At 36.3% G+C, this 144179-nt stretch overlaps 4 protein-coding genes and 1 pseudogene across 4 annotated transcripts; 3 read left to right on the plus strand and 2 right to left on the minus strand.

Moving 5' to 3' along the window:
- The first annotated feature begins 25818 nt into the window (after window positions 1-25818).
- Window positions 25819-28281, plus strand: LOC145133557 (uncharacterized). The gene is made up of 3 exons (XM_079068488.1): window positions 25819-26230; window positions 26860-27007; window positions 27139-28281. The coding sequence occupies exons 2-3, from the start codon at window positions 26866-26868 to the stop codon at window positions 28128-28130; spliced, it is 1134 nt and encodes a 377-aa protein (XP_078924614.1). The 5' UTR covers window positions 25819-26230; window positions 26860-26865; the 3' UTR covers window positions 28131-28281.
- Window positions 28282-29994: 1713 nt separating this feature from the next.
- LOC145130538 (uncharacterized) lies at window positions 29995-30804 on the minus strand. Its single transcript, XM_079065320.1, has one exon. The coding sequence runs from the start codon at window positions 30802-30804 to the stop codon at window positions 29995-29997; it is 810 nt and encodes a 269-aa protein (XP_078921446.1).
- Window positions 30805-30879: 75 nt separating this feature from the next.
- Window positions 30880-32976, minus strand: LOC145130539 (uncharacterized). Its single transcript, XM_079065321.1, has 6 exons — window positions 32968-32976; window positions 32743-32772; window positions 32662-32691; window positions 32263-32579; window positions 31436-32162; window positions 30880-31314 (listed from the first exon to the last, which is right to left on the minus strand). Exons 1-6 carry the CDS (start codon window positions 32974-32976, stop codon window positions 30880-30882), a joined length of 1548 nt encoding a protein of 515 aa, XP_078921447.1.
- An 8329-nt stretch (window positions 32977-41305) lies between these two features.
- On the plus strand, window positions 41306-85114 carry LOC145130540 (uncharacterized; annotated as a pseudogene).
- A 15778-nt stretch (window positions 85115-100892) lies between these two features.
- Window positions 100893-103107, plus strand: LOC145132808 (uncharacterized). Its single transcript, XM_079067719.1, has one exon. The coding sequence runs from the start codon at window positions 101605-101607 to the stop codon at window positions 102952-102954; it is 1350 nt and encodes a 449-aa protein (XP_078923845.1). The 5' UTR covers window positions 100893-101604; the 3' UTR covers window positions 102955-103107.
- Window positions 103108-144179: the final 41072 nt, after the last annotated feature.

The following is a 144179-nucleotide window of genomic DNA, read 5'->3' on the forward strand; positions in this document are numbered from 1 at the left end:
GAAAACTTTTCAAATTCCAAAACTTGAGGGCAAGTTTTGAAACTATTCAAAACTAATTAATTCCATAACTTATGAGTTTAAAGTAGTTTTAATTAAAAAAAAAACTCTTCAAGTTCCATAACTTGAGGACAAGTTATGAAAAACTTTAAACTAATTAATAAAAAAAAATAACTTTTTTTATTGTAACTTATGGAACTAATTAAGGTTACACTTTTTTTTTAATTTAATGAAGAGACTCTTGAACCTCCATAACTTGAGGACAAGTTATGGAGTCATAAAACCATTTAATTAGAACTAGACTCTTCATTTTGTAACCTTTGCCAACTTTTATGAGTTTTATGATTCTTAAATGTGACTTTTCATATAACTTAAGGACAAGTTACAAAAACACACTTTGGAATCAACTCTTAGATTAAAATGGATTGAAAACAACTATTTCACACAACTTTTCTATTAATCTAAGAACCTCATAAGAACAAGATAATTTAAATCATCAATCTTCAAGAAATTAGCATGAACATACAAACTAATACAAATCTTGAAATTATGACAATTATCTTAGAAATTGGATTAGCATGAACATTACCACATCAAAAACAAGTTTATAAGTCCAAAAACATCTTAGGGTAATGTTCCTAGTCCAATTCCAGCCAAAACAATCGAATATATGCATCCAACTCGATTTTTCAGCTACTTTTGCAAGTATAACAAGAAAACAAGCCTAGGCTCTGATACCACTGTTGGGTTATGAGCATTCTAACACTCCTAAGTGTACATGCAACCCTAAATACCTTGGATCTATGTTTTCTCTATTATACATACAATTATGAACATCCAAGGTATTATCCTAATCTAGCATACAAAATAATAAATATAACAAGATAGAATACATACCTCTTTGATGTAGAATGTCTTCATGAAGCTTGAGTGCCTAGTGCCCCAAGTGTGACACCTCAAATGGTTCACACAACACCAAATACACTTGGAATAACTTGAGAGAAACTTGAACACTCCTTGAAATCGTCTAGCCCTCACACTCACACATTAGTGCACGATTTCTTGAGCCATGGGATTCTTTTATATGGTGGTTATTAGGGTTACACCATGTAACTCATAACTTTACCCATTCCTTATGCTCCATGGATTTTAACCTCCATGGAGTATCCATGGGTCACCCCATGGACTTAGTCCAACATAAGGAATCTTGGATCACAAGCCTACATATATAAGAATGAATGATTTACACAATCAACCCATATATTTAATTAGTCTCCTTTTGATCACTTAATTAATTCCAAATTAATTCTTGATCAATACTAATTAAATAACCTTATTAATATATTAGAACTTATAATATATTAACCAACCTTAAGTGTTATTTCTCTCATTATAGTCTATTCAAATGCATGATGCCATGCAACTCAAATGGACCATGCCGGGTCTGGTCAAGTCTTACCAATTATAGTTATGGACTTAGACATTTATCCAACAAATTTATCGAAAATAGAAAAACCTCTCACTAAGCTTACATAGAAAGATACAAAATTCGAATGGAAAGAACAACAAGAATCTGTGTTTCAGAAGTTGAAACACATGTTGTGTAGTGCGTTAATTTTTTCACTTCCGGAAGGAACCAAAGACTGTGTCGTCTATTGCGACGCATCACATCAGCGCATGGGATGTGTGATCATGCAAAGAGAAAAAGTGATTGCTTATGCCTCGTGCCAACTTAAGACTCACAAGAATAGTTACACCACCCATGACCTGGAATTGGGAGTTGTACTTTTCGCTTTAAAGATCTGGCGACACTACTTGTATGGCACAAAGTGTGTCATATACATGGACTACAAGAGTCTTCAGCATATCTCCAACCAAAAGGAACTCAACATGAGACAACGAAGATGGATTGAGCTGCTGAATGACTACGAGTGTGAGATTCGATACCACCCGGGCAAAGCTAACGTAGTAGCTGATGCCCTAAGCAGAAAAGAACGAGTGAAAGCACTCACTCTAACAATCTAGTCAAACCTTCCTACCTAAATTCGAGAAGCCCAGGTAGAGGCACTCAAGGAGGAGAACAAAGCAGAAGAATGCCTACAAGGCATGGAGAAGCAATTCGAGTCCAGAGAAAATGGAACCTTGTGTTTCCTAGACCGAATATGGGTACCAAAATTTGGTGACATAAGGAGTCTGGTAATGGACGAAGCTAATAAGACAAGATCCTCAGTTCACCCAGGATCTGATAAGATGTATCTTGACCTAAATAAAAAGTATTGGTGGCCGAACTTGAAGGCAGAGATCGCCACCTACGTGAGAAAGTGCTTGACCTGCGCTAAGGTCAAAGTAGAATACCATAAGCCATTGGGTCTACTGCAACAATATGAAATTCCCGAATGGAAATGGGAATAAGTTGCCATGGACTTCATCACAAAACTACCCAAGACACCTAGCGGGTATGACACGATTTGGGTATTAATTGATCGTGTGACAAAGCCCGCCAATTTCCTACCCATTAAGGAAACGGATAAAATGGAGAAGTTAGCCAGGACTTATGTCAAGGAAATATTCCAACTACACGACGTACCTACATCGATAATTTCGGACACAGACAGCCGATTGGCGTCATGGTTCTAGCAATCATTACAACGAGCATTAGGAACCCAACTCGATATGAGTACCGCCTATCACCCACAGACAGATGGTCAAAGCGAGAGGACCATACAGACCTTAGAAGATATGCTCAGAGCATACATGATAGAATTTGGAGATGCATGGGATATTCACATACCATTGGTTGAATTTTCCTATAACAATAGTTATCACATGAGCATAAAGGTTGCACTATTTGAAACACTTTATGGGAGAAAGTGTCGTTCACTGTTGTGTTGGGCAGAATTCACTGATACCCAACCAGCAAAGAAACATGCGGAGAACACGTTTCTAACCGAACCTGGGATTATTTACGATATAACCGAGAAGATCGTGAAAATTAAGGAACAATTAAGAACGGCTCGTGATCGTCAAAAGAAATACGTTGACTTTCGACGAAAACCACTTGTATTTCAAGTTGGAGATAAAGTCATGCTAAGAGTATCTCCATGGAAAGGAGTTATAATATTTGGTGAGAGAGGAAAACTCAATCCAAGATACATAGGAACTTTTGAGATCTTTGCCAAGATAGTTCCAATAGCCTACCGACTCGCTCTACCCCAAGAGCTCAACGGCGTGAACAATGTCTTTCACATTTAGAACCTTAAGAAATGTCTCTCTGGAGACACGCTAATTGTATCTCTTGATAAGATCTAGATCGACACAAAACTCAATTTTGTAGAGGAGCCAGTTGAGATCATGGATCGTGAAGTCAAGAGGCTTAAGCAAAGCCACATTCCCATAGTCAACGTACGGTGGAACTCTAAGCGAGGACCAGATTACACGTTGGAACGCGAAGATCAAATGATGAGCAAGTATCCCTATTTATTTGAGAACGCCCCAACTACACGCTAAATTTTGGGACAAAATTTCTTTTAACGAAGGGAGGATGTGACAACCCAGAGAATACGTCACCGACCGCCGTTAACACTTAGCGATAGAGCGTAAGAATGTAATAAGTACAATGTTGTAACCACCCGATATATTTTAATATATTCGAAATTTTCGTCATTAATTATGTCAACCATTAGGCTAAAAAACAAGTGTGCAAAAAGTCGCGTCACTTTTAGAGCAGGTTAATATAATTATACTCCTTATGCTACCGCGATTCGAGAAATATAAAATTCGTAAGAATCCGACACAGTATGAATGAGATACGACAATTATGGTAAAAGAATAGCAAACATAATTAAAAAGTTACAACTACGAAAACTACAAGGATATTGGTTGACTTTTGGAAAAAGTCACCAACTAGTCGATCGTAGTACTAGTTAAAGTAGGAATTATGAGGCAAGGAACGCCTAAAACGGACATCACGTGTGAGAGTTATGATTTTTATAAGATTATAACGGTAGTAAAACCACATCGAAAAACGAAAGTCAAAACTAGACAAAGCGACCAAAAGTAAAGTTGTAGAGAATGACGATACCTACACAAATATATAAGAGTCATTGAAAACTGAGTTCGTATGCGAGAGTTACGGAATTTGAAAGTTTATTTTTTACTCTCACACGCACTCGCGCGTAGTGCACCGCACGTTCTGACACCCGATTTTGTCGAGATATGAGATGACATGGCACACTGAGATGAGGATACGTGGCATAATTGTATAGTTCAAGCGCATCTGCACGACATGCGCTCTAAACCTGCTATAAATAGAAGGTCTCGGCAGTCCATTTCCTCACACCATTCTTGACCCGCTCTCTAAAAACGCCTCGTGTGTCATCGCCCTGATCCCCTCTCGAAGTGCTAACTTGTGGTTTCTACCCTACACCAACGTTTTCAAACTCACTGGTGAGTTCACAGCCCTATTTTCAACTCTTTTCGGGGGAATACATGTCTAAAATATAAATTTACGTAGTTATCACTAATTATAGTTAAATAATTATGCCCGTAGCATTATGATAATATTATGCCCGGTAGTTACTCTACCCAAACTCTTTAGCTAATATTATGCCTAGTTGTCATGCTAAAATACTATGATAGATAAGATCATACCTAGTTGTCACCCTGACCAATTTCCAGGAAACACTGAAATTCGTTATTATGCCCACCTTTGGATAAACTTAGTACCTAGTGTTACTATGCCTGTATTGTTGGCTACGCTAAACACACTAAATATATACATATATCAAATAAATAATATATACAATAAGTATACCGTATAAATACAATGCAAACGCCAACACGAACGACCAGGGGAGGCCCCCATGACAAGAGTTAGATGAGACATGATTCATCAACACGCTGATAGATTTTCAGCTAACACTTGGCCTATAATTGTTAATTTTTAAGTGAGCGAGAGAGATACATATGGATCTATACGGGATTGACACTCCCACCTGTGGTTGCTAGCTACAATCCCGACGGCAAGTCGAATCAGGCATAACTTTCTAAACACAGTGACGTCCGATGAAGCGTCACAGTATTTTCGGGATTAACAGTCGAGCTCGATTGTAGGAACTTATCGTATCTTTGACAAACTGAAAATAGCTATCATAAAATACTATTAGGAACTAATCCAAATAAGTAGTGATAGTACTCACAAACCCGAGGAAGTGAGTTTAGGTCAACCAACACTTAACTATCTTAGACGCCCACTAGGAACCTACCTATGGAAGTAGTGATAGTACTCACAAACTCAAGGAAGTGAGTTTAGGATAAACAAAACAACTAAAATACCCACACACTTTTTATAATAATAAAACATGTGGACTCACCAACATAATGTTGACCTTTTAAACCACATGTATTCTCAGTAGAATGAACCCGTTTGAAGAAGGAGATAACCCCGGTGATGCACATCGGAACTTATGTGCTTTGCCTTTGTAACCTACCTATACCTTGAACAATTATGTAATATCATTTATTTAATGAATAAATAACTACTTTATTTAGTACATCCTGTCTATTATTCAATGCATATATTGGCCTGGAATCCCAACATCCTAACGTAGCACAGCCTGGGCTTCTGCCGGCGGCCAAGGGTGTGACAAGTATTCTTTTTTTTTTCAAAACATTATTTTAACGTAATTAATATCAATATCAAATCATTTCCGAAGAAACTTTTTTCATTAATATATTAGAACTTGGGATGCCATCATCGATACCAAAACATAAGCATAAACTTGTCTTAACATGCCTTACAACATCTTATTATACTAATGACCTAAACCTACTCGAATCTCTGTTCAGATCCAAACATCACTCTCCCTATACCTTTTGTATTGTTGCCTGTGATACAAAGAAACTGAGTGGGTCAGGCTGGGAGGTCTGGTGAGTAGATAGGGTTTTCAACTCACAGTAATATAATCAATTTATTTGATTATATATTTCACATCAAACTATTAACCTGATTACCCATCCCCGTTTTCTTCAATATTAATTTCTAAGGACCTGTCCTAATGATCGTCGCAAGTAACGGGTATACAATACTGCTTCAAGGATTCCATAGTAATTAATTTCAACAAGGTAACCATAGGGGAATAAAGTACATCTCATGAACACGTTGTTCATCACCTACAGGTTGCGAGCCTGCCAATGTTCTACTAGATTGTTTAGAATAGTTCATGTTTGTCATCTAGACCGTGACAAGCGAGAAAAATGTTGATAGGAATAGTGATACACCAAAATCTAATAGGATAAGGTTGTAACATTTATGTTATGTTATTAAAGACCAAAAAGTTTGTAACCACATACTCATAAATACGCTGCCAATTAGGTTGTAAAGACAAGAATTAGGAGCACAAAAAGTCGTAATGCCTTACGAATTCGATAACATATTTGGAAACTACATGTCAACGAGATTCCAAAAATATAAAATTTTTAAAACTCCTACTTCGTATATAGGAGATATGATTTTTATAAAATATAAAAATCAACCGCGCATAAAAAGTTACAATGTAAAAGGTTACGAAGAGAACAATTGACTTTTTGCTAAAGTCACTAAAAGGAGAATCATAGTACTCCTTGAGATTAGAATTTTAAGACAAAGAATGCCAAAAACGGAACCCGTATAGGAGAGTTATGATTTTTATAAAATTATCGCGGGTATAAAATATAGGCTAAAAATAAAAGTTAGAATTAGTCAAAGTAACCTAAAGGAAAGTTGTAACACACGTTGAGACCTTCGCGTGGTTATAAGAAACGCCGAAAACGGAGCTCGCATTTTAGAGGTATAAAATTTAGAAAACCATTTTAAGCCATGCACGCACGTCTATGCGTCACGCGGTGCATGTTCTGACATCCCAATTTTTCAGGATATGGGTGACGTGGTGCAACGAGAAGATAAGATGTGGCAGCTCCCTGATGGAACCACACACACACGAATGTTGCACATCATGTGGCACACGCTTCAACGCTTCCTATAAATAGAAGGGTGCGACAACCAGTTTCTGCACTCCAAAATTTGTCCCAGTATCTCTCGACTTTCATGCCCCTTACCTCCCGAGCTCCCGAAGATCTGACACTACACCCCGGGTAGAGCATGCTTCGAGGGTGAGTTCACGACCCCACTTTTATGGTTTTCAAAAGTTTGATTGGGGGGGGGGGGGGGGGATACATGTGATTATGCTATACTACTAATTTTATAATTATTGTTAATTGTATAGTATTAATGATATAATGATGCCTAGAAACATTAGGATGATATTATGTCTGGTAGATATCCTGCCAAACCTTTAAAGATAATATTATGCCTAGTCATTATGATGGACAACTCACTAGGAAAACACTATACCTAGTCATTACTATGACATCCTCTAATTTTTAGAACCAAAAAGAACTTTCTTTACGCTTTTAAAAAAAATCATGATACTTTATTTGCGGAAAATTCCAGTATATAAAAATATCTTTGAGAACAAAGGTTGTCTCAAATAAAATGTTAAGGATGTCATAATCAATACAGATACATAAGTTACAACATAAAGACCTAATGGGCATGAACACTATTGCAGGCGGTCTCTTAATCACTCAACATCCTAATCAAGTTCTAGTAGCTTAAGTCTTGATACATATGATGCATACAAACTGAGTGGGTCAGGTTGGGAAACCTGGTGAGCACATAAGGTTTTCAACACATAATATTATTATTATATTGTTGTAAATATATTAGACTAAATAGATTAATCTCGATTACCCATTCCCGTTATTCTTACTCTTCGATCCTAAAATGATAATCTCAAGGGATCTATCCTAAAGGATATCTATAGATAATACTGCCTTGGGGATTCCTTAGAAATATATGTCAATAAGGCAAACATGAGAGGAATAGAGCACTCAAATGAACACACAATCCATACTCTCGTATTGCATGATTCATTAACACCTACATATTGCGAGTATGCTAATCTTCCACTGGAGTGTCTAGAAGGGTTCATGGTCGTCATCAATACTCGGTTAGATGACTGATCTCATTAGTACAATAGTATTGTGTTGCAGATGGTCTCTTGCCCTAATCTCATTTATCTCTTTCTCTAGTCTCAGTAGTATAATAATGTTATGTTGGGCTTGGTCTCTCACCATTATCTCATCTCTCTCTCTCTCAACCTTTTTTACCCAATACAAATATGATTATTTCAAATAAAATCATCTCATTTAGCACGGATAATTATGCACATGGATAAATTATTTCATCTACAATAGAACACCTTGATCACAGATAATAAGAACATATAACATTCAACTATCTATATACTTGATATATATGTGTAAGATAAAATTAACTATACACTCACTTGATAAAAGTGGATGACTAGTGAATTCGGTAGTTCTTTGCCTAACACCTTGACTTTTCCTTTGATGTGACCTAAGTACGATTATCACTAAGTCTTAGTCAAATATTCCTCGTGACTAATGATAGTCTAGATTCCTCAGTAATCCCATTATCTACATCAAGATCTATTAAGTAAGGAGCGACCAGTTAAGATCATATCGGAGGTAGGGTTCGTTTGGTATACATAGTATACTGTATGGAAATCCCACTTTAAACACCTCACTAAATCTAGGCTAGACTTCACCCCCGGTAAGTAGATCAATCAGTATTATGACATGAAACCACTAATAAAACTTATATATAGATTCAAAATAACGAAGATGAATATAAATATAAGTTACACTTGAATTAAGATAAGTGCAGCTTAACTTACACAGATTTTAGCGAAAACCAGGAAATTACACAGACAGAAATCTGACTCGGGAAATTCTATTTCTCCAACTCTTTGATCTCCCATGGCCTCAATAAAAGTATTCGGGAACTAAGGAGTAAAGGGGCAAAGGGTACGAGAGAGTTCCATAGCATTATGGGTAAATGTGAGTGAGGAAATGAGCTTGGAACGTAGCATCTTTATAGTTGGAAAGGGAGGGGGCGCGTTGCGCCCTTTGTCTAGGCGCACATCATCTCTTGTTGGGGGCGCTAACATGGATTCACTCAAATTCTAACACGTTGCAGATTTCGTGTAGGATTCCGTCGGCTGTCAGAAGCGCGCTGCGCCTCTTGTTTGTGCGCATGAAAATTTAATATTTTTCAAAATTTCATATCTTCTTCATACGAGCTTCATTTTCTTCGTTCTTTACATCCACACATAGCTATCGATGAGTACCACAACTTTTATTTAGACTCCATGGGCTAATTCTTAATTTATTTTTAACAGTCGTAGACTGTTAAAGTTCGTATAAAAATCGTAACTTTCTCATACGGCCTCTGTTCTCGACCATCTTATATCGACCAAATCCTATCGATGAGATCTTCAACTCTCGTTTAGATTGTTTTTCTAAACAATTGACCGATTTTAATTTCGGTTTTTGAGTCGCACACTGCTATGCAGAAACTTCGAAAAATCATAACTTCCTCATATGGAGTCATATTTGGACGTTTTCTATATGCACATTCTTGCTTTTACGATTACTAAGACTTTCATTTAGATTACTCAGGATAATAAGCAACATATCCACGATTCACTTTTTATGACACGCATAGCCGTGTTGGTTTAATCGCGAAACTTTGAAGAAGCATAACTTCTTCATATGAAATCGGATTTCCGAGTTCTTTATATGCATGAGATCCTTGCTATGCCTACTACAACTTTCGCTAAGATTATTTATTCTAAATAAATTTCTTTAAAAATATCATTTTATCGCTTATCAATAAATTCCCTAATAAACTTATAATATGTACTCTACGACGCGCAAGACTAGCGATCCCCCTTTTCGAGGGTTCAAATTATAATAATTATCACTTATTATATCTAAATTGTCTAGCCCAAAGTTGCGGGCGTTGCAGTTACCCTGGTTAAAATTTTTAGATAACATCATACCTAGTCGTTAAGCTTGCCATCTCACTAGGAAAACATTTTACCTAGTTGTTACCCTAACCAACTTTTGGGATAGCATTGTACTTAGTTGTTACTATGCTTGAATATCCTACAGGAATAAACTACACTAACTTATATATATATATATATATATATATATATGTGTGTGTGTGTGTGTGTGTGTGTATATATATATATATATATATATATATATATATATATATATATATATCGTCCCATTTTCACAACCAAAAATTTTCATTTTTATTAAGGTAAAACTTCATAATTATAAATCTATTTCAAGAAAAGACCATTTATTCCAAGTTACATTGGTCGAAAATCAGAGTATTATAATAGACGTGGAATCCTCAATGTTGATAATGAGTATGTACAGTCATGCCTTCGCCTTCCCACGATCATCGATAGAACCTGAAAACATAAACAACTGGATAGGCACAAAGTTTAGTGAGCCCCCAAAATACCGCATACATCAGAACACATACAAGCATGCATATTGGGTCTACAGTCATCAGACTGGATTACCATGTGGATGTTGGTATACCACCTCAACCCATCCGCTCTTCACGAGCGTGCGTGCCTACGACTTATCGTCGGCTCACACCTGGTCTCCTGGCCTATAGAACATAACAGGACCGCCTCAACCTCAACTGCCACAATATGTCAACATATAAACAAACAAGAGATTAAGTAGGCACATAAATACATGCAACTACCAATCATACAGCTCACTACCGCCTACTAAACCAGTCACAACCCACTGCTCCGCTACCGACAACTCTTCATGGAATGCATAACCATAAGGAACCAGAGGTGAGATAGCCACCCAAACAGATGATCCTACTTTAGAGCCACAACCAAACAAGGAACAAGCAAGAAATCTTAGATCAAGAGTTCTCAAGCTATCCTACATGGCTACATATAGCCCCTACGACATTTTGCTAGTCGATAATCAACCTACTAGTACTCTAACCAACATACCACTACTGATGCATACTAACACACAAGGATATATATATATATATATATATATATATATATATATATATATATATATCAAATCACTATATCACAACAACATCCTATACACAATGACACATAACCAAAACTCCAAGGAATGCAAAACCACATGCATCCAGAGGTGAGATACACACCCGGACAGATGTTCCTACTCTAGAGCCACAACCAAACAAGGAATAGGCAAGAAAGCCTACATATAGTCCATAAGGCATCCCTCTATTAAATGATAACCAAAACTAGTGGGCCGACATTGGTGCCTTCGGCCCACGGGTACAATGAGGAAAACTCACCTAAAATGAAGAACCCAAAAACACTGCGACGCACTTCCCTTTCTGTAGTGCTTACTCCCATGAGCCCTCTTGCACCAAGACATGGAAGAATCTTAATCAATAGCCAAAATCCTTCAAGTTTGACCCAAAGTCAAACTGGTCAAAAGTCAACGGTCAGCAGTCAACAAAAGTCAATGGTCAACGACCCCTCACGACGTGGCACTCTATTGGTCACGTCATGAGCCACTAAAAGACAAGATAGTTGCAATCCTTCAACCCTTGCGACATGACATGCATAGTCTCAAGTCGTGAGAACTGTCTAAATGACATTTTGATGAATAAAACCCCTTAATCCATTAAGCCATTAATCCATCTCCTCCAGAAGGGTCCCTAACACCCCAATAACCATAAAAATTGATGCTTTAAGGTCTTGCATGTCCAATGCAAGACTTGAGCTCAAACTAGGGTATTTACGAAGAAAAGGAGGTCAAAAACTCAAGCATGAGCTCAAACATCACCCAAACTTTAGATCCACCACATATGATCACCAAGGGACTCTAATGACCCATAAAGTTTCTAACTTTATGGAGTCCCAACACTCTAACTCATCTAAATATGGATAATCATGCAAAAAACATTAGATCTTGCAACAAGGAATCATAAAGCTTGAATCTTGGTTACTCATAAAGGTCCAAAGATGTTGCTAGAAGATGCAAATGAAGCTTCTACACTGGATCTATGCTCCAAAGGTGATCCCTTCCTCTTCAAGCCACCAAACACCACAAAATGCTCAAGAATTACAAGGAGAGGCTAGGGTTAGGTTTTTCTGTGTTTGAGGATGAAGGACACTGTTAATGAACCCTAGAAATGACTTAGAGGGGCTTAAATACGAAGGAAACCCTAAAAGATCATGGGCTTGGGCTGTAGTAGTTCTAACGTCTTAAGGCCTTATGTCTCACGTCGTGAGATCAGATGAATATGTATTTTCATTTAATCACTTGTCACGTTGTGACACTCAGTTTCATCCAAAGACCATGCCTTTGACTCCTTGATGCCCTAAACCGATCCGTTCTGGAAACTGGGTGTTACAATATATATATATATATATATATATATATATATATATATATATATATATATATATAAAGTACAACTAAAGATAACAACGGAAAGCAATGTACCTGATACGGCTACACGAAAAGAGTTGTTAAATGAGACGTTATTCATCATTTGGCTAAATAACCTTTAGCTAACCTCAACATATAATCATTAAATCTTAAGTGAATGGGAGAGATATGTATAGATCTATACGTGGTTGACACCCACAACTACAGTTGCTAGCTACAACCTTGATGGTCGAGTCATAACATGCACAACTTTCTAAACTTTGGCGACGTCCCATGAAGCGTCGTCTCAGGGAGGTTCAACGGTCATAAGATCTATTATAGGAACTCATTGTAACTTTGTTTAGCCCTAATAAAACTACTAAGGGAAAAACCTAAAAAGTAGTGACATCGTACACAAACTCAAGGAAGCGAGTTAAGTAAACATCTTATACAAACTCAAGGAAGCAATATGAGTAAAATAATAGTACCTATAAAATATTACACAATAAAAGATATACAAAACGTTTTTAAGTATAAAAACTCGTGAACTCACCAACATTATGTTGACCTTCTAAAACCACATGCATTTCTCAGTAGAATGAATACCGGTAGTGGCAGGTGTTTTGGAAAAATCATCAAGAGTGTCGTTGGAAGTATTTGTTCATTGATTATCTACTTTGTATTTTTCTTTTACTGGTATGTCAAACAATTACGTAAACTGTATCATAAAAAGAAGTAATGTTTTATAATATATCTTTATGTATTGTTCAATGTATCTGATAACCGTGATCCAACATCCTAACGTCGCACAACCCGACGCTTCCGCCGCCGGTCGGGGGTGTGATAGATTGGTATCAAAGCTATTCGTTATAGTGAATTAGTAATTCCTTAGGAACTACAACTATAACCTAGGGCTTACACTCTAATTAGGTTTAACCCTTACACATAATAAATAAAAGTATTATTATTAATTACCCTACCGATAGACTACTTACGGGAGAGGTGTCAAGAACGGAAATTGTCACCTGAGTTGTTGGATTTCATAATGGCTATACGTTAAAATGGTACTACCCTCCGACTTTTCCTACCTGACTGATCCTTACTTGATAGTCTTGAAGTACAAAACCAAAAATTAAGAAAATACACTTAAGAAAACAAAAACTTCAGACACAGGGTTATATATAAACTCTTATAAACACATCTAACTATCACAGAAAGAATCCATGTAAATCATAAATTCATGGTTCTAGGTCAAAAACAATATTTAGAGTTAGTATTGTACAATGATTGTACCACAACTAGACCTAGAATGCGCAACTAAGTTTTATTATGGTTCGACTGACTGATCGGTCTATATTTATAACATAATAAATCGTATTAAATCTATTGAATTGATGTGTGATTTCCCAAGAATGGCACTACTTTGATGGAATGTTGAACATTATGTTTAGGCACTTATATAATCTAAAAGTAGCTGGAACCTGTAATAAAAACAAGCAAAAAGAAGCTAACAAACATGATGACAATTTGTGTAAAGTTATGAAGAAAAATGTTCTTGGGGAATTTGACCACTCTTCACTGTTTTGGTCATATCTCAAGCTTTGGAGCTCTGATTGACAGAAAGCATGCGAAGACGTATGAAGAACGCCTAGGCGTTATACATGTGTCTAAAACGTCTCCTAGGATGTCCAACGTCCCAAATCGCTCAGATTCATAATTTTTTGTCACACAGTATAAATAAGGACGTATGCACTCATTTTTAGGGTTACCACTTCCAAAAATCAAAGTTCTTACTTGCATTTTTAGGCTTTTAAACCCATAGAATCATATTTCAAAACACAATTACATTCCATTTCAATTCGGACTCACGACGAGATCTTATTCAATTCATCATCAAACAACGTTGGAAGATCATTCAACCGGTGAATCTTATCAATTCTAGTAATTTTCAGAAACAATTACTTCTTCCCCAAGGTTTATTTGTTTCATCCTTTGATTATCATTAGGCTAAAACTGTTAGATGATTTTAAGTTTGTTTATGAATTCTACTATGCATTTTATTCATTTCATCCAAGTTACTATTTTGTGAGCTCAATGGAAGGCTAAACCATTATGTTACTTTCGGGGGTGTTTAGGACTTTTGGATGAACACACTTGATCATTACTTGGTTCTAGTTAGTTTCAATTGTTATTTTATGTTTCATATGATGATCTTTTGGTGATAATGATTGAAATTGGGTTATATGAATTTGTTTGATTTCATAACTAAAATAGTGCATTGTCAACTTACCAATTGTTCCAAGTTCAAGTAGTTTAGGAACAAAGACAATTGGTTGAATCCACATGTGTTATTCCAACTTGTGATATTGAATGCTTAATATTGTAATCAGGTAGTTGCAAGACATCGTATTGCCAATTCACTAATTGTTCCTAATCCAATTAGACCTAGGGAGTAAGACAACTAGTTGAATGAACATATGGTGTACCCAAAACTATGTTTTACAAAATAACGAACCCCGATTGCATTTAAATAATTGAACTAGAGTTTAAGGAAGAAAGTGTGTGAATTTGAAATGTTCAACAAATGAACCGAGAGTACCTTACTTTTCTCATTGAAAGCTTCATTTTAATTAATAAATTTCCAAGCTTGTTGGTTTACTCTTTGTTTAAATCTTTTCGTGATAATTGTGATAATTATTTCTTTTTCATTGATTACTATAACACAAAGTTTGACCACAAAATCCTCGTGGATTTGACCCGACTTACCCTCTCTATGTAGGTTAGTTGGTTTATTTTTTATTAAGACAATGACCTCGATCACCGACGCATGACTGAAATTAGATACGGTGGTTGGCAAAATAAACACTTGATGATTTCTAGATTCAAGACTTAGTAGCTATACTTGAGGATTTATGGATTGAAGACTTAGTAGCTATAATTGAGGATTTATGGATTGAAGACTTAATAACTGTACTTGACAATTCTTGGATTGGAGATTTGGTCACTATAATGGAGACTTAGCTTTAAGTTGCTTGAGGATTCTAGATTGAAGGTTTAGTTCCGAGTCATATATACGACATATCCCACGTAGGGAGTCGCATGCGATACGGGTACTATCTACTACATACTATTAATTGGAAATTATTTGTACTTATTTATTCTCATGTCATCTCTTATAAACATATATCATGTGATGTATTATGTAGGATTACCGGAGTACCATGGTTGATATGGGGATTTGGACGACGGTTCCCCTCCGAGAGGAGGAGGAAGTGGTGCCCCATTCGACGGAATCTGAGGACACACAGCTACCAGAGGTCCCAACACTAATCTCACCATTGGTTTCAGATGAGGAGCCGACTGAGGATGACGAATATGAAGAGATTGATGGTGTTACAGGTTCAGATACCTCTGAGGCCTCTCGAGACGATTCCACCAGTAAGGAGTTTGATCACGTTGATTACTCAGAACCAAACTCTAAGTATGAGCCAGAGGAGGTTGATAACGCCACTACAATATCCCTGGAGGTCCTACCATCACTTCCTCCGCCTTCTAGTAGAATTTTTAGGCTACACATCACGGGACCCCAAACTAAAATTACCCCGAGGAAATAAAACCCTATTCCTTTAAGGAAAAGGTTTGCATCGCCCCCATCATCCCCACTACCATCCAATAGCTCATGTCATATTTATCAGTGGACGCCACAGGTTAAGGAATGGCAAGAGGAAGACGACATTGGGTTCCATTACGAAGTAGGGGAGTCCTCTAAAGCTCGACCATCAACTTCTGGCTATGAGACCCCTCTGGAGGAGGCAATATCTTTAATAGTTCCTCACACCGTACATAATACGGACATGATAATTTCGATGAAGGAGGAGCGAGATCAGATGCCTAACCAGTAGGATTTAGTATTTAGAGGAGATCGATAGATTTCTAAGATGAAGGTATTGCATGTGTACGATCATTTAGAGGTGACACATGCAGAGATCCGGGCATAACATCTAGTGATCAAGACGATGGATAATCATACTGAGATGCTGGAGTAGAGGATTGGGATGACCAAGGAGGTAATGTATGCCTCAGATGTGAGGATCGACTATGTATATCATCAGTTAGTGCAATCGATGAATACAGGAAGTGGAAGGTGTTTTGGGAAAATCATCAAGAGTGCAGTTAGAAGTATTTGTTCACTAATTATCTACTTTTTATTTATCTTGTACCAGTATATCAAACAATTATGTAAATCGTTTTTATAAATAAAAGTAACGTTTTATAATATATCTATGTGTATTGTTCAATGTATCTGATAACTATGATCCAACATCCTAATGTTGCACATCCCAACCCTTCGACTGCCGGCCAGGGGTGTGACATATAATTTGTTAGATGACTACATCGATAGTACGATGGTACTATAGTAGTCATGGTATCTCCGCATCATTTTTATCATTCATCACCCTTCGCTACCCAATATATTGTAAGTATGAAAATACATACGCGATAAAATCAAGTAAAATATTATTTCATCTAACACATATACATATAATGAGAACATATGACATTTAATCATCTAAATACTTCATATAGATGTGTAAGATGAGAATAACTATACACTCACTTGTTAAAGCGGATGACTTGTGATTTAGGCAGCACTTCGCCAAACGTCTTAGCTTTTCCTTTGATATGACCTAGGTATACACATCACTAAGTCTTAGTATTTATATTCCTTGTAACTAATGATAGTATAGATTCCTCAATAATCACAATATCTACATCAAGATCTATCAAGTAAGTAATAATCAGGTAAGATCATATCGGAGGTATGGTCCGTTTGGTATATAAAGTATATTGTTTGGAAATCTCACTTTAAACACCTCACTAAATCTAGCATTGTCATCATTTCCATAAGTAGATCAACCAGTATTATGACTTTGAATCAATGATAAATATTATTTATAAATTCATAACAACGACTATGAATACAAATATAAGTTACACACTTACACCTAAAGCATAATAAGTATAGCTTAACTTAGTACGAAAAGTTCACCGACATAACTCCAACCCGAATGCTTATATTTTTTGGACTCTCCGATGACTCAGAGTCTTGCTAATTACTTCAAAAAATATAGGGAAAGTCAGACTCAAGAGGGACTAAATTTTTTGAGAGAGAAAGAGACTTGGGTGTGAGAGCAAATGAGCAACAAAGGCTGCTATTTATAGGGATTTTTTGGAGGCACGTCGCATGTATACAAGGGGCACGTCGTGCCTTCTTTCTACGACTCTCCTCCCGTTTCGTGCCACATGTCGAAAAATGGTGGTCTGCGTCGCCCTTCTAGAAGCAGTGCGCGCAGCACCTTGCGCACGTACAAATTTTCATTTTTTTCTAAAAATCATATATTTCTCATACAAGCTCTACTTTCGACGTTCTTTATATCCACGTGTAGCCATCGACAAGTACTAAAACTTTTATTTAGACTCCGTCGGCTAATTGTCAATTTATTTTTAATCCTATTTTTATAGAGGCTTAGAATGTTAAACTCTGTATAAAAATCATAACTCTTTCATACAATCTTCGTTCTCGACTATCTTTATATTGACGGATTGGTATTTACGAGATCTTCAACTCTCATTTACATTGTTTTGGCTAACAATCAACTGATCTAAATTTCGATTTTTGTGTTGCACACTGTTGTGCTGAAAATTCGAAAAATCATAACTTCCTAATACAAAGTCAGATTTAGGCGTTCTTAATATGCACGAGTTCGCTTTTACGATTACTATGACTTTAGTTTAGATTATTCATCCTAATTAATTTGTTATTCTTAAAGTGTATTTCAGCCTTATTTATTCAGTTATTATATAAACGTTATATACACACAAATTACACATACCCAAATAACTCTCTTTCATTTATTCATAAATGGTTACAATCGTTGACCGACGTAAATACATCTTTTTATAACGAATGCCTAGCGAGAAACGCGGGCGTTACTATTATCTCCACCTTAGGATGATTCCTTCCCGTAATCATGCATTAGAAAATAGATGTGGATAATGACTCCCCATTTCACTTTCTGTCTCCCAGGTGAAGTTCGGCCTAGACGTATGTTTCCATCGCACAAGCACTAATTCAATCATCTTATGTTGTAACTTCTTCGTCTTACGGTCAAAAATTGCTTCTGGCTCTTCAATCAACCTCTTGTTCTCATTGATTATTAATTCCGTAAGTAGAATCATATCAATAACTTCCTCAAGTAGTAAACATGAAAGGTGTTGTGAATACCTTCATGTTCAGCTGGAAACTCTAGTTTGTAAGCTTGGTTTCCGATTCTCCGAAGCACTTTAAATGGTCCAATAAATCTTGGATTCAGCTTCCCACGTTTTCCAAATATGATAAGCACTTTCCATGGGGAGACTTTGAGCAACACTTGGTCTCCGACTTCAAAAGTATTCGACTGTATCTTCTTGTCAGCATAGCTCTTTTTAACGATTACGAGCTGCTAATATTCTTTCTCTAATCGCTTTTAATTTCTTGGTGGTATGATGAATAATCTCAGGACCCATAAATTGTTTCTCTCCGGATTCAAGCCAACAAGACGACATACGACACTTCTGTCTATATAGTGCTTGATATGGTGCCATCTTAATGCTCGAGTGGTAAATGTTGTTGTAGGAAAATTCAACTAACGGTAGTTGCTCATACCAGTTACCTTGAAATTCTAGATTACATGCTCTCAACATATCCTCCAATGTTTGAATTGTTCTTTCACTTTGACCATCATTCCGTGGATGGTAGGTTGTACTCAAGCACAACTTCGTACCCATTTCTTCATGTAATCCCTTCTAAAATCTAGAGGTGAAACGACTGTCACAGTGTGACACAATCGTTAAGAGAACACCATGAGCTTTTACTATCTCTTTCACGTAAGCCTTGGCGAGCTATTCCATAAACCATTTATCAATGGCTACTATGAAATGTGTGATCTTCGTTAATTGGTCTACGATCATGTCACACCCTCTCCAACCGATGGCGGAAATGCCGAGTGGTGACGGTACATAGATTTTCCAAATCACAGAGCGTCAATCATAATTACCTATCTAAACAAAAATCTACAAGTCTTCAAACTGATAATCCTTTCCTGACTTGATCTCTAATACATCCTAGGAACACATACGATTTTTGAAAACGTCAACTTGATGTTGGTGAGTTCACAGGTTTTGAGGTAAAAGTATAATAAACACCTTTTGAAACTTTCTAGAAATTTTTATGATTCTTAACTTAATAGTTTATTATGTTTGGTTATATCGCTTCTTATATTTTTAGGATATTTTACTAATACTATATTATTTAGTTTTATTTGGTTGTATTAAATTAAGAATCCTTTTCTTTTAGAAAAACCTTTCTTAAAGTATTTTATCAACCCTAACTTACTATCTTTGGAGGATATCTAACGATCCTATCTTATTATCTTTTTAGGATATATTATTATTCCTAATTTACTATCTTTGTAGGATATCTAACAAACCTAACGTATTTTATCTACTACTCCAAGGCGTCCCGAATGGTAGTCAGATCTCTAAGGTGTTTGTAATGTATTACAATGAGGCCCCATAATCGACGTTGTTTGACTAATGATTACTCCGCCACGACGCTTCATCGGACGTTGAATAATGACTAATAAGAAAGTTATCCTGTTGGGAGTGTAGCTAACAATTGCAGGTGGGGGTGTCAGTCCCCGTATAGATCTATACATATCTTTCTAGCTCTCGCAAGATTAACGATTACAGGTATCAGGGAAGCCGAATTTAATCAAGGCTATTGGATGAATATTAACAGCTCACTAATGCATTAACCTTATGTATTTATCTTTTATCTTTCTTAGATATTTCCTATAACTATCATAATATAAACTCCTTTACTTTTACATTTGATAATTGTATCTTTTAGATCTCATAATTATTTTGTATACACATACACACACACAAACACACACACACACACACACACACACACACACACATATATATATATATATATATATATATATATATATATATATATATATATATATATATATATATATATATATGTGTGTGTGTGTGTATGTGTGCGTCTGTGTGTGTCTGTGTGTTTTATTTTGCAATACATATCTATACACCCTATTTATGGTTATTTTGAAAATAGGATATTTGGGCAGAGTAACGATTAGGTACAATGCATATCCCTATATTTGACAAACGTTACTTCTAGGTACTATGTTATCCTAGGGATTTGGTCTTAATAACATCTAGGTATTATCTCTTCCTAGACTATCGGGCATCATAACTCTTAGGCATAATATCATAGCTTACAATTAGGTATAGTATATATAGCTACATTATCCTAAGGCTTTAATCTTTATAAAACGATCGATATTTATAGTTATAGATATAATTTGATAAATCATTTTGATAAGCATGTATTCCTCCCCCCTAAAACATTTAAAATAGTGAAATAAGGGTCGTATACTCACTTTAGTAGTGTATTATGAAGCATCAAAGGTATTGCATCCGAAGCTTCGCGCCATTGAGAGAACTTCCGAAAAAGCTTGAGAGATATAGAGAGTGTTTGAGATGAGAAAATCAGAACATGAATACCTCTATTTATAGTGGTTGTGCATGCGGTGCACTTCATGTGCGACGTGCACTTGCTTCGTGGCTCCATCTAGAGCTTGCCACATGTCACACTTCTGATGGTCCACGTCTCCCTAATCTCAACGAATCTGGGTGTTAGACGTGCATGTCGAGCATGGCGTGCACTTGACGTGCACCTCTAAATCTTTTATAAAAATTCATATTTTACTTATATGAATCTTGTTTCTTACTCTCTTTATATATTTGTGTAGCTCTCTGCTAGTACTACAACTTTCCTTAAGGTTGCGTTGCCAAAATTTAACTTTTATTTTTAACCCGTATTTTATATTTTTATAAAAATCATATCTCCTTCATACGAACTCCGTTTTTGACATTTTTCCTTTCAAAGTCCATATCTCTCAGAGTACTACGATTTTCTTTTTAGTGATGTTATCCAAAGCTCAACCGATTTATATATGCCATTCTTGACGTTAATAGCGTTATTAACGCAATTGATTTTTATCTTTTATAAAATTATAAATCTTCCAATCGGAGTTAGATTTTAGCAACACTTATATCCTTTTCCATTTTTGACGTTAATAGCGTTATTAACGCAGTTGGTTTTTATCTTTTATAAAATCATAACTCCTCCAATCGGAGTCAGATTTTCGCAACACTTTTATCCTTGGGATCATTTTGTTTTGAACTTTCCAAATATACAGACCATTATTAAAAGTGATATAACTCTTTGGTCACTCATTTTTTACTCTATTATTATCTAATTGATCACATTTTTCCTTCAATATGAAAAAGTTCTATTATCATCATTGGTCGATGCTAATCTCTAGCGCAAGAAATTCCTAATTGTCATAGATCACCCAAATCTTATCGTGACCTCCCTTCGTTCTAGGCAATTTGGTCACGAAATCCATGGTAATGTCCTCCCACTTACCTATGGGTACCGGTAATGGTTCCAATTTCCCATACGGTTTCTGATGCCGAGTCTTGACTCTTGCGCATGTCACACACTCAACTACATACTTAGCAACATCGAGCTTCATCGTTGGCCACCAGTAGTATGGTTTCAAATCCATATACATATCGATGCTACCAGGGTGGATAAGGTACATGGTTTTGATTCGTCGATTCTTTCCAAGTTGATTTGATTCGACCTGTCATGCTCAAGGAATACGAGTTATCAGATGTAGTATATGTCATGTCATACATGATCAATCCCATTATCATAAGAATGTAGGATACGACTCACTCCTTTTAGCTCAATAGTAAAAATAAGAAATAAGCATTGTTCAGTGCCATGCCATATTTTATAAGCATGAACTCTCTTGGAGTTTTGCATCTCGAGTTTCCTCAAGATTTTATGTACTTTAGCTTAATCTATTGAATCATTCAGATTATCTCCATAGATCCTTACGTTATGTTCGTGTGTTGCTTCTCCCATGTATTTCAAGGCTAAACAATTCCCAAGCTAAGCCAAGTTTTTACACGTGCTAAGTTAAAACATAGTTTCTTATGAGTTGTGTATTATCCATATACATTGCAAGGGTGACAAGAGTGATCCCACTAGATTTGGCACATACATGACTCATCTTTGTTTCTTGAAATTCAAACTCCTTGAATCGTCTCATTAAAATAAGGATTCTAATTGCTCCTACTGGATTTGACATACTTACTAGCTACCTTCGTTTTTCGAAATTCAAACTACTTAAATTCTCTTATTGACACAAAGTAACTAATTATGTGAGATTCTCATTTCATTTCATAAATGAACTTCATAAGCTTACACATTCTTCACAATCTATCTTGGTTTGACTATGTGTTTGTTTCCATCCATATTTGTTATCTTTTTGGAGATTCACTAACACTTACGATTTTTAGGTGAAGTATCTGATCAACCAAGTTTCAAGCATACGTGGACTGAATCTCGCTCTCCATATCCTTTTTTATCTTTCAACTTATTAGGGACTGCCATAATTTTCGATAAATGGCATACTCTGACTATTGTTTACTAGATACTCATATTCATCAGTAATATAGATTTTATGTAACTAGGTCTATGACATCCTCTATCAAGTCTATTAGTAAGATTTGGAAGGATTTCAGTTTCCTTAATATATCATTCAACCTTGAGTTAAATGCTAGGGCCAACTTTAGGTTCTTCGTTGATTTATTCTTGAATCTTATCAAGATCATTATGGCTCCCACTAGCTCTTTTGGACATTAGCTCCCTCTCTTAGAAGACTTCCCTTCGAGCAACAAACATCAAAATGTTTGTAAAAAAATTACCCAAAAGTCTTGTTGGGATTTTCAACGAGATGCCACATTTCTATTTTAAGTCTTAGATTATGTAGCGCTTCACGATGAGCGTAAGCCTCATAATCGTAGACTTTCGTATGTGTTAGTGAGGGATGGACCCTTACTCCACATCTCATAGAGTGTCTCATAAACCTTATTTGTTACTCCAAGACCAAGGAATCTTGCAAGACTATTCATGGTACAATCTATAAACTCTTGGTAGACTCATCAAGTGCTAAATCAATCAAATAGTTGTTTCTCTTTCTAATTACACTTCTTGTAGATAATGTTTTGGGTTGAGACAGCTTGTGAAACTCTTTCACAATTACTTAGATGATCTATTAAGTTTTGACTAAGATGCTCACTGTCCTTATTGGATCTAAGTATCTTATTCTTTTGCTTAGTTGATTGTTAACTTCGTTTTATGACAGCTCTGAACACCTTAAGGGTTCCAGGCTCATGTTCGGAGTTTTCCTTATCATGCATAGTGGTTAATCCGAATGGTCTATTAGTGTGAACTAATTCCAACAGATATTTACATCACCCAGTGATGCAAATCTCATATATCTTGATAAACAAGATTTATATTGATCATAAGACTTACGATTAAATGAGGAATGTACAAGTCACTACTGACGAGTCTTGGTGTGCGTCCTTTTGCTCCGATTATTAATGCGCTGCCACAAGCATTTCCTCCTTGATTCTTGAGCTTCGGGAAATCCTTGATGAAATGACTAGATCTACCACATTTAAAACATCCTCGGTTTCCACCAAAACTTGTTTTAGTGTTTTTGTAGGTGTTGTGTTTCGGTAGTACTTGTCTACATTAAGATCGTCTTGAGTTTCCCGTGGAATCACCATCAAATTTCCTCTTGTTATCCCAGTCTTTATAGTATCAACCTTCTTATTCAAGGTTCCTTGATGGATCGCATGATCCGTTAAGTTGTAGGCCAATCCATTGGCACTGTGAGTTTTGAAGACGTAACCATTCCTTGAATTTGTGGGACCAGAACCCAAATGCATCATTCAATCTTTTTATATTTCGAAGTTACAAAAATCGGACACAGAGTTGAGAGGTCATTATGTGTAGGCTATAGTTATAGCTCAATTCATTGTCAAGTTCTATAATTCTTGTTCCAGTTTTTGTATTTCATTCCCGTGATAGTATTCTTCCATGCGCATTTGTTTTAATTCTTCCCAAGATATAACATAAGTAGCGTCAATTCCCATAGTCTTGGCATGATCATTCCACCAGAGATCGACTGTAGGGTATTAAGATATTGTTTGTAAAACACATTATATACACTAAATCTCTCATAGAGATCGATTGTAAAAGGATTCATGAGGATTCATCCATTCAATGTCATCCTCTTCATTTTAAGCACTAAACGAAGAAGGTTCCTTAAAGAGTTAACATTAGTGATAAATATACGATTCATAAGGATTGATTGTTCAAAAACGAATCAAGGTCTTAAAATCTCCAATTTTCTATCGTCTTCCTCTTCCTATCGGATATCGTTCTTTCCAATGAGAGAGTTCAAGTTCCTAAGGGTGGTAGGAGTGAAAACCACCCGACCACCGTCACATTAGCTCCACATCAGCTTTTCTCCATCTCCTTTCTTCCATATTTTCCAACCAACAACACATAAAAATAACATCTTTCACAACCCATGCAACCCACTTACCACATCACTATTTTTAATTTAGTTATGTAGAAAAATCAAAATAAAATAAAACATAACATTTTTTAATTTTTGTAATCTTTAAATTAACTTATACTCTTTTTAAACCAAAAAATTATTGAACAATATTAAAAATAACATTAAATTAAAAACCACACTATAATAACATAAATTGAAACCACACTACAATAACATAAATTAAATCATAAACGAAATAACTAAATAACTAAATAAACCATACTACAAACGATAAACGAAGACTAGAAAAAGTACTTAAATTCTAAAAAAAGAAGGATGTTTTTTTGTTAAAAAAAAGTATTCCAACCCGCCTCGTAATGAAAATCTTACATGTTATGATGTTTCGCGATACTCATTTTTTGTTGCGTTTAAAACTTTTTCATCGGAAATTTCGGGTTCATGGGTATTTATTTTGTGGGTGAAAATAACATTAAACTTTTTCATTTTTTCCTACATATATTTTAATTTTGAAAAAAATTGATATGTTAAACGATCCAAACCTTCAAGTTGTTGCTTAAAATGATACATAATTGATCAGAAAAATTAATATGTTGAACGATCCAAACCCCCGGCCCCTAATTTTCCTTTTTACTTTTATATTTCTTTATGATACTTTAATAGTCCGATAAACAAATTTATTTAAAAGAATATATTGGAAAAAAAATTGTACAAATGTTTTTACTTTTGTAACTGTATGTAACCCAAAAAGAAAATAAAACAAAAAAACAAAAGAACATGCAACACATGATGTACATGTGTCATCGGCTTATTTCTCTCGAGGTAAAGTTGGTTTATTTCCGAACCCGGTTTTGCAACCAGACCGCTTATGTTGTCTTCAATAATCAAGAACCGTATCCATTTCCCCCTTTTCATCGTGTTCTTCGAAATCTCTCTCAGATCAAGCTTCAATTTCTATTTATTTATTCATTTACCCTCTTAAATTGATCTTTTTATTTGTTAATTTCTACCATCCGCTATCGATTGATCCAAGTTTTTGATCAATTCGATTATCTTATTAAATTTTAGGGTTAGGGTTTGTTCTTCGATGTTCAGATTGAGGATTTTTCTCCACCGATCCTTTTTATTATCGGATCCCTTCAATCCCTGTAAATTAACCTACGTCGACGGTTCTTAATTTATAGTTTTTTCGTCCAATTTACATTCTAGGGTTCTCGAAGCGCTCGTGTTACGAAAACTCGCCCTTTCTGCAAAATTCATCGAGGGATTCGGTAAGTTTGCTTGTTAATTACACTTTTCCTTAATTTTAATGGAAAATTTGTCGATTTAGGCACAAGTTAATATGTAGGGTTTGTTTTCAAGGAAAAAAATTAGGGATTTTTTCTCCTCACTCAATCTAATTGCAGGAAACCTGAAATTAAGTATAACTAGCATGTTTAACTCTTTTATAATTCAAAATTGTTTTTTTGCTTTTTTTTTTTAGTTCTCGTTACTCAATTAGTTTCCTTAAAAGCTTGAATTATGTGTACTTGACAAGTTTAACTCGATTACAATTGAAAAGTGAAGTTTATGAATATGTAAAAATGGTAGTATTTTATTTGTGATTTAAAGTTACAAGTGTTAATAAATTTATTTTGCAACGCTTGTTTCTTGATACCAATTTCTGAAGATCAATTACAAATTTTCTTATCCCACATTGTTTTTATTTACAGCAAGCTCCTCTTAATCTTATAAAAAGTCCAGTTGACTTTTTATCTATTTGTACTTCTTTCTTTTTCCCTCCTTTAATTTAATAGATGAATATTATTTTGAAATTCAAGGATAAAATGGTCTATTTTGAAACTTAAGGATAAAATGGTCATTTAGTCTCATGGGCATTATGGTTTATGGTTTATTTCAGGTTGTAATGGGAACCAAAAGACCTTTTGATGAGGATCTTCAGGAGTTTATAAAGCATCCAAAGCATCTTGAAAATGGGAATAAACCTGATCCATTTGGAGAAGAAGATAAACATACTCTTGAAACATCTCACAATCTTGGGATTACAGGTGAAAAGAGGAATATAATTTATAAAATATAAATTCTTACACCATATAATATAATATGGGTACACATCAAAAGATCTTTGAACTATTTCATTATCTTGATAAAAGAAACCTTTTTGTTAAAAATGGTGTAGGTGAACATGGAGCTACCTTCTTCCAAACAGGCGACTCCATTAAAACCGAGAAGCTCAATCCTGTCACAGAAATGGCGAACGAGTTTGAAACCAGTGAACACTCACGTGAAAACATTCCCGCCCCTGTGTTTCCCTCGAATCTTTTCCCTGAGTTTTTCGAATTCAACATGCCAAGACGACAACTAGTTCATTTTGATGATACGTATTCATCTATTTTGAATAATTCTCCCAGAAAACAGGTTCCAATTGGGCCAGATCATCAAGCCGATGTCCCTGATTTTGATCCAGATTTAGCGAGGAATCTCTCTGAGAATCGAGAGAAAAGTTCATTAGGCGTAATTGTCAATTCACCTCCGAGTGAAACAGAATGTAAATGCTTGGATTCCGGTTCTATCCGATGCGTTCAACAACACATCAATGAAGTCCGATTGAAGCTAAAAAACTCTCTAGGGCTTGACAAATTCATCGATTTAGGGTTACACGAAATGGGGGAAGAAGTATCGCATAACTGGACTGACGAAGAACAACAACTCTTTCAAGACGTGGTTTACTCTAATCCCGTTTCTCTAGGTCGCCGATTCTGGGAACAACTCTCGATTGCATTCCGATCCCGAACAAAGAAGGAATTGGTAAGTTATTACTTCAACGTTTTCATGCTTCGTAGACGCGCTGTTCAAAACCGATCGAATTTATTAGAAATTGATAGCGACGACGATGAATGGTGGGGAAGTAAACGCGGACCTTTCGGTGAAGACGGCGATGACCATGGAGATATTCTCGTCGGTGTTTATGGCGGCGATTTACATGACGATAAGACTGTAAGTGAAAGCGAGCAAGAAAAGGTAAACGGTGGTGGGTTGAGATCGGAATCGTATTTACATTGGGATCCGCCGTACTCCACCATGGGTTCAACGAAAGGTGTTGATCTGTTGCCGACTTGTAGTATGATCGAAGAAATATTTGGGTCCTCAAAAAACGGGAAGAATACTTAATGAGGTAACCTTTTTCAGATGCTAATATAAGAGCCCCCCCCGTGCTTTTTGTACATTAATTTTGTGATACGAACTATATGGAGGATTTGTTTTATCCCCTCGATCTTAAATTGCTCGCTAAAATCTTTTAATTTATACCACAAGTGCATTACGGTGTTGTGTTTGAGTTACAGTTAGATCACGTGACATGTGTCATGTCTTTTACTGTGTTTGTGGTGTTTTAGGAGGAATGTGTATGGGACAAAACTTGTAACTTTGTACCCTTTGTGTCCCATCTAAAATGATGGGATACATACTTTTTCTGAATCTCATGAACACATATTCATTATCATCGAAAATTCTTCTCTGATACATATATGAGTTAATGAGTATAACATTCGCAAGAGAAAAACAATGTTCGTCACTTGTAAGAATGCTTCCTAAATTCCTATGGTATCGTTAAGGCATTTTAGCAAATATTTGATATGCATTTCATCTAGCAACTTTTTATATGATCTTTATAAAAGCTCACAACTACCAACAAATAAGCAACACAGAGTTTATCGAAGTTAATGAACAACAAAATTATGAAATTAGGTTATGGAATGGTCGTTTTAGTCAAAATGAATAATGATACATAACAGAGATATTGGGTGAAAACCAAAATTCTTCTCTCCGTTAGTTGTGTTGCTCATAAATTGGAATTAGAAATTTTGTGGGTTCCTTCATATCTAATCGAAGATGGGTAGAGGAAAAAAAAGAAATCAAGGAGATTGAGAACGTAGGCAACAACCAAGTGACGTTTTCAGAGAGGCTCGGTGAAAGATGATGAAGAGCATCCGGGTAATTAAACATCAAGCCAATTAGAAGCAACAATAACCAAGTTTACACCTAATTAAACATCAAGCCATAACATTCAACTAATAGCAACATGCTTTTAACTTGAAAAAATATATTAACAATTAATAACAACAATAATCAAATTTAAACCTAATTGAACATCAAGCCATATCATTCAACTAATAACAACGTACTTTCAACTTGAATTTCGGCAGCTAGGGGTGTTTATACTTTTTACTAAGATGAAACAAAGTAAGAAAGACATGTATAGTAGCTAGATGATGAAAAAATAAAATAATCCTCTATCATCTATGCTGTAAGGGGTTGTACTTGGGATTGCTTTAGAAGACATCGAAAACTTGTGTTTATCGGTTATAAAACAAAAGAAATCACTAGTTAGTGAGTGATTAACATACAAAACAACCAAATATACTAGATTCACACGTGCACACACACCCACACACACTTCACACATATATATATATATATATATATATATATATATATATATATATATATATATATATATATATATATATATAACAAAATATTATCCATAGAACCAGAGAACCAACATTTTAACCCTTGGATCAATCAATCAATGGAAAAAATAAAAGACTATTATATTGTAAGGGAAAATAAATTTTAAACAAAGTTAAGGCACCATTGAAGTCAATTTTGGGTTTTTATTTATAACACATATGTGTTTCCTTCTTTCTTTCCTATTTTCTCTTGTGGTTCCCAAAATCAAGGAATTAATATTGATTCTCTTGTGGTTCCCAAAATCAAGGAATTAATATTGAACTTGAGTTACGATAGAGTTTTTTGATCTTGATTTTTTTTCTGTTACACACCATACACACCCATAGTCCACCTTTATATCCAGGGGCGGATGCAGGAATTAGTAGTAGGGGTTGCACAAATTTTTTTCCGATCAAACATAATATAAAACATTAAAAATAAAATCCGGTCAAACATAATATAAAACATCTAATACAATTTTTTTTTTCTGGTTAAACATAATATAACAACGATCTATTAAAATTTAAATTTGTCCTCTTCGTGTAGACATCTTTTGAAACCGCTCCATTACTTTTTCATTCTCAACTTTCGCAAGTGCTTCGGTCTCGACATTACAAAGCAATGTGTCGTTCAAAAATTCATCGCCAATTTTGTTACGCAAGTCGGTCTTCAAGAGCTTCATCTTTGAAAAACATCTTTCTACATTTGCGGTTGCTACGGGTAATATCAAAGCCAACTTTAAAAGCTTATAAACCAAAGGATAAGACCGATGCTTCCCCGTACTAACCATCAAACGAGAAAGGTCGGAAATTCCTTTCAAACTAGTGAAGCGCTCATCTTTGATGCAAGAGTGATAAAATATCTCAAGTTGTCCTTCAAGGTCTATCATATCTGAATCATCAAAGTCATACTTGTATAACTTACCCAACTTCAATAACTTTGATTTGTCAAATTGTGCAAATGAATCACAAGGGCTCAAAACACCCATGTATTCTAGTAATTGGGTGCTTGTTTCACTAAATCGATCCCGATATTCTGTAAGTTGCATATCTACCACAATGTTGAAGATTTCTACCTCAAAATGAAACCTATTAGTCTTTGTAGTCCTACGTTTTCTCGCACCAATATACAACTCTTCCATATCTAAAGTATCAATTTCGTGTGTTTGACAAAAAGATGATACTTTTGGCAAAATGCTAGCAAACCCTATGTTTCTAAAAGATTGCAATGCCTCCATTGTCCCTCTAACTATCGAAGCTGCTTCTAAAATGTCTAGATCTTTTCTTTGAAGTTGCTTTGACAATGTACCCGTGAGGTGTAAAATGTCATACATCATATGTAAGTAAAACACGAACTCATATGATTTAAAATATGCTAAGATTCCAGATGCTTGTTTACGGTTTGCCAATCACCCTCCATCCTCTTTCACAAAATCTAAAACTACAAGAACATCAGCAAACAACTTCATCAAACTTGTGAGTGTGTTGAAATGTGAACCCCATCTTGTTTCTCCCGCTCGAACAAGTGTTATCTCTTGATTTAACCTTCTTCCGGTTTCAAGTTCACCACTACACAAGCCTTTTTGCACCCTTTCTCTTGCTTGCTCTCGTAGTAAGTCTTTTATTTTACACGAGGCACAAACAACATTAACCACCAATGAAATTTGCTCAAAAAAGTCACTAACACCATCATGCTTCTTTGCTACAGCCACAACCACTAATTGAAGTTGGTGTGCAAAGCAATGTACATAAAAAGCCGTGTCATTCTCTTGTAATATCAAAGCTTTCAAACCATTGAATTCCCCCCGCATATTACTAGCCCCATCGTAACCTTGTCCTCTTATCTATTAAAATTTAAAACAATTAATATATATATATATATATATATATATATATATATATATATATATATATATATATATATAAAATTAAATTGAAATAACAAAAAAGTACAGAATAAATTACCTGACTAAAACTCAACTTATTACTTGTAAGTACTTCATTTATGGCGTTTTTGAGTGTCAAAGAAGATGTATCCTTCACGTGCACTAGTCCTATGAATCTTTCTTTCACAAAGCCAAGACTATCGACATAACGCAAAACAATAGCCATTTGTTCCTTTTTTGAAACATCACTAGATTCATCAACTAGTAAAGCAAAAACATCTTGACCAATCTCTTCACGAATACTCAAAAGTACTTCTTGTGCAAAACATTGCACAAGTTCTTTTTGAATATTAGGGGAAATAAGTTGATTGTTTTTAGGAGCATTTTCTAAAGTATTGTTGAAAATATCTTCACTAGTCTCTCGAATGGCTTTTAACACTTCAATGTAAAGCCCTCTATTTTCCGAGTTAACCGACTCGTCATGACCACGAAACGGTAAACCGGTTTTCAATAAAAGTCTAACAACAATAATAGAAACACGTAACCGAGCTTTATATTTATGGTCCTCTGCTTCGGTTTGCCTCCTCAAGACTACATTAATAGCTTGTTTTTCCCTCATTAAAAACTCACACTTTTCTTTTGCTTTGTTGTGAAAACTATCAACACCACCCACATGAGTCCGAAATGCATCTTTTTTATTCGAAGTATCAAAACCTTGGGAAACAAATGCATCTCTCCCTCCTTTTTGTCCCATGAGGTCCCCACACAAATAACAATATAAACAATATGCACTATTCTTTTTCACACTATATTCCAACCAATCAAAGTCATCAAACCATGAAGGAACGAATCTTCTAAATCTATCACCTATTTTTTTTAGGAAACTTATGTGCCCTTACTTGACACGGTCCTTGAAGCAAATATGCACTTCTTACATCATCTCTTATATTTGGTTTGTAACTTGTAATCAATGGCCTATCCATCGGGTCCTTTGGAAGATCTTTCAAGTCAAGATTATCATTAGGTTGGTTAGAGCATGGTGTTTGTGGAATTGCATTAGAAACTGAAGGGATTGATTGATTGGTGATTGGTGTTTGTGGAGTTGCATTAGGATTAGAAACGGAAGGGATTGATTGATTGGTGATTGGTATTTGGGAACATTCTTCACCACTTTCATTAGGATTAGGTCTTTGTCTTTTGGTAAAAAAACCACTTAGTTTAACCTATAAAAACATAACAATTACACCTAATCAAACAATGAATTCAATAAAAACATAACAATTAGTCAATTACACCTAATCAAACAATGACTTCAATAAAACAAGTTGCTTTCGCCTAATCAAACAATAAATTCAATAAAAACATAACAATTACACCTAATCAAACAATGACTTCAATAAAACAAGTTGCTTTCACCTAATTAAACAATAAATTCAATAAAACATATCAATTTCACCTAATCAAACAATCAATTCAATAAAAAACATAGCTATTGCACCTAAGCAAACAATATAACTTCAATAAAACAAATCAATTTCACCCAAGTCAATCAATAACTTCTAAAAAACATATCAATTTCAAATATCTTAATGAATTGGTAGTAGAACTTACCTGTTTCATTGTAGTGTAGAAATTGAAAAAAGACAGAAAAGGCCAAAGGGTCGATTAGTCGATACTTGCTTCAATGCTTCAAGTCTTCAAGAGAATTGTTGAAATCGATCAAGGAGACAAGGATTGTGATCGATCCAACAATCAAAACGATCAAGTCATGAACGATTGTGAGGTCACGAGTCTGCCAAGGCACGATCGAAGGTCGATTGGTCGAAGGTTTTTTGGACGCAATCACGCAAATCAGGAAGTCGAGTAGTCGAATTTTGGATTCTATAATCGTGATTTTTTTTTCTACCGATAGAACTCAAGTTAACACTCAATTAATTAAGATTGTGCTATTTTTTTTACAAGCAATTAGCCCAATTGCTAATTTATCCAATTAAGTTTTATTTTGGGCTTTGGGCAATTGGACTATTAGACAATAATTGATTAAAACATTGGGCATTTGGGCTCGTTATTATTTTTTTTTTCGTTTGGTAATTCCCGATACAGTGACAATATTTTTTTATGTAGTTGGCTAGTTGCACAAAATTTTTTTAGTAGTTGCACGATTTTTTTTACGTAGTGGCACAATAGGTAAAATTTAAAAAAAAACGAAATTTTTTCTACTACGTGTGTGGAAGCTAGGTGTTGCCGGTGCCACACCGGGCACCTAGCTAGGACCGCCCCTGTTTATATCCCTTCAACAATTGTTTTTCCTTCTCTCCATAGTTCATAGTACAACGTCCATGACCTACACACACCCTCTTTGACGTAAATCTCATACATATACAATATATTTAACCCTCTCTTTAAAACTCTTTGGCCCCATGCAAAAGAAACATAAGTCTTTGAAGAAAATTGTCATGGGACAACTCAATAACCATGTACTACTTAGTGTTACTTCGACTAAGTCACGCTTACTATGCTTCCTTGAGATGTACTAATGACTTGGAAATCAAGAGACTAAAGCTTTAGAGTTACTACAAATGAAAACGAAAGAGAACTCGTATTATAAGACCTTGAGAGATTACAAAGCAACTTCTGATGGTTTGCTACAAATGACTCTACCCTTATTTATAGGGTTATTACACCTCCTCAAAGGAAGGATCTATATTCCGACCTTTTATCGATTATTCTAGATCGTTCCTATATGATCTTTATATTTACAAGGTTCTAAAATATTCTAAACTATGTTATGATGTCCTAGAGATGCAAACAGAAGACTTAAGCAAGGAAATGAGTCAAGCTAACGACTCCAAGTAAAAAAAGCATTTCTGGGAGGCAACCCTTGGTTTGGTTTATCGCTTTCATTTACTTTTCGTTTTTACTTTGCATTTTTCGTTTTTATATTCTTAGCGTAACATCCATAACATTCATGAAAAATTTAAACTTTTAAAACCAATCCACAAACCATCATTGTTTACAATTTAGTTTTCAAAACATGTTTAATATCAGAGTTTTCCCAAAATCATAAATCAAAACGCGAGGAGGTGCACGATCACACCTTCGCCTTCCCGCGATCATCTGAGGTACCTGAAACATAATCCAAAATTGTAAGCCCAAAGCTTAGTGATTTTCCCCCAAAGTACCAACACAACACATAATAAAAATAATAACAACAAACAACATGCATACAGAGCCTTCAGTATGACTAGAACGCCCCACCGGCCTACAGTCTATCTGGTAAACCATCAACATGACTCGTACGCCTCACCGGGCCTTCAGCCTATCTGGAAAGTTCTCCGGGCCTTCGGCCTGACTGGTATGCTCTACTGGCCTGCAGTCTATCCGGGACGCCCTGGGTCTCTTGGCCTTGAGCACATAGCAGGACCGCCTCAACCCAACATACCATCACATATCAACATATACCATATCAAACCCTAGCTAGCATATACAGACAGTCATATAGATCTAACATATCACGAAGCATACCATCATCCTATATATCAGGATACAGATCTAACATATCACTACAACATACAACATGCGATAAACCAGGATAACAATCCAAAAGGGCCGGCCTTGGTGTCTTCGACCCAAAAGTACAATGAGGAAAACTCACCTCGCAAACTGAACAAAACTGATAAGGTCCGACTTCGAATCTCAGCTCTCTAACCGATACTTATTTCCATCAAATAAACAATTCCATCAAAATCCCAAAATACCCAAAATACCTTCAAGGTCAAACTTGGTCAAACTCGGTCAAAGTCCACTGGTCAAACCCACTAAGTCAATTGAGCCAACCGAGCTGAGTCAACTCAACAAGGCTGACCCATGTGAGTACGCGGGGCGTACTACGGAGGTACACTTAGCGTACGCGAAGCCTCGCAGAAGACCACCATCGGGGTGGTTGACTGGGTACGCGGGGCATAGTCCCATGTACGCGAGGCGTACCCTCGCAGCTTCCAAACTCCATTTAGTGCTTAAATGGCTTAAGCACTTAAGCCCATATTTCATATCCATGACCAAAACACACCCTAGATTCATAAATTTTCCAACTTTATGACTTTACACGCCTAATAAGAGCTTAACACAAGGTATTAGTCCATTAAGACCTGCTACAAGATGCATGGAGCAAAACTAACAAAAGGAACTTCAATTTTATGGCTAATGACCCATCCTAGGGTCTGAAAGGACAACTCAAAACGTCCAGAACATGCCATCCTCAATATGAGACTTTTGGGACCAAAAAGATGACATAAAACCCCCATGACTAGATCTACAAGATTAAGAGACAAAGGTTCAAGCTTTATACCTTGAAAGGCTTGCAAATGAAAGGTGAATCCTATATCTAAGGTGCCTCTTTCTCCAAGTTGAGCTTGATCTTCTTCCTTCCTCTTCAAGGCACACAAACGCACTCTTTAATGCTTGAAATGGCTTCACAGGATACATCTAGGGTTTCAAATCACGAAGAGAGGGTAGAGGCTGATTAGGTGAAGAGAAATGGGGCCATAAAGATGCTTGTAACATCCCTAAGTCAGGTATACCTCATCAAACCTTGTTCTTTTGGTAATTGTCAAGTTTGGCCCTTTATTAGAGAAAAGGTGGTAAGTGAGTACGCAGGGCGTACGCGTGTGTACGCTCAGCGTACTCATATGCGTGTTTTTGACGCAGAAGTCACCTAGTACGCTGGGCGTACTAGGCCCAAAGTGAAAACCCTAATTAAGGGTGTGTCCCTATATAAAGAATATGATGGCCTCATTTCTGGCCACCATTCCTAGACCTCAACCCTCTCAAACCCTAATTTCTCGTCCCTTGAGCTTGTGTGTCCATTTGTGAGCTATTAAGTGTTCTTGTGGTTTCTTTGGAGTGAAGAAGGAGCTTTGAAGAGGAAGGAGTAGGAGTCCAGGCTTTGGATATGAGCTTATCTGTGGTTGGAGCTTCAGTTAGAGGTATAAAGCTCAAAGATTTCTCATCCTTTTTGATTTGTGCTTTATGTGGTCCATTTTAGGGTTTTAGGTCCCAAAGCTTGAAGCTTTATGAGTTGTTGGAACTCCAGAGCCTAATATTTGTCCCTTTGAGTGTTTTAATGGAGTGGTTTCATAAAAATGGAGTCTTGGACGTCAAAAACCACCCCATGCATGAGATATGAGCATTTTTGAGAATAGAGAGTGAGAGTTTTGGTGTTTGTGACTTTTTCAGCCATGCAAAGGCTTAAAGTCACAAACTTTATGGAGTATGAGCCTTTAGGGAGTCCAGATCTGAGATCTGAGATTTAACATAATAAGACCAAATGAGTAGAAAGAACAAAACTGGGACGTATGCTGAGCGTAATCCCAGTACGCGCAACGTAGGGTCGAGAATCCCCGATGGGTGCATGGCGAAGGAGTACGCCCAACGTAGAGGGCTTGTACGCGCGGCGTACGTACTGCTGTTGACTTTTAGTTGACTTTTAGGGTTTGGTCAATTTGTGGACTATTAAGGCCATGGAAGGGTAAAATGGTCTTTTATCCTTCTATGAGTTTGTAGAAGGGTTTAGTCTAGATTCTTTGAGAGCCGTTATTAATTAGAGATAATTATCGTATGTATTAGGCGGAGGCTAGGCCGGTGATTTGAGTTCGAGGTTATCCGATTTCTTACGAGGTGAGTCTTCTCACTATACTTACCTAGTGTGGTAACCCTGTGTGACCGGAGGGTCTTATGTGCTTATATTAAGTATTGTGATATTCTGCATTATGTCTATGTGATTTATGCTGTGTATTATTCTGAGCTTGCTGAGTTAGGACCGAAGGATCCACCCGAGTTGTGGGACCGGAGGGTCCCACTGAGACACATTGACCGGAGGGTCTTATCTGAGTATATCTATGAGAGGCTAATGAGATATGTGTGGTATTTTGGGGAACTCACTAAGCTTCGTGCTTACCGTGTTATGTGATATGTGTTTCAGGTACTTCTCAGGATCGCGGGAAGGCGCCGACTTGATTGTACACACGCTTGAGACAGAGTTTATATTTTGTGGATCCTGGATTGTGTTTAAACAATTAAAGAACATGTGTTTTTGATAACTCGATATTTAGGGATTTTTATGGTTGTGTTAATGAAATTGATGTGGCTTTAAATGAAAATTTTGTTTGGAAATTTACGGTGTTACAATGCTTAAATACCACCCAAACCCTAAAAATTAGGGTTTCCAACTTTATTTAGTATGCCCCACGTATATAAGTGTATGCCCAGCGTACTAGGGTGTGCCCTAGTACGCTCAACGTACACACATGTACACTTGGCGTACTTCTCCTGCCCAAACTTACGAGAATGCCACTAGGGCTTCAAGACACATTCTCTTGGACTTAGGGACCAAAATTTCATATAATAAACTTAAAGGGATAAATTTAGAAGTACCTGAACATCGGGATGTTACACTTAGGGTTATTTCACTCATTTTTTTTTCCAAAATGGTTCATGTGTGGGCAAGGCAACAACAAGTGTGGGGTGTGGTAACAATCAACTTTTGATGGAAAAAATTTCGGTCTAAAAATCCTCGATACCGCATGTAACACTGCATTTCAGACTTTTCGCTTTAAGCCCTTCGTTTTAGAAAATCTTTGCAATTTAGTCCCTAGCCGGGTATGTTGGGCGTACTCTATGAGTACGATGGGCGTACTGGCTCGAGGGTTGGACGCGAAGGTACCCACATATGTTGGGCGCACGCTATACAGGGGCAAACCCTAATTTTTAGGGTTTGTGCCATATTTAAACACCTTATGACACCCTTGGAATTCTTTATGACCAACCTCCACCTCTCTAAACCCTAATTGCCATTTGTGAGATTTGAGCTTGGAAGTGAGTTTTGGTGGTGTTTTTGGTGATTTGAAGGAAGAAGAACACTTGGAGGCTGCTTTGGTGTGGCTTACAGAATCATAATCAACTTTGCAAGCTATTTGAGGTATAAAGCTCTCAACTTGATGGTTCCTTATGCTAGATCCAATTTAGGGCTTTATTTGTGCATTTTTGAGTCCTTTAGGCCATATTTGAGAGTATGGTCTACTCCATAAGCGATGGATGGGAGATCTTATCACCTTTGAGGTCCCTTGTCCATAAAAATGCAATCTTTATGAGTTATATTGGTCCATGCATGTGTTAGGATCCTTATTATAGTTCTCTTTGAGTTTTGGGTCCCATTAAGTCATGCATAGGAGTAGAGTTGCCAACTTTACGTGTTAAGACATCATTAGGGACCAGATATGAGACTCGGACATAATGGCTTAATCGTTTAAGCACTTAATGGTGAAGGTGGTCAATTGTGTTGTACACTGGGCGTACCCAGCTCGTACATTGCACGTACTGGCCACCGAGGTAGAATGGGGGCGTAAGCCTGAGTACGTCAGGCGTACTCAACAACCTTGAATTCAGTTGACTTTATTGGTTTGGACCACTTTTAGGCTAGAAGAGTTTTGGGCCGCCCTATTGGGCCATTAGCCTTCTGATATTTGGGCCATTGCTAGGCCTTGAATCTTCTTGGAATTAGGCCCGTGATGGGTTTTGGGCCTAATTAGGAAGTTGGGCAATATTGGGCTTTTTTGGTGCTATTGGATTGAGCCTCAGATTTTGGGCCAAGTGAGGAAAGGGTAAAATGGACTTTTACCCTGAGTGTTGGACAATCAGACTAGGATTCCAACTACGGGATGTGGACCAATTATTAATTGGGTATTATTTGATGATGCTAGCGTGGGGATTTTTCTGGATCGGCAGTCCGAACTTTATCTGAGATATTCAACAGCTTGAGGTGAGTTTCCTCACTGTGCTTGGTGGGTCGAAGGCACCAATGTCGGCCCATAGTTTATTATGATTGGGATGCTAGTTGTCTGCGTGACTCTTGCATGTAAGATATTTGATACGTATACTGGGCGAGGCCCGATGCCAGGCGGGGCCTGATGAGTATATTGTATGTTATTTATCTTTGTGATTCTTGCATGTGTTTATGTGTTTATATGTATACTGGGCGGGTCCCGTTGCTAGGCGGGGCCTATTGAATGTGATGAGGCGGGACACATCTCATATTTCTGACATATCTGTTCCGAGCGGGCCTCGATGCCGGGCGGGGCCGGTTATATGTTTGATATGTATGGCATGTGGTGTTTTGGGGAACTCACTAAGCTTCATGCTTACGGTTTTCAGTTTATGTTTCAGGTACTTCTGGATCCAAGGGGAAGAGCTCGGGGTGATCGCATCGCACACACCACACTGTTCCGCATTTTATTTGACTCTAATGTATTTGGATGTTTTGGGTTATAAATTGATTCTATTGTGGTCTTATGAATACGTTTTGAAAGATGGTATTATTATTCTAAAAATTGAAATTTTTGGTCTTAATTTTTGGGACGTTACACCGCGGCGTGGTATCCCAATAACCACGGTACGACAAGTTCTTAAATTGCGATCAGAGGTCAGTAAAAAAACCATAACCATGGCGTGGTACGTGTTCCACCACAACGCGGTTTCACATATCAGGTAATATTCACTGAACTATAATTCATTTTTCACTTTTTACATCCTCATTTGTATACTACAACACTATGATTCTTTTGAGTTCGAAAGTTATTGCTTTCACGCGTCGATTTTCCTTGCATGCGTGGTTAATTGACTACCAAGATATGTATATTGTTCAAATTTTACTTTGATTTAACTGGAACATTAAGATTTAAGGTATTTCGATTTCTAGGGTTTTCGTCGATTTATGGTTGTATGCTATGATTTTGGTGGAATTAGTATACTTAATTGTTACATACACTAGCGAATAAAAATCCCTTTGGATTTATATGGTGATTAAGTGTTTAATATATGTCCGGATTGCTGCTATTCATTGACCGCGACGTGGTACTCAAGGTGTCACAACTTGGTGACCTGATTAGTGGGTTATTTTGTTTGCTTCTAATTATGATTTTGAGTATTGATATTATAAATCTTTTGTTTTTCAGGATCCAAATGGCTAACAAGAGGCAAAGGAATCAACAAAAACTACAAATTCTTCAAGAGGATCCGAACGAAGCACCGTTGCATGAAAATTTGCAATTCTCAAGATCTTTACTGGAGGACCAATTGTCGAAGTATAATGAGCGGTTGGAATGACTAAGAAGGCGTGATATAGAGGTGACAAACAAGCTAGATTGGGAATGGTTAAACTACTCAACACATATTTAGATAAGACGTTTCAAGGAGAAGGTTTCGGTTTTAGGGAGTCGAGGGTGGTGGAAAGTGTTTCATATATCCAAGCCTGTTCACATGGAGTTATGGTTGGAATTCTTCGCGACTCTTCATTTTGAAGAGAATACTTCTGAGATGTCAAACCGACGAGCAATTTCTTTCCGACTAGGTCCGCAAAGTCGGGAATGTAGTTTGAGGGAATTTGGTGTGCCTTTGGATATTCACAGTGAGGTGGAAATCTGGAGCCCAAATTTTTCGATATTCTTTGACAATACACTTTGGGCACCTCCGTAGAATTTTGTGCATCACGAGGTTTGGGCGGCTATAGCAAATGTGGTGTATAACCCGAGGACTTCGGTTGAAAGTTCTATATGCTTGCTGTGCACCATTTCATCCACCATTTGGTATTGTATACCGTTAATCATAAAATGGGTGGGAAGAGGTCCCAAATACTGATTTATTTTACCTTTGGAGAATCGTCACCCCGTGGTTCTTTTGCAATATTTTATACGTGACAACCCACTTTTTGTTCAAAAGAGCAACCCAAATTAGAACTCGGAGTCCTATTTATAGGGGACATTTTTTTACTAGATTGGCCAAGTCATACGGTGTGTTGACACCAAATATGCTTTGCACCTTGACACATTTTGATGAACATAATCTTCAAATTAGGAAATTAGAGACTATGAAGGTCGTGGTGATGTTTTTGATCACGATGATAACCCAGTTAATACCTCATCACCACACCGTGGTCACCACTTTACTACAACGCGATACTTGCTCTCACACCCTTTCACTATATTGTGCAAGCATGTCAAAGTCCGCTTACTTGGTACATGATCCATTCATTTTCGTAGCAGTTTAGAATTCCATTTTTCTAGTATTTGTATGAGATGTCAACGACTACCCACTACATTTGAATACGATCTCATCACTACTATCCAATGGGAGTCTGTTCCTTTTTCACCCTTTTAGCTTTCTATGTGGTTTATTATTTATGCATACAATGAGGACATTGTATGAAATATGTGCGGGATAGGGGGTCGAATAAGGAAAAAAACATAGCATGCTAGCTTAAAAAGATTAAACATTTGAGAAAAAGATAAAAATTGAAAAAAATAGAGACTTGAAAAATGGTCTAAAATAGAAAAAAATCTAAAAAGTTAAAAAAAGCTTATTTTGATATTATTACGTTAGAATTGCGTTTTCTAGCATTATGTGTAACACTCCGATGATGAGGTATTTTCAATTTTAACCCGAAGTATGAAGAGTTATTGCATTTTAGTCCTTGTACATGAGAAAAAATGGCCCATAGTGGCTTTTTTGTAATTTTGTGGCGGACTCACCTACGTTGGGCGTACCTAGCGTACGCGGGGCGTACGTGTGTGATCCACAAAACCCTAATTTTTAAGGTTTGGACCCTATATAAACATTATTAACTTTCAAGTGCTCACTCCTTTACTAGTCTCCAACCCTCATTTTGTCCTATGCAACCCTAATCCCGTGTGTGTGTTACTTTGAGCTTAAAAGTTTGTTTTGTAGTGCCTTTGAAGCAAGGTGAAGAAAGAAGCATCAGCTTGGAAGGCCAAGACCTCATAGATCCAGTAACACCTCACCCCAAGCTTCATTTTGAGGTATACAGTTTTGAACTTGAAGATCCTATCATTAGATCTTGCTTATGTTCAAAGTTTTGGCTTTTTAGCCCCAACTTCTTGGTCCTTTTGGGTATGAGCTACCCAATACCCAATTATTTTTCCTTTTGGACGTTTTAGGGTAGTTAGAGTGATAAAAATATGATCTTGGCTCTTAGTTCTTCTCCTTGCATGAGTGTGGTGGTCTTAATGGTTTAAGATGTTGGGGTTTTTAGTGTTAAGCACTTATTGGCCATGCAAGACCATAAAGTTGGAAACTTTATGGTCAAGGACAACATTTTGGACTTGGATCTAGTTTTGGACGAAAAGTGTTAAGGTATTAAGCCCTTTTAAGAAGGGGTTGCTGACCAGGCGCATACGCTGGGCGTACCAAAGGGTACGTTGCACGTACGCGGTCTTCACCCCGACTCCTCGGTCAAATAGAGTACGCCTTGTGTACATCTGTGTATGCCCCGCGTATAAGGCTGGGTCGACTTGGCTGGGTTGACTTGGCTGGTTTGTTGGGTTTGACCAATCTTGACCAAAGGGTATTTTGGGAAATTTGGTATTAATTTTAGTTGGGAAATATTTTGGAAAATACGTGTCAAGTAGAGCCGGTCTTCGGAGCAGATATTTAGTCAACTTGCATTCAGACTGAGAGGTGAGTTTTCCTCACTGTACTCGTGGGTCGAAGGCACCAATGCCGACCCACTAGATTATTTATCCTGGTTAGGATAGTGCTATGCTAGTATTGGTTGATTAGTAGATCTGTATGATTATCTGTATTTGCTGGTTCTGTGTTTATGTTTACCTGTTATATATGTCGGCATATTGTGGTTGGGTTGAGGCGGTCCTGCTTTGTGCTGAAGGCCAAGACACCCGGGGCGGTCCGGATAGGCTGTAGGTCCTGCGAGGCGGTCCAGTCATGCTGAAGGCCCGAAGAGCGGTACAGATAGGCTGTAGGCCCTGCGAGGCGGTCCAGTCAGGCTGAAGGCTTATGTTTGCATGCTTTGTTTGTTATGTAGTGTGTTGGTACTTTGGGGTAAACTCACTAAGCTTTGGCTTACAATTTTAGTTTATTGTTTCAGGTACTTCTGAGGATCGTGGGAAAGCGAAGATTTGATCGTGCACATCATCCTATTTCTATGATATGGATTTTTAGGACACTCTGATATGACTTTACTTTTGAAACAATGGCTCTTTTTTTAAATAATGATGGTTAATGGTTAATTTTAAATTTTTTTAAATTTTGGTGATTTTTGGAGTGCTACAAGTTGGTATCAGAGCCTTGGTTTGAGAGAATTGGATGGACATTCGTGTGAATCCAGACTCAAACTAGGGAACTGCAAAAGCTTTTAAAATGGATTTCAAAACTGTTTTCAAAAGTAACCAATGAAGGATGCGATGTGTCCGATCAGCCGGAGCAAGAAAGTATACCCCAAGTTACCCACACTGTTATTTGATATTATGTTTATGTTAGAACAACATGCTAGTGGTAGGCTTGGGATCTTCAGGAATTGCACGATAAAATTGCCTGATATGTGATGCCTGATAGCATAGGATTATTTATTGTATGTAATTGACATCATTAATGTAGTTGCTTAGTGTATGCATCATAGTTGTACATAACTAAGATTCTATAGCCTGAGAATGTTTGGTTTAGCCTTATTTCCTGTTTTGGTCTGATGAAGCGCTTGGGGTAGGATCAAGTATTTGACTGCCTATATGATCCAGTGTTATTTATGATTATCATATGAGAGTGTTGCAAGGTTGATGGAAGTTTCATGGATGGGTTTATGTATGAGCAGCGAACCACTTGAGGAGTGTTTAGCCATTCTCTATGGAGTAAGGATAGGATGTATGCATACCCTAGTGTGTGATGTTAGGGTTGTTGTGATGATCTTCTGAGATAAATACAGGTAGATGTGGAAGGTAGTATGGGCCCGTACTACCGGAAGAATAGGACCCATACATGTAGCAGGGAAGTCACAGCCCCTAGGGTTTCGTTATTTAGAATAGCTCATATGGTATGAAATGCGTCTTGTCTGATATTTTCTAGTTTATTTTCAATATGATGCTCACGAGGGGATCAAGTTTAGGAGTCGGAGCGGGCGATCAGGATAGGCCAGGGTTGGCTAAGGATCAGATTAGGAAATTGATTTATGCTGAGGTTGTTACTGCTGTCCGGTAAAAGATACCAGAGTTGTTTGGGTTTATCAAGACTGACATGATTGAACTTTTCGACGATCGTTATGCGACACTTTCTGAGGCTGTTGTTGCTGCAGCTACCACATATAGGGGTGAGCATTTGGACCGGTGGACCGGAGCGGACCGGACTGGACCGTTTTTTTGACCCCCGGGCCGGTTCTCGGTTCTAGGAATCCATCAAAACCGGCCCGGTCCGGTTTTTACCGGGTTTAGAACCGGTTGGACCCGATTTTTTTTTTTTTTTGTAATCTGTGAATTTTTTTAAACAGCCATAACTCATTCGTTTTAAGTCGGATTGACACACGGTTTTTACCAACGTTTAATTTTGACTATAATTTTATTGATTTTGATATTATATTCAATGAGTTACAGTCTTTCGAAGTTGAGCTATCAAAGCTGAAAAATTTCAGCTTTTCAGCAACATTTTTTAAATTTTGTAATCTGTGAAAACTTTTAAACAACCATAACTCATTCGTTTTAAGTCTGATTGACACACGGTTTTTTCCAACGTTTAATTTACTGTTTGTAGATGAATTTAGACTATAATTTTGTTGATTTTGATATTATATTCAATGAGTTACAGTCTTTCAAAGTTGAGCTATCAAAGCAGAAAATTTTCAGCTTTTCAGCAAGATTTTTAAAATTTTGTAATCTGTGAATATTTTTAAACAACCATAACTCATTCGTTTTAAGTCGGATTGACCTACGGTTTTTTCTAAAATTTAGTTTACAATTTGTAGATGAATTTAGACTATAATTTTGTTGATTTTAATATTATATTCAGTGAGTTACAATCCTTCAAAGTTGAGCTATTAAAGCTGAAAAGTTTCAGCTTTTCAACAACATTTTTATAATTTTATAATCTGTGAAAATTTTTAAACAACCATAACTCATTCGTTTTAAGTCGGATTGACATGCGGTTTTTTCCAACGTTTAATTTATAGTTTGTAGATGAATTTAGACTATAATTTTGTTGATTTTGGTATTATATTCAATAAGTTACAGTGTTGGTGAACTTGATTCATATGAAAGGGATCTTGGTGAACTTGATCTATATGTTAGTTGCTTTTATTTGGAAAATTAATTTTGCAAGTTATAATATTATAACATCAAGGTAGATTACTTATGCATGAAACGGAAACATAATCATTTTTACAAGTTGTATCGTATCAAACCCAACAATATATTTGTTGTAACGAGTTCTATCAAACCAAAAAACTTATTTTAACGAATTGTATTCTATGCAATTAAAGTTGTACCGGTCCAAACGGGTCCAAGAACCGGAAAACCCGAACCTGGACCCAGACCCGGACATGGACACGACTCATCCGGTCCGGTCCACGGTCCACAATATTCTCCATAACCGGTCCGGTCCAAGAGCCGGTCCGGTCCGGTTCGGTCCAAATGCTCACCCCTACAGGAGCATGTAAAGAAGCACCGCTTAGAATCACATAACCAACTCATCGCAATGATCAGAACCTAAACTCCATCGAACACCGGGGGCTTCGAAAGAGATGGGGTTTGAAAGGTGTCCACAATAGTATGCCGTTTACACGAAGAAAAAGAAGGGGAGCATACTAATAATTAGTGTCTATGTTGATGATCTTATTGTCACCGTAAGTCACAAGGATGAGATAATGAAGTTCAAACAACAAATGAGCAAGTAATTTAAAATGAGTGACCTTAGGATGCTATCTTACTATTTAGGCATCGAGGTTAATCAACATAAAAATGGTCTCACTTTGAGACAAACAAATTGTGCTAACACCATCTTAAAGAAGGCTGGAATGTTTGATTGTAATCCTTGTCGGTACCCCCATGGAGTCAAAGCTATAATTGACAAAGGATGAAAAATGTGAACTCGTGAAACCTACCTCATATCGAAGCATTATAGGAAGGCTATGATATCTTACTCACACATGAACCGACATAGCTTACTCTGTAGGCATTATGATTCGCTTCATGAAGAAACCAACCAAGCAACACAAACTAGTTATGAAACACGTACTAAGGTATGTTAAAGGAACTATGAAATATGGCTTGTCATATACGAAAGGTGGGAAGAATGGGAGGATTGGATACACTGATAGTGATCTAGCACGAGATGCTAAAGACATAAGAAGTACAAATGGAATGCTGTTTTACTTGGACAACAATCTTGTTACTTGGTTTTCACGAAAACAGTAGTGTGTTTCATTGTCATCATGTGAAGCATAATTTATGGTAGCTAATAATTCAACGTGTCAAGGCATATGGATAAGTAGGTTGCTTGGTGTGTTACCTAGAAGAAAACTTGGTCCATTTGAGTTAAATGTGGATAACAAGTGTGTTCACAAAAGCAAAAGTGTGTTGTATTGTCATGATGTGAAGCGTAATTTATGGCAGCTAATAATTCAACATGTCAAGGCATATGGATAATTAGGTTGCTTGGTGTGTTTTTTTTGAAACGACAAAATAATTTACTCCTAATCAACTCCTAAACACCACCTATGTCTCCTAATGAGACTTGAACCCATGACATCTCATTCGAGAGAGTCACTCGTTACCGCTAGGCCAAAGGCCCTTTGGTGCTTGGTGTGTTAACTGGAAGAAAACTTGGTCCATTTGAGTTGAATGTGGATAACAAGTCAACTTTGGATTTGATGAAAAATCGAGTCTTTCATGGAAGAAGTAAACACATTGACACAAGTTATCACTTCATTCGTGAGCATATAGAAAGATACAATTTTGTAGTAAAACATGTGAGTACTAATGAGCATAAGGTAGACATTTTGACTAAGCTGATGAACAAAGTGAAGTTTGAAGAAATACGAAAGCTGCTTGGAGTAAAAGACGTGAAGGTTCTGGATTAAGGGGAGAATGTTGGAATAATCCACATTTAGGAAGGTTTATTTTAATTATGGTAAGTAGTAATTTGAATTGTATTAGATGTCTTTTGCTTATTTTCCAAGTTAGCTTGTTGATGAAGTTTAGAAGTCTTTTTTTGTCCTATAAATAGATGTTATTGTCTTTTATTTTTTTTATCGATAAGAGCTTAGCAATTAAGCAATCTTCTCCTCTCTCTCAATTCCGATTTCTAGGGATGAGAATATTAACCAAAAAATCGAACCATAACCAAATTATCCGATATAACCAAACCATTTTAACCGAACCATTACTAAAAGATATGGTGTGGTTTCTAATTTTGATTAACCGAATATATATGGTTTAGTTATGGTTTTCATCTCAAATCGAACCATTATAAACTGAACCGAACCAATAATATAAATAAATATTTTTAATATAATATAATATTAAATATATGGTATGTAATTATATTAGGAATTGAAAATTTAAAGGGTAATTATTTGGAATTAGATAGAATATGTAATCTTTTATCAATAGAAACATATATACACAATCATTCACTTTTTATAGCAATGGAGTTTATATATATATATATATATATATATATATATATATATATATATATATATATATATATATATATATATATATATATATATATATATATATATTGAATTTTTATAGTAAAAGTATTTTTATTTTTATGCTATCTTTGACAATTATGGTAAACGGATATTAACCACTAACCATAACCATTAAGCGACTAAAACCGTTAACCAAAATCAATATTAATCGCTACCCAATGGTTATCGAAATACATTAACAAATTGTAATGCTTATGGTTCGGTTTTTATCAATAACCGAACCAAACCGCCCCATACATACCCCTACCGATTTCTTCATTTGTTCTAACCCTTGCCTCGATTTCAAGCAAGTCATATTTTTTGTGTTACAATCTACATCCTTGTCCTCAACCGAGCCTGAGACATGGCAATGTCCTTTGTACGTTCCAAGTTATGCTGGTAAGAGGAGTATTTGAAAAGCTTTTTTGCCCAAACATATGCTACCACGATTTCATGTGATAACAAATCATTGATACTAGCCCAGCGGTATCCGGTGTTGCCCTCCCTCCTTGAAGTTGAGGGTTCAAGTCTCGTCGTGGACATATGTGGATTTAAGGAGTGGTTTAGGAGTAGGTTAGATTTGCCGTTTAAAAAAAAATCATTGATTGCGCTAACTAAGAACCCCCGTCATTCACGAAAGAAACAAACATATTCGAATTAAGTACCACTTCATCTCGGAGCTTGTTGATAATGGTGAAGTTGAGATCGAATTATGCACATCAACTAATCAGGTGGCCGATGTTTTCACTAAAGCATTAATTAGAGGTTGGAATATTCAACAGATGAAAGAAAAGCTTGGCATGTGAAAGTTTAGATTAAGGGATATGTTAGAAATTATATTCTAGACTTAACCCCGTTAATATTAGTTGGTTAGTTACTTGGTTAGTTATTGTTATATTAAGTTGATTACGGTTATCAACTATCCGATGTGACAATTATTATCGGTTAGGAGATGCATATATAGGTGTCCCTTCATTGTAAATAAGTCCGTCGAAATTCTATGTTCTATGTAAGTATCAAACATAGTATGTGATATAATAGAAGTGTGAAATCCTTTTGTTATTTGAGATTCAAGAGATTATAATAAACTGGTTATTATAGGTTCAATATTTTCAAAAAGTGATTATTTTTGGGCTAATTTTGACACAACTCATGTAACATAGCGATAAAGTTGAATGGTTGGGTGTAGGGGTGAGCATTTGGACCGAACCGGACCGGACCGACTCTTGGACCGGACCGGTTATGGAGAATATTATGGACCATGGACCGGACCGGATGAGTCGTGTCCGTGTCCGTGTCCGGGTCCGGGTCCGGGTCCAGGTCCGGGTTTTTCGGTTCTTGGACCCGTTTTGACCGGTACAACTTTAATTGCATAGAGTACAAGTCGTTAAAATAAGTTTTTGGGTTTGATAGAACTCGTTAAAACGAATATGTTATTGGGTTTGATACGATACAACTTGTAAAAATGATTACGTTTCCGTTTCATGCATAACTAATCTACCTTGATGTTATAATATTATAACTTGCAAAACTAATTTTCCAAATAAAAGCAACTAACATATAAATCAAGTTCACCAAGATCCCTTTCATATGATTTATATGTCAAAGATACATAAAATTCAGAATTATAGTCTAAAATAATAGTTAAAAAGTTGAAATATTTCAGCTTTGATAGCTCAACTTTGAAGGATTGTAAGTCACTGAATATAATACCAAAATCAACAAAATTATAGTCTAAATTTATCTACAAACTGTAAACTAAATGTTGGAAAAAACCTCAAGTCAATCCGACTTAAAACGAATGAGTTATGGTTGTTTAAAAAATTTCACAGATTATAAAATTTTAAAAATCTTGCTGAAAAGCTGAAAATTTTCAGCTTTGATAGTTCAACTTTGAAAGACTTTAACTCATTGAATATATAACCAAAGTCAACAAAGTTATAGTCTAAATTCATCTACAAACTGTAAATTAAACGTTGGAAAAAAACGCGTGTCAATACGACTTAAAACGAATGAGTTATGGTTGTTTAAAAATTTTCGCAGATTACAAAATTTTAAAAATGTTGCTGAAAAACTGAAAACTTTCAACTTTGATAGCTCAACTTTGAAAGACCGTAACTCATTGAATATAATAACAAAATCAACAAAATTATAGTCTAAATTCATCTACAAACTGTAAATTAAATGTTGGAAAAAACCGCGTGTCAATCCAACTTAAAATGAATGAGTTATGGTTGTTTAAAAATATTCACAGATTACAATTTTTTTTTAAAATCAGGTCCAACCGGTTCTAAACCCGGTAAAAACCGGACCGGACCGGGAAAAAAACCGGACCGATTTTGATGGATTCCTAGAACCGAGAACCGGCCCGGGGGTCCAAAAAAACGATCCGGTCCGGTTCACCGGTCCGGTCCGGTCCACCGGTCCAAATGCTCACCCCTAGTTGGGTGTTTTTTATTATGATTTTAAATAGCTGAATCATTTAAGTGATATATTTGAAATTTGATTACCAAATTATAAATTAAGCAAAAATAAGTAGTTATATTGTAATTTTGTTGTATGCTAAATTAAGCAAATTATAAAGTTAAAGTTGACTTAAATCGGTCTCTCCCCCAACAAATAAGGCTTAATGAATTGAAGTTTGCGTCAAAGTCAAAAGTCTTGTATCTAAAGTGCTGAGTTTTCTCAACTGTTTTCAATTACACCACTTAAATGAAAATAGTATTATTATATTATTAATGTATCTAAATAAAATAAATATGAAAAATGCATTAATTTAGTTTTTTATGATTATCGAGTTAGTGAACAAATCTTGGGCAAATATCACAAACGTTTGTATAATGATTGGTTAAATTTATTTCTATTGCTTTTATGTTTATAATTCAGTTATATGTTTATAATTTATGACTAGGTCTAGTTTGTCATTTATAATCAACTTGTTAAATCCTTATTTGGAATAAGTGATAAAGAAACTGAAATCTAGTACAGCGTGTTTATTATTTAGTCGCTATTAATGACATATTATGACTAAAAAACGTTTCAGTATGAAAAAATAACTATCTAAAATTATGCTCTGGTCCTAATTTCAACCTTAGGTATTCATATAATAATATACTTCCTTGTGCATATTGTATTTACAATTCCTTAGGATTTTTCATATATTAAATTCAATATCTTTAAATAATAAAATAAAATCTCAAATTAAAACTCAAAATCCTAAAAGTCGAACTAAACAATTGCCCAATACCATAAAACATCCGTACAAGAATCTAGGATGGTAATATCATGGGAATTTCTAATGTTTTAAAACTAATCATAAAGGTTCCTCCAATAAGATTGGTCTAAGTTCTGCAAGATTTAATACTCGACATAAAATTGTAAAAAAAAAATAACTACTAGTAACTGCATCTTCACGGGCTGCTTCGTTAATCATTTGCTAGGTGGATCTCATTTCATTAGGATGTTCTTCCTTCTTTATTCCACCATGAATATCATCTTCCTATGAAAACTAGGGGCTACATGCTATGTGTCCAAATTCTTGGCAATTGTAAAATTTTCGGCCTTCATGTGTACATGACTTTTCATAATTTCTTTGTTTCAATATCTTAAGAAAGTAATATCATGTATCACCCTTGACTCCTTATTTGGGTACTCAATTATATCATTTTGCTCAAACTTCCTCCTTCTATTTGGTATTGGTGTCCAAACTTTCTCCGCCCTTATGTTGGTGTCTTTGTCTTGATTCTCATTATCCTTATTTTACATGAGAGTTCTCAATCTTTATAGATTTTATCATAGCCAAATCTAGGGATATGTTTAACTTATGGAGACTTGATAGCCAATATCTCCATGGTAATTCCTTGAAATATTAACTAAACTTAGTCTCCTCATTCGATACTGGTCTCTTTGCAAAGGTCATGATATCAATAGTTTTGTATTGTACTCCGTGATGGTCAAATTATCCTTTTTCAAACCCATGCAATCTTTTCTGTCTGCCAAATTCCATCCACCGTGCAAAAATGTTCTTTCAAGTTTTTCTAGAAATCTGTGCCATGACAAGTTGTTTAAATCATGTGAGCTAGCTTATTGTTTGAGGTTAGTCTACCACGTCAATGCACAATTCTTGGGTTTTATGACTGCAAAATTAGAATCATCACGAGATTGACATGCACTAAATTTCATTTTCATCTCCGGTATTCAATTGTGAACCGATATGGGGCCAAACATTCCACCATATGAAACGTTCTTCTAATTTAAATGATTAATTTGTTAAAATCATTTAATTTCCTTTAAATTCGTAACTTACATAAAATATGGTCCCAAAGTGTTAGTTTGAAATAGTTTACAGTTCAAAATATTTAGAGTATGAGAGTTGATCAATCATAATATCACAACATCCGTTAAAAAATCATTGCAACAAAAGTGACCTTTTAGAAATCCACGCCATCCTCGATTGTCATATTCTTCCTTTTCTATCTGAATACATTTCAAAATACATTGTTTAGGATTTTGGAAGTGTACACATGAATCCTGGTATGAACTTTATATCTTGAGTATTAAGTTAAAGACTTGGATTTGGTCCTTTAGCCCCAACCACAACGTGGTTATAGGATTACAACGGCGTGGTGATTGCCTTGTCACCACGACATGGCGTCCATTAGTGCCACGACGTGGCGCCGTCATGAGCCCCAAACTCCATGGCTCGATTTTTGTGCCCTATTTAAGGAATGATGGATCTAGGGTTTCCTTCAACCCCAACCTCCATCCCTCCAGAATTATTACACAAAAACCCTAGCCTCCCTTTTTTCCTTTAAGCATTTTTGGTGTGTTTGGTAGCATTTTTGGAAGGAGAGTATCATCCCTTGGAGCTTGTAAAATGACTCTTTAAGAGGTCCATCAGCTTGTGCATTTTGTGGACCTTTATAAGTGTCCAAATCTCCATCTTGCTGGTTTAACTTCATAGATTTAGCTTATTTTGGTATTTTAGTCCATTTTTATGGTTTTGGTGGAAGTAGAGAGAAGGACTTCAGATAAAGCTTGCAACTTTATCAATATCATGTATTCTTAATGAGTTTTATCTTTTGGATCTATAGCCAAAGAGTTTTTTGGATCCATGCAATGAAACACAATCATATTTTTGCCCATTTTGACCTAAAATGGTGTAGGGCTTGCATGGAGTGTTTAGGATCATAAGGTTAGGATTTTTATGGCTCATCTTTGCATGATTAAGCCTTCTGGAAAGTTTAAGCATTGGTCCTAACGGATTAAGGACTTAATAAGAAGTTTAATCTGCTAGGTGAACCACGGCGTGGTAAGATTTTGTGTCGCGACTGGATTGTCTTTACCATGACGTGGAAAGCAGTTGGCCGCGATGTAGCAAGCTCGAGGATCGTGACTGATTTATTTTAGACCACAACGTGGCAAGGGTTTTACCAAGACATGGTGGTCTGTTGAATTGACTATTGACCATTGACTTTTGACTAAGTTGACCTTGGGTCAAATTTAAGGGTTTTAGGTCATAGGCTAATAATTGACCTTCGAATACGTGTTTAGGTGGACGTTGTGTCTGCCTTTCTGTGTTGTGAGTTGTAGAGGTTTCTACCTGTCCGTGAGGTGAGTTTTCTCACTGTGTTACTTTTATAGTATGCTGTATGTGAGTTGTTGATAGCTCGGGGTTGCTGATAACCCAAACTGTTGTATGTGAGCTGCTGATAGCTCGAGGTCGCTGATAACCCAAATTGCTGCAATTGAGTTGCTGATAACCCGTGGTTGTCTTATTATTAGTTGTGTTGTGTTGTATGTGATACTTTGGGGAACTCACTAAGATTTGGCTTGCAATTGTGGATTTAAATGTTTCATGTACTTTTGAGGATCGGGTCAAGGAAAAGGCGTGATTGTACATATTATCCTGTAGATTCCAAGATTTGAGAGTTGTTGTGATGTTATACTCTGAATGTCATTAAAGGGTTATACAATAACCAAAATACTCTTCAAAGTTGTTTAACATATCTTACAATCTTCATATTCTTTACAAGCTTATATAAAGGCTATGGAAGCAACTAGATGTCTAAAGGGTAAGCCAAACTCAAGTTACAATATTTTTAGATTTTGGACAATGTATAAACCGACCTCGACATATTAAAACTAAGTATAAAAGCTCATGAGTTTAGCCTAGAATGTCCAATTTTTTTTGATTTTTATGTAATTAGCCATTATACTTTGGTCCCCTAGTTTCCAAATTGTCCATAAGTCCACACATTTCACAATATGAGCATATTAGAACACATTAGCTTGTGATTTCAATACTCTATCAGCATCCACTCATGAATTAACGATTAAGATGCTTAAATACTCCAGAAGCTCAAGGAATGCTCGTGGAACTATAGAAGTATTATGCTCTCATGTTAACCCCAATGCCTCTTTTAATTACTAGTTTCACCTAAGTTGAATTTTATCAACCTAATAACTATCAGTTTCACCTTTACATGGTTTTTAATAATAATTAAGCTTCAATTTAGGAAAGCATAAGCTTATTCCAACACTAACAACGTAGTTTATACTCCCAAATAACATCAACTTTCCAGTAAGCATCAAATATCCATCGATAAGATTATGATTAAAATACTTGCATAATTAAACCTATAAACTCTTATTGATGCATTAATGTTCCATTAATGGATTTGAACAATGTAGCAACAATATTACTTACAAACATAATCATTAACGAAAATTTTGTCTTGGAAATCAAAATCCTAAAGCTCAAGTGAAGGTTCCATGGTCTTAGGCTTTCAAATCCTCCAGTAAAGCTCTATTATAAGCTTAAATTCACCAACACTTATATACATCAAGCTAGCTCTATGACTTGGACTTCAACTACTGGAGTTGGAATCCAAATCACATTTATAAGCTAAATGAAATCTCTATTTAGTCTTCTAAATACCTATTCATTAAATCCGTGAATCTAGGGTTCATGAGCTCCTAGAAGCTTAAATCCTCAAATCACCAACTCAATGGTGAAATGCCCACAGATTCATGTTCTAATGATATATTAGAGTCTAAATCATCAATATAACAACATAACTTAACACAAATCTTGAAATTATGAAGAATCCATAAATCTTAGGTGATATAATGGAGAAGATGACTAAATATTTCTCACTTTTGAAGACACTAATGGAAAATTCAAGCTCTAACACTTCAATTTCACCTCAATCAAGCTTTAATTCACCTATAAATCTTCAAATCACCATGTTCTTTCCTCACATCCCACATAAAATCAATCTAGTGAAATAGAAGCAAGAAATGGGTACAACTCTCTAGTGTTTGGCCAATATTTACACATCTAACTCATAAGTTCCTTATTTCATGAACTATTTACCACTTGATTAGAAAACTCAGTAGCACATTATTATTTTCACAACTAGCCCCTCTTCATTACTTTTGTAACATTTCTAGTCTTAGTAGTCCATTGGACTAACTAATGGGTTAAATGATGGGTCAACGCTAATTTCTCAAAAAAAAAACCTTTTAATCATTTTTCTAAATTTATGATCTTTAATAATTATTTCATCATAAAGTTATTTTCCACCATTATTATTATATTTACTATTATTATTATTTCTATCATTTATCTTTTCCATTTTCATTTAATTATTTTGTATTTAATTTAAATATGTTTATTTTATTTTCTTGTCCAAAATATTAAATTTTCTAATAAAAATAAGTATAAACTTCTAAGCCAAAATGAAGATGTTACATAAATAGTTGGGGAGGGGGGGGGGTTGAAACCCCTAAAACTCCTTGTAATTACATCATTTCTTCACCACTTCCTATTCTATATGATAAGTTTATAAGGGCATGTCATCTTCAAGGATAGGGTGAGTGCTAGGCACGTTGTTTATGATGGGTTTGAGTTATAAGAACTTTCCTATGTGCACATACAAACCCTAATGCTTGGATCTAGGTTTCTCTATTGAACATGCAATTTATCCAAGTCTTGCAAACCCTAGATCTAGTGTATACAATTCGAATTTGACATAAGAAACTCATATCTAGATGATTACCTCTTGTAGCTTGCTTGATTCTTCTTGTCTTGGAGCTTAGAGTCACAATTGTCACTCCTCTAATGGCTTACAAACACCAACTAGCAAGAGGATGATTTGGAGAGAGGAGAGAAGTATGAAATCGGCTCTAGGGTTCCAAGGAAGCAAGTGTAGCCGATTTCTACAACCCAAGGGATCTATTTATACTATGAGCTTCTAGGGTTTCAGCCAAAACCCTAATGGACAACTTAATCACCAAGCAGCCCATGGAACCTTCTGGAGTAAGGCCTTGGACGAAATCTTGATGGGATCCTTCCCACAATTTCGTCCACCCCTTATCCATGAGGGTTTCCTAGCCCAAAATACAACTATCACACATTTGACAGTTTAAGTCCCTTTATTTAATTAATCTCTTTTAGTCACCAAAGTAATTCCTAATTAATCTATGTCTAATATATTAATTAAATAATATAATTATTCCTTTAATATATTATTCTCATAATATATTAATATAATAATATCTACCCTCTCTTCATAAATCACCCTGTCAAGTTGCTATGGTGAAGGCAACCCAAAAGGACCATGCACAACCGGGTCAAGTACTTACCAAATATAGTTACGGGCTTAGACACTAATCCAACAGTCTCCCACTTGGATAAGTATAGTAACTATAAATACAAGTCTAATCCAATTAGCAATCGTAGCGCTCAAAGATGCTGTCGAACTCTGATCTTATCAGTAGCCTGTCCTTTAGATAAGGGATCGTATAATCCTCTGTTCTAGATATCGTGCGGACAATTACATGGAACATAGTCATACTTATCGTCCAACATTTTTTGGTTTCTCGATCTTCAGATTCATTTGACATAGAACTTAATTGAACACATCAATTCAGTCCTGACCGGGCCCGACACATAAGTCAAATCAAATCATCGAGGGGCCCTGATATCGCTTTTACCCTCTTAGGATAAAAAGAACAGATAAACTTCGACTTATATGCATTTACTATCCACTAATCAAAGCATACACAACAATGCGTTTTATAACGTCAAGTTACTGATGCGTTTACGCATTATCAATGCACAACCAATTAGCAAACAATAAACCATATATCTAGGTTTTAAGACTATATGATATTACCGTCTTGCGATCGCTCGTGATGAATTCCATGAAGCGATTCCAGCAAGCGTGGGTTTATTCCAATGCTCAAATCAAGTTCATAAGCACTCATGAACGTTGTAGCAAACTATTGCTATGTCTAATACACTTCAGACAATCTACACACCAATTCATGACAGTCTTCATTCATATCTACTTCCAACATATGAATGACTGTGGACCGTTCGAATAATTCGATTATTATCAAATAATTCAATTATTCAGGAAGTCAAAACATGCAAAATGAAACAACAGGTAAATGATTAACATAAGACAGTAACATTACTAATAAATAATACTCTTTTATTTAATCATCGAATGTTAATTACAATTTATCTATTACACGTTTCTAAACTATCTAATCTAAACTAATATCATCCTTCAGCCCGATGCTCCTAGCGTGCTGCAAGTGCTTAACCCTACTCAGTCCCTTCGTAAGGGGATCTGCTGGGTTATCCTCCGACGATACCCTCTTTACTACGAGGAGTCCCTCTTCCACCCGATGTCGAATAAAGTGATATTTTCTGTTGATATGTCGAGATCTACCGTGATCTCTTGGTTCCTTGGTCAAGGCAACTGCTCCTTCATTATCACAAAAAATCTCCATGGGCTCCTTTATGGCTGGCACAACTACAAGGTCTCCAATGAAGTTCTTCAACCATATTGCCTCCTTTGACGCTTCACTTGCTGCAATGTATTCTGATTCGCACGTTGAATCAGCTACGGTCTCCTGTTTGGAGCTTTTCCAAGTCACTGCTCCTCCATTAAGGGTAAAGACCCAGCCCGACTGCGAACGGTAGTTGTCTCTGTCGGTCTGAAAGTTGGCGTCACTGTACCCTCGCACCTTTAAGTCATCACTCCCACCGAGGACTAGAAACCATTCCTTGGTCCTCCGAAGGTACTTAAGTATATTCTTGACTGCGATCCAATGTGCTTTGTCGGGGTTCCCTTGATATCTGCTGACCATGCTCAAAGCGAAAGCCACATCAGGGCGAGTACAAGTCATAGCATACATGATCGAGCCGACTGCGGAAGCGTAAGGTACTCGGCTCATCTCTGCTATCTCGACTTCAGTACTCGGACTTTGAGTCTTACTCAACTTGGCATTACTTTGGATTGGTAACTCCCCTTTCTTTGAATTCTCCATACTAAAACGTTTTAGTACCTTGTCCAAGTAAGTATTCTGACTAAGTCCTATGAGTCTCTGACTTCTGTTTCTCACTATCCTAATTCCCAAAATATAGGAAGCCTCTCCGAGGTCCTTCATAGCGAAGCACTTCCCGAGCCAGGACTTAACCTCATGCAGTGTCGGGATGTCGTTTCCTATGAGCAGTATGTCGTCGACATACAATATGAGGAAACTTACTATACTCCCACTGGTTTTGACATATACACATGATTCATCCTCGCTTCGCAGAAAACCAAACTCTTTGACCTTCTCATCAAAACAAAGATTCCATCTGCGAGACGCTTGCTTAAGTCCATAAATGGACTTCTCAAGCTTACACACTCTATTGGGATGCTTCGCATTGACAAAACCCTCTGGCTGAGCCATGTAAACATCCTCAGCCAACTTCCCATTAAGGAAAGCGGTTTTGACATCCATTTGCCATATTTCATAATCATAAAATACAGCAATGGCCAGCATCACCCTGATAGACTTTATCTTCGCAACTGGTGAGAAGGTTTCATCGTAGTCAACTCCAGGAGTTTGAGTGAAACCCTTCGCAACCAACCGCACCTTATAGGTATGCACATTTCCATCCACTTCAGTCTTCTTCTTGAAGATCCACTTGCACCCGACCGTCTTATGACCTGGTACATTGTCAACCAAATTCCAAACTTGGTTGTCATACATGCACTGAATCTCGCTGTCCATAGCCTCTTTCCATTTTGCAGACTCCGGGCCTGCCATGGCTTCCTTATAGCTGTTAGGTTCGTCCAGATTCACTAATGTACTATCACTAATGAACGTATCCCCTTCTGTAGTAATATGAAAACCATAAAACTGGGGTGGAACACTAACCCTTTCGGAACGTCTAAGAGGTAAGGACTAGTCAATCTGTTCAACCGGAGTTTCCTCCTCAGGTTGAGCGCCAGTGTTAGAGGTTCCTTCATCGCTCGACTCTTGAAGCTCTTCAAGATCGATTTGCCTCCCACTGTCTCCTTGGCCTATGAGTTCTTGCTCTCGGAAAACCCCTCTCCTCGCAACGAAGAGAACATTGTCACTCGGTCTGTAGAAGAGATATCCAAAGGATTTCCGCGGGTAGCCGATGAAAATACATCGCTCACTACAAGGTTCGAGCTTGTCGTGAGTCTCTCGTCTTACGAAAACCTCGCAACCCCAAACCTTGATATGTGCCAAAGAGGGAGCCTTCCATGTCCACATTTCGTGAGGTGTTTTGGCAACATTCTTCGTAGGGACTAAGGCGTTGTTTTTTTTTAAAACCTCTTCAAACCACTTTCTGCTGCGCGGCGCAGCACACGCGCAACACTTTCCCTCTCGCAACAGTTTGTTTTTTCGAAGACTTCAGACTGAAAAACCTCTGCGCGTGTGCTGCGTGGCGCAACACTTGACTTGCCTCTTCAAACCTCTTCAGCTTTCATTTTTTTGAAGTGTTTTTTTTTAGAATTTTGGTATAACTTATTTTTTTTTTAACTTATTATTTTTTTTAACTTTCATTTACGGATTTGATACAATTTCTTATTATAGTTTCCACAAATTTTTTTAACTTGATTTAAAAAAAAAAACTAAAATGATTAAGCAATTGTCGAGGACAATCTGAGGTTTACCAAAGATTGGTTGCTCAGGGACAGTTGGAAGTATAGTGCTAATTTTGGAAGGACCATATTGACATATTCTGAAAAGAGGCATCTCTTATTCAGAAGTGATAGTCAAAATGAGAATATGGAGTTGTCTCCATAGGTGGAAGTTATCTGTGTAAGATTAGAAAACTTAATGCAAGAAGCATGTCCAAAGCAATGTACTTTGAATATGAGACTTAGTTTCCATGGAGTTGATCTCCATTGGAATACTTTATAATGACTGTTGACAAGTCTTTGTGACTTTGTACATATTCATTACAGGAGGGTCAGTGCATATAAGTTTAAAATCTAAACAGATTTCGATAAATGATAGGAATTTGAAATTCTCACATTTTCCGATAAGGATTTGGGAGTGTGAAATTAGAATCATTGAAATTATGTTCAATTGGTTTATTTCACAAAGTAAGGATCATAGACAAACATAGAGTGCATACTTGGTGTATGGCAAAGCTATTGTTTAAGAAAAACATAGTGTACATGCTTGGAGCATGGGACAACTAGTGTTTTTAATTCAAGTATAAAGTTGATAAAACCGAAACAATGAATAATGAGTAATCAGTATGGTGATAAATAAAAGTGTTTATTTATATTCATAGGGTTTGATACCATATTTGATTCATTTATTCTTGTGTTTCACTTTGCATGTTTTGACTTCCAGAATAACTAAGTCGCTCTTCCTGAATGATTAAGTTATTCAAACCATCCACAGTCGGTCATATGTTAGAAGTAGATATGAATCAAGACTGTCATGGGTTGGCTTGTAGAGGTCTAAGATGTTGGACAAAGCGGTGCTACAACACTCATGAGTGCTCATAAGTTCTGAGTATTGGATTCAACCCACGCTCATTTGAATCACTTCATGGATTTTATCACGAGTGATCATGAGACGATAATATCTTATATTCTTAAAACCTAGAGATATGAGTTGTTACTGTGAGTTGGTTATACATTGATTGCACGAAAACGCATTGGTAACTCGATGTTATAAAACGTGCCTTTGTGTATGATTCAACAAGTAGTAGAACAAGCCATATGAGTCGAAGTTTATCCATTCCTTTTACCTTCGGGATAAAAGCGGTATCTGTGGGCCCCTCGATGATTTAGCGATGACACATGTGAGTGCTTGGCCAAGCCAGGACTGATTTGATTTGTTCAATCAGTCAGTCGTCATAAATCGGAAATTGGGAAACAACAAATGGACAGAGAGAATGATTGATAATCCATGTCTCAGTCCATATGATATCTAGAATGGAGGAATATATGATCCCTTATCTAATGGACAAGTCATTGACAAAGGTCATAGTTCATCGGCAAGGTCAGAGTTCGACAGAAGCTTTTGAGAGCTACGATTGCTAGTCGGGGTTTGAAGTCATACTCAATAATAGTTTTAGACTTATCCAAGTGGGAGACTGTTGGATTAATGTGTAAGTCCATAACTATAATTGGTAAGACTTGACCCGAACCGGCATGGTCCATTTGGGTTGCATGGCATCGAGACAATTGGATAGACAAAATGAGAAAAAAGGATACTAGTGATTTATATTAATATATTATAAGTTCTAATATATTAATATATAATCATATTATTTAATTAGTATTGATCAAGAATTAATTTATAATTAATTAAGTGATCAAAAGGAACTAATTAAATATGGACTCTAAGATATATGTGTGTGATGGGCCAAGTTCATTTTAGGTTGGGCTAAGCTTTCATGGATAGTCCATGGAGTGTTTAACCCATGGATCATATGAAATGAAAGGTCATGGGTATTAGGGTTTAACCCTAATCTCCACACTATATAAAGAAGTCCTTGGTTGGTGAAATTGGTACTAGTGTGTGTACACAAAAAAGGGCAAGGCCGATTTCACTAGAGAGAACCAAAGTATCCTTATTCTCAAGGTTATTCCAAGTGTTCATGGTGTTGTGTGAACCATTTGAGGTGTCACACTTGGGGCACTAGGCACTCAAGCTTCATGAAGACAAGTTACATAAAAAAAAGGTATGTATTCTATCTATTTTATTACCCAAGTATATGATATTTGTATGCTAGTATAGGGTAATATCTTGGAAACTTCATATTTGCATGTATAATAGAGAAAACATAGATCCAAGGTATTTAGGGTTGTATGTGCACCATAGGATGTTGTAGTATACTAAAACCCAACAGACATGTCCAAGACGACAATGCCACAAGCATGCTTTATCCATACTATTGGAAGAATCCACACACAACACATCATTTCCTAAGTTATCTACAACCATCACAGTTTCATATATTCCTTTACAAGGCAATGCTTCAAAATATAAAACATTATTAAGATAAGCACAAACAGAACCCTTTTCATTATCAAAAGAATATCTAAAACCTTGTCTATATAAACCATGAAATGAAATGATGTTTCTTGCCATATCTGGCGAATAGCAACAATTGTTTAAATCCAAATCTAATCAATTACTAAGCACTAGGGAATATACTCCAATCTTGGTGACAGGCGACGTTCTTCTGTTTCCCATGATCAGATTCATCCTTCCATGCTCCACATCCCTATTTCTTCTTAGTCCTTGCAAATCAGAACATATGTGAAAACCACATCCTGGATCAAGAACCCAAGAAGTAGCATGTGATAAACCATTAGATTTAATTGTGTAAATACCTGCGAAAGATGGCTTGATCTTCCCATCCTTGATGGCCTGCAGATATTCTGGGCAACTTCTCTTCCAATGCCCTATCTTTTGGCAGTTGTGGCACTCTGCCTCCTTTAGGTTTGAGTTGGGTTTAGCAGAACCAACTTTGGTTCCACTAGAAGAGGTACCATCTTGGGACTTTCCCTTGTGGTGGCCCCTTGAGGGAGCCTTCCTCTTCTTACCCTTCCCTTGCCCTATTGCCAAGACAGGGGCAGCAACGGGAGTTGGAGTTGATGCAACAGATTTGTCTTTGAGGTTGCTCTCAGCAGTCCTCAACAAGCCCTGAAGCTTGCTCAAAGAGACCTCTTCCTTAGTCATGTGGTAGGTCATGCAGAACTGGCTATAGCAGGAAGGCAAGGATTGAAGGATGATATCAATTTCCAGCTCTTCATCGAAGTTCACATTTAACTTCAGCAGACGATTGATATATCTCTGCATCTTTTGCAGATTAGCGGTAAGGGACTCTCCATTACCCATTTTGGTAGTGATCATCGAAGTGATGATCTCGTACCTCTCTTGCCTAGCGCTCTGGTGGTAGCGTTCCAGCAGATCTTGATGCATCTCATAGGGGTACCTGTCCTCATAGGACTTCTGGAGTTCTGCAGTCATAGTCGCTAGCATGATGCAATGGACTTTCATGGCATCACGCTCGTGGGCCTCATAGGACGCGATCTCTTCAGCGGTAGCAGTGTCGATGTCAATCTCCTTTAGCTTCTCATCGAGGACATATTCTTTGTCCTCGTAGCGAGTGACCATGCGAATGTTGCGGATCCAATTACTGAAATTGGTCCCATCAAAGATCACTTTCCCATACAAGTTCATGAGTGAGAATGAACCAGAGGAGTTTGAACCAGAAGCGTTGTTGTTTGCGTTCGACATCTGAAAAAGAAAAAGAACAAAGTTGATTAGAAATGAATTTCCCCAATTAATCACCCAAATGAGAAATTAGGGCTAGGAACCAACAACAATATTCACAAATTAGAAAAGGGATGCCGTAATCTAACAAGTAAATAATTTGAAGGCAAGTGAATGTCGATTCACTAATTCTCCACCATGAAAAACAAAAAATAGATTAGGTTTTAAATGTATTGAAAAACTCCTAAATCTTTTGAGATTCATTGAACTTTTCAATGACATGTTTAAATCTCGATATGCCCCTCTAGTTTGTGACTGGGATGTCGAGGATCACAAAGCGGGTGTGAATAACCATGCAAATGTACATGGTGCCCTCATTGTTACAGTCACCTATTCGATGTGCCGGTTAACCACACACGCTCCATTAACGTCTTAGCAAGGGTACAAAGTGTAATTTCATGGAATTGCATCAAATTCACTTTTGCCTAAAGTAACTAAGATTGAGAATTTTGTAAAAACATTTAGTTACTTTATATACATTCATTATACTTTTAAATGAGGAAAGTTTGCCCTATCCTACCCGTTCGGCTAACGACCCTCCACCAATCAAGGAAGCGGTGGGTGAGAATGGACACCCACTAAACGGTCATTTTATAGGCCATAACCTTATACCCCTCTTATAGATTGACTTCATGAATGAGGCCTACTAACGGTAAGACTAGCATTTAAGTTATACATATATATATATATATATATATATATATATATATATATATATATATATATATATATATATATATATATATATATATATATATATTAATGTTATAATACTATAAAGTATAAGGTTGAATTTTAAAACTTGTAAAATTCTAAGGTTTGAAATTTAAATAGTTCAAATTAAACTTTTAATCACAAAATATAAATTTCAAAACTTGAGGACAAGTTTTTGAACTTTTCAAAACACAAAGGATCAAATAGCAAATAATATAAATTAACCAATTAATTTAATGATTATCTAAATTTGACCTACTCAATATTACTTGCAAGATAATTCAATAATTAATTCAAATAATCAATTATTATCAAATAAGGAAATTATTATTTAAACAATTGGTAATTATCTTTTGTTTTGTTAAGGATATTGTCAAACATGTGATAAAATTCGGATTTTATTAAACCAAAACGATTTAGGCAAGAATCCTTAAGCAAAACAACAAGAAATCCTGAAAATCACTCTGACAGACGCTCCGACTCGCCGAGTCCCTTTATGGACTCGTCGAGTTCATCCTACTCGTTGAGTCCACAATGGGACTCGCCGAGTCTGTCAGTCAGGGGGCAGAAAAAATGATTTTTCAAAGCTTGAACAAATAAACAATGCATCAATTCAATAGAAACCAATCAAGGCTCTGATACCACTGATGGGTTTGAGCCATAAGAACTTTCCTATGTGCACACACAAACCCTAATGCTTGGATCTAGGTTTCTCTATTGAACATGCAATTTATCCAAGTCTTGCAAACCCTAGATCTAGTGTATACAATTAAAATTTGACATAAGAAACTCAGATCTAGATGATTACCTCTTGTAGCTTGCTTGATTCTTCTTGTCTTGGAGCTTAGAGTCACAATTGTCACTCCTCTAATGGCTTACAAACACCAACTAGCAAGAGGATGATTTGGAGAGAGGAGAGAAGTATGAAATCGGCTCTAGGGTTCCAAGGAAGCAAGTGTAGCCGATTTCTACAACCCAAGGGATCTATTTATACTATGAGCTTCTAGGGTTTCAGCCAAAACCCTAATGTACAACTTAATCACCAAGCAGCCCATGGAACCTTCTGGAGTAAGGCCTTGGACGAAATCTTGATGGGATCCTTCCCACAATTTCATCCACCCCTTATCCATGAGGGTTTCCTAGCCCAAAATACAACTATCACACATTTGACAGTTTAAGCCCCTTTATTCAATTAATCTCTTTTAGTCACCAAATTAATTCCTAATTAATCTATGACTAATATATTAATTAAATAATATAATTATTCCTTTAATATATTATTCTCATATTATATTAATATAATAATATCTACTCTCTCTTCATAAATCACCCTGTCAAGTTGCTATGGTGAAGGCAACCCAAAATGACCATGCACAACCGGGTCAAGTACTTACCAAATATAGTTACGGGCTTAGACACTAATCCAACAGTTTATACCTCAACAAATAAAAATAACTGCTTGGTTGCACTAAGGGATAACACATGGAAGCCAAGAAGCAGGGTCAAATCCTTAGGGACATAACTTAAAAGTTAATGCCTTTTTTCTTAAGGCACAAACTAGGGGGGGGGGGTTGTATAAAATTGTGAACTAAATTGCAGTGAATAAAATTGCATAATAGTAAACTTAAGTTTAACTTAGTATTAGAGACATTTTAGTTTTGCTGCAACTCTCATAATTATGCAATCAATCCATATATGGTTATTTAAAATATGTTCTATCTAAGCTGGTACATAAAACTACTAATAAGCTCTACCAAATGCTCTTTTACCTAATTAATTAACCAAAATAAGCTCTTTAAGTTAATCCTAACTTTTACTAACTTAATCAATTAAGCTTTTAATTAAACTAGAAAAGAAGTATTATAATATGTGTAAATTTCCCAACAACATTCAATACTTTTTACAAGCTCGGAAGCATAAAAATATGTGATATTCAGTTTATATTAGAATTAAATACCAACACATAACCAATCTGATACTTGTTACTTATTATTAGTTGATTAAAATAGTTATGGATTTTAACAACTGATTAACTAGATTGATTTAATCCTAATTCAGGTAATCAATCTAAAAAGAATTAAAAATCAAACATTTATGAATCACAAAACTGAAGCCACTAGATAGAAATACAAATTAAAAACCAAATCTAACGATTAACTACATAAAAGGTCGAAGTCTTTGCAGAATTGGACAAAAACAATCTTAATCTGTAAAAAGAAAGACTATCAAAATAAATACGAATAAACTAAACTAAATGGTGTAATTGAAATCTTCATATCTTCATAAATCGTCGGAAAACGTAAGAAACGACCGAAAATCATCTAGAAAGGCTCTACATCAATCTGAATTGATCTGGAAGTAAAAAGAGGGTATTTATAGGCAGCTAATAATTTGCAGTGTCAAATTAAGATTCAAGGGTTGAAATGGTTGTGTTTCTGAAAAAAACACGTTTGTGAAAATACAAAAAATATGAAAAAACGTGTCTGGATGACTTTTAATGAAGTAGGATGCCATTTTGAGACTTTTCACCAAAAACACGATAGTGTAATGGGAGAAACACAATTGTGTCTTGGACCTTATGATTCTGTAACACTTTCGAAATGAAAAAAACGATATTAAGGCTTGGGAAAAACAATGATGCTAAAACATGATCATCTTTTGCATGGTGTGATCATGTTTCTACAACGATGCTTCCTATGAGTTTATTTAGTGACCAAAAAACACTATGGGATAAAAACACAATCGTGTGATGAAAAACACGATATTATAACTACAAATATGCACGTTTCAGAGCCGATTTCTTCAGTTTCAGCTACTTCAATTCAACTTCCAGCTTCCCTAGGTGTTTTAGCTCAATTAAGCTCAAAATATGTATCTAAGCTTGTAACACCCCATATTTTAGGTAACTTCAAATTCATCCCTTAGACTTTGAGTTATTTCATTTTGGCCCTTGGTTTGGAAAGAAGTGGCAAAGGAATGCCCTAGTGGCAAAATAGTGATTTTGGAAGTTTGAGTAGTACGTTGGGCGTACATGTGAGTACGCTAAGCGTACTAGGGCGTGTCTTAGTACGCTAGGCATACACATATGTGCGTTGGGTGTACGAGTGCCAGGGTGAAACCCTAATATTTAGGGTTTGGGAGGTATATAAGTGTCCTTATGAGCTCATTTCCCTCTATCCTTCCAGCCTCCATAGCTTTGATCCGTTTTCCCCAAACCCTAGTCTCTCTCTTGAGTGTATGAGCTAAAAGTGTGTGTTTTGGGTAGTTGAAGAAGAAGAAGTTTCATCAAGGTGTTTGGAGAATGGAGCAAGCTTGTAGATCTGGGATCCTCTTGTCATTTGGAAGCTCCAGAAGGTAAAAAGTTCTTACCTTTGTGCTTAGATTGGTTAGATCTCATTTGGGTTGCTTTTGGTATCCTTCTTGTCCCAAAGAGTGTCCTTTTGTGCATGCTCTATTTTGGTCGAGTTAAGTTGTCCTTTCACACCCTAGGATGGGTCCTAAGGCATCAAAATGAAGTCCCTTGAGCTAGTTTGGTCCCTTGTTCTTTGTAGGAGGTCTTAATGGATTTAGACCATGCATTAAGACCCACTTTGGACGTTCAAAGTCTTAAAGTTTGAGACTTTATGGTTCTAGAGCACATTTAAGTAGTGGATCTGTAATTTGGGCTTAAGTGCTTAAGCCATTAAACACTTATGGGAGTTTTAAGACATGCGAATTATGCCCCACGTAAGGCTTCGTATGCCCCACGTTCGGAGTCAAGTCCCCCGTAATTGGTCAATGCGAGGCGAGGTACGCCCCACGTACCGAAGGCGTACGCCCCACGTACGTTCTCTATTCAGATTTCGGACTTTGGGCTTCGAGTATTGGGCCATCTGTTGGGCTTGATACTTGGGCCCTAATGGACCAACTGAATAGGTGTGTTTTGGGCCAATTAGAGGATCGGACCTTTGGATAAATCCCAATAAGGAGTTGGGCCCAATTTGTAAAATTGGGCCAAATGTGGGTTTGAAGAGATTTGGGCCTATTAATTCAAGAGTTGGGTTTGGCTTGCATTGGGTTATGATGGATCGTCTGGGATTTATGGTTGGGCTGTTAGCTTGTTGGATCTTCTTGAGTGAAGGCCATTAGGCCCAATTTGGAAAATTGGGCCATATTTGGACTTAAGGATTTATTTTGATATTGGGCGTTTTGTCATCTAGTTGAGCCTTGGATTTGGGCCAAGCTTGAGGAAGGGTAAAAAGGTCTTTTACCCTATATTGGATTCATAGTGTGGGTCAGTGGCCAGATGTTGATGGATTGTCATTTTGGTGTCTGTTAGCACACATGAGGTAGCAGATCTGCAGTCAGCTGCGGATGAGGGTGTTGTTTTGATGTTGGCGGTTCGGGGTCCTGGCAGCCATCAGTTAGGGATCATCTGTGTGAGCGGCATTGCGAGGTGAGTTCTTCTCACTATATCAACAGGGTCTAAGGAACCAATGTTGGGTTTTGTATACTACAACATCCTATGGTGCACATACAACCCTAGAAGCTTTGGATCTATGTTTTCACTAATTATACATGCAAATGGTTTCTAAAGCTTTAAGCCTACAACTAGCATACAAATGATATAAACTACATAAAATACTAGTTAGAAGTTTACCTCTTTGTGTAGCTTGTAGAACTTGATGAATTTGGCCTTAAAGAGCTTAGCCCCAATAGTGTGGAAGCCTCAAATGAAGTCACAACACATCATGGACAAATGTGGAACTTGAGAGAGAACTCCATGCACCCAAAAACACCCATGAACTCCAAGAACAAGCATGTAGGCATTTTTTAGGTTAAGAACATGTATTTATATGTTGGATTTCAAAGGTCATGGGTATAACCCAAATCCATACCCATGGGTTTATGATCCATGGTTCATGTGGCCCGACTCTTTATGTATGCATACATAAACTTGGTCCAACATGGATCATAAGCCCAACACATATAAATATAACTAATTACCATAATTAGTCCCCATAGATTTAATTAGTCTCTTTTGATCACTAAATTAATTCCAAATTAATTCTTGATCAATACTAATTAAAACATATGATTTCATATTAATATATTATAACTTATAATATATTAATAAGTCATATATAACCTCTCCTTTCAAAAGTCCATTCTAACAAATTGTCCTGATGATATGCAACCCAAATGGACCATGCTACTCTTGGGTCGAGTACATACCAATAATAATTATAGGCTTAAACATCTAATCCAACAGTCTCCCACTTGGACAAGTCTAAAACTATTATTGCAAGTATGACTCCAAAACCCGACTAGCAATCGTAGCTCTTAAAAGCCGTTGTCGAACTCTGACCTAGTCAATGACATGTCCATTAGATAAGGGATCATATATTCCTCCATTCTAGATATCATATGGACTGAGACATGGATTATAATCATTATCTCTGTCCATCTGTTGTTTCCCGATTTCCGATTTATGACGACTGACTAATTGAACAAATCAAATTAGTCTAGGCCCGCCCGAGCACTTACGTTTGTCATCACTAAATCATCGAGGGGCTCACAGATATCGCTTTTATCCCTCTAAGGGTAAAAGGAATGGATAAACTTCGACTCGTATGCTTGCTCTATTTACTCATCAAATCACACACAACAATGTGTTTTATAACACCAAGTTACTGGTGCGTTTACACATTATCAATGTGCAACCGACTTGTAGACTGCAACTCATATCTCTCAGTTTGAAGAATATAAGATATTATCGTCTCATGATCACTCGTGATAAAATCCATGAAGTGATTTAAATGAGCGTGGGTTTAATCCAATACTCGAATCTTATTCCAGGAGCACTCATGAATACTGCAGTTATGTCTAGGCCACCTAGACAAACGACAGACCCATTCATGATAGTCTTGCCTCAATACCTACTTCCAAAGTATGATCGAATGTGGATGGTTTGAATATCCTAGTTATTCGGGAAGTCAAAACATTCAAAGTGAAACACAAGAATAATACTAATCCTATATGGCCCCAATACTTGTGAGAGTAAATAAAACACCTTTTATTTAAACACCATATTGATTACTCATTATTCATTGTATAATGTTTCGAATAATCAATTTTATACTTGAATCAAAACAATAGTTGTCCCATGCTCCAAGCATGCACACTATGTTTACCTATGGTACTTTGTGGAATATATCAATTGACAACATTTCAATGATGCTCATTTCACAATTCCAAATCCTTATCGTAAATGTAAAAATACCAAATTCTTGCCACTTACCGAAATCTGTTAGATTCTAAACTTACATGCATTGATCCTCTTGTAATGACTATGCACAATAGTCACAAAGACTTGGAAACAGACATTACAAAGTATTCCAATGGAGAGCAATTCCATGGAAACGAAGTCTCATATTCAAAGTACATTCCTTTGAACATCCTTCTTGCATTAAGTTTTCTAATCTTACACAGATTTAACGAATAACTTCCACCTATGGAAACATTTCCATATTTCCATTTTGATTATCACTTCTGAACAAGAGTTGCCTCTTTCCAGAATATGTCAATATGGTCCTTCCAAAATTTACACCATACTTCCAACTATCCATGAGTAACCAATCTTTGGTAAATCTCAGATTGTCCTCGACAATTGCTTAATCATTTTAGCCATATCCAGTTCTAGTCCTTTTCCCTCTTAATTCCCTAGGCATTTGGAAAAATTAGAACGGATGAATATTACAGCACATGTAATCGATCCTATATCCGAAGCATACGAGACACGATTCATGATGTCTCACATAATGACACGATACTATACCAGTCTTTTGCTATAATATTTCTATTTCTATTTGCCATGTTCATATAATTCAGATTATGAAAAGGGATGTCGTAATCATAATCGAATTTTAGAACGCAAATAATGTAATCATGACTAAATTTGATTAAAGACTCACAATCTAAGATTTTGAATTGGAATGAAGTATAATTTCCTCTCCCTTAATTATAGCAAAACTGTTGGATTAATGTCTAAGTCCATAACTATATTTGGTATGTACTTGACCCGACCCGTCATGGTCCATTTGGGTTGCACTTCACCGGCACAATTTATATGGATAGTCTTTTGAGAATAGTATATTTATGATTTATATTAATATATTATAAGTTCTAATATATTAATATGGAATCATATTATTTAATTAGTATTGATCAAGAATTAATTTAGAATTAATTAAGTGATCAAAAAGAACTAATTAAATATGGACTCTTATATATATGGAATGGGCCAAGTTCATTTAGGTTGGGCTAAGCTTTCATGGATGGTCCATGGAGCTTTTAACCCATGGATCCTATGTAAATGAAAGGTCATGGGTATTAGGGTTTACATGGATGTAACCCTAATCCTCATAATATATAAAGGGGTCCTTGGCTCACAAAATTGGCACAAGTGTGTGAAAATAAGAGTGGGCCGATTTTAGTGTGCATACATATTCTCTCAAGTTCTTTCAAGGTGTTTTGGAGATTTGTGATTCCATTTGAGGCTTCCACACTATTGGGGCTAAGCTCTTAAAGCTTGAAGACATCAAGCTACATCAAAAGGTATGTCATCTAACTAGAACTTTGTAGTATAGGTGCTTCATAATATGCTAGTTAGGATGAAACCTTGGAATAGTTAATATTTGCATGTATAATAGAGAAAACATAGATCCAAGGTTTATAGGGTTGCATGTACACCATAGGAGTGTTAGAATACTAAAACCCAACAGTGGTATCAGAGCCATGGGTTGTTTTCTGTTATATTGATGCAAATGTTTTATTTTCAAAGTTGGAAAAAAAAGGAAAAAAAACATGACGTTTGTCAAATTTTAAGATAATTACTTGTTTTGTGAAAAACTAATTATTTGTAAAATTTGAATCATTTGCTATATGAGTTGAATTAGGTCAAATTTAGTAAAAGATAGAATGATATGATTATTTTATTAGTTTTAAAAGTTTGATCTAAATGTTTTAAGGAGTTACATATTTTATCATAAAATTTTGGAGCTCAAAAGTTTTTTTAAAGTTGTGATCTTAAGGGTTTTTGAAACTTCCATAAGTTATGGATATGAAAGTTTTTTTTAAAAAAAAAATTTGATTCAAAGTTTTTATGGAGTTACAAAATTTGGTGTTAATGTTTTAAAGAATTCCATAACTTGTTCTTAAGTTATGGAACATGGAAAGTTTCATCATAAAACACCATTAATTCCATAAGTTATGGAATCCAAAGGTTTTCAAGAATTACAAAACTTGCCCTCAAGTTTTGGAATTTGAGAAAAGTTTTTTATGAAAAAAAGAATTGAATTCTAAAACTCTTGGGTTCATAACTTAAACAATTAATTAAATGGTTTTAATTTTGAGTTTAATAATTGGAATTATGATGTTTTGTTGAATAGTTCAAATTAACTCTTATGGACTTTATTAATAGTTAATTAAAGCGTTTAATTAAAAGAGTATTATTAAATCCATAAATATATGGTTTGAGTTTAATTAAATTAAAAGTCTAGTTTAATTAATAGATTAAACCATCAAGTATTTTAAATGTCTAAAATACACCCTTATACTATTAATATATTATATGTATAAGAGCAAGTCGTCTTACCATTAGTAGGCCTCATTCACGAAGCCGGTCTATAAGGGGGGGTATAAGGTTGTTGCCTATAAAATGACAGCTTAATGGGTGTCCACTCTCACCCACCGCTTCCTTGACTGGTGGAGGGTCGTTAGCCGAACAGGTAGCACAAGGACTATAATTCTCCATTCATTAAAAGTATTAATGATAAATACTAAGTAACTAAACCTTTTATTAATTCCCAATCTTAGTTACTTAGGAAAATGTGAATAAGGTGCTAATCCATGAAATTACACCTTGCACTTTGTTTAAACCGTTAGTGGAGCGTGTGTGGTTAACCGGCACACTAACCTGGATTTAACAAAGTAGGCAAAGGGTAATTTAATATTTATCATAGTATCGGTGGAGCTCGTGTGGTTAACCGGCACATCGACTGAGGGGTAAATATTAAGGGTACCAAGTATATTTGCATGGTTACTTCACACCTTGTTTTGTGATCCTTGGCATCCCAGTCATAAAACCTGAAGGGCACACTCGAGATTGAAACATGCCATTGAAAAGTTCAATGAATCTCAAAAGATCTAGGAGTTTCAAATCCAAGTAAAAACCTAATTAAATTATTTCGTTTTTCATGGTAGAAATTGGTAAATCGTCATTTTATAACTCGGATTACGGCATCCCTCTTCCAGTTATAAATAGGTTGTTGGATCCTAGCCTTAATATTTCATATTGGGTGTTATATTAAGGACTTTTGATCAACTATCTTGAATATCTCCCAAAAGATGTTGAGTTCAGACATCTATGATCTTCCCAAATCTCTTGGAACTTTACTTCCTCCACCTCCTCCAATTATTCTCCCTAACCCACAAGTTCAAGGTCACTCAAGCCCTAATGGCAAGCAAGGTCTATGTGTGATCACATCTTAGAGATGAAGTCATATATTGACAAGCCGGGAGAGTTGGGTGTCAAAGTCTTGAGAAAGTTGGATGTTCAATCACTTTCTAAGTCACATAGTGAGTTCCTTTGGGACTACTATGAAACAGACTATGACATGAACCTTAATGATCATATCTATTTGCTTGGTGCTGCTGAATCAGCAATGATTTGGAACGATAGTAAAGCAAATTTGATTAGAAGATCAACTTCCAAAAAAATTTATGGACAGTGACAATGGTGACACTGGAAATCCAGAAAAAGCATTCTCTTCCCAATGGAAAGGGATTGGCCATAGTCAACCCGGTTGACCAAATGGTAAAGAGAAAGGCTAAGTCTGAGATAGTCCCATTACCAAAGGGTCCATATGTTTATTTTGCCAAAGGAAGGGGCGTTGATTGCAAAGCTGCCAAATTTACCTAAGGATGTTAAAGTCAATAAGTTTGACTCTACATCAGGTAGAGCCCATTATCTAACTCTGTTAAGTTCTATTCTGAGATCCTCATTACATGATGTGACTGGGTCACATGTTGATGTTTTAAGAATCAAAGAATAGAGAGAAATCTTAAAGGAAGTATATGCTGATTCTGATCGCGAAGGTGGATTTCGATCGCATCAGAATTTTGAGCAGTTGCTTAAGAAGTTATGATATATTGCTAAGGAATAGATAACAACAATTTTCCATGTGGATTGTAAGGATAAGTTTTTCCGCAAAGTTTTAAAATAAAAGAAAATTGTTTAATTTTGTTTATTTGAAGTATCCTTACAATGACATTTGTGGAAAATTGTTGCTTATATGATTCCACTGACAGCAATATTGGAAAATGGATTTGATTCTTTCATTTGTGGTAGTGTCTAAATTTACCAAATCAGGAAAGTTCCTTATCACCCAAGTTTCAATTGGACCGAAACTTGGAATCATGCAAGTTGAATAGTATGATGAATGAGAACTTTCAAGCATTGGAAAATCAAGACTAATTACTTGTTCACATGGATGTGTGAGTCAAGTGAAGGACTAAAGGGATCGAGTACACATTCTTGTGCACTGGTCATGTCCACCACAAAGCTCGTTAAGACTATTTGATTTACTAAAGTTTAGTAAATATGGTTATAGTTACAAGTTTAAGTATAATTCTGAAACATTGGAAAAGTCTCAATGTATGGCAGAACGAATGGGAAGAATCAAATTAGGCAGAAAGATAAAAGTTTCTCAAATCTGAAAAGATGGGAGAGTACTTTAGTATCATGTTTGTGATCATCTTAATGATTTAGAAATCATATCACAATTAGTCCTCTAAAGGTCTTCTTAGTGCATTCTTATGACTAAGAAGAGGAGTCATGAATTGTTGAAATGGTTAGATCAGGAAGATGAGTCATACTTCGTTCCAAAACAATTCTTAGAGTCATACTCCAAGATTGTAACTTGAGTGACATATCTTAAAGAAAGGTTTAAAACACTTGTCAAATGTAAGAGTAAAAGTGTCCTACTCTTGTACATTTGAAATTGGTAAGTTGTGATGTTTTGGATAAAACAAAGACCAACTAAGGCCAATTGTGTGAAGTGTTTGTCTTGATAAAGAATCCGCACTATCTCTTGAATATTTGGCAAGATAGTCTTATATGTCAAGAGGATAGTGGGAGTCTTAAAGATCCTAAAAAGAATTTCAAGAACTAATCAAGAATAAAACCTGAGGTTCTTCACTAGCACACGACTTGAGGTTTATAACCTATCGTGTTGACATATTCTGTGCCCATTCCAGTTAAAGTTGGCTTTGCATAGGAGTTCTGAAAGTTCTCAATTGGTTGCATAACAACTTGGAAGCAATGGCAGGCCCTGTACTGCCAGGTGGCAAGAAGTTAAGATTGCATAAGTTCAGTCCATATGAGTTTGGATTTGTCATTATCCTTGTCTTGTGACTATGGTTTTGACGATTCACATGGATAAAAACACATACACCATAAAATCTAAGGATCATAAGGTTTCTCTCCGATTCATGAAAATGATGGTGAGGAAACACTTCCACCAAGTAGATTTGAAGCAGATGGCAAAAGGTCTAAACAATTAAGACTATGATTACGGCATCCCTTTTCATAGTTCTGAAAATGTTTAGACACACATGCATGCTATCTAAGGAAAGGTGTATGATTTTGATAAAGTTTTATCAAAGCATCTCGTATCAGAAATCTGAACTTGGGTAAGAAAGTCAATAAAGCATTGATTTCTAGAAGTCCAGCTGATTTCTGAGTACATGTCAAAGCTAGTGGGAGCATAAGTGTTATGCTAATAATCATCATGTTAGTGGGAGCATGATAATTATTGTTAGTGTTGCAAGTTAGCAATGTTAATTATAGAAAACAAAAGTTTCAATTCGTGAGGCTGCAGGGATTGAAAAAGTTGTTTTGCTATAATTAAGGGAGAGGATATACTTCATTTCAGTTCTAAAGGCTTAGATTGAGACCTTAATCATCTTTAGTCAAGAATATATATATATATATATATATATATATATATATATATATATATATATATATATATATATATGAATTTCATGTTGGATTGGTTCAACTTAAGGAAATTCTATATATTGCGTTCTCAAAATTCTATTATGATTACGACATCCCTCTTCATAGTCAAATTTTGAAAACATGGCAAATAAAAATATTGTAGCAAAAGACTGGTCTAGAATCATGTCTTTATGTGAGACATCATGAATCGTGTACCATTTGCTTTGGGTACAGGATCGATTGCATGTGCTATAATATTTGTCATTTCTAAATTTTTCCAAATGCCCAGAGGCATTAAGAAGGGAAAAGGTCTAGAATTGGATATGACTAAAATGATTAAGTAATTGTCGAGGACAATCTGAGGTTTACCAAAGATTGGTTGCTCAGGGACAGTTGGAAGTATAGTGCTAATTTTGGAAGGACCATATTGACATATTCTGAAAAGAGGCATCTCTTATTCAGAAGTGATAGTCAAAATGAGAATATGGAGTTGTCTCCATAGGTGGAAGTTATCTGTGTAAGATTAGAAAACTTAATGTAAGAAGCATGTCCAAAGCAATGTACTTTGAATATGAGACTTAGTTTCCATGGAGTTGATCTCCATTGGAATACGTTATAATGACTGTTGACAAGTCTTTGTGACTTTGTACATATTCATTACAGGAGGGTCAGTGCATATAAGTTTAAAATCTAAACAGATTTCGATAAATGATAGGAATTTGAAATTCTCACATTTTCCGATAAGGATTTGGGAGTGTGAAATTAGAATCATTGAAATTATGTTCAATTGGTTTATTTCACAAAGTAAGGATCATAGACAAACATAGAGTGCATACTTGGTGTATGGCAAAGCTATTGTTTAAGAAAAACATAGTGTACATGCTTGGAGCATGGGACAACTAGTGTTTTTAATTCAAGTATAAAGTTGATAAAACCGAAACAATGAATAATGAGTAATCAGTATGGTGATAAATAAATCTGTTTATTTATATTCATAGGGTTTGATACCATATTTGATTCATTTATTCTTGTGTTTCACTTTGCATGTTTTGACTTCCAGAATAACTAAGTCGCTCTTCCTGAATGATTAAGTTATTCAAACCATCCACAGTCGGTCATATGTTGGAAGTAGATATGAATCAAGACTCTCATGGGTTGGTTTGTAGAGGTCCAAGTTGGTGGACAAAGTGGTGCTACAACACTCATGAGTGCTCATAAGTTCTAAGTATTGGATTCAACCCGCGCTCATTTGAATCACTTCATGGATTTTATCACGAGTGATCATGAGACGATAATATCTTATATTCTTCAAACCTAGAGATATGAGTTGTTACTATGAGTTGGTTATACATTGATTGCACGAAAACACATTTGGTAACTCGATGTTATAAAACGTGCCTTTGTGTATGATTCAACAAGTAGTAGAACAAGCCATATGAGTCGAAGTTTATCCATTCCTTTTACCTTCGGGATAAAAGCGATATCTGTGGGCCCCTCGATGATTTAGCGATGACACATGTGAGTGCTTGGCCAAGCCAGGACTGATTTGATTTGTTCAATCAGTCAGTCATCATAAATCGGAAATCAGGAAACAACAAATAGACAGATAGAATGATTATAATCCATGTCTCAGTCTATATGATATCTAGAATGGAGGAATATATGATCCCTTATCTAATGGACAAGTCATTGACAAGGTCAGAGTTCGACAGCGGATTTAAGAGCTACGATTGCCAGTTAGGTTTTGAAGTCATACTCAATAATAGTTTTAGACTTATCCAAGTGGGAGACTGTTGGATTAATGTCTAAGTCCATAACTATATTTGGTATGTACTTGACCCGACCCGGCATGGTCCATTTGGGTTGCACTTCACCGGCACAATTTATATGGATAGTCTTTTGAGAATAGTATATTTATGATTTATATTAATATATTATAAGTTCTAATATATTAATATGGAATCATATTATTTAATTAGTATTGATCAAGAATTAATTTAGAATTAATTAAGTGATCAAAAAGAACTAATTAAATATGGACTCTTATATATATGGAATGGGCCAAGTTCATTTAGGTTGGGCTAAGCTTTCATGGATGGTCCATGGAGCTTTTAACCCATGGATCCTATGTAAATGAAAGGTCATGGGTATTAGGGTTTACATGGATGTAACCCTAATCCTCCATAATATATAAAGGGGTCCTTGGCTCACAAAATTGGCACAAGTGTGTGAAAATAAGAGTGGGCCGATTTTAGTGTGCATACATATTCTCTCAAGTTCTTCCAAGGTGTTTTGGTGATTTGTGATTCCATTTGAGGCTTCCACACTATTGGGGCTAAGCTCTTAAAGCTTGAATACATCAGGCTACATCAAAAGGTATGTCATCTAACTAGAACTTTGTAGTATAGGTGCTTCATAATATGCTAGTTAGGATGAAACCTTGGAATAGTTAATATTTGCATGTATAATAGAGAAAACATAGATCCAAGGTTTATAGGGTTGCATGTACACCATAGGAGTGTTAGAATACTAAAACCCAACAAAAACAACTTTCCAAACCCTGAAAGTTTGCAAATTGATACTTTTGTTTTCTATAATTAACATTGCTAACTTGCAACACCTAACATAATAATCATGCTCCCACTAACATGATAATTATTAGCATAACACTTATGCTCCCACTAGCTTTGACATGTATCCAGAAATCAGCTGGACTTCTAGATATCAATAGTTATTGACTTTCTTACGAAAGTTCAGATTTCTGATACGAGATGCTTTGATAAGACTTTATCAAAATCATACACATTTCCTTAGATTGCTCACATGTGTATCTAAACACTTACGAAGAGGGATGCCGTAATCATAATGTTTAGACCTTTTGCCATTCTCACTAGTCCATGTTAGTGTGCCGGTTAACCACACACGCTCCACTAACGACTTTGAGAATGCAAATATCACAGTTGCTATCTACTTAAAATCTACTTAGTGAAAGCATTTCCTCACCATCATTTTCATGAATCGGATAGAAACCTTATGACACTTAGATTTTATGGTGTATGTGTTCCTATCCAAGTGAATCTATCATAACCATAATCACAAGATAAGGTTAGCGACAAATCCAAACTCATATGGACTTAACTTGTTCAATCTTAACTTCTTGCCTCCTGGCAGCACAAGGGCCTACCATTGCTTCGAAGTAGTTATGCAAACAACTGAGAACTCATAGAACTCACATGCATAGTCAACTTTAACTGGAATGGGCACAGAAACAAGAATATGTCAACACGATAGGTTATAAACCTCAAGTCGTGTGCTGTGATAAACAATACCCTTGACTAGTTCTTGAGACTTTTCAAGATCTTTAAAACTCCCAATGACCTCTTGACATATAAGATTCTCTTGTCAAGAACCATTCCTTGACAAAGCAAATATTCAAGAGTTAGTGCGGATTCGTATCAAGGCAAACACTTCACACAATTGGCCTTAGTTGGTCTTTGTCTTATCCAAGACATCACAACTTACCAATTTCAAATGTACAAGAGTAGAAAACATTTTACTCTACGTTTGATAAGTGTTTTAAACCTTTCTTAAGATTATGTCACTCGAGTTACAATCTTGGAGTATTACTCTAAGACTCAATTTTGGAACGAAGTATGATTCATCTTTTGATTTAACCATCTCAACAATTCACGATTCCTCTTCTTAGTCAAACAATTGCACTAAGATGTCCTTAGAGGATCGATTGTGATATGGTTTTTGCTAATCATTAAGGTGATCATAAAACATGATACTGAAGTACTCTCCCATCTTTTCAGATTGGAGAAACTTTTATCTTTCTGCCTAATTTGATTCTTCCCATTCGTCCTGCCATACATTGAAACTTTTCCAATGTTTCAATATTATACTTCAACTTGTAAGCATTACCATGTTTACTAAACTTTAGTAAATCATGACGAATAACCTTATCGTTCTTTGTGGTAGACCTGATCAGTGCACAACCAAGTGTACCCGATCTCATAGTCCTTCACTTGACTCACATAGACATGTGAACAAGGAATTAGTCTTAATTTCCCAAAGATGAAAATTCTCATTCATCATACAATACAAGTTGCATGATTCCAAGTTTCTATACAACTGAAACTTGGGTGATGAAAATCTTTCCTTATTTGGTAAATTATGACACTACCACAAACGAAAGAATCAAATCCATTTTCCAATATTGCTATCAATGGAATCATATAAACAACAAGTTTCACAAATGTCATTGTAAGGATACTTAAAATAAATAAAAACTTTTCTTTATAAAATTTGCGGAAAACTTATCCTTACAATGCAAATACAAATGAAAACTATGTTGTTATCTATTCCTAAGCAATTTATCATATCTCTTAAGCAGCAGCTCAAAATTTTGATCTTCGAATCATGCGATCGAAATCCATCTTCGCGATCAGAATCAGCTTACTCTTCCTTTAAGTTCCCTTTCAGTTCTTTGATTCTACAAAATATCAATATGCGACCTAGTCACATAATGTAATAAGAATCTCCAAATCGGAACTTAATAGAGTTAGATAGTGGACTTTACCTGAAGGATAGTCAAATTTTTGACTTTTACCATCCTAGTGAACTTCCAGGTAAATAAGGCAGCGTCGCAACCAATGCCCCTTCTTTTGGCAATAGAAACATATGAACTCTTTAGTAATGGTACATGAGACTATCTCAGACTTAGCCTTTCTCGTTACCATTTGGTCAACCGGGTTGACTATGGTCGATCCCTTTCCATTGGGAAGAGAAAGCTTTTCTGGACTTCCAATTTTACCATTGTCAATGTCCATGTAAGTTTGGAAAGTAGATCTTCCAATCAAATTTGCTTTACCAGTGCTCCAAATCATTGTTGATTCAGTAGCATCAAGCAAATAGGTAAGATCATTAAGGGTCATGTCATGGTCTGTCACATAGTAGTCCTTAAAGAACTCACTATGTGACTTAGGAAGTGACTGAAGAACCTAGTCAACAACCAACTTCCTCAAGACTTTGATACCCAACTCTCCCGGCTTGTCAATATGTGACTTCATCTCCAAGATGTGAGCACACATAAACTTTCCATCGTACCAATAGGGCTTGAGTGGCCTTGAACTTTTCAAGTCTTTGAACTTGTGGGTTAGGGAGAATAATTGGAGGAGGTGGAGCAAGTGAGGTATGATTTCCAGTCCCATTAATGCACAACAAAGGGATTAATCTTTCACCTTGATCGCCATTTGGGATATCATATTCATTAGAATAACTTTATCCAAAAGGATATGGAAGACCATAGTTGTCATAACTAGACATCTATGAGGGAGAATTTCAAGTTTAGTTGATTTAGGTCCTTAATATAACACCCAATGTGAAATATTAAGGCTAGGACGCAACACAATATTTTATAACTTGGAATAGGGATGTCGTAATCCAAGCTACAAAATATTTGAAGGTAGGTAAATGACGATTTACCGATTTCCACCATGAAAAACAAAATTTAACATTAGGTTTTAAATGAATTGAAACTCCTAGATCTTTTGAGATTCATTGAACTATTCAATGGCATGTTTAAATCCATGGGCGAAGGATATATAGGGCCAGGGGGGGTTGTGGCCCCCCCTGATTTTTTTATTAGAAGTCTAAATAACCCATGTTTTTTTATCCATATTATTCCATATACATTAAAAAATTAGGCCGGCCCCCCATTGCTTTCCTATAGTCCGAATGAAACAAAAAAAGGGATTCCAATAGTCCAGTATGTCATTATTCAATTGACTCAATTCGTCAATCGCCATTGGTCTTTGCCTGCTGCTGTGTTGCACGCTGAATGCTGTCGCTGCAAGCCTGCTGCCGTGCGCCTCTGCTGGAGTCGATTACTTAATCAGGTTTGTCTTCTTCTTTTTTTTTTCTATTTTTTGTTTGTCTTCAAATGCAGAAATCATAATCTATTAATCTCTCAAGTCTCAGTTATATTTAACTGCCCTACGTCCCTACTACGCTATTGGAATCAATGATTGATCTCAATTATGTTTAACTGTTAGATTATTTTTTCCTAAATCAAAATCAACAATGTTTGACTGTTTTTAATTATTTTATATCATGTAATTGTTAGTTAATTGATTTAGATTTTTTATTGTTAGGATTTAGGAGCATTGTTAGGTAAATGATTTCTCATAAATAAAATTTGTAGCATTGTTGGTTAATTGAATTTAGAATTTTGCAAAATTTTGCAAAAATAAGATTTGTAGAAATAAGCATTTTTGTAGAATTTGGGTTGTTTGTTTATGAAATATGAGATTATGATTTCAATTTTGATTTTTATAGATACAATCACACAAAGCTTACAATTTTATGGGAAAGATGAAAACCATTGATTGTTTTTTCAAAAGAAAGAATGATGATGAAGAAACTCATAATGAAAATCAACAGAGTAAACGTCACAAAGCTTCAACAAGTGAACCGCAACCGCAAGAACATGAAAATCAACAAGAGAATGATATTTCTGAAGCTACACAATCAAATCCTAATGAAGTGGATCTTAAAAATCTAGAAAGAGATCCCGCTAAACGAAAACAAATGTGGGAATATCCGGTTAATTTAAGGGAACAAGTAAGACGAGCTTATATGACTTTAGGACCTTTCCAAATACGTCTTCAAGAATATCATGCTAAAGGTTCAAAGAAACATCCTCGTAGATTCCAATATTCTTGGTTCAACATTTTCCCTAATTGGGTAGAGTATTCTCTAACAACACATGCTTCTTATTGTTTTATTTGTTATATATTTAATGATAAACCAAGTGTGTGCAATGGTTACGATGCATTTACTGTTAAAGGATTTGACAATTGGAAAAAAGTTAATGATGGGAAAAAGTGTGCATTCTTGAAGCATTTAGGTTGTTCACAACATAGAAATGCTGTTACATTTGCTGAAAACTTGATGAATCAAGCAACACACATTGAAAATATCATAGTGAAGCAAAATGAAACACAAATACTGAAGAACCGTTTACGATTAAAAGCTTCAATTGACACAGTTCGTTGGTTGACATTCCAAGCTTGTGCTTTACGAGGACATGATGAAACGCCTAATTCCAAAAATCGAGGTAATTTTCTTCAACTACTAAAACTTCTAGCATCTTATAATGATGAAGTTGCAAATGTTATATTAGAGAAAGCTCCTTACAATTCAAAGTATACTTCTGGAGATATTCAAAAAGAAATTCTTAGTATTATTGCAAATAAAGTTCAGAAGCATATTCGTAGTGAAGTCGGGGATTCATACTTTTGTTTCATGGTTGATGAGTCACGAGATGAGTCTAAAAAAGAGCAAATGGCCATAGTTTTGAGATTTGTTGATGCAGAAGGGATCATACAGGAAAGGTTCTTGGATTTGGTTCATGTTAGGGACACCTTATCATTAACCTTGAAAACAAATATGTGGACCCAACTTTTGCACTATCAGTTTGATGTTAGTAAAATCCGTGGCCAAGGTTATGATGGTGCTAGTAATATGAGAGGGGAATGGAATGGATTGCAGGCACTTGTTCTTAAGGATTGTCCTTATGCATATTATGTTCACTGCTTCGCTCACAGATTACAACTAGCATTGGTGGCTGCTTCAAGGGAAATTATTCCTATACACCAATTTTTTACAAACTTAATTTTTACAATTAATGTAGTTTGTGCTTCCAGTAAACGTCATGATGAGTTAAAAAGGCAAAGGCAACTGAGATTGAACTTTTATTGGAACTTGGTGAAATCGAATCAGGTAAAGGATTGAATCAAGTTGGGACATTAAGAAGAGCTGGTGATACACGTTGGGGTTCTCATTTTCGTTCCATTTGCAGTTTGCTTAACATGTTTGATTGTACTCGTGTTGTTCTCCAGGGAATAATTGATGATGTATCTACTACTTATTCTCAACGCGGAGATGCTGATGCAGCTTACTGTTTCCTGAAATCATTTGAGTTTGTTTTTATTCTTCACTTGATGAAAGAAGTAATGGGAAAAACTGATATACTTTCTCAAGCTCTACAAAAGAAATCCCAAGATATTCTTAATGCCATGGAGTTAGTTTCAGCAACAAAGGAGAGTCTAAATGATTTCAGGAACAACAGATGGGATTCTATATTTGCACAAGTAAAGTTATTTTGTGAGAAACATCAAGTAGATATGCCAGATATGAAAGCTCCATATACTTCTACTCGATATCGGCCTCGAAAAGGCGATAATCATGTTACATTTGAACATTTTTATCGAGTAGATTTGTTTACATCCACATTGGACAAACAGTTACATGAGTTGAATAGTAGATTCAATGATCAAGCGATGGAGTTGTTAAGTCTTAGTTCTACTTTAGTTTCAAAAGTACACCCTAACGTGATTAACATTGATCAGATTTGTCTTCTTGTTGAAAAGTATTATCCTGAAGATTTTACGGAGCCAGAGAGAATTCAATTACGATATCAATTGGAGATTTTTAATATCGATATGAAAAAGAATCCCAGGCTAAGTGGTGTATCAACTATTGCTGACCTATGTAAGGGTCTTGTAGAAACTCAAAAACGTGAGACATATTATTTGCTTTATAGAGTGGTTCGGTTAATCTTGACACTTCCAGTTTCTACCGCAACAACAGAGAGGGGCTTTTCAGCAATGAAAATATTCAAGAACCGCCTTCGCAATAAGATGTCAGATGACTTTCTTGCAAACAACTTGGTGGTTTACATAGAAAGAGAAATTGCTGAAAACATTAATACGAAGTCAGTAATTGATGAATTTAAAGACCTTAAAGGTCATCGAGCTGAGTTGTAATTCTTCTTTTAGGTATTTTTGGTGTTTAGTTGTTGAAAAAAATTTGATTTTTTTATGTGTAAGAACCGTAATTATAGGTATTTTTGGTGTTTACTTGCTGGAAAAAATGATTATTTTATGTGTAAAAACGTTAAATTTAGGTTTTTAATACTTTCGCCCCCCCCCCCCCAATGAATCGTTCAAGCTCCGCCCCTGTTTAAATCTCGATTGTGCCCTTCAGTTTTGTGACTGGGATGCCGAGGATCACAAACAAGGAGTGAATAACCATGCAAATTAACTTGGTACACTTAATGTTACAACCACCTAATCAATGTGCCGGTTAACCACACACGCTCCATTGATCTATGATTAACATCAAGCTACCCTTTGCCACGCACTGTCAGTCCCAGATTAGTGTGCCGGTTAACCACACACGCTCCACTAACGACTTAACATGGTGCAAAGTGCAATTTCATGGGTTAGCACCAAATTCACATTTTCCTAAAGTAACTAAGATTGGTAATTTAATAAAGTTTAGTTAATTTATATTTATCACTATACTTTTAATGAAGGGAGAATTAATGTCTTGTGCTACCCGTTCGACTAACGACCCTCTATCAGTGAAGGAAGCGGTGGGTGAGAGTGGACACCCATTAAAATGCCATTTTATAGGCAATAACCTTATACCCCCTTATAGACTGGCTTCGTGAATGAGGCCTACTAACGGTAATACCGACTTTTTACTTATACATATAATATATTAAACTTTTAATATTATAATAGTATAAGAGTGTATTTTAGACATTTAAAATACTTGGTGGTTTAATCTATTAATTAAACTAGACTTTTAATTTAATTAAACTCAAACCATATATTTATGGATTTAATAATACTCTTTTAATTAAATGCTTTAATTAACTATTAATAAAGTCCATAAGAGTTAATTTGAACTATTCAACAAAACATCATAATTCCAATTATTAAATTCAAAATTAAAACAATTTAATTAATTGTTTAAGTTATGAACCCAAGAGTTTTAGAATTCATTTTTTTTTCATAAAATTTTTTTTTCAAATTCCAAAACTTGAGAGCAAGTTTTGTAACTCTTGAAAACTTTTGGATTCCATAACTTATGGAGTTAAATGCTTGTTTTATGATGAAACTTTTCATGTTCCATAACTTAAGAACAAGTTATGGAATTCTTTAAAACATTAACACCAAGTTTTGTAACTCCATAAAAAACTTTGAATCAATTTTTTTTTTTTAAACTTTCATATCCATAACTTATGGAGGTTTAAAAAAAACTCTTTAGATCAAACTATTAAAACTAATAAAATAATTATATCATTTTATCTTTTACTAAATTTGACCTAATTCAACTCATATAGCAAATGATTCAAATTTTACAAATAATTAGTTTTTCACAAAACAAGTAATTATCTTAAAATTTGACAAACTTCATGTTTTTTTTTCTTTTTTTTTCAACTTTGAAAATCAAACATTTGCATCAATGTAACAGAAAACAACTAATGGCTCTGATACCACTGTTGGGTTATGTATACTACAACATCCTATGGTGCACATACAACCCTAGAAGCTTTGGATCTATGTTTTCACTAATTATACATGCAAATGGTTTCCAAAGCTTTAAGCCTATAACTAGCATACAAATTATATAAACTACATAAAATACTAGTTAGAAGTTTACCTCTTTGTGTAGCTTGTAGAACTTGATGAATTTGGCCTTAAAGAGCTTAGCCCCAATAGTGTGGAAGCCTCAAATGAAGTCACAACACATCATGGACAAAGGTGGAACTTGAGAGAGAATTCCATGCACCCAAAAACACCCATGATATCCAAGAACAAGCATGTAGGCGTTTTTTAGGTTAAGAACATGTATTTATATATTGGATTTCAAAGGTCATGGGTATAACCCAAATCCATACCCATGGGTTTATGATCCATGGTTCTGATACCACTGTTGGGTTATGTATACTACAACATCCTATGGTGCACATACAACCCTAGAAGCTTTGGATCTATGTTTTCACTAATTATACATGCACATGGTTTCCAAAGCTTTAAGCCTACAACTAGCATACAAATGATATAAACTACATAAAATACTAGTTAGAAGTTTACCTCTTTGTGTAGCTTGTAGAACTTGATGAATTTGGCCTTAAAGAGCTTAGCCCCAATAATGTGGAAGCCTCAAATGAAGTCACAACACATCATGGACAAAGGTGGAACTTGAGAGAGAATTTCATGCACCCAAAAACACCCATGACATCTAAGAACAAGCATGTAGGCGTTTTTTAGGTTAAGAACATGTATTTATATGTTGGATTTCAAAGGTCATGGGTATAACCCAAATCCATACCCATGGGTTTATGATCCATGGTTCATGTGACCCAACTCTTTATGTATCCATACATAAACTTGGTCCAACATGGATCATAAGCCCAACACATATAAATATAACTAATTACCATAATTAGTCCCCATAGATTTAATTAGTCTCTTTTGATCACTAAATTAATTCCAAATTAGTTCTTGATCAATACTAATTAAAACATATGATTTCATATTAATATATTATAACTTATAATATATTAATAAATCATATATAACCTCTTCTCTCAAAAGTCCATCCTAACAAATTGTCCTGATGATATGCAACCCAAATGGACCATGCTACTCTCGGGTCGAGTACATACCAATAATAGTTATGGGCTTAGATATCTAATCCAACAACCAAGGCCGACCCTTTTTGGATTATTATCCTGGTTATAGTATGCTTGTATGCAGTTATGATCTGTTAGATCGGTATCCTGGTAGATAGGATGTTGTTGTGCTATTATGATCTGCTAGATTGGTATCCTGGTAGATAGGATGTTGTTGTGCTATTATGATTTGTTAGATAGGTATCCTGGTAGATAGGATGATGCTATGCTTAGTGATCTGTATGATCTGTGCTTGTCTGTTGATTGTTTATGTGTTATGAGTATGTCGACATATAAGTGTGTGGTTGGGTTGAGGCGGTCCTGCTTTGTGCTGAAGGCCAATAGATCCAGGGCGGCCCGAATAGACTGAAGGTCCTGCGAGGCGGTCCAGTCAGGCCGAAGGCCCGACGAGCGGTCCGGATAGGCTGTAGGCCCTGCGAGGCGGTCCAGACGTGCCGAAGGCTCGGGAGCGGTCCAGATAGGCTGTAGGCCCTACGAGGCGATCCAGTCAGGCTGATGGCTCACTATGCATGGTGTTTATATGATATTGTTATGGTTTATATGGAGTTGGTATTTTGGGGGAACTCACTAAGCTTCGGGCTTATAATTGTTGATTTTGTTTCAGGTACTTCAGATGATCGCCAAAATACCACATACCATACATAATAACACATAATGGATCCCAACCGCCATCGGGCCCCGCCCGACATCGGACCCCACCAGGAATCGGGCCCCGCCCGACATCTAGCCCTGCTCGGTAAACAGATCGGGCCCCGCCCAACATACATATGACATATATCAAATAAACACATACACATGCAATAATCACAAAGATACATAACATAAAGAAGGGTCATCGGGCCCCGCCAGGCATCGGGCCCTGCCCGGTAACCATATAAACACAAAACACATGCAGGAGTCACACAGACCGCTAGCATACTAACATAGCATAATCATGGCCCGTCATTGGTGCCTTCGACCCGCTAAACCCAGTGATGAAACTCACATCACACTGCTGAATCGAATGGATAATCCCTGGTTGCTGATCCAACAAATCCCCGAGCTATCAATATAAAATAAAATCCAATTAACATTTGGGTTCCAATCCATAACCATAAATCCATATCTGGGATAAAAAGACTATTTTACCCCTAACCTAGCTTGGTCTAAGACTGTCACACCCCCAAACTGGAGCGATGGAAACGTCCGGGGGTGGATGACTTCATGTTAAGTATCACAACACATGCATCATAGTAATCAAAGTACAACAACCATTGCATTAATAATGTATAAGTTTTACATAGTATTCAAGTCATTGTATATATGACATCAAAAGTTATATAACAAAAGATAGAAGACATGACTCTATATTGCTCCGTCTTCTCAAAAATCCCAGGGATGTACCTATCTACTCGTTCCCTGAGAATACAAGTATTTTGAAAAGAGAGTATCAACATTTAAGTTGGTGAGTGCATAAGTATTTATGTTTAGAAGTTTGCTGTTTGGTTCTTGAAATAGTAATCATGTTTATTGTTCCAGAAAATCCAATATTTTCTTATATAACTAAAAAATAGTTTTAATACCATTGTTGTACTATAAAGTAGTATAACACAATTTTAATTCACAATAAAACTATAAAGAGAATGTTTTCTGTATTGTTTATGTTTTCCAAGTTCTGTAATTGTATTCTTTGAAAACCTTGTAAAAGTGAGTATGCCTAGCTCCACCAGCTGTGATTGTAAATTGTAATATAATACTGTAACTCGTATTATTGTAAAACCAGTACTTTGTATTCGTACTCTTTGGTTTAATTAATTATACGCTAATCGTATTTGTTCATATCTTTTTATGAGTTATTATAACCATACTATGACTAGATGGCCTGATATGACGCTTTGTAGGCGTCAGAACTGTAACGACATTTGTCACTCATAGGCATACCAGCCTAACTGTAGCGAACAGTCCGAGTGCGGGATTGTCAGTCCCGTATAGATCTATATACATTTGTCTCGTTCTCTGTCGGGAGATTCTGGTTATAACATCAGGACTTTAATAGTATTGCCTAAATAAATAAGCAACTGAACATTGTCTCACAAAAAGCATATTGACGATTACGTATATAATAATGATGAAAAGTCATTTTGAAATAAATAAACTGATAGTATGATCTTTTCCTAGTATACTTGAATGTAAAGTATTTGTACGAGAGTATATTGTTAAACTTTGTATAACTGATTAGTGAAAATAGTTTGAGAGTTCCATAAATTATACCTATTATAATTTATATATGTGTTCTGTTTGATATGTTAATATTCATGAAAGTACTCCCTTTGCTCGACATGTTACAAAGGGAATATGAATCTGATTGAAATAATTTTTATATTAATATATATATATATATATATATATATATATATATATATATATATATTCTTGTGTAAACACAATATTCTTGTGTTAGGCTTGTATTTCCCCCTAAAACAATGAAAAATAGTAAAAATGCAAGAGTATGACCTCACTTGATAAGTGGTGATTTGGGCAGCGTTTCGTTTTTAGGAATGATTTTTTTCTTGACGAAACTACGAGTTTCTGATGAAAAATCGGTCTTTATGCGGGCAGAGTTTCGACTGGAAAAGATTATTTTCTCGAGGACTTCGAGGCTCCGGGCTTTCTTCGGGTGATAGGGGGTTTTCCCTAGGCTTCAGGGGTTAAAATTGGCTTAAAAGGGTGTTTAAGGTGAGAGGAGAGTTGGAATTTGTAAACAAAATTGGTTGGGCGTAACCTTTATGTACGCTGGGTGTAGTGTCTACGTGGCCTCTGATCGGGTTCCAAGCTTCGGACGTGGCGAGGCTACGAGATACGCGTCGAGGCTAGTCCGATTACGCTGGGCGTAAACTTTTCGTACGCTGGGCGTAGTGGCTACGTGGCTTCAGACGTGTCGATTGTGCGAGATACGTGTTGTATGCAAAGAAGGAGACGACGTGGTCAATCCGAGGCCTAGCTTCCGAGTACGCTGGGCGTACTCTTGTACGCGGGGCGTACTCCTATTTTCCAAACTTAAAAAATTCGTATCTTTTGCATACGAGCTCTGTTTTTGACATTCTTTATATCTACGTGTAGGTGAGACCATGCTCTACAACTTTCGTTTAGACTTCGTTAGCTAATTTTGACTTTATTTTTAATATTATTTTTTAATAGGCCGGGACAGGAAAAGTCCGTTAAAAATTCATAACTTCTTTATCCGATGTCCGTTTTCATCTGTCTTTTTACCGTTGAAATAAAAATGACGAGATCTTCGATTCTCGTTTAGGTCGTGTCGGCTAAAAATCGCTCGATCTTTAATTCGAAATTTGGGCTATATACTGCTATGTCGAATCTTCGAAAAATCATAACTTCTTCATACGAAGTCAGATTTGGACGTTCTTTTTATGCATGCTCTCGGTTTAACGTATGTTACAAATTTTATTTAGGTTGCTAAGGGTAAAAAGCAATCGATTGAAATTTCACTTTTTACGTCACACAACGTCGTCAGTTCCGTCGCGAAACTTCGATAGGTCATAACTTCTTCATTATAACTCGGATTTCAGCGTTCTTTATATTTCCGAAAACCTTGTTACGACCACTACAAGTTTCTTCATAGATATTGAGTTTATCTAACATTATATTTTTGACGATTATTTTTATCTTAATTTATATACTTTTATAAATAAATAATTGTACATAATATTCAAATAATTTCTCTTTATTACTTTAAAACTAGTTACAATGGTTGACCTAGACTATTACATTGACTTGAAATATTGGGTTGTTACAAAGACTAAGGCCCAAACTTCCAAATCTAAAAGCCCAAAAACCAATTAACCACCCAAGGCCCACATATGGCCCAATTTTCCAAATTAGGCTCAAATATCTACATGGGCCTTACCCTAAGGCCCAACAATTTTTCCTAGTCCAAGAAACCTGTATTCAGGCGGCCCAACAACGCCCCAAGCAACAAAGCCCAAACGGTAGCCCAAACCCGAAGCCCACACATGTGAGGCCCAACAGACCGAGTACACGGGGTGTACTCAGCATGTACGCACAACGTACTAGCTTGAAGGCCTGTACGCTAAGCGTGCCTGCTTGTACTCACAGCGTACTCACCCTATTTCGCCAAAACTCGATTTTAACACTTAACCCCTTAAATCACGTAAAGTTGCTAACTTTACGTTCATGCATGGCTACATGAAACTCTTAAGCTTAAAATGGACTTAATAAGGGACTTAATGCATGCATGTGACCATGAATCCCATAAAGCTTGAACCATTATGCTAAAGGAGACCATATCAAGCTCAGATCCAAAAGAACAATTCCATAAAACGACTTAACTCTTCTAACAACCCAAAAAGGAGCCAAAAGCATAACAAAACAAACTAAGAGAAGATCTAATCATCTACTATCCAATGTATGAACTTGATACCTCAAAGAGACTGCAACAAATGGAATGATTCTAGATGTATGACCTTCCTTCCAAGTGTAACACCCTAAATCTGGTATGACTTGAAAACCCTCAAGAATTTATATTTTAGCATAATTGGTCCTTTAAGTACGCTGGGTGTACTTAAGTGTACGCTTAGCGTACTATGCATGGATGGACGCGGAGGAGCTGGGCGTACACTGGGCGTACCAGCAGTACGCTCGGCGTACGTGCCAGGGGTCCAAAACCCTAATTTTCGGACATGAGGCCTATTTAAACGACCTTAAGTCCCTTGGACTTAAACCTAGAAAGCCTCCACAGCCTTAGAACGTCCTTACACTCCAGAGAAACTTGTGAGACCATTTTTGAGCTTTAAATAATGCATTGTGGGCTTTTTAGTGTTCATTCCAAGAATAAGAGGTGGATAAACGAGCTTGGAACGAGTTGGTGCTTCAAGAACCTGCATCTTAGTCATCTTGCAAAGCTACTAGAGGTAAAAAGCTTGGATCTTTCTTCTTTAATCTCTAGATTTAGCTAGGGTTTTCTACCTTGTCCCTTTTGGTTGAGTTTGGACCTCCATTGGTGAGTTAAGCAACCCCAAAGGGTGGAAATGACAGATCTGAGGTCCCTTAGTCCTTTTTCAACATAAAAATGGAGTCATGGTGGGTATTTTGACCTCATGCATGGGTTAAGAGCTTTAAAAAGGTCTTAATGAGGGTGTTGGGAGCATATGGGACATGCAAAGGCATAAAGTTGCCAACTTTATGCCTTAGGTCGTCTTAATAGGGTTAGATTTGACTTCTGGACGTAAAAGAATCGAGTATTAAGCACTTAATGGAAAAAGTGCTTAATCTGTTAGTACGCTGGGCGTAACCCAGTTTACGCTGCGCGTAAGCCCTAGAACCTTAGTACGCCGCGCGTACCAGGATGGTACACTAAGTGTATGCATCACAGTTGGGCCGAATCTGCTTTGGGCCTTTGAGCTATTGGGCCTCATTTCATTATTGGGCTTGGTGGTATTATGAGAATTATGAGTCATATCATCTGTTGGGCCATGGACATATTGGTTGGGCCTTATTGGGCCAAGAGGCCCATTAAGGATTTTGGACTTGGACTTTGGGCCCATTAGCAAGAGATGGATGATTGGGCCTTAGGGAAGGGTTTGGAGTTTGGGTTTCCTTTGATTAATTAAAGTCCTAACATTGTTAAATTTATTATTCAGCACGCGAGGTTACGGACTGTTAGGAGGACCGCTTTTGTATTCAGCAGACTGAGGTGAGTCTCCTCACCATACCATGGGTCTAAGGCACCAAGGCCGGCCCATTTTATGATGTGTAGTATCCTAGCTGAGATTGTGTTATGTGACATGTTAGTTGGTATGAATTAGGAAATATGCTTTTGATATATGTGGTATGTTGTATGTGATGGGTTTTGAGCATTCTAACACTCCTATGGTGTACATACAACCCTAGAAACCTTGGATCTATGTTTGACTAAGATACATGCAAATAATTATTTTTCCAAGGTTCTTATCCTAACTAGCATGGCATGGGGTACTTGAATCAAATAAAACTAGTAGAATTACTTACCTTGTAGTAGTAGTTGATTGCTTGGAGTTTGAGAGCCTAGCACCAATAATGTAGATGCCTCAAATGGAAGTCACAAATCACCACAAACTTGGAAACTTGAGAGAATAGTCACAAACTTCTTGAAATCGGCCCTCTTAGTTTACACACATCAACTAGTGTTATTTCAAGAACCAAAGCCTCCTTTATATAGTGTGGTGGATTAGGGTTACATCCATGTAAACCCTAATACCCATGTCTTTTCATTTCCATGAGATCCATGGGTTAAAGCTCCATGGAGTATCCATGGACTTTCCATGCAAGCCTAGCCCATTCCAAATAAGTATTAGCCCACACTATATAAATACAAGAGCCCATATTTAATTAGTCATACTGTTGATCTCTAAATTAATTCTAAATTAATTATAGATCAACACTAATTAAATAATATGATTTTATATTAATATATTAGAACTTATAATATATTAATAAATCATAACTTATACTATTCTCAAAAGATTATCCGTAAATTGTTCGGGTGAAGTGCAACCCAAATGGACCATGCCGGGTCGGGTCAAGTACATACCAAATATAGTTATGGACTTAGACACTATCTCCAACAGTCTCCCACTTGGATAAGTCTAATAACTATAGTTGCAAGTATGACTTCAGGAACCGATCAGCAATCGTAGCTCTTTAAAGTCTGTTGAACTATGAAGCGCCATTTTAGATAAGTGATCATATAATCCTCTATTCTAGATATCAGCCGGACAAATACATGGAACATGGTCTTGCTTATTGTCTAGCATTTGTTTCCCGATTTCCGATTTGTTTGACATAGAACTTAACTGAACACATCAATTTAGTTCTAACCGGGCCCGATACATAGGTCAAAACAAAATCATCGAAGGGCCCAGATATCGCTTCTAATCCTAGAAGGAACAGATAAACTTCGACTCATATGTTTGCTCTACTACTTGTTGAACTGCATCCTTATCGGTTATATGCATGACTTATGTGATGTATGTAGCTTTAGGGCTAATATGATGTGTGATATTTGAATTGTATGTGTGGTATGCTCTGGGGAACTCACTAAGCATTCACTTACAGTTTGTGGAATTGTTTCACGTACATCTGAGCCTAAAGGTAAGGGCAAGGTTTGATGGCGCGGCGTGCACTCTATCTCTCTTTCACTGTTATGTTTCTGGGGACACTCTGATGATTTAAATAGGTTGTAATGAATACTGATTTGAAAACAATTATGTGGGATTTCATGGTTTATGCAAATGTGTTTTGTTAATTAAAAATGAAATTTTTCTTTGAAAAATTTGGGTCGTTACACCAAGCTAAGCACCTTCAATCTTCAAAGCTTCCTTCAAAATGGGCAAAATAACCATTAAAATCCACTTAAGGACTCAAGAACACCACCAAAAAGGCTTAAGGAACAAATTAGGGTTTTAGGAGGTTTGGGGCTGGTAAAGAGGCCAACCCTAGGGTCTTAAGGTGTTTATATAGTGCATAACACCCTAAATTAAGGTTTCAACATTACTCACGTACGCCCACGTACTCAAACGTACGCCCAACGTACGTGTCCGGAGTCCCATCCCACCTTCGCATGAGTACGCTAAGCGTACCAAGTGGTACGCCCCGCATACTCGCTTGACAGCCTGTACGCTAAGCGTATCAAGTGGTACACCCTGTGTACTGCCCAAGGACCAAAATGCAAATCTTTTTAACAGCAAGGCAATAAAGAACATACAAGGATTTTAAGTTTTACATGAATATTATCGTTATGAAGAACGATCAAATCAAAAATTTAAATAAAATAATTGAGACATATATATTTAGACATGTTAGAATACATTGTTCCAAAATAAACATTGTTTTATATTACAAGTAATTTATGTTCTAAGCATAAATCACAAACTAAACTCCGAGAGTGTAATTCCAACTTGCTTGTGCTTAGGTGGTTGATCTTGTGTAAATATCTGCAAACAAGTTGCAAATATTAGATCAATATTTAAGTACCAAGTACTTGAGTGTTATATGAACGTATGAGTTGTATCTAATAGATACCTGAAGTAATAGTCTCTTCCAGACTTTCTTTTGAGATAAGAGAAGAAGTTTCTCTTCTAGTATCCAGTTTTCCACAAATGAAACAAGATCCATCTAACTGGGACTTCTTGGATTTCTTGGGCTTAAAGGTGTTCATTCCATAAAACAAGAGCTTATTAGATCACACAAAGCGACTCTTTTCAGCTTTGCATTATTTCATTGTTTGAACAAGTTTAAAACAAATATCACTGTATTTGTTGGAATATTGCTTAACCTATTATATCAGCAGATATAGATCTAAATTATCTAAGACTTCCTGGAAGTCGGGAATAACCATTCCTAGTGTGATGGTAGAAGCATCTTGAGCATTACAGTGATGCCATTACTAGGTATCATGTTCAGGTCTATTGCTCAAAGCAAATTGTTTAGGACTAGGACCTTTAAGTGTATACAATTTCACATTTCTCACGAGATTATCTCTCAAGATATGACCCACTCATTGAAGTTGTATTTATTAAATGTTATTGTTTTATCAAGTCATTTAAATAAAATGACAATTCATGGTAATGAGAGTGGATTATTTATATCTATAAAATCTTATCAAAATTCATTTAGTATTTTCAATATTTAATCTTTAATAATTAATACCCATTTAGTTTCCAAAAACATTAATTATCAAAGTCTAGGATCCAAGTGGCAAAACAAATGAATGGTTAGATATTCTTTATCCTATCCATTTGAATTCAACCCGATAGATATCGATTATCAATTATATCTTACTATATAGTTCCTAGATTTATGAGATCGCTAATAACAAATTTAATTAGACATGTTTGATCCCATCTATGCCTCATACGTCTCTTGCTTAGGTATCCTTTATCACAAAATATTTCCGATCAAATCATCCGATTTGAAAAACTTGTGTAATCGGCCTATAACTTGGTTATAGAAATTGCAAAAACACCCCGACCACCAAAAGATAACATTAAGCGGTTAAGTATCATTTATCCCACTAGTGCATACAAGAGATGTGTGAGTGTTCTTCAAAAAGGATTATATAAATTTTAAGTTTGTAAGGGGTCTTTGATGTTTTTATAATTCTAGTTTAAAAACATATTATATCATGGTTATTGCATGCATCCAATAAACCATGGTATATTTTAAAAAATCTTATTTTTTGTAAAAATTACATTTTAACAATGTTCTTTTATAACACTCGGTTTTAATAAAATTGACGCAATCAAATTTTAATAGCTTGTATTAAGTCCGATGTTTGAGCGCTTTAGAACATTTATAAACCTTTTAATAAAACTTCATTTTAGAAAATAAGGTTTGAAGTTTTATAAGTTTACAAATCTGTATTTTAAACTTATATAATTTTAATCCCGAAATTTTACTGGTTACTAGTTTTAACGATAAAGTTTGTTTTATTTTAAAACAATTTTTACCATCTTATGTTAAAAGGTAAATTTTATTAAAACCAATCTCCTTTGTGATGTTTATTTATGTTCAAATATTATTTTACATTTGAAAACTAATTTATCAATCGTTACATAATAAAAACAACATAAATATAAAACAACACAAACATGTTATAAATATATGTGTATAAACCAAACCATAAACTAGTAAAGTAGAAATATTTTTGTGAGCCATCACAAAAATATCAAATCCATTCCTAAATGGACATAAGAGACCTTTATCTTGTAAGGTCTTCATATGCTCCCAATTGCTTCAACACCTTGTAGCAAGTTTATAAAAATAATTTTATAAAGTTTGAGAAACTTTAATATAATCAAGTTTACACAATAGATGTCATTTATATTTGAACCTCTCTCTCTCTCTCTCTCTATATATATATATATATATATATATATATATATATATATATATATATATATATATATATATATATATATATATATATATATATAGAGAGAGAGAGAGAGAGAGAGAGAAAGTGAATATGTGGTTGTTATGTACCTAAGCTTAAGTATAAAACTTTTTAAACGATACACTTTTAAACAAAACAATTCCAATTTCATTTTCTCTAAATTTTGTTTTAATATAATACCACTGAATTGAGTTAAATTATAGAATGAAAAAGATCACACACACACACACACACACACACACACACACACATATATATATATATATATATATATATATATATATATATATATATATATATATATATATATATATATATATATGCAAAAAATTCATTGAAATTTATAGGGAAAATAAAAACCAATATTTTTAATGAATATAACTCAAACATTTTGTCCTTCAATTGAAACACTATATCTAATGATTTGTGAAAACCTTGATTGAGTTATTGCATGTTTTTCTTTTATCTTTTATTCTATTAGTTTTCATTTAAAATTTAGTAGAGTTTGATTAAATGGTCATGATTTTTAATATTTTAAGTTCTTAGATACAATGAAGAAAAAAAATATAAATTCGATCGGTAATGTAGCAAGTCACGTGACTAAAGAAGAATAGTAAGTGCGATATCATGATTAGTTTGGTATATACAGATCAAAACTAAATAGTTTGGATGGTTCTATATATAAGCTTATATACATAATAACCACATTATATATATATATATATATATATATATATATATATATATATATATATATATATATATATATATGGTTAGGTTCAAATGTAAATGACAACTATTGTGTAAATGTGTAACCAAATTCGAACAATTAGATGAAAATAATAAAAAAGATATGATGTTAGGGTGTATGTGATTACCAAGGAATATCATGCACCATATAGTACCACAAAGCTCACTAAAAATGTATTTTGGTCAATTAATATTAAGTTAAATAAGGAAAATATAGGACTTTAAGGTTAACTAATTCTATTAATTTAAATTTTTTAAGAATTTAAATTATAATTATCAAAATTATTTTTTTATTCTTTAAGTAATGTGACTATTGGCCAACATTTAGAAATAAGAATAACTGGTTTGAAATTTTTATTCCGGAAAGAATGAAAAAATTAAGACTTCAAATTTAACATTCTTGTTCCTTTCTCGATACATCTGATTCTTTAAGAATGTGAATCATATAATCAAAATGAAAAAAAAAGTAGAAACTAATATTTTTTTAGAATTTAAATCAACTGCATTCTTTAAGATTGAAAAACTGAAAGATATTCTGCTAGAATACACTCTTGTTCTTGAAACAATACACGAATATGAACTTTTTGATAACATGAAACAATGTTAGAATGGACTATTATTCTTTAGGAGCACTATTCTTTAAGAATGGAGTAGCAACTTGAAAGCCTTGATTATTTCTTGAATCCTCCGGTACCTATTCGATCATTTGGTTGTCAATATTGAAAGCCTTGATTATTTCTTGAATCCTCCGGTACCCATTCGAACAAACAAAGGGCTTTTTCCCAGTTACCTGAAAGATCTAAACCATTGAATAGACTAACCAAATCGAGTTCAATCAACTTGAACTTTACGGAATAAAAGAATAAATGTAAACTGGATGAAGTCTGTTCCAAGATAGAATTCAGAATAGACTTACACTCAATTGAATGAAAATCAAGCGACCCATCATCATCACGATCAATACTCGCCAATTGAACTTTGGGGTATTCAAGGGTAAGAAGTGAACTCGAATAAGGCTTCCTGAAATATGTTCGATTGGGGGCATTCTTTCTTGAGTAACTACGAGTAGAACGGAAATTAAATGACTAGTTTGGTAGCCCTAGTAAGAATCGATTTTATCTTGAGATATTGAAAATCAGAACCTGAAAGTAAGCCCAATAAAATCTAAAGTTGAAATCGAAGATGAGGCAACGATAGTGGAGAAGTGGTGATGATGGTTAGTCGAGAATGGTGGATGTCGCTTTTTGCAGGCCCATCTTCTTGATGAATACGACCGACGAAGGTGATTATGCAGAAACAAAATCCGTCTCCCTTAATAATTGATTTTTTAGGTTTTCTTCTCCATTTTTTCAGAAACGAACGAGTTGCATGTATGGTGAACCAAAGAAGATGATATGTAGAAGATGCATGCATACCAATGTTTTAAAAATCGGTTTGAACCGGCCGGTCGAACCGGGAACCGGAGGAGAGAACGGTTCAACTATCACCGGTTTTATGTCAATTTATGAACCGGATTGAACCGGCCGGTTTTTAGAAAAAACCCGGTTGAACCGGTCAAAATAAACCGGTTGAACCGGTTAAACCGAATAAAACACATGGGAAAGAACCATTTTCATAATAAACTTTGATGATTTTTTTTCAAATCTATTTAGTTTCTCAAAATAAAAACATATGGTAAATGTTATAAAGTTTTTTGATGTGTTTGTATTCATCTAAAACTATATTTTGTTTCGGTATTATATTTTATTTTCTTTTTGACGTATATGTATTGATGTAAAACAGTAAAACTTATGGTTATGTGTTATTCTAATGTATTTGAATTGATCTACAACTTATTTTTATGTATATTTTTAATGTTTGAACTAGTAGCGTCAAACTCATTATTTATATATGTATGTATTTGTAGGAAAATAGGAAAAAAGATAAAAATTATAGAAACCGGTTCATCCGACGGTCGAACCGGTTAAACCGGGAACCGGTCACCATACCGGTTCAACTAAAAAACCGGTTTTTAAAACATTGATGCAGACTACCCGATGGAGCCTTAGAATTTGAGAGAAGAGAATACGTGATATAAGGAAAGAGAGATACATTTTCCTAATTTGTAGCTTTCAATTTAAAATTAATTAACTAATATATATATATATATATATATATATATATATATATATATATATATATATTAAAATAATTTATGATGCAGTTGCTAACACATATTATAACCAATGTGACACCCTTTCCTCATCCTAAGCTCTGCCATTTTATACCCAACAAAGATGAACAGATTGTTCTTCACTCAACAAATCCTCTCTCTCTCTCTCTCTCTCTCTCTCTCTCTCTCTCTCTCTCTCTCTCTCTCTCTCTAAAACCCTGGGATCCTCCAAATTCGATCCAACTACATGTTGACCGTCAGATCACATCAACGAACTTCTCTCTCTTAATAACACGTGCCATTCCCTCTCCCCCCTCTTATTAGTACTTTACTTCCATGCATGGAATTCTCCTCCGACTACAACTCATATATAGAGAGAGAAACAAACAGATGAAACAGTCATGGAGTCTGTTTTCAATTCTCCACCTCTTGATTCGCTACTCCTTACCTCTCATTGATCTTTTCTTCTGAACTTATTATTTTTATTTTCTGGGGTTCATTAATTTTTACCAATTTTGAACGTTGCAATAGCAGAGTGCTTTCTGTCTTGTGTATTTCCGTGCTTCGGTACCAGATTTGTTAAAGATAAGAGATGCTTCCTTTCTTTTTAAGTTCGATCTTAAACTTCCCAAAAGCTGTCGAATCCTTCCCCCAAACTGAGATAAAAAAGTCTATGATCTTTTTATCTGAGACATGATCTGCTTTGAAAGATTAAAAATCGCTAAATTTGATGAGCTTTTTGTAGTGCTTTTGATTCACTTTATTTTTTCCTGGGTCTGTGTTCTTGGGATTTGAGCCCTAAAGATGTTTCACCGAAATCAGCAAATGTTGTAAGCTTAAATTGATCTTTGCTTTTCTGGGTTCGTTTGGTGTTTTTTTGATTAGGTATTTCTAAAATTTCGATCTGGAAATCAAGATGGATGACGATCATGATGAACTGAGATTTGTGTGTAAGTTGTGTGATAAACGATACCCAAGTGGGAAATCATTAGGTGGGCATATGAGGTCTCATGTAAATTCTCCCGCTGCTCCTGCTGTTGCTGCTAATTCAGCTGAATCAGACGACAAATTCGAGCCCATGAAAAAGCCTTCTACTTTGATCATCAACGGAAACGGAATTGGAAACGGGAATGAGAATGGGAATTCTAGTATTTACGGGTTACGAGAGAACCCTAAAAAGAGTTGGAGAGCAGTCGGTTCTTCCTCCTCGACTTTATCTTTCCCAAATGAGAAAGTTTGCAAGCAATGTGGAAAAGGGTTCCCATCTTTAAAAGCTTTATGTGGTCATATGGCTTTTCATTCTGGTAAAGATAGGAATTCCAAGGATTACGATTATTCATGGACGAGTGAAAATCTCGATCATGATGACAAGTCCATCAGCGATAGTCATTCCGATACTGAAGAAAACGAGCTTCAAGATCCGATTTGTGTTACAAGATCCAAATCAAAAAGGTACAAGAACATCGTAGTTAAACCATCTTCTTTTTTAACCAATAGTAATAATAGTAATTACAATTACGGATCTTCTTCTGTTTCTGAAATTGATGAAATTGAACAAGAAGAAGTTGCAATGTCTTTGATGATGTTGTCTAAGGATTCCGCCAACTGGGCCGGTGTTAATTCCGTGGTAGAATCTTCTGACAACAATTCTGTAGTTTTGGAGACCAAGTGGAATTCCGAGAATCGTTGGAATGGAATCAAGAAAGTGGAATCAGATATTACGGTAGAGGAACTTCTTAGGAATGGTGATCAACATAAGAAGAGATCAAAAGGAGTGAATGGTTTGAACTGCAGAGTGTATTCTTATGAAGAAAAACTCGAAATTAGAAGGAATTTGTTTAAAGAATTCGGGTATAATGATAATTTTAAGAAAAGAATCAAAGAAGATGATGATTCTTATAAGCCTGAGGAGCCACATAAGAAGAGAAGCAAGTATGAATGTATGAACTGCAACAAGATTTTTAGTTCTTTTCAAGGGCTTGGAGGACATAGACCTTGTCACAAAAAGAACAATTCAGAAGCCCAATATCATAATCACAAGGCTAGGTTTGACAAAAAGATCAGGCCAAAAAAGAACAAAGGGCATGAATGTCCAATTTGTTTTAGGATGTTTAAATCAGGGCAAGCTTTAGGGGGTCACAAAAGGTCTCATTTCATTAATGGTGGTTCTGGAGAAAGGTTTGATCACATCGCAGTGATGGAAGATGAGGGTCCTACATGTACTGATATGATTGATCTTAATCTACCTGCTCCAGAAGAGGACTAGGGTTAGAAATCGCATGATTTGGTCTTCGTTTTTGGTTGTTTATCAGAGGACTTTAGAGAGGCGAGAGTTCTATTTTTGTTCTTACTGTTTAGAACTTCTTAATATTTTCTTCATTTCATCCAATTCTTGAATTTGTGCCTAAATTTTCCTGAACATTAAGCTGGATTCGTAGACTCGTAGTTTCAAGAACATTTGATGCTACTTTACTCCCAATTCATGCTATTCTTGAATTTTTGCCTAGTTTTCGAGAGAAGTTAAGAGTTAGGTTTCAGGTTTTAGTTATTTCAAGAACTTGTGACGCTTTTTTACTCCGAATTCATCCGATTCTTGAATTTATGCCTAATTTTCAAGAAAATTTGGCGTGAAGTTCCCTGTTATGTTTCAAGAACTTGTGGTACTTTTAATTCACTTTTACTTGCTTTATTATATCCCCAGCTCATCAAAATCTTGAATTTATGCCCAAATTTCAAAAAAACTGAGGTTGACGTTAGCTTTTTTCAAGAACTTGAGACGTATTGGTGTTTACTATTGATTTGGTTTAGTTGTTCCTACAGTAATTTGGTGGCATATGTTTTAGTGGAAGGTGCTATGAATAATGAACATTTGCTTTTTGAAAATACACCATGATTTCATGCTTTAACGTACATTATGTGTCTTGATATGGTGGTTTTGTGTATGTTAGTGTTTGTGGGGTAGGCTATCAAAAGGAAGGACTTTTATATGTGGTTGTTTTGGGACATAACAACCAAATGTAGCCTACAAAATTGCTTAGAAATGTCGGTAATAATATAAATTTTTGGGACACACCTTCTTTTATGGTTTAATCATAGTATTTAGTTTTAATTGTTTTCATTGCTTGATTGATTTTATGATAATCGAAATATACTATAATGCAACAGTGGTATCGAAGTCATTGTTTCATGTTAGTAGCACTTCTAAAATCGATTTTGTAAAAACCTAGCAGGTATGATCTTGTACATATTGAGTGGGAAATTGCATGTATAAATTATACACATTAAGGCTTTGATTTTCAAAGAGCTAATAGCATAAAACCGATTTTCCTTTTAATTTAAAGTATATGAATTTTGTTTTCCTATTTATTTTGATTCTCTAATGTTTTCTAGTTGTATGTTTTGGCATGAATCCATATAATAAGAGTCATGTAGTAGTGTGTTTATATGTTTATGTCTTTAAAATAGTTTTATTGGCATTATAACATACTACAACAATGATTGTTTTATTAAATGCTTTTTCAATCTTTAACCAATTATTGTATATAAATAAGTTATTTTCTCATTGTATGGATCTAGTAAAGCATTGTTGCCATTGGACCTATGTTTGTGATGTATTTGGTTGTTTTGGATTATTTTTCAAAATTTGTTTTAATGGACTTACATGTCGTTTATTTATTTATTTGTAATGTTCTTTTTTACTTTGTAATTGTAATAGAGATTGTGTTAGATAAGAAAATATATTAGATTACAAATTATAAATAAGTGAAGCCCAGAGTCTTGATGAAATTCCAGTCGATCATAAAGTATGAATGGTGAAGCAAGCTGGAGCCATGCATCATTGTGGTTATTTGTACTTGTAATGACCTAGTTGCTCCATGTGATGACTCATTATAAAAATACATACGGTTGAGGAAATCGTTACCATTAGTTGCATTATGTTTAATTATTTAATGTTTTGTTTATGTTTGTATGGCTTGAAAGCTTGTTTAAACTAAATTACAACATTTTGTTAAAAGTAAAGTTAACAATTGACATGTAAACGATTTGTCAAAAAAAAAAAATGTTTTATGAATAATTTAAAGTGTTTTAAAAGATAACTTTGTCAAAGTAAAGTTAATTGTTTCTATCCAACTAAAAACAAAATCCCTTTTCTATTGTAAATCATATGATATCCATTTTAGAATACACACTTAAGCTAATGGTCTTCTGGTATGCAAAAGTATATTAGCCAATCACGTCGGTTAAACATTAGGAGGGTGAAGTGTTGTTCTCGATACTCGAGAGTTTTGCGACAGATAAAATGTATAGTTTTAACGGTCAATTTACTATCTTAAGTGCTGAAATTGGCGCCTTCTTTCCCTATCACACTCTTCCTTAACGAATCACATTTAGGGTACATCCATTTAATGTATGTGATAACAATATATTTTTGGAGTTTCACATAAGTTTTAATCAAGAAAAGATAATATAATTTCGAAAACAGGAAAATATATGTTATATAAATAGAGGGATTTGATGTGACACATGTTTTCATGAAATAAACTATTACGAGATACATAATGACCTAAATACCTCATACTGTGAGTTAAAGTATGTGTTTGGTATACCTTTGATTTGGAGTAAACTTAAAACAGTGAACTGATGATGATTCAGAGATGCAATATGTATGTTCTTGTACTTATTGTGTTATATTAGAAAATTAGTAGAGTTAGATTAGAAAATTGTGAAAGATAATGCTAGTTCACACTAATACTGTTTCGTGGATATAAAGTTTGTCAAAAACGGAGTTCGTATGAAAAAGTTATGGCCGTTTTAAGTTGAGATGAAAATATGTTGCTATTTGAGAAAAGTCAACGATCAACTTTTGATCCCCATGACGTGAAGGTATACGTGTCATGACGTGACCATATAAGTATCATGACGTGAAATGAGGCAAGTGATTGAGACACTTGGCGAAAAAGTATGACACGTGGTGAAACCGGGATTCATTTAAGTGTCACGACGTGACACATATATGGTCACGACATGACCATTGAAGGGTATAAATGTGACATCCCCTAATTTCTCGGCCAGAAAAGACCGATTTAATTTATGCTTTTTAAAATAAAATCAGAGAAATCCTTTTAAAAGATGTTGCGGAATTGGTCCCCAAAACAAAACATGATAAAAGTTTGTCAAAACCTTTCTTTAAGAAATATATAATTTCATTTCATATCAAAACCCCGGGATGTCATGTTCCGATACAGATCAAAAGCATAAACAAGACATTATAAGCCTTTCAATAGTTATTTACAACTACTGGCCTATAATCCAAAAATCTCTCATCATCCTCCGACTATTCTCGGGGTCCACTACCTGTAACATAAAAAACTGAGTGGGTCAGACTTGGGAGCCTGGTGAGCATATAGGGTTTTCAACCCACAATAATAATAAACTTATTAAGTTCATCAATCAACAATAACCCTGATTACCCATTCCCGTTATCCTCACTTTACGTCCCTAAACACTTATCACAAGGGACCTAGCCTAAAGAATATCCTCGGGATGAACACTACTGCTAAGGGGACTCCTCAGCCATACATGTCCTAAAGGCAACCATGAGGGGGATGGAGTACAGCAAATGAACACCCAAGTTCATTAACACCTACAGGTTGCGGGCCTGCCAGCGTTCCACTGGACTGTCTAGAAAAGTCCGTGGTCGTCATCCATACTCCGCTAGATGACTGGATCACAATCACATCGAGGCCTCTCATCATTTTATTTCATCACACATCAACTATCTACCCATGTTTTACCCAACATATTTGTAGATAAAAATACATATACAGTTTAAAACTTGTATAAAACATCTATTCAACAGTCACCTCAATTAAGCAATTAATAAAATTACACATATCACGTATTTTATAGAAAATACTTCATATCTAGGTGTAAGATGAAGGTGACTATACACTCACATGATTTACTGATAATCGGGCAGCACTTCGTTTCCTAAAGCGATCGTTTCTAATAAAAACGGGAGTTTTATTGAGAAACCGGGCTCTGCGAAGGTTGGGCTTCGAAACCGAAAAGATAAATTTCTCGGGCTTCTCGGGCACTTCGGGGCGTATTTTGGGTGTTTGGTATAATACCGGGGCTTTGGGGGAAGTTGGAATGAAAGAAATATTGAAAAAGGGGATAAAAAGGACAAGTTTTCAAAGTATCACCGGGAGGTCTCGCACCCTCCTATTTATAGGGGCGAGGCTCCTGATCCAAGGGCTGAGAAGCCTCCACGCGTCAGCAAATCCGAAGCGAAGTCACATGGGTCGCACGTGCGAGGGTGCTGGTGTCGCCTCCTGATTGGACCGATGTCTAGGTCCGAGGCTTCGGTCGTGGCACACCATGCGAAGGTCGGACACCTCTTGAGAAGGCACGCGTCGGACCCTCGGCTACACAGCGCATCGATGACTAAGCTCCTTCGGACACAAGGCGACACGCAGATTGCTTTGGTTGGGCCTCCCTTCGGTCGAATCAGCAGCGAGCACGTGGCATGCATGCGAGGTCCCGGGTGACGTGGCCGAACACCAGCCATGCGAAATTCCTCGGTTTTAGCATTTTTTCTCGATTTTTGTGCTAAAACTTCTAAAATCCATAACTTTTGCATACGGGCTCCGTTTTTGAAGTTCTTTATATGCACGCGTAGGTAAAATTACGTTCTACAACTTTCGTTTAGACTTTGTCGGCTAATTTTGACTTTAATTTTTATATTATAATTTTTAACAGACAAGGACAGGAAATCCGTTAAAAATTCATAACTTCTTCATCCGACGTCCGTTTTCGTCTGTCTTTTTACCGTTGTGCTACTATTGACGAGACCTTCGATTCTCGTTTAGGTTGTGTCAGCTAAAAATCACTCGATCTAAAATTCAAGTTTTTAGCTGTCTACTGCTAATCTGAAACTTAGAAAAATCATAACTTCCTCATACGAAGTCAGATTTGCGCGTTCTTTTTATACATACTCTCGGTTTAACGAACACTACGACTTTCGTTTAGATCACTAAGGCTAAAAAGTAGTTTATCAAAAACTCACTTTTTACGACATTCGGCACCGTGCCGGTTTTGTCGCGAAACTTCGACAGGTCATAACTTCTTCGTTATAACTCGGATTTCGGTATTCTTTATATATCCGTAATCCTTGTCACACCCACTACAAGTTTCTTAATAGATATCGGCTTTATCTAATATTTATTTTCGACGCTCATTTCTATTCTTAATTAATTAAACCCTAATAATTAAGCATAAAACACATAATTTTCACATAATATTCACATAATTCCTTTTCATTTATTCAAAATGAGTTACAAAGGTTAACCTAGACTATAACGTCAATATTAATACATAGCCTAGAAACACGGACGTTACAATTTTTTGCCCCTTAGGATGATTCCGTCCCCGAAATCACACATCAGCAAACAAATGCGGGTAGCGACTCATCATGTCACTCTCCGTTTCCCGGGTGAGATTTGGCCCATTCGTATGTTTCCATCGCACAAGCACTAAATCGACCATTTTGTGTTGTAACTTCTTAGTCTTACGGTCAACGATTGCCTCAGGTTCTTCAATCAACATCTTGTTTTCATCCAACCTTAATTCAGAAATGGGAATTATGTCGGGCACATCTCCCGTGAACTTTCTCAAATAACACACATGAAAGGTGTTATGAATACCCTCTAGTTTTTCCGGTAATTCTAGCTTGTAAGCTTGATTCCCGATCTTCTGAAGAACTTTAAACGGTCCAATATACCTTGGACTCAACTTTCCCCTTTTACCAAATCTTATAAGTCCCTTCCACGGCGAGACTTTAAGTAAAACCGAATCTCCAACTTCGAAGGATATCGGTTGTCTTTTCTTGTCAGCATAACTCTTTTGTCGATCTTGAGCTGCTAACATCCTTTCTCTAATCACTTTCAACTTTTTAGCAGTCTGATGGACTATTTCAGGTCCCACAAAATGCTTTTCCCCTTTCCTCCATCCAACATGACGGCGTTCGACACTTTTCTCCATACAAAGCGTGATAAGGTGCCATCTTGATGCTCGAGTGGAAACTATTATTATAGGAAAATTTTACTAGAGGTAAGTGTTCATCCCAGTTACCTTGGAATTCTAGGGTACATGCTCTCAGCATATCCTCCAATGTTTGAATTGTTCGTTCGCTCTGACCATCGGTTTGCGGATGGTAAGCTGTACTCAAACACAACTTGGTACCCAATTCCTCTTATAGACTTCTCCAAAACCTTGAGGTAAAACGGCTGTCACGATCGGATACAATCGTTAACGGAACACCGTGAAGCCTCACAATTTCCTTCACGTAAGAATTCGCAAGTTTAAGGCGAGTACTACCGCTGCCAACTCCAGATCATGAGTGGGGTAGTTCTTTTCATGCTCTTTCAATTGCCTCGATGCACACGCTATCACTTTATCCCTTTGGGTCAGAACACAACCTAACCCAACTCCAGAGGCATCACTATAAACTGCGAAGTCATCAACTCCTTCAGGTAACGAAAGAATCGGTGCTTCACACAATCTCTTCTTTAACTTATCAAAGGCTTCCTTATGCTTCTAATTCCAAGTATAAGTAGCTCCTTTATGGGTCAAAGCTGTTAATGGAGTAACAATCGAAGAAAAGCCTTGGATAAATCGGCGATAATATGCAGCTAATCCTAAAAAGCTTCGAATCTCCGTAGGACTTTTTGGTTGTTCCCACTTCATCACAGCTTCAATATTTGCTGGGTCAACCATTATTCCTTCTTGTTTAACCACATGACCTAAAAATTGGACTTCTTGAATCCAAAATTCACATTTGGAGAACTTTGCATACAACTTCTCCTTTTTCAGAACTTCTAGCACTTCACGCAGATGCTTGGCATGCTCCTGCTTGCTTTTCAAATAAATCAAGATATCATATATGAATACTATCACGGATTTATCAAGGTATGGTTTACAAACCCTGTTTATCAAATCCATGAAAGCTGCTGGAGCATTGGTTAGTCCGAACGACATAACCAAAAATTCATAGTGTCCACATCTTATTCTAAACGCAGTCTTTTCGATATCATGCTCTCTCACCTTTAGTTGATGGTATCCTGACCTAAGATCGATCTTCGAAAAATAGCTCGAACCTTGCAACTGATCGAACAGGTCATCGATCCTTGGCAACAGGTACTTGTTCTTTATTGTCGCTTTATTCAGCTCTTTGTAATCGATGCACATTCTCATGCTCCCGTCTTCATTCTTTACAAATAACACCGGGGCTCCCCAAGGTGATGAACTAGGTCGAATAAAACCTTTGTCCAATAACTCCTGAAGTTGTGTCATAAGTTCTTTCATCTCTGTTGGTGCTAATCGATACGGTGCTTTGGCTATTGGCGTCGTTCCCGGTAACAAGTCGATACAGAATTCTACTTGTCGATCAGGGGGCAATCCGGGAAGATCTTCGGAAAAGACTTCCGGATAATCACACACCACCGGAATATTCTGCACCTCCTTCTTTTCCTTCTTAGCATTGATCACGAACACTAGATATGATGTACATCCCTTGGCCAAACACTTTCTGGCTTTCATTAGGGAAATGATTCCAGAGTTTACTTTGTGTTTGTCTCCATACACCATAAACGACTCTTTCCCTGGCGGGTTTACTTTTACTATCTTCTTCCTACACAATATTTCGGCATCATTGGCGCTAAGCCAATCCATTCCTAAAACTATGTCGAAACCATTTAACTCGATAGGTAATAATTCCTCGTGGAACTTATTCCCATTTAAGTCAATGAGGATGTTTTTCATACGATGGCTAATAGGTACAAACTTGCCACTAGCAATCTCGACTAATAAAGCATTAACTAGTCTATCAACAGGCAAAGCTAGTTTTCTACCAAATTCATGCGAAATAAAGGAGTAATTGGCTCCAGAATCAAACAAAATTTGGGCAGGCAATTCGTTTACGAGAAAGGTACCTGAAGCGACATCGGTTTCTTCTTTCGCAGCTTCAAGTGTAATTTGAAAGGCTCTCGCCTTCGGCTTTGGTGGAAGATTGGGCTTTGCTGCATCCTTCTTCTTCGGACAGTCTTTCAAAACGTGCCCTTCTTCGTTACATCCAAAGCATACCCTCTTGTTGGACGGACACTCGTTGGCATAATGCCCAGTCTTTCCACATTTGTAGCAAGTCACCCCCTCACTACATTTCCCAGAGTGCTTTTTCTTGCACTTCTCACACCATTTCACTTCGCCTCCTCCTCCTCCAAACTTCTTAGACTTTGAAAATTTGCTTTTCTTGTTGGAACCTGAAGTTCCTTCAAACTTTCTCTTTTCGCCAACTTCTGCCCTCTCTAGACCCTTCTCTCTGATCTGAGTCTCAACATTCTTAGCAGCCCAGATGGCAGCTTTCAAAGTGGTTGCTTGCTTGACCATCGGACCAAAGTCCGCTGGTAATCCGAGGGAAAACTTGTTGACCTTAGAGAGTTCAGTCGGAACTAGATAAGGAACAAGCTTCATCCTTTCCGTAAAACTAGCAGCGTATTCGGTAACGCTCATCTTTCCCTTCTTCAAATTCTAGAACTCATTATTGATTTCCAGAAGATCCTGCTCAGAGCAGTATTGCAATTTCAGTTGTACCACAAAGTCTTCCCAAGACATCTTGCTAGCTTCTCCCTTGGGCATCGAATCAGCTAGTAACTTCCACCAGCTCAATACACCAGATTTTAGCAGAGGAATTGCAAGTGCGGTCTTTTGTTTGTTGCTGCACTCACAACTTTCAAACATCGTCTCCATTTCGGAGATCCAATTCATGACTTCCACCAGTGTCGGACTTCCAGATAGACACGGTGGTTTGGATGCCATGAAATCTTTGTATTTGCATCCGCGTCCATCAACTCCTCCATCCTGGTTGTTTTGTCTAACTATCGGTGGGTTGGCTTGACCAAGAGTCCCACTGTAGTTCCCTCCTACTGATTTCCCTTCATTCAATTCGGGCTGTTCAACAGGTATCGTAGTTTCTTCCCTACTCTGTTGTAGTAATCGCCTTGTCTCCTCCATTTGGCGATCCAACATCATCTGCATCATTGCTTGTACCCTAGCCATCGTCATTGGCTCAGGTGCAGCTCTTACAACAGGTACTTGTTCAACTACTTGGGGTTGAGGTTGTTGATTCCTGTTTCCGTTTGCATTTGCAACTCCACTGCGAGTTCTTGCCATTATAATCTATATACCGAATAAGGCGAATTTAGGTCTTTATCCTCGATAGGTATTTAAATTCCCTTATCACTCCGAAACGTTTACATGTTAGTTCTAATATCGTAATCGTATGCTTAGAATCCTACACACATAAGGTTTCCAGATCCGGTCGGCAACAGACCATAGATCCGAACAATTAACGGCATATATGGCAAACATATAACATTTAGCACATAAAATCATTTTAGGCATCTTTCCTAAAATAAACTAGTGTTCGTGTCTAAAATATGGTAGACACTCATCTCACAATCATCACTTAACATTCTAAGTTTAAGTCTAGAAATCCTACGATTTCTTAGTTCGCTTAAACTAATGCTCTGATACTAACTATGATATCCCCTAATTTCAGAAAAGACCGATTTAATTTATGCTTTTTAAAATAAAATCAAAGAAATCCTTTTAAAAGATGTTGCAGAATTGGTCCCCAAAACAAAACATGATAAAAGTTTGTCAAAACCTTTCTTTAAGAAATATATAATTTCATTTCATATCAAAACCTCGGGATGTCATGTTCCGATACAGATCAAAAGCATAAACAAGACATTATAAGCCTTTCAACAGTTATTTACAACTATTGGCCTACAATCCAAAAATCTCTCATCATCCTCCGACTATGCTCGAGGTCCACTACCTGTAACATAAAAAGCTGAGTGGGTCAGGCTTGAGAGCCTGGTGAGCATATAAGGTTTTCAACCCACAATAATAGTAAACTTATTAAGTTCATCAATCAACAATAACACTGATTACCCATTCCCGTTATCCTCACTTTACGTCCCTAAACACTTATCACAAGGGACCTAGCCTAAAGAATATCCTCGGGATGGACACTACTGCTAAGGGGACTCCTCAGCCATACATGTCCTAAAGGCAACCATGAGGGGGATGGAGTACAACAAATGAACACCCAAGTTCATTAACACCTACAGGTTGCGGGCCTGCCAGCGTTCCACTGGACTGTCTAGAAAAGTCCGTGGTCGTCATCCATACTCCGCTAGATGACTGGATCACAATCACATCGAGGCCTCTCATCATTTTATTTCATCACACATCAACTATCTACCCATGTTTTTGTTGGATATAGTGTCTAAGTCCATAACTATATTTGGTATGTACTTGACCCGACCCGGCATGGTCCATTTGGGTTGCACTTCACCCGAACAATTTATGGATAATCGTTTGAGAATAGTATAAGTTATGATTTATTAATATATTATAAGTCCTAATATATTAATATAAAATCATATTATTTAATTAGTATTGATCTATAATTAATTTAGAATTAATTTAGAGATCAAAAGTATGACTAATTAAATATGGGCTCTTGTATTTATATAATGTGGGCTAATACTTATTTGGAATGGGCTAGGCTTGCATGGAAAGTCCATGGATACTCCATGGAGCTTTAACCCATGGATCTCATGGAAATGAAAAGACATGGGTATTAGGGTTTACATGGATGTAACCCTAATCCACCACACTATATAAAGGAGGCTTTGGTTCTTGAAATAACACTAGTTGATGTGTGTAAACTAAGAGGGCCGATTTCAAGAAGTTTGTGACTATTCTCTCAAGTTTCCAAGTTTGTGGTGATTTGTGACTTCCATTTGAGGAATCCACATTATTGGTGCTAGGCTCTCAAACTCCAAGCAATCAACTACTACTACAAGGTAAGTAATTCTACTAGTTTTATTTGATTCAAGTATCCCATGCCATGCTAGTTAGGATAAGAACCTTGGAAAAATAATTATTTGCATGTATCTTAGTCAAACATAGATCCAAGGTTTCTAGGGTTGCATGTACACCATAGGAGTGTTAGAATGCTCAAAACCCATCAGTGGTATCAGAGCCTGGTTTGTTTATTTAATACTTGATGCAAAAAATAAAAAAAAAACTTGAAAAATCGAAGTTTTGTTCAAAAGCTCGTATCAAAATTTCAAGTTTTGTATATGTACTTACGATTCTTGAAATTTTTGATATGAACACTCATAAACATATGAGTTTAGAATATCATAGAATTTATGTGCTAATAATTGATTATATTAATTCTTGATCTTTATGTGTTTTAATGGAGTCCATAACTAGTTCTTAAGTTATGGATAACCAAAAGTCACATTTATAAATAACCATTAAAAGAACACATAGGTTACAAAAAATAAAGAGTCTTCATTTTTAATAACCATTAACTCATAAGTTATGAGAAATGAAAAGTTTTGAAAGTTTACAAAACTTGCCCTCAAGTTTTGGAACATGTAAAGTCATATTAAAAACTTTAGTTCCAACCCCTAGAATTTTAAAAGTTAAAATTCAACCCTTATACTTTATAATATTATAAGTTTAATAATATTTATATATGTATAAGATCAAGTCGTCTTACCGCTAGTACGCCTCATTCACGAAGCCGGTCTATAAGGGGGGTATAAGGTTGTTGCCTATAAAATGGCAACTTAATGGGTGTCCACTCTCACCCACCGCTTTCTTGATCGGTGGAGGGTCGTTAGCCGAACGGGTAGGACAAGGACTTATAAATTCTCATTAAAAATATAATGATAATACTAAAGTAACTAAACTTTATTGAATTCCCAATCTTAGTTATTTTAGGAAAATGTGAATAAGGTGCTAATCCATGAAATTACACTTTACACTTTGTTTAAGTCGTTAGTGGAGCGTGTGTGGTTAACCGGCACACTAACTTGAACTTAACAAGGTAGGTAAAGGGTGACTTAATGTTTATCATAGTATCGATGGAGCGTGTGTGGTTAACCGGCACATCGATTGAGGGGTAATACATTAAGGGTACCAAGTAATTTGCATGGTTACTTCACACCTTGTTTTGTGATCCTCGGCATCCCAGTCACAAAACTTGAAGGGCACACTCGAGATTGAAACATGCCATTGAAGAAAGTTCAATGAATCTCAAAGAATCTAGGAGTTTCTAAACCAATTAAAACCTAATTAAATATTTCGTTTTTCATGGTGGAAATTGGTGAATCGTCATTCACCTACCTTCAAATATCTTATAGCTTAGATTACGGCATCCCTCTTCTAAGTTATAAAATATTGTGTTGGGTCCTAGCCTTAATATTACATTTGGGTGTTTTGTTAAGGACTATCTCTATATCTAATCTAATCTATTCCCTCTTCTTTTCAGATGTCTTCCAATAACAATGCTTCTGGCTCAAACCCTACTAGCTCCTTCTCTCTCATGAATCTTTGTGGGAGAGTCATCTTTGATGGGTCCAACTTTACAGATTGGATCAGAAACATCAGGATGGTCACTCGGTATAAGAACAAAGAATATGTTCTCGACAAGGAGCTGAAGGTACCCGAGCCAACTGCTACTCCTGAAGAGCTTGCTGAATATGAGATACATGAAAGAGATGCTACAAAAGTGGCATGCATCATGATGGCCACCATGACAGCCGAGCTCCAAAAGTCCTATGAGGACTATTATCCTTTTGAGATGCACCAGGACTTGATGGACCGCTACCATCAAAGTGCTCGTCAAGAGCGATATGAAATAATCTCCTCCATGATAACAACCCGAATGAAGGATGGTGAACCCATCACGGGCCACATGCAGAAAATGCAAAGGTATGTGGACCGTTTACTGAAGCTGAATGTGAACTTCCCTGAGGAGTTAGCAATAGACATCATTTTGCACTCCTTGCCATCGTGTTATGATCAATTCCGCATGACATATCACATGAACAAGGAAGAAGTCACCCTCAGCAAACTTCAAGGACTCTTGAAGACCGCCGAAAGTGGTCTAAAGGGTAAGTCGGTTGTTACTACTCCTACTCCTACTCCAACTGTGGCCAATGTCTTGGCAATCGGGCATGGCAAAGGGAAGAAGAGAAAGAACCCTTCTAAGGGTACCAAGGGTAAGACCCTTGAAGGCTCCTCTTCAAGCAAAACCAAGAAAGGTTTTGTCACTCCTTCTGCTAACCCTAATGAGGCTGAATGCTTCTATTGCCATGAAAAGTCGCACTGGAAGCGAAACTGCCCAAAGTACCAGCAAGATTTGAAGGATGGGAAAGTAAAACCCAACCATGCAGGTATATACACTATATTGTCTAATAACTCACCTCATTCTAAGTCTTGGGTCCTTGATACAGGTTGTGGTATTCACATATGTTGTGATTTGCAGGGACTAAAAAGAAGTGAGAATGTGGAGCAGGGAAAGATAAACTTGATCATGAGAAACAGGAAAGCTTCACCTATCACCAAGATAGGAGTTTATTCCTTAGTGCTAAATAGTGGGTTTACATTAGATTTGAATAAATGTTATTATTCGCCAGAAATGGCAAGAAATGTTATTTCCTTTCATGCATTGTATAAACAAGGTTTTACCTTTTATTTTGATAATAATAATGGTAGTATTGATGCTTTCTTTAATAATGTTCTTTATTTTAAAGCATTACCTTGTGATGGCATGTATGAAACTGTATATGTTGTAGATAATCTAGGAAATAATGTATTGTGTATTAACTCTTCCACAAGCTTAGATAAAGCATCCTTATGGCATTGTCGTCTTGGACATGTAAGCAAGAAACGCATAGGCCAACTCTAAAAGGATGGAGTCTTGGAGTCATTTGACCTAAAGTCAGATGATAGTTGTGAATCTTGTTTGCTTGGTAAAATGACAAAGTCACCTTTTACTGGCACTTGTGCTAGGGGTGAAGGTTTGTTGGACCTCATACACACGGATGTGTGTGGACCCTTCAGAACCGCCATAAGAGATGCTAATCGGTTCTATGTGATGTTTACTGATGATTTTAGTAGATATGGATATGTCTACCTAATCAAGCATAAGTTAGAAACCTTTGAGAAATTCAAAGAGTTTAAGCAAGAAGTGGAGAATCAGTTGGGCAGGAACATTAAGATGCTTCGATCCGATCGTGGTGGTGAGTATCTTAGTACTGAGTTCCTTGACCATCTTAAGGAATGTGGGATTGTCTCACAATTGACACCTCCCAGGACACCACAGTTGAATGGTGTAGCTGAGAGGCGCAATCGGACCTTGTTGGACATGGTTCGTTCCATGATGAGTCGAGCTTCGCTACCAATCTCATTTTGGGGGTATGCCTTAGAGACTGCCGCCCATATCCTTAATCTAGTCCCTACAAAGGAGGTGTGGACTTGAAAAGTTCCCAATCTAGACCACATCAAGATTTGGGGTTGCGAGGCTTTCGTGAGACGCGAGACTCATGATAAGCTCGAACCCCGAAGCGAAAGGTGTATTTTCATCGGCTACCCACAGAAATCCGTTGGTTACATCTTCTACAGACCCAATGATAATGTGGTCTTTGTAGCAAGAAGAGGATTCTTTCGAAAGAGAGAATTCATGAGCTAAGGAGACAGTGGGAGGCAAATTGACCTTGAGGAAATTCAAGAGTCAAGTGGTGAAGGAACCTCAAACCCTAGCCCTCAACCTGAGGAGGAAACTCCTGTTGAGCCGACTGAAGAATCTATACCTCTGAGGCGTTCCACCAGAGTTAGGAATGCACCTGAGCATTATTATGGTTTTCATATTACTGCAGAAGGTGAGACACTTATCAGTGATAACACACTGGTAAATCTGGATGAGCCTAACAGCTACACGGAAGCCATGGCAGGCCCTGAGGCTGCTAAATGGAAAGAGGCTATGGATAGCGAGATACAGTCCATGTATGACAATCAAGTTTGGAACTTGGTTGACAATGTACCTGATCGTAAGATACTTGGGTGCAAATGGATCTTCAAGAAGAAGACCGACATGGATGGTAATGTACACACTTATAAGGCACGACTGGTTGCAAAGGGTTATTCTCAAACTCCGGGAGTTGATTATGATGAGACCTTTTCACCAGTGGTCAAGATTAAGTCTATTAGGGTTCTGTTAGCAATTGCTGCATTTCATGATTATGAAATATGGCAAATGGATGTCAAAACCGCTTTCCTTAATGGAAAGTTAGCTGAAGATGTTTACATGGTTCAGCCAGAGGGTTTTGTCAGTATAGAGTACCCCAGTAGAGTGTGTAAGCTCGAGAAATCCATTTATGGATTAAAACAGGCACCTCGCAGATGGAATCTTTACTTTGATGAGAAAATCAAAGAATTTGGCTTTTCAAGGAGTGAAGATGAATCTTGTGTCTATATCAAGGCTAGTGGGAGTATAGTCAGCTTTTTCGTACTGTTTGTGGATGACATACTACTCATAGGAAATGACATCCCAACCCTGCAGGAAGTAAAGTCCTGGCTTGGGAAGTGTTTCGCTATGAAGGACCTTGGAGAAGCTGCCTATATTCTAGGGATAAGGATTTTGAGAAACAGGAGTAAAAGACTAATTGGACTTAGTCAAAGCACCTATGTGGACAAAGTGTTGAAAAGGTTCAACATGCATAACTCCAAGAAAGGAGAGTTACCCATCCAGAGTAACGCCAGATTGAGTAAGACACAAAGCCCTAGTACTGAGGCTGAGATAGCAGAAATGAGTCGAATACCTTATGCTTCAGCTGTAAGATCGATCATGTATGCTATGACGTGTACTCGACCTGATGTAGCCTTTGCTTTGAGCATGGTTAGTAGGTATCAGGGGAACCGTGGCAAGGCACACTGGACTGCGGTAAAGAATATCCTCAAGTACCTACGGAGGACTAAGGACTGGGTCCTTACCCTCGGTGGCAGTGAGGACTTGAGAGTTGTAGGGTACAGTGATGCTAGCTTTCAGACTGACAGGGATAATTTCTGCTCTTAGTCGGGCTGGGTCTTTACTCTAAACGGAGGGGCAATTACTTGGAAAAGTTCCAAGCAGGAGACAGTGGCTGATTCCACTTGTGAATCAGAGTATATAGCAGCAAGCGAGGCAGCAAAGGAGGCTATATGGCTAAAGAACTTCATCGGAGACCTTGGAGTTGTACCAGCTATAAAGGAGCCAATGGAGATTTTCTGTGACAGCAATAATGCGGTTGCCTTAGCCAAGGAACCAAGAGATCATGGGAGATCCAGACACATTGACAGAAAATATCACTTCATCAGACATCGAATAGAAGAAGGAATCCTCGTGGAAAAGAGGGTATCATCGGATGAGAACCCACAAGATCCCCTCACGAAGGGACTGACTCGGGCTAAGCATCTCCAGCATGCTCGGAGCATAGGGCTGAAGGATGATATTAGTTTTAGTAGTTAGATAATCTTGAAATTTGTAAAATGTAATTGACATTTGATGATAAATAAAAGTTGTTATTTATGAGTAAAGTGTTGCTATCTCTTGTCAATCGTTTACTATTATTTCTTTTTGCATGTTTTGACTTCCAGAATAATTATGTTATGGTTTATATCATATTATTTAAACTCTCCACAGTCGGTCATATGTTGGAAGTAGATATGAATCAAGACTGTCATGGGTTGGCTTGTAGAGGTCTAAGATGTTAGACAAAGCGGGGCTACAACACTCATGAGTGCTCATAAGTTCTGAGTATTGGATTCAACCCACGCTCACTTGTATCACTTCATGGAATTTATCTCGAGTGATCGTGAGACGGTAATATCATATAAGTCTTCAAACCTAGAGATATGATTTGTTGCCTATGAGTTGGTTATGCATTGATTGCATGAAAACGCATTGGTAACTCGATGTTATAAACCGTGCCTTTGTGTGTAATTCAAAAAGTAGTAGAGCAAACATATGAGTCGAAGTTTATCTGTTCCTTCTAGGATTAGAAGCGATATCTGGGCCCCTCGATGATTTTGTTTTGACCTATGTACCGGGCCCGGTCAGAACTAAATTGATGTGTTCAGTTAAGTTCTATGTCAAACAAATCGGAAATCGGGAAACAAATGCTGGACAATAAGCAAGACCATGTTCCATGTATTTGTCCGGCTGATATCTAGAACAGAGGATTATATGATCACTTATCTAAAATGGCGCTTCATAGTTCAACAGAGCTTAAAGAGCTACGATTGCTAATCGGTTCCTGAAGTCATACTTGCAACTATAGTTATTAGACTTATCCAAGTGGGAGACTGTTGGATATAGTGTCTAAGTCCATAACTATATTTGGTATGTACTTGACCCGACCCGGCATGGTCCATTTGGGTTGCACTTCACCCGAACAATTTATGGATAATCGTTTGAGAATAGTATAAGTTATGATTTATTAATATATTATAAGTCCTAATATATTAATATAAAATCATATTATTTAATTAGTATTGATCTATAATTAATTTAGAATTAATTTAGAGATCAAAAGTATGACTAATTAAATATGGGCTCTTGTATTTATATAGTGTGGGCTAATACTTATTTGGAATGGGCTAGGCTTGCATGGAAAGTCCATGGATACTCCATGGAGCTTTAACCCATAGATCTCATGGAAATGAAAAGACATGGGTATTAGGGTTTACATGGATGTAACCCTAATCCACCACACTATATAAAGGAGGTTTTGGTTCTTGAAATAACACTAGTTGATGTGTGTAAACTAAGAGGGCCGATTTCAAGAAGTTTGTGAATATTCTCTCAAGTTTCCAAGTTTGTGGTGATTTGTGACTTCCATTTGAGGCATCCACATTATTGGTGCTAGGCTCTCAAACTCCAAGCAATCAACTACTACTACAAGGTAAGTAATTCTACTAGTTTTATTTGATTCAAGTATCCCATGCCATGCTAGTTAGGATAAGAACCTTGGAAAAATAATTATTTGCATGTATCTTAGTCAAACATAGATCCAAGGTTTCTAGGGTTGCATGTACACCATAGGAGTGTTAGAATGCTCAAAACCCATCAGTTTTACCCAACATATTTGTAGATAAAAATACATATACATTTTAAAACTTGTATAAAACATCTATTCAACAGTCACCTCAATTAAACAATTAATATAATTACACATATCACGTATTTTATAGAAAATACTTCATATCTAGGTGTAAGATGAAGGTGACTATACACTCACATGATTTACTGATAATCGGGAAGCACTTCGTTTCCTAAAACGATCGTTTCTAATAAAACCGAGAGTTTTATTGAGAAACCGGGCTCTGCGGAGGTTGGGCTTCGAAACCGAAAAGATAAATTTCTCGGGCTTCTCGGGCACTTCGGGGCGTATTTCGGGTGTTTGGTATAATACCGGGGCTTTGGGGGAAGTTGGAATGAAATAAATATTGAAAAAGGGGATAAAAATGACAAGTTTTCAAAGTATCACCAGGAGGTCTCGCACCCTCCTATTTATAGGGGCGAGGCTCCTGATCCAAGGGCTGAGAAGCCTCCACGCATCAGCAGATCCGAAGCAGAGTCACATGGGTCGCACGTGCGAGGGTGCTGGTGTCGCCTCCTGATTGGACCGAGGTCTAGGTCTGAGGCTTCGGTCGTGGCACACCATGCGAAGGTCGGACACCTCTTGAGAAGGCACGCGTCGGACCCTCGGCTACACAACGCATCGATGACTAAGCTCCTTCGGACACAAGGCGACACGCGGACTGCTTCGGTTGGGCCTCCCTTCAGTCGAATCAGCAGCGAGCACGTGGCATGCATGCGAGGTCCCGGATGACGTGGCCGAACACCAGCCATGCGAAATTCCTCGGTTTTAGCATTTTTTTCTCGATTTTTGTGCTAAAACTTCTAAAATCCATAACTTTCGCATACGGACTCCGTTTTTGACGTTCTTTATATGCACGCGTAGGTAAAATTACGCTCTACAACTTTCGTTTGGACTTCATCGGCTAATTTTGACTTTAATTTTTATATTATTATTTTTAACAGACAAGGACAGGAAATCCGTTAAAAATTCATAACTTCTTCATCCGACGTCCGTTTTCGTCTGTCTTTTTACCGTTGTGCTACTATTGACGAGACCTTCGATTCTCGTTTAGGTTGTGTCGGCTAAAAATCACTCGATCTAAAATTCGAGTTTTTAGCTGTCTACTGCTAATCTGAAACTTAGAAAAATAATAACTTCCTCATACGAAGTCAGATTTGCGCGTTCTTTTTATACATACTCTCGGTTTAACGAACACTACGACTTTCGTTTAGATCACTAAGGCTAAAAAGTAGTTTATCAAAAACTCACTTTTTACGACATTCGACACTGTGCCGGTTTTGTCGCGAAACTTCGACAGGTCATAACTTCTTCGTTATAACTCGGATTTCGGTATTCTTTATATATCCGTAATCCTTGTCACTCCCACTACAAGTTTCTTAATAGATACCGGCTTTATCTAATATTTATTTTCGACGCTCATTTCTATTCTTAATTAATTAAACCCTAATAATTAAGCATAAAACACATAATTTTCACATAATATTCACATAATATTCACATAATTCCTTTTTATTTCTTCAAAATGAGTTACAAAGGTTAACCTAGACTATAACGTCAATATTAATGCCTAGCCTAGAAACACGGGCGTTATAATAAATATAAGGGTTTTTGTGTCATTTGAGATATTTTGACACGTTCGATCGGAGATACTGCTCGGGAAGTATTCTCGGGAGATTATACCAGTGAAGTTATACCAGTATACGGGAGTACGTGAGCTTATTTATGGGATGAACGAAAGTATATTTTACCCCGTTTTACATAAATACGTTTATGTGATAATTATAGAGAATCGTTAGACCCGGCTATGTGTTACAGGATTTCATGATATGGTGCTATTACGAACCCGGTGAATTGTTGAATGATAATATGGTCAGTTCGGGTCAAATACCGTAATTTATTGAGATTTGTCAAATTAATTTACGACTTGCAGGGTGAAGTCGTTAGTGAATTATTTTTTAATGTAACTAGTTTGGGCGACAAGTATTTACCGAGTCTGATAAGGTTATTGATCACTGGTGTGCATATAGTGTTGAGATTAGACAAGTTCTAATAAACTTGGTATATTGTCAAACAATGGGTTGGACAAATGGTTAATAAGAAGGCAACACTGACGTGGAGGCCAGAATAATAGTTAGTCTTTACTAACTAACCAAGCTAGTAACTTTATCTTTCTCTAAATATTGTTATCTAGATACATGATAATTATTGTGCATACTCAAAGTTGAGTATTATATATGAATTATTATTCGTTAATATTATATGAGTAGAGTAATTTTGATAATTGAAATTATAGCTGTCTGATGCTATATGACTTATTAAATAGGATAATTGAGAACTTTTGTATTTTATTACTATTTGCGTAAATAGAAGGATGTGATTGAGATATACAGTTTAGTGTAATATTCATAAAGAGTATATTCGAAATATGAAATGTAGTATTAAAAGATGCATTGTTAATTTACTATAATTGATATATGTAGTTAAATATTATTATATGAGTTAAGGAGTGAGAATTTCCGATATAGATAGTAGAGTATTGTTATACAATTTAATATATTAGAATAATTGTAATTTAGAAATGTAGAGAGGCAGAGAGAGAGAGAGAGAGAGAGGTAGAGATGGAGATGTAGAGAGGGAGAAGGATAGGGAAAGAGAGAGGTATATATATAAATATATAGAGGGAGGGGAAAGAGAGATAGAGATAGAGATGTAGAGAGATAGATAGATAGAGAGATTGAGTTAGAGAGTGAGGGGGAGAGAGAGATTGAGTTAGAGATGTAGGGTTGTAAGGAGAGATATATAGATAGAGATAGAGATGAGAGAGGGAGAGAGGGAGAGGAAGAGAGAAATAGATCTAGAGATGTAGCGAGAGTGGTAGAGACATAGGAAGAAATAAATATATATAATTGTAGAAAAAGATAGAGTATAAATATTAGTTACTGAGACAGAAAAAGAGAAGATAGAGAGTAAGGGTATAGAGATATTGAGGGATATAAAGCATGAGTATAGAGATACCAAAATATAGGTTGTGCGTATAGGAGAGAGAGAGAGAGAGAGAGAGAGAGAGAGGAATAGAGAAAATGAGAAGAAATATAGAAATGTAAAGAATGACTAATGACATATGAGTATCTTGTGAAAAAATTATGGCATCTTGAGTAGTTGTAAGTCCATTATTACTATAATTAAAGAAAATAGTTAAGTTATAATTATTATGTGAATTGAAATAAAGATTACTCACGAAGCTCTTTGTAACTTATCCTTTTTATGATGTGTTCTTTGTAGGTAAATTTATATAAGCAAGGAAAGAAGTATAGAGATGTGATACCCGACTTGGATCATTGTATTTAATTTTATGTGAACTGATCCTATTGATAACTACTTATACTAGATTGTTAATGTAAGTGTACACCAATGTGTTTTATTAAATTAAAGTGAAATTTTTTTGGTGTACCTTGTGTTAAAAAGTCGGGTGTTACAAGTTGGTATCAAAGTTGTGGTTTAATTGAATAAGGTTCTTATAGTAGATTCATAATCTTAAACCATAGAGTAGAGTTGATATTTGATATAATATGATAAATATGATTTAGTTAATTAATTGACATCTGGAGAATTGTGAAATAAATAAATATTATTTCCCTATAAAAAATATCATGGAGCATTACGGAGAAAGATTACAGAGCATAACTGTGACATCCACAACAGAATATGTGGCACGGTGACTAGTGATACGCAGAGCGGTGACTATTGATATATGGAGCGGTGATTAGAGATATGCGATGCAGTTAGTTTGATAAATAGCAATTTACTTTGCTAATCACGACGTGAAAGGAGAGTGACCACGACGTGGTCATAAATTAGGATCTTATAATTGAGTTTTAAAAATCACGATGTGGAGAGAATGATACCACGACGTGACTGGATTAACACGACATGCATAACATTAGATCACAACGTGGTTATGATGAATGAATAAATATGGTAACATACTTTGAGCTATCACGACACGATGGAGTTTTCCATGACGTGAATTGAAAGTAGATTGCTATATGATTAATTATGGTGATAAGATCGCGACATGGCTGGGATCAGGCCATGGCGTGTATTCAAGTTTAAGTTTATATGTAACTAGAGAATGTTGTAGTGTTCATGTATTAAATTATTATTAAATAATGTCATGAAGGTAAGAGTCGAATACTAAGAGTGAGAGTTTTAACTAATAATATAATAGAGTATGGTGAGTCACAATATGAGCTTTTTGTGACAATATTATGTGAGTAGAAAGAATGAATATGATAAACCACATAATGAGTATTTTGTGGTAAAATATTTTGAGTGGTTGTGAAATAACTATATTATAGCTATATATTGTAAGGAGTTGAGTATATCTCTTGTATCTATTGATAATAGAGTCGAGATTGTGTATAATGGTGTAGAGTTATTAAATACATCACATGTTGAGTTTATTGTAATATTACGTAACGAGAGAATTGATGTCACATAATGAGTATCTTGTGATGATTCTTCACTTTGAGACACTTTTGTGGATATAAATTTGGTCAAAAATGGATTTCATATGAGAACGTTAAGGTCGTTTGAAGTTGAGATGAAAATACGTTGCTATTTGAGAAAAGTCAAAAAAAGTCAAAGTCAATAGTCAACTTTTGATCCCTATGACGTGAAGGTATACATGTCATAAAGTGACCATATAAGTGTGACGAGGTGAAATGACACGTGGTGAAACCGGGATTCATTTAAGTGTCACGACGTGACACATATATGGTCACGACGTGACCACTAAAGGGCATAAATATAAGGGTTTTTGTGTAATTTGAGATATTTTGACATGTTCGATCGGAGATGCTGCTCGGGAAGTATTCTAAGGAGATTATACCAGTGAATTTATACCAATATACGGGAGTACGTGAGTTTATTTAAGGGATCAACGAAAGTATATTTTACCCCGTTTTACATAAATACGTTTATGTGATAAATGTAGAGAATCGTTAGACCCGGGTATGTGTTATGGGATTTCGTGATATAGTGCTATTACGAACCTGATGAATTGTTGAATGATAATATGGTCATTTCGGGTCAAATACCCTAATTTCTTGAGATTTGTCAAATTAATTTATGGATTGCGGGGTAAAGTCGTTAGTGAATTATATATGAAAATGTGACTAGTTTGGGCGACAAGTAGTTAGCGAGTCTGATTATTGATTATGTAATTGATCAGTGGTGTGCATATAGTGTTGAGATTAGACAAGTTCTAATGAACTTGATATATTGTCAAAATAGGGTTGGACAAATGGTGAATAGGAAGGCAACACTGATGTGGAGGCCAGAATAATAGTTAGTCTTTACTAACTAATTAAGTCAGTAACCTTATATTTCTCTAGATTAATATTATCTAGATACATGATAATTATTGTGTGTACTCAGAATTGAGTATTATATCTTAATTATTATTCGTTAATATTATATGAGTAGAGTAATTGAGGTAATTGAAATTATAGTTGTCTGATGCTATATGAGTTATTAAATAGGATAATTGAGAATTTTTGTATTTTATTACTATTTAAGTAAATAGAAGTATGTGATTGAGATACGAACTGAAGTATAATATTCATAAAGAGTATATTCAAAATATAATTTGTAGTATTAAAAGGTGTGTTGTTAATTTACTATAATTGAGACATGTAGTTGAATATTATTATATGAGCTAAGGAGTGAGAATTTCTGAGATAAATAGTAGAGTATTGTTATACAATTTAATATGTTAGAATAATTGTAATTTAGAAATGTAGAGAGGGAAAGGAAGAGAGAAAGGGGTAGAGATGGAGATGTGGAGAGAGAGAAAGAGAGATGTAGAGATAAAAATATAGAGAGGGGGAAAGGCAGATAGAGATAGAGAAATAGAAAGGGAGAGTGAGTGAGAGAGAGAGAGAGAGAGAGATTGAGTTAGAGAGGGATAAGGAGAAGGGGAAAGAGATTGAGATAGATATGTAGAGAGGGATAGGGATATATATATATATATATATATATATATATATATATATATATATATATATATATATATATATATATATAGAGAGAGAGAGAGAGAGAGAGAGAGAGAGCTAGAGATGTAGAAAGGGAGAGGGAGAGAGAAATAAAGCTAGAGAAATAAAGAGAGTGGTAAAGACATGGGAAGAAATAAATAAATATAATTATAGAAAGATATAAAGTATGAAATATGAGTTGATGAGAGAGAAAGAGAGAAAGAGAGAGGTAGAGAGGTAGAGATACAAATATAAAGAGGGAGGGGTAAAGAGAGATAGAGATAGAGATAGAAAGAGGGAGAGAGAGAGAGAGAGAGATTTAGTTAGAGAGGGAGAGGGAGAGAGAGACTAAGTTAAAGATGTAGAGATGTATATATATATATATATATATATATATATATATATATATATATATATATATATATATATATATATATATATATGAACAAATTACTGAAATAGTCCCTGTGGTTTGGCTAAAGTTGCGTGTTTGGTCCCTATGTTTTGTTTTGCACTCGGACCATCCCCACGTTTTCTTTTTATTACCCGCCTGGTCCCTGGGTCCGTTAGTCATCAATTCCAAACGTTAAGTCCCCCCACATGTTTCGCACATGAGGGGTATTTTCGTCATTTTATATACAAAATCTATTAGAACACCCTAAACCCTCATTCTCTCTATTTTCAAATACGCCCTTTCTTCGTCTCTTTCATTTCCTCTTCTGTGAATAGTCAATCAACCCTAATGGAAAAAACCTGCAAGTGTGGTCAAGTTGGTGTGATACGAAGATCGACTACCAAGAAAAACCCTGGAAGACTTTTCTATTGTTGCACTGGGAAGGTAAGGGCAATTTCTTCTTAAGTATATCTATATATCACATACCTTTAACACACAACAAATTACTCAAAATGCAGGGAGCAAAATGTGGTTTCATATATTGGGTTGATGATGACAACTTTAATGGTGAAAAAACTGAAAAAAGTATCTCCCCTAATTTGCAGAAGTCATTGGATGAGCTTCAACTTGAGAATAGGGCCTTGAGGCTGTTATTAGTGTTCAGTTGGGTTTTTTCTGTGTCAATTTTAATTTACAAGATTTAATTTATGCTATCAATGTACTTATCTTTTGTTTCATCAGGGCAGTAATGTAATTGAATGACAATGTATGAATGACTAGAATTGTCTATTGGAATGCAATTTTCTTTTGGAATGGAATTGATTGTTTTATAATGGAATGGAATTTAGTGGTTTGTAATGGAATGGAATTGAGTGGTTTGTACTGGAATGCAATTGACTGTTATATAATGGAATGGAATGGAATTTAGTGGTTTGTAATGGAATGGAATTGAGTGGTTTGTACTGGAATGCAATTGATTGTTTTATAATGGAATGGAATGGAATTGACAATTTTACAATGGAATGGAATTGAGTGGTTTGTAATGGAATGCAATTGACTGGTTTTCTATTGGAATGGAATTGAATTGAATTGAATAGAATTGAATGGTATTGAATAGAATTGAATGGTATTGAATTAGAATGGAATTGAATTGAATGATTGATGGAATTGAATTGAATGATTGAATAGAATTGAATGATTGATGGAATTGAATTGAATGATTGAATAGAATTGAATTGAATGATTGAATTGAATTAAAACAAAAATATAGCAACATATTATAGCACTAATTGTTCATACCGTAATTGAAAATAGAGATACATTAAAAGTCATACCATACATAGACAACAGGTCCCAAAAGTCATACCATAATTGTTCATAACACAGACACAAAACATAATGACAAATATAACAAACACAAAAGATCATAACACCATAATTGGTTATAACACAGACACAAAATATGATAACACAATCATAACTTAAGCAATACTTTTCCCTTTCTTCCCAGCCTTCCTTGTCCTGCTTGAAATTCCATCACATGCACTTTGAGTTCCACTTTGCCTACCACCACCTACACTTTGAGCTTTCTTCCCAACATTCCCTTTCTTGCTTGAAGTACCATCACCTGCACTTTGATCTTTCTTCCCATCCTTCCCTTTCTTGATTGAAGTACCATCACCTACACTTTTAGCTTTATTCCCAGCCTTCCCTTTCTTGCTTGAACTAGCATCACATGCACTTTGACCTTTGCAGCTTCTTTTATTATGACCAAGCTTTTTGCATTTTGAACATGTCACACTCTTGTCCTTCCTTGATGCCGTACCACCCTTCACCATATCTTCTAATTCAACAGTTGACTTCCTTCTTTTCTTCCTTGGTCTTCCAATGGGGACATGATGATTGGGAGGAAGCAAAGTGGTTGGACATGGAAACTTTTCCCACATTCTTCTTCCATTAATTGGTTCAATCTTGAAAGAATACATTTCCTTCCAAGTTTTTAACCAGTAAGTAGAATGAACCCATTCTTCAGGTACGCCAACATTCTGCTTATTTTTTCTCATGTCCCATATAGCAACAAGGGCATGTTTACAGGGTATACCAGTGAGTTCCCATCTTCTACAAGAACATGTGTGCTGAACCATGTCTACCACACATTGGTCCATCCATGGACTACTCACCTGATATTTTCCATTCCCACAGAACTTACCCATACATTGAGCTGCATCAGATTTGTTTCTTTCAAGCATACTTGTTGCAGTTGGAGTTAATGGTCCAACAGCCTTATCAATTACCTTTTGGACACTCACAATCCTTAACATAAGGTACTCTCTAATGTACTCAAGGCATGTGATAATTGGTTGGTCGCGTGCTTTCTTAATTTGATTATTTATGGTCTCACACAAGTTATTCAGAAGCCCATCACAATGAGCCCTCCCTACAATATAAATAAAAAATTATGTGAGAAAGTGAATCATTTGGTAACAATTAACCCAAAAAAATAAAACAAACCTGTGAAGTGTTCCCTAGACCAATGTTGAGGTGGAATAGCTTTGACCCATTCGTAGCAGTCATTGTTTAGCTTTCTTAACTCTTCCATAGTGTAACGCCCGTGTTTCTAGGCTATGTATTAATATTGACGTTATAGTCTAGGTTAACCTTTGTAACTCATTTTGAAGAAATGAAAAGGAATTATGTGAATATTATGTGTATTATGTGTTTTATGCTTAATTACTAGGATTTAATTAATTAAGAATAAAAATGAGCGTCGAAAATAAATATTAGATAAAGCCGATATCTATTAAGAAACTTGTAGTGGGCGTGACAAGGATTACAGATATATAAAGAATACCAAAATCCGAGTTATAACGAAGAAGTTATGACCTGTTGAAGTTTCGCGACAAAACCGATACGGTGCCGAATGTCGTAAAAAGTGAGTTTTTGATAAACTACTTTTTAGCCTTAGTGATCTAAACGAAAGTCGTGGTGTTCGTTAAACCGAGAGTGTGTATAAAAAGAACGCCCAAATCTGACTTCGTATGAGGAAGTTATGATTTTTCTAAGTTTCAGCTTAGCAGTAGACAGCTAAAAACTCGAATTTTAGATCGAGTGATTCTTAGCCGACACAACCTAAACGAGAATCGAAGGTCTCGTAAATACTAGTAGAACGGTAAAAAGACAGACGAAAACGGACGTCAGATGAAGAAGTTATGAATTTTTAACGGATTTCCTGTCCCGGTCTGTTAAAAATAATAATATAAAAATTAATGTCAAAATTAGCCGACGAAGTCTAAACGAAAGTTGTAGAGCGTAATTTTACCTACGCGTGCATATAAAGAACGTCGAAAACGGAGCCCGTATGTGAAAGTTATGGATTTTAGAAGTTCGGGGCACAAAAATCAAGAAAAGTCCGAAATCCGAGGAATTTCGCATGGCTGGTGTTCGGCCACGTCACCCTCGCATCGCCTGCTGACCCGTGTCCGATGCTGATGACGAGTCCGAAGCGTGGCCCAGTCCGAGACCGACGCGTGTCTGCCTCGTGTCAGCTGCTGATACGACCGAAGGGAGGTCCAACCGAAATCAGGCGCGTGTCGCATCCGTGGAGGTGTCCGAAGCGAGCCACGTCTCGCCTACAAGCTTCCGACGCGCCTTCGCATCCGAGCCACCTCCGAGCCTCGCAGCTGCTGCGTGGAGTCTTCTTAGCCACTGAACTTCGGTCTCGCACCCTATAAATAGGGGGTTGCGAGATCTCTCGGCTAGATTAGGAAAATTGCCACTTTTCACCCCTTAAATAATATTTTTATCATTTTGACTTTCCCCGAAGCCCCGATATCATTTTCAACACCCGAAACACGTCCCGAAGTGCCCGAAGACCCGGAAAAATTTATCTTTTCGGTTTTGAAGCTCCAACCTCGCAGGACCCGGTTTTTCATTAAAGCCCCCGGTTTTATTGGAAACGATCGTTTTAAGAAACGAAGTGCTGGCCGATTATCGTCTTATCATGTGAGTGCATAGTTACTTTCATCTTACACATAGATATGAAGTATTTTATATAAATTACGTGCTACGTGTGCATATTATCTGTATACTTGCTATTTATGCTGGATGAACTATTTTATACTCGTTTTAAATGATTTAAACTGTATATGTATTTTATATCTACAAAATGTGTTGGGTAAAACATGGGTAGATGTAATAGTTGCTGTGTGACAAAATAAAATAATGAGAGGCCTCGTTATAGATGTTATTGATGATCCAGTCATCTAGTGGAGTATAGATGACGACCACAGACTATTCTAGACAGTTCAGTGGAACGCTAGCAGACTCGCAACCTGTAGGTGTTTATTTGAACTGTGTGTTTACCAACAGTACTCCATCCCCCACATGGTTGCCTTATTTGACATGAATTGCTGAGGAATCCCCGAAGCATGTGTTGTCGTCCCGATGAAAGTCCTTAGACTAGGTCCATTGAGTTAGATGTTTTAGGGACGTAAAGTGAGGATAACGGGAACGGGTAATCGGGTTTGTTTGGTTTGATAAAGTTAATAAACTTATTTATTGTGGGTTGAAAACCCTATGTTCTCACCAGGCTCCCAAGCCTGACCCACTCAGTTTCTTGTATTACAGGTAGTGGCGTATGAGCATAGATGTTTGGATGAGAGATAAGGGATTATAGGCCTGTAAATACGAAATAATGTAGTAAGGCTTATGTTGTACAGTTTATGCTTTTGATCTGTATCGAACATGACATCCCGAGTCTTTTAATGAAATACATTTCTTTGGAAATGCTTTTGATAAATCTTTATCATATCTTGTTTTGGGACAAATTCCGCAACACTTTTATTTAAAAATGTTACTCTGATTTTTAAACAAGCATAAACAAAATCGGTCTTTTCTGGCCGTAAAAAATGGGGATGTCACAGTTGGTATCAGAGTATTAGTTTAAGCGAACTAGGAATTTGTAGGATTTCTAGACTTAAACTTAGAATGCTAAGCGATGAATGTGAGGTGTGAGCACTAGCTTATTTTAGGAATTGTGCCTAAAATGCTTTTATGTGCTAAATGCTTTGTGCCTGATATGCTGTTCGGATCTATGGTCTGTTGCCGACCGGATCTGGAAACCTTATGTGTTTAGGATTCTAAACGTACGACTACGATATTAGAACTAACATGTAAACGTTTCGGAGTGATAAGGACGGTTTAAACGACTATCCTAAATAAAGATCTAAATTCACCTTATTTGGTGTATAGATCAAGATGGCAAGGACCCGTAGCGGAAACATGAATGCAAATGGGAACCGAGATCAACCCCCAGTGATACAGCAAATACCAGTCGTAGTAGAAGTTGCACCTGAGCCAATCACCATGGTTGGAGTACAAGCCATGATGCGGACTATGTTAGCTGAACAAAGGGAATAAATGAGGCAAATGATGCAAGAGAATAGGGATGAAGCCACCGTGCCCATTGTGCAACAGGAGCCGATCCCCGAACAATCGGAGGAAGGAAACTACAGCAGGTCAGTGGGCCAAGCTGATCTGCCAGTAAATAGAAGAAACGGACAAGATGATGGAGTCGAGAGAAACGGATGCAAGTACAAAGATTTTCTGACTTGCAATCCATCGACTTTCACTGGAAAGGAAGATCCGATCGGAGTCATGGATTGGATCTCAGAAATGGAGTTAGCTTTTATGACATGCGGTTGCAAAGGCAAGCTGCAAACCACTTTTGTAGTACGCCAGTTCCGAGGAGGAGCAGTACGCTGGTGGAACACCGTGGGGAAGACCTCGAGCCCAAATGAGCCCCTGCAGCTGACATGGGCGGAGTTTTTAGTACAATTTAAGCGCAAGTACTGCTCAGCCCAAAACTTGCTCAAGCTTGGGAACCAGTTTCTGACCCTGAAGAAGGGAAGCATGTCAATCGATGAATACACAAACAACTTCACAGAGAAGATGGAGTTTGCCTTGCGTCTTGTCCCGGATGAGCTGACAAAGATCGACAAGTACGCTAAGGGACTCCCATGGGAGTACGCGCTGCCAGTGCGTCAGGCACATACTCTGGAGGCAGCTATCTGGGCTGCCAAATCTGTGGAGGATATGATTAAAGGAAGGGCTGCCAGCAAGGTTGAGGTTGGCGAGAAGAGAAAATTTGAAGGGTCTACTAAACCCAACAATAAGAAAAGCAAGTTCGGTTCAAAGAAGTTCGGGGGAGGAAATGAAGCAAAATGGTGCGAGAAGTGCAAGAAGAAGCACTCGGGAAAATGCAGTGAGGAAGTGAACTGCTATAAGTGTGGGAAAACGGGGCACTATGCCAATGGGTGCACCATCATCAAGAGGGTGTGCTACGAGTGCCGTGAAGAAGGGAATATTGCTAAGGATTGCCCGAAGAAAAAAGACGCGGCAAGGCCTAACATTCCACCAAAGCCGAAGGCGAGAGCCTTCCAGATGACGCTCGAGGCTGCAAAGGAAACAACATACGTCGCTTCAGGTACCTTTCTTGTAAATGGATTGCCTGCCAATATACTATTTGATTCCGGAGCCAACTACTCCTTTGTGTCGCATAAATTTGGTGAGAAATTAGCATTGCCTATAGAAAAACTTGATAATGCCCTAATTGTGGAAGTTGCCAGTGGCAAGTTCGTACCTGTTAGTAACCGTATTAGGAACATCGTCATCGACCTAAACGGAAACGAATTCCACGAAGAGCTATTACCCATAAAGTTGAACGGTTTCGATATTGTTTTGGGTATGGATTGGCTTAGCGCCAACGATGCTGAGATTCAATGCCGAAAGAAGATAGTAAGGGTAAACCCACCCGGAAAAGAGTCATTTATGGTGTACGGGAACAAACGCCGAGTAAATTCTGGAATCATCTCCCTGATGAAAGCCAGAAAATGTTTGTCCAAGGATGTGCATCATACTTGACATTCATAATCGATGCTAAGAAGGAAAAGAAAGAGGTGCAGAATATACCGGTCGTGTGTGATTATCCGAAAGTCTTTCCCGAAGATCTTCCCGGATTGCCGCTTGATCGACAAGTAGAATTTCGTATCGACTTGTTACCAGGAACGACGCCGATAGCAAAAGCACCGTATCGATTAGCACCAACAGAGATGAAAGAACTTATGACACAACTTCAGGAGTTATTGGACAAAGGTTTTATTCGACCTAGTTCGTCACCCTGGGGAGCCCCGGAGTTATTTGTAAAGAAGAAAGACGGGAGCATGAGAATGTGCATCGATTACAGAGAGCTGATAAAGCAACAATAAAGAACAAGTACCCGTTGCCGAGGATCGATGACCTGTTCAATCAGTTGCAAGGTTCGAGCTATTTCTCGAAGATCGATCTTAGGTCAGGATACCATAAACTAAAGGTGAGAGAGCAGGATATCGAAAAGACTGCGTTCAGAACAATATATGAACACTATGAATTTTTGGTTATGTCGTTCGGACTAACCAATGCCCCAGCAGCTTTCATGGATTTGAACCATACCTTGATAAATCCGTGATAGTATTCATAGATGATATCTTGATTTATTCGAAAAGAAAGCAGGAGCATGACAAGCATCTGCGTGAAGTGCTAGAAGTTCTGAAAAAGGAGAAGCTGTATGCAAAGTTCTCCAAATGTGAATTTTGGATTCAAGAAGTCCAATTTTTAGGTCATGTGGTTAACCAAGAAGGAATAATGGTTGACCCAGCAAAGATTGAAGCTGTGATGAAGTGGGAACAACCAAAAAGTCCTACGGAGATTCGAAGCTTTTTAGGATTAGCTGGATATTATCGTCGATTTATCCAAGGCTTTTCCTCGATTGCTACCCCATTAACAGCTTTGACCCACAAAGGAGCTACTTATACTTGGAATGACAAGCATAAGGAAGCCTTTGAGAAGTTAAAGAAGAGATTGTGTGAAGCACCGATTCTTTCGTTACCTGAAGGAGTTGATGACTTCACAGTTTATAGTGATGCCTCTGGAGTTGGGTTAGGTTGTGTTCTGACCCAAAGGGATAAAGTGATAGTGTATGAATCGAGGCAATTGAAAGAGCATGAAAAGAACTACCCCCCTCATGATCTGGAGTTGGCAGCGGTAGTATTCGCCTTAAAGATATGGAGGAATTATCTTTATGGTACTAAATGCAAACTTTTCACTGATCATAAGAGTCTTCAATATCTCTTTAATCAGAAGGAATTAAACATGAGGCAGCGGCGCTGGCTAGAGTTACTCAAGGACTACGACTGTGAGATACTTTACCACCCTGGTAAAGAAAATGTTGTTGCTGATGCTCTCAGTCGGAAGGTGAATCTTGCAAAGAAAAGGGCAAGAGCGTTGAGAATTGAAGTTGTCTCAACAATTATGGAAAGTATAAAGAAAGCTCAAGAGGAAGCTTTAGGGAAAAATGACTGAAAGGAAGAACGTTTGGGCAAAACGTTGGTGTTTGATACAAACGGTCAAGGACTGAAGGTATTCAAAGATAGGATTTGGGTACCTAAGACGGGAGGAGTAAGAGATCTTCTGATGGAAGAAGCTCACAAGACCATGTACTCGATTCATCCCGGCAGTACAAAAATGTATAGGGATCTAAAACCCTATTACTGGTGGCCGACGATGAAGCTCGATGTTGCTAAGTATGTGGCCGAGTGTGTAACATGTGCTAGGGTTAAGGAACAACATCAGAAACCGTATGGGAGTTTACAACCTTTACCTGTACCCATGGGTAAATGGGAAGACATCACTATGTATTTTGTGACTAAACTGCCCAGAACAAGGAACGGTCACGACATGATTTGGGTGGTCGTTGATCGCTTCACTAAGAGTGCGCATTTCATAGCAGCCAACGAGAAATGGTCTATGGATAAACTTGCGAATTCTTACGTGAAGGAAATTGTGAGGCTTCATGGTGTTCCGTTAACGATTGTATCCGATCGTGACAGCCGTTTTACCTTAAGGTTTTGGAGAAGTCTACAAGAGGAATTGGGTACCAAGTTGTGTTTGAGTACAGCTTACCATCCGCAAACCGATGGTCAGAGCGAACGAACAATTCAAACATTGGAGGATATGCTGAGAGCATGTACCCTAGAATTCCAAGGTAACTGGGATGAACACTTACCTCTAGTAGAATTTTCCTATAATAATAGTTTCCACTCAAGCATCAAGATGGCACCTTATCACACTTTGTATGGAGAAAAGTGTCGAACGCCGTCATGCTGGCTGGAAGCTGGGGAAAAGCAGTTTGTGGGACCTGAAATAGTCCATCAGACTGCTGAAAAGTTGAAAGTGATTAGAGAAAGGATGTTGGCAGCTCAAGATCGACAAAAGAGTTATGCTGACAAGAAAAGACAACCGATATCCTTCGAAGTTGGAGATTCGGTTTTACTTAAAGTCTCGCCATGGAAGGGACTTATAAGATTTGGTAAAAGGGGAAAGTTGAGTCCAAGGTTTATTGGACCATTTAAAGTTCTTCATAGGATCGGGAATCAAGCTTACAAGCTAGAATTACCGGAAGAACTGGAGGGTATTCATAACACCTTTCATGTGTGTTATTTGAGAAAGTTCACAGGAGATGTGCCCGACATAATTCCCATTTCTGAATTAAGGTTGGATGAAAACAAGATGTTGATTGAAGAACCTGAGGCAATCGTTGACCGTAAGACTAAGAAGTTGCGACGCAAAATGGTCGATTTAGTGCTTGTGCGATGGAAACATACGAATGGGCCAAATCTCACCCGGGAAACGGAGAGTGACATGATGAGTCGCTACCCGCATTTGTTTGCTGATGTGTGATTCTGGGGACGAAATCATCCTAAGGGGGAGAGAATTGTAACGTCCGTGTTTCTAGGCTATGCATTAATATTGACGTTATAGTCTAGGTTAACCTTTGTAACTCATTTTGAAGAAATGAAAAGGATTTAATTAATTAAGAATAAAAATGAGCGTCGAAAATAAATAGTAGATAAAGCCGATATCTATTAAGAAACTTGTAGTGGGCGTGACAAGGATTACAGATATATAAAGAATACCAAAATCGGAGTTATAACGAAGAAGTTATTACATGTCGAAGTTTCGCGACAAAACCGGCATGGTGCCGAATGTTGTAAAAAGTGAGTTTTTGATAAACTACTTTTTAGTCTTAGTAATCTAAACGAAAGTTGTGGTGTTCGTTAAACCGAGAGTGTGTATAAAAAGAACGCCCAAATTTGACTTCGTATGAGGAAGTTATGATTTTTCTAAGTTTCAGCTTAGCAGTAGACAACTAAAAACTCGAATTTTAGATCGAGTGATTTTTAGCCGACACAACCTAAACGAGAATCGAAGGTCTCGTAAATAGTAGTACAACGGTAAAAAGACAGACGAAAACGGACGTCGGATGAAACGAAGTGCTGGCCGATTATCGTTTTAAGAAACGAAGTGCTGGCCGATTATCGTCTTATCATGTGAGTGCATAGTTACTTTCATCTTACACATAGATATGAAGTATTTTATATAAATTACGTGCTACGTGTGCATATTATCTGTATACTTGCTATCTATGCTGGATGAACTATTTTATACTCGTTTTAAATGATTTAAACTGTATATGTATTTTATATATACAAAATGTGTTGGGTAAAACATGGGTAGATGTAATAGTTGCTGTGTGACAAAATAAAATAATGAGAGGTCTCGTTATAGATGTTATTGATGATCCAGTCATCTAGTGGAGTATAGATGACGACCACAGACTATTCTAGACAGTTCAGTGGAACGCTAGCAGACTCGCAACCTGTAGGTGTTTATTTGAACTGTGTGTTTACCAACAGTACTCCATCCCCCACATGGTTGCCTTATTTGACATGAATTGCTGAGGAATCCCCGAAGCATGTGTTGTCGTCCCGATGAAAGTCCTTAGACTAGGTCCATTGAGTTAGATGTTTTAGGGACGTAAAGTGAGGATAACGGGAACGGGTAATCGGGTTTGTTTGGTTTGATAAAGTTAATAAACTTATTTATTGTGGGTTGAAAACCCTATGTTCTCACCAGGCTCCCAAGCCTGACCCACTCAGTTTCTTGTATTACAGGTAGTGGCGTATGAGCATAGATGTTTGGATGAGAGATAAGGGATTATAGGCCTGTAAATACGAAATAATGTAGTAAGGCTTATGTTGTACAGTTTATGCTTTTGATCTGTATCGAACATGACATCCCGAGTCTTTTAATGAAATACATTTCTTTGGAAATGCTTTTGATAAATCTTTATCATATCTTGTTTTGGGACAAATTCCGCAACACTTTTATTTAAAAATGTTACTCTGATTTTTAAACAAGCATAAACAAAATCGGTCTTTTCTGGACGTGAAGAATGGGGATGTCACACATAGCATGGTTGAATTCTAGTATTGTTGTTGTGCTTGCACAGTTCCACAACATGTCCTGAAACACCTTTCCCCTCCACATTTTCTTCATGTTTTCATGAATGTGTCGCAGACAAAACCTGTGTTCTGCACATGGATACAATGTACCAATTGCTTGCAACAAGCCCTGTACAAAAAGTAAACAACATTAGATGTAATGTATACAATGTACAATAAGAACCAAGTCCATTGAAATTACTTACCTTCTGTCTGTCAGATATAAAGGTAAAGTTGGAATTAGCTTGCAAATCAATGTCATCACCCAAGCACCTTAAGAACCAAGTCCATGAATTTATATTCTCAGCCTCTACGACAGCATATGCCAAAGGATATGTACAATTATTTCCATCAAGACCCTAAACATAGTGAAGGAGTTAGTAATTTAAATAAAATGGATTAAAATGACACAAGATATGTGTTTACATCTTACCACTGCTGTGAGTATCATTCCAGGATAAGGCCCTTTAATAAAAGTCCCATCCAAACCAAGGTAATCTCTTTTACCAGCTAGAAAACCTTTCTTTAATGGCCCTAGACAGATGTAGATCCGTTTGAAAGTTCTAGTCTCAGAAGCTGGGTTTGGCTCACTTTCGACCTCTATCTTAACTGTTGTCCCTGGGTTTCGAGTGCGAAGTTCTTGAACATAGTCTCGTAGTGTAGTATATTGCCCTGCATAATCTCCCCTTACTTGATTCAATGCTTCTGTTTTAGCCCTAAATACCTTCATCTTCGAAATATCTACCTGGTATTCACGTTGAAGTTGTTCTTGTAAAGCTCGTGTAGGGACTGTAGGGTTGCTTTCAATTTGCTGCACTATTTTCTTTGCCAAAAACTTGTAGGTACAAGCTTTCACATTTCTTGTTTGTAGACATCTATGCTCTTTTTCGTAGGTCTTGATCTCCCAGTCAACATCTTGTTCCCACTTGCTAGCATAAAGTACCAATGGACACTTGTTTTCTTCACTTTCTTTATTGCTTTGACTGGGCTCACATGGATCAAGTTGACCAAGGTCTGGGATAGTACCTTTACAAATAGCTCTCACTCTGTTTTTGTCATTTTTTATGAAGTCTATTTCCCTCATTGTCTCCACAGCATGTTGTCTTATTGCATCTTTCAATTCTTCAGATGAGGTGAATTTTTGGTACACATAGAATCGATCACTAACTCTTGCTTCACTGTTTTCCATTTCCCTTCGAATTGCCTTAATTGATTTTCTTCTCCTGTTGCTCCCACCTTCATCAGATGATGACTCATATAAGAATACCTCATTGTTTACAACCTCAATATCATCAATTTCCCTTGTTTCTGTTTCCTTGAAATTTGACCCTCCAAGATCACCCACCCACTCTATATCTTCATCAATATTTAACAAAAACTCATTCATGTCTATCTCAGGTTCATCTAGGAGGTTATCTAAGTCTACTAAGAACTCACTATCATCACTATCACCACTATCACCACTATCATCAACATCATCTCTATTGTCACTTTCATGAGTATTCCCTCGAGGTTCTTCATTTAGAATTTCATCAAATTCATCAAATATACCTTGTGTTTCACATTGGGCATCAATTTGGTCAGTTTCAGTTTCTTTTGTTGGCACAACATCTGGTTTACTTGATCCAATACAATCCCCTGTTTCAGTTTCCTTCCATTCCAAAAATAGCCTTTTACTACATGAAGGTTGATCAACGATTTCTTCTATCCTAACTTTACTAGGGGTAGATGACATTGTATATGTATGCAACACTGTTTTACCATGTTCAACATAAACTTCAATCAGTTTATGTTTACCCACGTATGTACCCAAATGGTTAATGTCACTGTCACTAGCCAATGCAAACAACCCAAAGTCCAAATCTGAAAAGGGTCTTTTGAAGTGGTAATAAAGCAACTTACCCTCCTCAACACAGCTTAGGGTCTCCATCATCTCATCAATATTGTGTACACAGAACTCATCAATGTCCAATAGATCAACATATCTTTCTTTTCCCTTGACGTACCTCCTTCCAGGAAACTTCGTAAACTCTCCACCATAGAATAATCTAATGGAGAAGATAGTTGGATGACCAGCTGTAAAAGAGAAAGCTTCAACTTATTAGCTTGAAATTTGTAAGTGATAAATTTAACTTTTGAAAATAAGGGGTTACCGTAATGTTTTTCAACGTCTATTTCTTCCATGTTTGCTCTAATCCTCCAACCCACCATTGTTGCTTCGATGATTCTTGCAAAATTTTGAGGAGTTAGGGTTTCTACTCGATTTTGATGAGTTACAGATTAAGTGAGAGAGTATGTGTGTGTGAGAGGGAGGTGATCATAAAATGATCGGAATGAAGAAACGATTGGCATTGCATTTAGGCGCCATGTATAAAATGATGAAAATACCCCTCATGTGCGAAGCACGTGGGGGACTTAACGTTTGGATTGACGACTAACGGACCCAGGGACCAGACGGGTAATAAAAAGAAAACCTGGGGATTGTCCGAGTGCAAAACAAAACATAGGGACCAAACGCGCAACTTTAGCCAAACCACAGGGACTATTTCAGTAATTTGTTATATATATATATATATATATATAGATAGATAGATAGATAGAGTTAAAGATGTAGAAAGGGAGAGAAAGAGAGAAATAGAGCTAGAGATGTACATAGACTGGTAGAGAGAAAGGAAGAAATAAATAGATAGAATTGTAGAAAAATATAAAGTACGAAATTTACTGAGAGAGAAAAAGAAAAGAGAGAGAGTAAGGGTATAGAGATATAGAGGGATATTGTACAGAAGCATAAAGATACCAAAAGATAGGCTATGCGTATAGGAGAGAGAGAAAGAGAGAGGGAGAGATAGAGGAGTAGAGAAAATGAGAAGAAATATAGAAATGTAAAGAATGACTAACAGTGAAAATATTATGGCAGCTTGAGTAGTTATAAGTCTATTTTTACTATAATTAACGAAAATAGTTCAGTTATAATTATTATGTGAATTGAAATCAGGATTACTCATGAAGCTCTTTGTAGCTTATCCTTTTTATGATGTGTGTTTTGAAGGTAAATTTATATATGCAAAGAAAGAAGTACAGAGATTGTGATACCCGACTCGGATCATTGTATTTAATTTTCTTTGAACTGATTATGTTGATAACTACTTATACTAGATTGTTAATGTAAGCGTACACCAATGTGTTTATTAAAAAAAGTGAAAATTTTTGGTGTACCTTGTGTTAAAAAGCCAGGTATTACAAGTTGGTATCACAGTTGTGGTTTAAGTGAATAAGGTTCTTATAGTAGATTCATAATCTTAAACCATAGAGTCGAGATGATATTTGATATAATATGATAAGTATGATTTAGTTAATTAATTGACATTTGGAGCATTATGAAATAAATAAATATGTATATTATTTCCCTGTAAATAATGTCGTGGAGCATTACGGAGAAAGATTGTGGAGCATAATTGTGAGGTCCACAACGGTATATATGGCATGGTGACTAGTGATAAGTGGAGCGGTGACTATACATATATGGAGCGGTGATCAGAGATACGTGATGCAGTTATATTGATAAATAGCAATGTACTTTGTTAATCACGACATGAAAGGAGAGTGACCACGACGTGGTCATAAATTAGGATCTTATAATTGAGTATTAAAAATCACGATGTGGAGAGAATGATACCACGACATGACTGGATTACCACGAGATGGGTAGCATTATATCACAACCTGGTTATGATGAATGAATAAATATGGTAACATACTTTGAGCTATCACAACGCGACGGAGTTTTCCATGACATGAACTTAAAGTAGATTGCTATATGATTAATTATGGCGATAAGATCGTGACATGGCTGGGATCAGGCCATGACGTGTATTCATGTTTAAGTTTATATGTAACTAGAGAATGTTGTAGTGTTCATTTCTTAAATTATTATTGAATAATGTCATGAAGGTAAGAGTAGAGTAATAAGAGTGAGAGTTTTAACTAATAATATAATAGAGTATGGTGAGTCACAATATGAGCTTTTTGTGATAATATTCTGTGAGTAGAAAGAATGAGTATGGTAAACCACATAATGATTATTTTGTGGTAAAATATTTTGAGTAGGTGTGAAATAACTATATCATAGCTATATATTGTAAAGCATTGAGTATATCTCTTGTATCTATTGATAATAGAGTCGAGACTTGTATAATGGTGTAGAGTTATTAAGTACATCACATGTTGAGTTTATTGTGATATTGAGTAACGAGAGAATTGATGTCACATAATGAGTATCTTGTGATGATTTTAATGGTAGCTGGAGTGGCTGTATATCTATTTATGAGTTTTCTTAATTTAAAGTGATGGTTTGAGTAGCTGTAAAAACTATTATAACTATAAATGAGTTTTTGGCATTATAAAGTTGTTGCCTATAATCATATGAATTTTATGTGTTAGTGATATTGAGAGATAAATATGACTAAAATGATGATTTAGTCATTTCCATGAATATATGAATGAATTTTTGATATCCTTAAAACTATAATCAGTGGGAATATGTTGTAAATATCCGAAATTGTTTTGATAACGAGATTAATTTGTAAAGAGTGCAATTGTAATAGTAGAGTTATAGGTAGCAAGGTACTTTACTACATCATGACACAAATAGAGTTGATTCGTGTCTCGTCCAGTATGTGTGAATGAGTGAAATGACTTATTATTTCTAATATTTTATGTATTCTGTAATTACAGTATACAAAGTGTGTATTAGATGACTTGTTTTTATTAGTATAACTAATAATTTATGGTGTTTAATAGAATTAAGAAGCATATATTAAACATCTTAAATGGAAATGAGATGAGAAAAGTTTTGGTTGCTAGAGATAAAGCTACCAAAAGTGGAAATTAATATACTTGAGTTAGAGTTAGAGTTATCGAACGAGTAGAGATATTAAATTAGAAGTCGCGACGTGCTGATACTTTAAAAGAAAAGTATCAATTTGTAATTGTTGGGACAATTTTCCCTAGAAATTAAATTCGATCACTACCAAAGAGTTAGATGAAAGGAATAGTAAATTAAGACACAAGAGGTGTCTCAACATAAATATGTGACTTCTTTAAACTTGTAAGAGACAAGAGAATTGTTTAAGAAATAGTAAGTAAAATAAAGTGTAGGAAATACAACTAGAGTTATTGTGACATCCTCATTTTCACGGCCAGAAAATACCGATTTTGTTTATCCTTTATACAAATCAGGGTACTTCTTTTAATAAAAATCTTGCGGAATTTGTTCCCAGAAAAACATGACAAATACGTTATCAAAGCATTTCCGAAGAAATATATTTTTATTCAGTTTAAAACATTTGGGATGCCATCGTCAATATAGAAACATAAGCATAAACAGAACTTACATTCATTTACACTAGTGATCTACATCTCTTTTAAATCTCTCAGTGTAAAGTAACTTCATATCGACACCTGTGATACAAATAAACTGAGTGGGTCAGGTTGGGAAACCTGGTGAGTACATAGGGTTTTCAACCCACAATAATATAATTATTAGGTTTAGTCATCAAACAATTAACCCAATCACCCATCCCCATTATCTTATTTACTCTTAAGGATCT

The sequence above is a fragment of the Lactuca virosa genome, chromosome 8, assembly GCF_052849685.1.
Source record: "Lactuca virosa cultivar CGN04683 chromosome 8, Lactuca_virosa_CGN04683_v6, whole genome shotgun sequence".
NCBI lineage: Eukaryota > Viridiplantae > Streptophyta > Magnoliopsida > Asterales > Asteraceae > Lactuca > Lactuca virosa.

Bases quoted from the DNA above. Each gene is read 5' to 3' on its own strand.
- LOC145133557 (XM_079068488.1), top strand. From the start codon at position 26,866: ATGGGAACCAAAAGACCTTTTGATGAGGATCTTCAGGAGTTTATAAAG. The intron at 27,008-27,138 runs GTGAAAAGAGGA...AAAATGGTGTAG, and splicing joins TCACAATCTTGGGATTACAG to GTGAACATGGAGCTACCTTC.
- LOC145130538 (XM_079065320.1), bottom strand. From the start codon at position 30,804: ATGTATGACATTTTACACCTCACGGGTACATTGTCAAAGCAACTTCAA.
- LOC145130539 (XM_079065321.1), bottom strand. The intron at 32,163-32,262 runs GTGTCAAGTAAG...GTTGGAATATAG, and splicing joins GCATATTTGCTTCAAGGACC to TGTGAAAAAGAATAGTGCAT. The intron at 31,315-31,435 runs GTAATTTATTCT...AAATTTTAATAG, and splicing joins ATAAGTTGAGTTTTAGTCAG to ATAAGAGGACAAGGTTACGA.
- LOC145132808 (XM_079067719.1), top strand. From the start codon at position 101,605: ATGGATGACGATCATGATGAACTGAGATTTGTGTGTAAGTTGTGTGAT.